The sequence below is a fragment of the Thermobia domestica genome, chromosome 7, assembly GCF_964235325.1.
Source record: "Thermobia domestica chromosome 7, izTheDome1.hap1.1, whole genome shotgun sequence".
Lineage (NCBI taxonomy): Eukaryota > Metazoa > Arthropoda > Insecta > Zygentoma > Lepismatidae > Thermobia > Thermobia domestica.
Window position 1 is genome coordinate 284381916 of NC_137460.1, and position 144179 is coordinate 284526094.

Sequence of the window (144179 nt, forward strand, 5' to 3'; positions counted from 1 at the left end):
TTTTCCAAATAGCAAATGCATTATCATCAGAACCACTTCTTTTAAATGTATATTTCAATCCTCCTTTCCACATAATATCTTTAAAATTTGAACAAAATCCTGGCAAAAGTCTTAGCAAAAACACTATTTCTTCATCTGTTCTTGCCCACGTAATTTCTTCCCATCCACATTCATCATAGTGATTTGCCTCTGGTTTTGAAATCGTACATGTGTTTACAGCTGTTGAAGTTAAACCAGGATAATCTATAATATCTAATATCTGTCCATGCTTACTAACTTGAATTTGAGAAAACAAATGTGGGAAGAAATTAATAAGTCTAATATTTTGACCAATAGTATATTCTCCATCAGCATCCCTACCTCTAATTTCAAAAGTTACATAAATATCAGCATAATAAGGATATATGAAGCCATCACCCACGTCAATATCGAATTCAATAGACCTGTTTGGCTTATTTAAATTCTCGATTGTTTTTTGATTAGGTTTAAAGGATTGTAATTAGTGTTGTAAATAGAAAAAAAAACCGTTCGTATTTTTTCAGAAATGTACGTTTTTTTTAGAAAAAAAACATTGCCTCTCGTTTTTTTTCTAAATTTCGTTTTTTTTCAAACAGTCATTTCTAATGCATCTTACGTCTATGTAAGTATTAAAAATTTTTATATAGGTATAATCACCGTAAAATGCAACATAAATTAAACGCTAGATACTGATACGCTACAAATATTTTACAATTTACATGAATGCCATACCTATTAACAATTCGGGTTTCAGCAGTTTTCATCAATATCAACTAAGAAATTATTGGCCTTAACAAATTCATAAAATATTATTCACTTATTATTTCAAGTACGTTTACAGTGGAATATTAAAATGTGGTGATGGGTCATTTTGACCCATCCGGTCCTTCTAGTGTTAATAAGTACGAAAATTATGTCACGAACAGTATAAAATTCAAATAACTTGTGGGGGGCGCGGTGGCTCAGTGGTAGAGCGTTCACCTCTGGTGCTTGGGGTCCCGGGTTTCGATCCCAGCCCCTGCCAAGTGAACTTTGTGGTGGACAAACACCGTGCTCGTGGGTTTTCTCGGGGTTCTCCCGTTTCCTCCCACTTCCTTCATTCCACCATTTCACTCATCTCTCATCATCACCGTCTCCTTTAGCCTAACCGGCATAACCGTGGGACGTAAAACTTAAAGATTTCATTTTTTCAAATAACTTGTCTAAAGGTAAAAACTAATACTAATTTGCCTAATAGTATTTTTCTAAATGTCATATATAAATAATTTGTCGACTAGATATATATGATATGCAGAGCCGGCTCTACCATACATGCAACACGTGCATTTGCGTGGAGCGGCAAATTTGGATGGTCCGGCAAAATCTGTCATAAGTATATTATCTAAATTAAATATTTTTTGTTGGAAACAGACTTCATGATGATGGTAGTTACATTTACTAAGCTGACCTTTTATTTGAATACTACATTCATAAATTATGTTTAGGTTGCATTAGTTTAAGGCCACACGGACAATGCTAAAGCAAATGGTCGAATAAATCCGAGCACAAATTGCTTGATTGTTGCCAAATGCAAGAATTTAGTTCTCGAATAGTAGTGAATATCTGTTCCATTTAGTAAGTTATCACAGTTTTGATATGACAACTAGTCTTGTTTTCGTCAGAAATAATTTCCTTATCATTGAAGATAGAAACATTTTTAAAAAAAATGTTAACATATATTGAAGGGAAATCAAGAAATATAGATAAAAGAGCTAGTTGCACTGGAATTGCAAACTGATACATTGAGATTGAAGCTCGATAGTGAATTCTATAAAAAGGATTACCATTTTTCCTCTGCATGTGTGTTTGCTTTATCTTTCACTAACGTAATAGATTAATATATATTTTTTTTTTTTAAAAAAAAAGACACAACGGGATTGCATTTTTAGTAAGTATTTAAGCCTTTCTGAGTGCAACTGCATTTACCCTCACCTTTGTTGTTCATGCTGGAGTAGCATACTTAAAATCATGACTTTTAAGATTTGTTCTTTCTGGAGAAAGGGGGATACGGCAAATTATGCCATTGCATGGGGCGACAAATTGACTAGAACCAGCCCTGATGACATGTATATAAAACACATGAATATAGGATGACACTATTTGAAGTAATGCAGGGTGTTTCAAAATTAATATCTGGGTTTTGAAACTTTGTAGTATCTATTACAATTAACTTATAATTATAAATATTATATTAAATGAAAGAACAACTCAAACAGTTTTGTACGCACGCATGTACATGCATTGTTTCTTCTGTCTGCCGTTAGAAAGAGCAACCAGCAAAGATGTAGACTAGAGAGCAGAAAGTTTTTTGTGTTTTAATAAAGACTGAATCTGTACAGTGCAATGGTCTGTGTGAAGAATACTAAGGAGACGCTTGCAACTACGTCCTTATCGTTTGCAGTTGCTACAGGTCTAAAGCCTACAGACTACGGTTTACGTGCCAATTTCGCAAGTGAAATATTGCTGCATAACAATGAAGATTTTCTGGATCGTGTCGTCTTCAGTGATAAATCGACATTTCACCTAAGAGCTAATGTGAACACTCATAATGTTTGTATCTGGCCGTCAGCAAATCCTCAGGAGATGGTACACTTGAAACGAGACTCCCCTAAATTGAATGTGTTTTGTGCCATATGGCGGAAAGTTTATGGGCCTTTCTCGCCTATCGACTAGATGTGTGCCGTGTGACAAATGAATCTCACATTGAACACTTGTAGCAAAGACTGTTTGAGGTGCTCTTTTACTTGATGCATTACTTATAATTGTACGTAAAATGCAATAAGTACTACGAAGACTTAAAACCCCAAAATTCATTTTGAAACACCCTGCATTTCTCACCAACAGTGTTGGAACTAAGATATAAAAAGGAGAAAAAATTTTCCTTATAAAGTTATTGTTTACAACAACTATATTATTATTAGTCGAGACTATAACTACAACAACAACACGAGTTAGTAGTCAAAAAATGTAATCAAATGTATACTCGGTGACCCAGGTAGCCAAAGTGGCACACACGGGTGTCATTTGTTTAATCCGCTCCTGTGTGGACACTAATTAAGATATCGGGATATTATTCTTGCAAAATATGGTTGGACTATAGTTTATCATATTATTTTTTTTCTTCTGGTGTCGAATTTCCTTCTCAAATTTCACCCCAGTCAAAAATCCGAGAATTTTCTAATTTCGAATTTCCTTTACTTCTTTTTTCCCTGTAGCTTCCTTCGTTGTAGAAAGACCTCCTTATACTTGCCAGGTAGATATCTCGGATGGATACCTAACTGTTGACATCAATTGGATGGGCCTGCGCGCAGTGTTGCCAATTAGGGAAATTAAAATTTTCCTAAATTTGGGGAAAAAATTAGAAATTTTTGTTGATAAATCCGTACCTATACGTCTGAGTGCAAGTCAACTTACGCCAATCGAACATTTGTCCTTACTTAACAAACGCAAGTACAGATCGTTACAATGGGGTAATTAGGGAACGCACGAAATATTCGTATTTAGGTTCTAACCCTTGATTTTTCTAATTTTTCCCTACTTTTCTGTTTACAGTAATATATTTTTGGTAATTAGAAGTTTTGTTCCTTAAATATCATCTTGTACCAATGTTTAATTTAAGATAGTTTGCCTCTGTCTGGTAGCAGTGTTACCAGCTACAGAAAATTTTAATTCCAGATTTTAGGGGGAAATTTTGGAAAAATTATCTGTTTTGTCTCTATTATTTCCCTCTTGCTGGCTATATCGGAACAAACGTACCAGTATCTGGAAGTCTCGTATTTGCTCTACACAACGCATTATAGAAAGTTTCAATAGGATAATTAGGGAAAGTACAGTAGACCTTGTTCTCTAATTGGGAAGATAACTGTGATTTTTTAAAAGGTAGAATGAGATATTTTTTATTGACATGCTTACTTTATTAGATATCGTCACAATACTTGTAGGATATATTAGAGGGACACCAAAGCTTATTTTAAGATAGTTTGTGTGTACCTGGTAGTAGTGTTGCCAGCTACAGAAAATTTTAATTTCAGATTTTAAGGCAAATTTTGAAAAAACAAATCCCTTTTTTATTTCTATTATTTTCTTCTTGTTGGCTACATTCAAACAAACGTACCAGTGTCTAACAGCCTCATCCTTAGCCTACATAGCGCACCATAAAAAGTTTCACTAGAATAATTAGGGAAAGTACAGTTGAGGTTTATAATAAACCATGTTCTGTAAGTGGTAAGAAAATGGTAAATTTCTCAGGTAGAATGAGATTTTTTAAAACATTTCATGCTTACTTTGTTATATATCGCCATGATAGTTGTAGGATATCTTCTTGAAGTACTAAGGGCTATTTTCAGATAGTTTTCGTCTGTCTGATGGCAGTGTTTCCAGCTAAAACAATTAATTCCCGCTTTTAGGTGAAAAATTCGGAAAATTTCCCTTTTCCCCTCTATTATTATCCTCTTACTGGCTACATTGAAACAAACGTACCACTACCTGAAAGCTTCCTCTTTGCCCTACAGAACGCACCATAAAAAGTTTCAATAGGATAATTAGAGAAGCTGTAGCTCCGGCATATTTGATTTTTGCTTGTGAGGCGTAAAAAGTGTCAAAATTTCTTGTGTATGACAGAATTTTTTCTTTCCCTCTTTGGATGGAAGCAAGCGACTTCAGGATTTCACTGTACCTTGTCAACACACCAAAGATTTTTTTAGGCGACTTGAACCCATATAGCAGCAGTGGTACTAGATACAAAAAATTTTGAAATTCGGTTAGGGAATTTTTTGTAAATTTTCACCCCTACATTTTCCTCAATAATTTCCCGCCCATTAACAACACTGCAATGCAACTTACACCAAAAGATAGCCACATCCATTTTCTAAAAAACAAGGCCTTAACCATATCAATCGAATGAATGGTTTTTGAGCAATAATTCACTAGCTGGAAATGTAGGAAAACGCCAAAAATGACCTGGGGCCGAAAGGAATAATCACACAATTTTGCTAGTATATAGGTGCAAAGAAACAAAAGATTTGTAAGTTACGAGGGCTTCGACTCAAGTTCTGTTGATTAATTAAATAATCTGTGACGTAAATCAATAAATAATAGTTGCCAGAAAAAAAACAGACATTTGAAAAAAAAACATGAAAAAGAACGATGTTTTTTATTGAAAAAAAACTTCACAGAAAAAAAACCGTTTTTTTACAACACTAATTGTAATTCATATGATTCTATCTTATCCATATTTATTATAAAAAATATTTGTAATCCTATTATGAATTAAGCCCATAAATTAAACCCATAAAACTTAAATATAACTTCTCCAAATATCCTTATTCCTATTCACCTGACTAATAATTTCTGAAAAACTATACCCATCTGTAAACATTTTTAACACTGTAATGCATAAATGTCCACAAATTACCTCCTTAAAATGTTGTATACGGCTGCTATTGTACTCTATATTATGACCAAGATATTTTACGAGTGTTTTTGGCGGATTACCTCCAAATGAATCAAACACATACTTTCTATTTCCTTTTTTCCAATAACAAATCCAATGCGTTCCTATATTTTTAGACGTATCAAAATTAACAATACCACACTCATTCTTCCTTGGTTGTTTAGGCAATTCATCACTCATAAATACACCTGTAAAGTTTCTTATCTTATGTTTTTTAACAAGTTCTATTAGGTCTAAATTACTTAAAGGTTGAATTTCTTCTTTTTCTTTACTGTTTTGGAGTTTACGTTTTTTGAAAGCTTACCACCTTGCTTTTCTTCCATTGCTAAGTTATGTCGCTTTTGTTCCTCTAATTCCATTTTATTCTTTTTTGCATCATCTACAGTCTTAGCAATAGCAGTCGCACCTCCAGCAACAGAACCTAGAGCACCTATTAAAGCTAAAATCGTTGGAATAGTAAATATAAAACCACCATAATGAACTTTATTATCATTTGCCTTCATTTCTTTGTTTATTTTCTTAAGTTGTGGTATAGAAAGAGATAGAGACATACATTGTCCTTTACTTAGTTTTGCTTCCTTTTGTTTGAGTTGTTTGTTAGTTAAAATGTGATCTATATTTAATTGTTTAAGTTCCTGATTAGGAATCGTAAATGTAAAACCTTTTAACTGCATATTTATTATATAATTAAAAGCTTTTTATGAAAAATTTCCATAAAAAATACATATATAAACCTAAATCTAAAAATACTTATAAACCTAATCTTACTTTCATTACTTATAAACCTAAACCAAATCTTACTTTTGTATTCATCACTAAAGCAGTTCCAAGAGCAGGTAGTTTTTCAGTTATTAAATTAGCATCTTTCGCAAAAACTCTTTCCCAAGCTTTATTTTCTAATTCCTTATCTGCAATATGTCTTGATTCTGTATCTTTATTATCCCTATAGTATATATCATGTTCTTTACAAGCCTCATCTAATTTGTTAATATCTTCATCACCTCTTTCTAATCTTTCTTGAAGTTTTGTTCCCGGACCGCAAAATCTAAATCCTGGAATATACAACTCAAATGGAAGTTTATTAATCAAATCATTTACTAATCCTTTTCCATACTTTTCACTATTCCAAAATTTTGGTGGCAGCGTATTCAATATCTTAATCAAATAACCTATACCTTTTGGATCATTAGGAATAAATTGTGCAAGTTTAGAATTAATCATATCCATAATACCTACTTTCTCATTATAAAAGTTATCATTTCCAGACTTTTCTTCCCCATCAATAACAATCAAACGATCAATCAGTTTTCTCACATCATCCATCCATATGTATTCTTTTGATAATTCGTTATATACCTTTATTCCTTCTGCAGATTTTGGTGTCTTTTTTTAAGGTGTTGTTGGTTTTATATATTCATCCCAAATAGGTTTGATAATTTCTTTATATTTTTTACCTTTACTAGATTTTTGTTTTCTTGTACTTGGATCATTATTATGAAATGCAACACTAGAATCAATTACTATTTGTTTATATTTTTCTAGATCATCATCATTATAATTTGTTGGATTATGTTTTGTCAATAATTCCCATAAACCTTCTGTTCCTGTATAATGTCGATTATTAATAACTAAATCGTCACCATGAATTTTAACTTCCGCATTTCCTATCATATGTATAATTTTCCCATCTTCATCATATGGCTGTATTCCAAAACTTTTATCATCTCTAGTTGCATAATATCTTGAAGCAATATTACCAAAATGAGTTGTTGCTAAAGATTCTATTCCTTCTACTTTATATTTAATTTGTTTTTTCATGTGTTTTATTTCTTCTGTTATAGGCGTATCACTTTCATTTATAGAACTATCATACATAGGTGGTGTTTCTAATAAGCTTGAATCCACTCTAGCACTTTTATACGCAACTGGAACTAACTCTTGAATTAGATTTTTATTTTCTTGTGCTACTTTTGATATATCTTGCCCTAAATCTTTAATTGCATCAATAACAGGCTGATCTTGTTCTTTAAATTTTTCATACTTACTTCGATTACTTTGTTTAATTTCCTTAAATCTTTTAATAAGTTCTTCTTTTAACTTAATATACTTCTTAGCTTTATTAACATCCATTTATTATATAAAGAAAAAAATAAAAACATAACATAACATAACATAACATAATATATACGTTCACCTGCATTCATATACGTTTAGTTTACACTTTTAGAAATTCTTTAATTTTATTTCTATATTTACCATTATTCACCTTCCTAGTCATATCTATTGTTAAGAAACCATGTTCTTCACTCCAACACTTGCTACATAATGATTGTAATTTTTCAAACGACATATCAGATGCAACAAATTCATCATATATATGTTTTAAATTTACATTGTCCTGTCTAAATATGCAAAGAAAGTTTAAGTTGTCCCTAATTAATTGTTTTGGCACTTTAGAATATGTTTGTCCAAGATAGAAACAGTTCAAACCCTTATGACGCCTCGAGTAAAATATTCTATAACGTGATTTTGTTCTTCTAATATGAAATCATCAAATACTACCAGAGAATAGTCCTCACATTCATCTAATGAAATAATCTCTTCATTGTTTCCTTTTATTATTGCTATTGTATCTTTAATATTACGTTCTATATCTCGAAAAAGTTGTATTAAGTGTTGGTATTTAGGTTGATTTAAACTTTTAGAATAGATACAAACATTTGCATATTTTAACCATTTAGGTGCCAACAAAAAATTATAAATCATTAACGTCGTTTTAACACAACGACTAGGCCCAACTACTAAACATCTTATATCATCAGGTAACAACTCACCATTCCTCTTTCTCTTCGCCGTTTCTTCTGTTGACCTTACTTTAATATCCCAATTATCCATATTAGTTATTTGTTATATAATAAATGAAGGTATTTAATTTAAATGGTTATTCATCTGTATTAAACATGCCTTTGCATTACCCATTTGAAAACGATTTAGAAGTAGCTGTTGCAGGATTTTACATAACATACTTAACTCCAAACATTACAGAAAAGAACAACAAATTAACATTTTGTAATAGTAACTCAAAATTTACAAAACAACTCATAATTCAGCCTGGTCAATATAGTTTACAAGAATTAGAAGAATATATTAAATCAAACCTTCCATATACCAACGATCCTTTTAAAAATATTCAATTTACTGAGGATAGAAGGAAAAATAGAGTTAAAATATTTAGCCAGCAATGTGATATAACCTTAGATACAATTAATACTGTATTAGGTTTTAGTGAAAAGAACTTGGCTGAAAATATAGAACATGTTGGAGATAAGGTGCCAATGTTTCATCCGTTTGATACTATAAATATTCACTGTGATTTAGCAGAAGGTATGATTTTAAAACACAATGATACAACACACAACGAAACAGACTTAATTGCAACATTTAGAACAAATGCAGAATTTAGAGAACCAATTATAAATATAACCTAATGAAAAGATATTTTTCCCAATACATCACAATAAATTTAATAATTTCAAAGTTTCAATTAAAGGTGAGAATGGTGATTTGATTGATTTTGGTGGAGCTCGTATAACTGTTTTACTTGCTGTTAAATAACTCAAATTATTATATAATAAATATGGATATTTTTGGTACTATTAAAAGTAAGGTAAGTGATATTAGTGAAGAGCAGTTAAGGAATTTAGATAATGTTGTTAAGAATGAAGAATTTGAAAAATATAAAAGAGACACACATGAAAATTTAATGAGTCGTACAAATTTTAAATCTGAACTAAATAAAATTTTCACAACAAATTATAGATCGTGGGTTGATTTTACACAAAAAAGATTAGTTAATATAACTAATGGTATTGATCAACAAGATGCTATTACGTTAAACCAGCTCGAGTCAGTGAAAAGCGATATTAACAAGCAATTAGAAAGTGATAGAAACAAATTTGAAGATGTATTAAAATCATTACAAGACACACATATAAAGAAAGATGATATTGAGGTTTTAAAAGGTGAATATATGGAAGAATTTAAAAAGACCAATAATAATGTTACTATTCTATTTAAAGCAAAAGTTCCTGTTTCAGAATTTAATCAATATAAGTCAGAAATATCATCCCAATTAAATACTCTTACAACAAAACAAGATTTCCAAATGATGAAAAAGGAAACTTTTAATCTAATTATGCGAAAAGAAACTATAAATTTATTATGTCGATTGAGAACTAGAAATGTTCCAAATCCAATCTTCAGAATATTTAATTTATCTAATGATTATGAGTTTCTCTACAATGGAAAAATAATGCATATGGAATTAAATTTGGATAGATACTTTTTAGATATATTTTTGAACAATACTTTAGTGGTAAATTTGCCATTAAACATTAAAAAGGGTGCTAAAATTATGTTTCAAGCACAAAAAAATTCAGCTATGGAAGAAGGAAAATTATTGGAAGTTATTATGTATATAGAAAGAGAACCTCAATTATTTTCTTTTAATAAATAATGATGTATTGTGTTAAGTGTAAGAAATCAACAGATACAAAAATAGATAACATTAGAATAGAACAGACAAAGAATGAGAGATATGTTAAGAAAGGTATATGTGTTGTATGTGGTACTAATAAATCCCAATTCATTAAAAAGCGCGATTGACTATATGAAGGTGAAGGTATTAGAGAAGATATTATAGAAGAAATTCATAAACCATCTAGAAAAAATTATCCTAGGTTAAGTGTTATTGTTAAAGGTATAGATGATTTATGGCAAGCAGATCTTGTGGAAATGGATAGTGGTGTGTTAAAAGGTGTTTCAAAATTAAATAAAGGTTATAAGTATTTGCTAACGATTATAGATGTGTTTTCAAAATATGCATTTGCTGTTCCTGTTAAAGATAAGAGTGGGAAGAATGTTACAGAAGCATTTGAATCAGTGTTAAAAGTAAGAAAACCTAATAAATTACAAACTGATCAAGGTAAAGAGTTTTATATTAAAGAATTTGAAGATTTGATGGGAAAAAACAATATCAATCATTACTCAACATATAGTGGTAAAAAAGCTTCTGTTGTTGAAAGATTTAACAAAACACTTAAACAAAATGTGTTGTGATGGTTGTCAACATCGTTCGTGGGTGCATACCTGTATTAATAAACAGTTTATTTGTGATCAAATGGACATTGAGTTTCCACCAATTGATATTGCAATAGACCTTAAAAGACTTCAATTGGAATTAAAATTATATGCTAAAGACAAACTAGTGCAGGAAGTTCAATATACACTGTATCGACAATATCCAGAACCACTATCTGGTATGGATGTATGTGGAGTGTAATAAAATGATCCATTTCAATGAATTGTTTTTTTTTTTCATTTCAAGTACAACCCCATGTTCTGAAGTGTACTATTGCACCACAATGTTGCCAGAGGTTTTAGTTCTAAACAGTTCCGGTTCTTTACTAATGAGTGCACAAACTTTTAAAAATGTCAAACCAAACTTTGAAACAAAAATTTCAAACAAAACTTTCGAAACAAAAATTTTCAAACCGAATTTTCTTCTAAGCACTTCCGGTTCTTCACTAATGAGTGCACAAACTTAAAAATTTGAAACCAAAATTTTCCAAACAAAAAATTTCGAAACAAAAATGTTCAAACAAAAAATTTTAAACAGAAAAAAATTCGAACAGTTTTTAAACTAAAATTTCAAACAAAAAAATTTTTGTTTTGAAACGAAAAAATATTAAAAATTTCAAACGAAAAAATTTCAAACAAAATTTTGAAACAAAAATTTCAAAAAAAAATTTCAAACAAAAAATTTTGAAACAAAATTTTTTTAAACAAGACTTTAGAAACAAAATTTTCAAACTAAAAATTTCAAACGAAAAAATTTCAATCCAAAGTTTCAAACAAAAAATTTTGAAAAAAATTACAAACAAAAATTTCGAAACAAAAATTTTCAAACTAAAAATACCAAACGAAATAAATTGTCAAACCAAAGTTTCAACAAACAAAAATTTCTAAAACTTTTTTAAATGTTAAACAAAACTTAAAACTGAATGCAACAAAGATTTCAAAATCAGCAACCAATCAGATTGCACGAAAGATAGTGATCAGCCAATCAGATTGCACGAAAGATAGTGATCATCCAATCAAATTGCATCAACAATAACTTTGCCAATGTTGTACCATGTATTTCCTTAAGATTATGAGTCATAAGATTCAATAAGGTTAGCTATGTATCCCTGTACACTACCTCATCAAGGTTAATCACATGGTACATCGTATTGCTTACGTTTATATTTGGCTGTAATAATCAAAACCAATGACCCATTCTCAAATTATCCTAGAAAGTTTAAATGTACCAATGTCCTGGACTCCTAATCCCATCATAGGTCAATGACTGATCACGTGATCATACTGATATTTGACAATGATTTACCCAAAGAAAGAGATACCACCCAATTCTAAGAACAATTACCAATTATTGATATGACAATAAGAAATGTACCCCTCCCAAAATTTAAGATTGGTACACAAACATACCTGTGTCTTATGAAAAAAGTAATAAATCCTGTACTTATTCAATAATAAAGCCGGTCAATCACCTTTAAATTTTGAATATTTGGCCATAAGAGGAATACCAATGGGTCCTAGAAAACGTTTACCGAATTTTGTTATTTGATAATTCCCAAATTTAAAAGGGAACATAAACATATGAAGGTACTAAACCATATAACGTGTTAAATAGGGGTCAATAACCTCCGAAATTTGATTTTTGGTAGTTCTTTACCCATGAAAGGGGACGAGGTGGACCATCCAAATTTATAGTGGTACATATTGAAGACCTGTACGAAGATACCAAATGCTTATATTAAACAATTTCTAAACCTGAGTGGATGAACCAAGATACCCCTCACAAATTTTTAACGGGTGCATCAATGTACCCATGTTTTATGATAGGAAATGAACCTATATACATGATCATATAACCATATAAGGTAATAAAACCTCATCAAAGGGGAGAAATTGGGCCAAACACCAAACACGTGGTACAACATATTGCTTATCTTTATATTTTGGCAATTTTTTTACCCATGAAAGGTAATAAGGTGGACCACTCAAATTTATCATGATACATATTGAGGTCATGTACTATAATACCGAATGCTTAAATTGGAATATTTCCAAAATTTAAGGAATTGGCTATGGTACCCCTCCCGGAGTGCATCAATGTACCTATGTCTTATGAGAGGAAATGGACCCCTATACATGACCATATAATCATATAAGGTAATAGGACCTCATCCAAGGGAATAAATTAGGTCAAAACGAAGCACGTGGTTGTACTAAAATTTGACAATTTCGAACCCCTACAACGGAACGAGGTGGACCATCCAAATTTATAGTAATATATATATATATATATATATATATATATATATATATATATATATATATATATATATATATATATATATATTAGGTCCTATACTATTATACAAAATGTTTAAATTGGGCTATTTCCAAAATTAAAGGGGTGGGCCAAGGTACCCCTCCCGGGGTGCACAATTGTACCTATGTCTTATGATGGAAAATGGACCAATATACATGACCATATAACCATATAAGGTAATAGGACCTCATCCAAGGGGATAAATTGAGCCAAAAACCAAACACGTGAATGTATTAAAATTTGGCAATTTCGTACCCATGAAAGGGAACGAGGTGAACCAACCAAATTTATAGTAATCTCTATTAGGGTCCTACACTATAATACCAAATATATAAAATGGGTAATCTCCAAAATTAAAGGGGGTGGGCCAAGGTACCCCTCCCAAAAAATTAAATGGGTGCACAAATGTACCTATGTCTTATGATAGGTAATGGACCCCTATACATAACCATACAACCGTATAAGGTAATAGGACATCATCCAAGAGAATAAATTAGGTCAAAACGAAACACGTGGTTGTACTAAAAATTTGGCAATTTCGTACCCATGAAAGGGAACGAGGTGGACCACCCAAATTTATAGTAATATATATTAGGGTCCTATACTATTATACCAAATGTGTAAAATGGGCAATTTCTAAAAATGAAGGGGTGGGCCAAGGTACCCCTCCCAAATTTTTAAAGGGGTGCACAAATGTACCTATGTCTTATGATAGGAAATAGACCCCTATACATGACCATATAACTATATAGGATAATAACACGTCATCAAAGGGGATAAAATCGACCAAAAAACCAAACACGTGGTACTACGTATTGCTTACGTTTATATTTTTGGCAATGTTGTACTCCTAAAAGGGAACGAGGTGGAATATCCTCATTTATCATAATACATATTAGTGTCCTATACTATAATACCCAATGTTTAAATTGGTCAATTTCCAAAATTTAAGGGGTGGACCAAGGTACCCCTCCCAAGTTTTTAAAGGGATGCATTAATGTTTCCATGTCTTATGAAAGGTAATGGACCCCTGTATACGCCCATATAATTATATAAGGCAATAATATCTCATCAAAGGGGATAAATTAGGTCAAAAACCCCCGAAATTTTAATTTTTGGTAATTTTTTACTCATGAAAGGGAACGACATAGACACCCAATACTGATAGAGGTACATACTATGGTCCTAGGCTAGCAAACCCAATTTTTAGATTTGGCAATTTCCAAAATTTAAGGGGGTGGTCTTATGTACCCCTGCCAAAATTTAAGGGGTGGGCTTTGATACCCCTGCCAAAATGTAGAGGGGATGGCCTTATGTACCCCTAGGTCCTTGACCCCGGGCCAAGGTCATTGACCCTTGACCTATGACGTCACAAATGTCGGGGTCAAAGTCCAAATTTAAGCCAAGTCAGGCCATTACTACTTAAGTCTTTTGCGTCGGGGGCCAACCAACAACAAAATATCTTTCGCCTTCGTCTTAATCCTATATTTCTTATCTCATGTCCAAGTAGAGTAAACAAAATATCCCGGGGTAATAATCTTATAATTACTTCTTTAATCTTATATTATCTTATCTTATTGCCAAATGGCCTAGCTTGTGAAACGGTGACTTTTAAATCTGTCACTATGAACTAGATATTCTTTACCGTCTCGAAACATTTCTTACTTGTTTAGGGCTATCTTTAGACTAGTAAAACACTTATGTCTTTTTAATTCCCTAAAACTATTTTCTTTCTTTCTTTTTCTACTATTTATAATATCTTATGATCTTCACTATTTATTCTATACCATGCTAACTTCACTTATTTCTATCTTTACTTATTTCTATTTATTTCCATATATCTCTATTTTTATTCATTTCTACTTTTATCTATATCTCTATTTTCTCTATTCTTCTCTATAACTATATTTATTTTATTTTAGCGATTATACTCTTATCTTATTTGTCTAAATCTTGTTATATAAATGTCAATATCGTATCCATATTCTTGTAGTCAATATTCTCTTAATCTATCTCTATGCTATCTCTATTTATCTACTGCTTTTCTCCTTCTTTTCAGTCTCTTTCTATTCGGATCCACTCTCTATTACATCTCTTCTCTCATTCCATATTCAAATAAATGCAAATGATCAGCTAGACTCTTAAATATATTTTCCTAAACAAGCACTCCACTAGATATAAAATTTATATTCTATAGTGCTATCTTAATCCAAGTTACTATTATCTTAAAAAACACTTATGTTTATCTTACCCCTATACTCTAATATGTTAATCACATTAACCTTACTCATTTATTTAATTTAAATTTTACTTTTGTATTCGTCGGGTCTTCTGCTAAGTAAGTCGGATTCACCTAAAAAAAATATTCACTGCTTTCACTGCGGATCGAGTGATAAACGAGGCAACCTCTGTGTCTCTTCATTCTTTATCACTGAAGACTTATGTGACGTAATACATAAAATATTCTCTTTGACGTTTTGGATAATCGCCCACTTTGAACTCAACGAGAATGGGACTTCCCTCTTATCTAGTACTCTGACCTTCTGAAAGGTTCTCCAAAATTTTGTTATTTTAACCAATTCTTTTTTTTTTCAAATATTCTGCTAGTTAACTCATTAACATTAATTTACATCATTCATTTTAATATTCCGTTCTTTCTTGCATTTTAATATTTATATTAACTTAGATGTTCCTTTTAGATAGCAATTATTATATATTTTTTCATTCTTCTTCACAGTCACATTTGTTACTTATCATATATACATAATTACTTTTTAAATTCTCTTTTACTGTTCACTCTTCTTAATACAGATGTTAACTAAACATTTCTCTATTTACTACTTTCTATCTTACTATTAGTCATGTTTATTTATTTGTCTAGTCTTTATATATGTCCTCGAGACATATTTCCATTTTCTAAATTTTAATCTTTTTAACTTTTCAACGTAATATTTACTAATAATAATATATATATAATCCTAATCACCAAAACAGTTGTGTTATCTAACTTATAATCCTTAAACCTATACTTCTTACCTAATCTAATAGTCAAATAATAATGATAATAATAATACCACTAACAACAATACTAATCTAATTCTATTATAATCTAAACTTAAATGCTACAGTATATATATCAATGCGGAATAAAATATAACTAATATCTAAAATCCTTATATTAACAACTATTTACATTTACCACCGTTTCACTTCTCTACCTACATGACCAAGAATTTCTCTCTCTGAAGAGATTCGCGAATGCTACCAAATCTAGCAATAATTTGTCGCTCGCTATAACCAATTTCGCCTCTTTTTCGTATTTTGCGACTGTTGATACAAATTCCGCTATTTGAATCGCTTGAGAGCAATTGAACCTATTACGGAAGCGATCAAACCAATTCTTAACAGTAACCTGGTCTGCTCTCGACTTGAATAAGGCACATAATGTGCAATTGTGTTGTTCGGATTTTAATGCGAAGAAAATAGATTCTCGCAAAACAGTATTTGTCTCTGCAATTCCAGTTATAATAGACAAGAAATGCCTCCTGAATCTTAGATCGATAAGGTCTTCTAAATTAAAATTCTTATCGATGAACTGCACCATGAAATATCTTTTGTACCTTAGACCTAACAAATTATCCCGTATAATGGTTTCATTCTTTTCCCCGTAAGTCGGGCTATACTCTACGAAATGCTTCAGTACACTCAAGTCTAAATAGTAATACCTGGATTTTGAAAACATTGTGGCCGGCTTGCCACTGCTTTTTATCACAGGATAGTGAATTCGGTGATTGTTTTTCAGCGTCAGCATTTTGTACAGTATTTATGATAAAATCAAAACAACAGAAAAATGAAGCAAGGGTGGGTGGGTGGGTGAATTTCTTAATTTACACTAGGCTGGTTAATGTAAACTAGAATTGATTATAAGAATAGTATGACAATCTGTACTATAACAATAGAAAATTAACCTCAACGGGGCTTAAACTTAAGTACTCCACTATGACAATACGGTGTAATATAATGTAATATGAAAACAATGATGGTTAATCTAAACTAATATCGAAGGACTGGAACTTCTAGCATCTCAGCCGTGATAAAGTATGCATTAACCGGGAATCGAACAATAGAACTAATGACAATGGTGATCAGTTTTGACTAGGCTCGAACCCAGAACATCTCCGCCATGTGAACCTCCCTGGTTCGTTTCTGATCTTGGGGATGTTTTGAGTGAACGCAGAAAAGTTACCTTCCACTCACTATCTGAAATGAGTGGGAATATGATATGCAACTAAGCGAGAGATAATATTTCGGTTCATGTTATTATGGGGATTTCTGTAATTAAATAACAACTCCAGATTTCGATAATTGAATTACTGTTGTATTTTCATTACTTTGTGTAAGTACGTGTAAGGTGTCGTGTATGAATTCGGGTAATTAGCAATTGCCAGTTCTAACACTACATACCAAATATTGAGCCTTCGACTAATGTTTAGAAAGTAGCACATACCTCTTGGTGTTCTGTTCTTATGCTCCTGCAAATGCTGGTCCACCAAAAGCTCCTTCCGATCGTCAAACCACAGGCTGGATGGTATCTCGCTGGCGGTGACTCCAAAGGATGGAACGGAGGTTCGAACTAAGAACGGGCTGCGATATGATTTGATTACGCCGAAGTTTTGCGAACGGTCAGCATAATAATATCTCCTCCGTAACGTATGATAAACTTTCAGAGTTCGTCTTAGCGAAACGTTAACTCGCTTAACTTAAAGAAAGCTATTTCTAGACATTCTACTAGTTAGAACTTTTAACGTCAATCTCCGACTTGTAGTCGTTGTTCCGTTGCTCCAACTCTCCGTCTTCGACTGATCTCGACTGATCACTCCTGACTGATCTGATCTCTACTATCCAACTGCTCCAGTGACCTCTGGTCCTTTCGTTTTTGTTGAACTTCCTGTGACCTGGAATCTGCCGCTACTGTATGACGTCAGAGGCGTGTGCTCTTTCTTGTCTAGGAAACGCAATGGTTTGCTCATTGTGGTCGACGACTGGCAATGCTTGGAATGCTTCGACTCACAATTACTGGCAATTCTAACATACCCGACAAGAGTGTCTTGTGTTCACAAACATCTTACAAATTTACTTACAACGAATTCTGCCAATTCTTTTCAATCAGATATTAATTGAATTCTGATTTTAATTTCCTGTAATGAAACAATTTGCTAGAGAAAGCGTACATCATACCATCGTTGCATAAGTATTTCTACATTAAAAAGCAATGACTACCATGTTTATGTAATTTGTTTTTCGTGGATTATTATTTCCTGACACTTTGCTGTTTTTATGAATCTAATACTCAAAATCAAAATCTTTAATAAAATATGATTAACTGAAAATAAACCTAAAATAAATAAAATATACGGGCTCTGCCCACAAAGTAATAAACTTGTTACTTCTCCTAAAGAGTCTAAGTCTTCAATGAGACGGAGGCTCTCGAGCGCACTGCTTGGACCGATTGCCTCACTCGTTCTACCTTCCAGTGGCGCAGCCTTGATTCGAGTTGATCTTAACGAATCCTTCGGAAGTCGAAGTCGGAAGATGTTTTCCATTTTTCCAAAACAGTTTTGGTCGATTGCAATCTGTCTCACGTGTGAGGGGACAACCCCATGCCGTAAGCGTCGGTAGACCACCGATAAGCAACTAGCGGCACGTCCGCAAAAATTGTCGGTCCCGCAGCCAAAATTTGGTCCCACTTCAATTTTAAAAATTATACCACTACCGTCAGAGAAGCGACGGAACGCCAACGAACCACAAAATTATTCCACTAAAATACGTTAAATCGCCTAAATGCGTAATTTCTTTGCATCAAGGTGAGTCTAAAAACATTTTTAAAAAAGTAAAAGAAGTGCCCCAAGCTCGGCATGAAACACCAGCCTTAGGGTTACTAGTTGCGTGTTTTTCCGAATTCGCCACGGAGGCGATTACGAAGACAGCTTGTAGAGTGATAAATCGTTGAAATCGTTTTATTATTTCTAATCAGAGTGCTCCTTTAACCGTGTGTGTTTGACAATAACTGTTTGGAATCAGATGAAATGCACTCGTCATGTAATTTTATAACAAAATGACAAGCGTCTATTTACTTTTTTCATAGTTCTCCCATATTCACTTGCTAGTGATCGGTGACAGTTGCCAACCAAATTCATACAATTATACGCACCCATCTCAAGATTTTTCACTTCATGATGCAAAAGCAGGAGTTACTCTTGACCCCCGGAGTTCAAGTGTTGTCCTTATAATAACAATTCGTCAGGGAAAATATTATATAATAATAACCGCATTCACGTGACTGGCGATAGTTCGTGTTTGTCCCTTTGCCATTCTCCGTGACAAATCAAATGAGCGCGGATCAAAATGAAGTTCTCGCCGTTACGTGGTGGTAACTTCAATACCCCGATATTTCCTTCGACTCGACGAATCCCTGCCACTAGTGACACACTAGCGGCAATCCTTCGACGCGTCGCTATATCGACAATCGCCGTTTACCGTAAAGTGAGCCACTAGGTATTGACGACGTTTACGAAATGGGGAAGCTAATAAACAAACAAACCAACAAACAAAATCTAAGCCCTTATAAAAAGTTTTCCCAAAATTTACATCTAGCAAAATCATTTGTTGGTATTCCAAAACTAAATTCACCTTTATTCATAGTTTACTTCTATTGTACTTTTGATATGAGAATGATATGTCTGAAACTGTAGCAAAGGTCATTAGGCCTTTTTCTTTGGCTTTAGTCAGATTTAGCAGTTTTACTTAGCAGTCAGTCAATGTGGATCTGTGATTTCAGAGTTTTAGAGATTTCCTTAAATTTTTCATTTCTACAATAGTTTGAAACTAACACCATTAACGTATCTCTTTCGATATTTCCATAAGTAATGGCTTGGTCACTCCCAGTATATGTCAAACAATAAACTACTTACGATGTCTTACTCCATCAATCCGAACTACATTTAATATCCAACAACTCTGTGCAATTTCCCTTAAATCTGAAAACTTTCTACTAGGTTAAAACTGAGTACTTCCTATTTTCATCTTTTCTTGCTAAAACGAAAGTGTTCTTTAGACACCTGAAATGATGGCTCTATACTACATTATGTTGCATAGGGCATTTTATGTAGCATCTCATTTGACAGTTGGACAATTTCTTCGTATATTGAAAGCAACAGGGATCAAGTCCTTGTACACTTACAAGAGAAGGAAACCAATTTTTTTTAATTGTTGGAATTGTGGCAATGCACTAGGTCCAGAGAGTTTTCAATTTATTATTATTATTATTATTATTATTGACTTAGGTTTTCTTGAATATTAAGCAATATTTCACAAAAAGCTGGTATTTTTAAACAAATGTGTTCGATATCAAGTTTTCATAAAGTAGTCATCTCTCCTATAAATAATTTCAGAGGGGCCGCGGTGGCTCAGTGATAAAGCGTTCATCTTTGGTGCATGGAAACCTTGGTTCGACCCCAGCTCGCACCAAGTGAATTTTGTGGTGGAGAAACACCTTGAACAAGGGTTTTCACGGGGTTCTCCCGTTTTCTCCCACTTTCTTCATTTCTTCATTTCATTCATTTCTCATCGACACCGTGTCCTTTAGCCTAGCCGGTATAACCGTAGGTCGTAAAATTTAAAGATTTGATTTCAAATAATTCCAACCCAAACATTTGCAGAAAGTATGTCATTTCGAATAAAACAAACTACTGTATAGAATTCTGAGTATTATTATTTTTATGTATACAATTCTAGTGGACCTTACTTTCAAATCGAAGGATAAGAAGACTAAATTCACTCTCTTATTATTATAGATTCATTTCAATTGAAGCAGTTAAAATAACTGGGAAAAATAGAAAGGCGTCCCCTATATTCCAGTGTGCCACAACTGGATAACACGTGAATAGTGTAACTCAAACTTTTACTTATTATTTACAAAAATATTTGTCGAGTTTATTTTATTTATTATTATCAACGATTCTTCCACGGATCAGTTATCTGTATACAGTTAAACAAGTATCACATTGAGTGAATGAGTGTAATTATTTACTTTAAAAGTAAAAGAAAGGTATATTTTCTTGTATATTCTACAGTGAATAACTCATCCGGTCCAAAAAATGGGACTAACAACAAGATTAGCCGATGTGCCAAACACACACCACCCTATAGTCGTGAGTGCCACAAGTCCTTTTCTACGTCTTGGTACCCTAAGGGTTGTTGCCTTCAAAGAGAGACAGAGAGAGAGAGAGAGAGAGAGAGAAAAACTTAAGTATATTGCACTTCCATGCTTAAATAAATAAATTATGTAAATAACTGTTTCGTTTTCTTTTTATTATTATTATTATAAATTTCTTAGGAAGTTGACTGCCCAAAGTATGCAAACTGCTCTCCCGTGCAGCGCCTCGTGTATGATTTTCTGTACACAAACTATATATTCAAAGTTTATTGTGTTCATTCTATACGTGTGTTTGTAATTAGATGCATATGAAGTAGAAGTCAAAATCTAATGCCCGCGCTACTTATATGCAAATCATAGACAAAGAAATTTATGAACGAAAACATTTATGGCGCTAAAACAAAGGGCAAAAACGAAGAAGTACTAGCGGATTGTTGCCCGTAGTGCACAGGTGATAACGGTTAACAGTGTTAAGTTTAAACAAATAGTTTTTAATTAAGCACAAATTTAACTGATAGTGTACAGTGGGGAAGGCTCAGGAGTTCGCTAGGATCCTTACAATATCGAACTCCGTGAAATGCACTGCAAACCTGTCCGCAAGCCTCCGTAATATTCAACAGATATTGTGTATTAATACTCATTTCAATGCAAACCTATATAGACCTACGTACTTCAATACTCAACGAAGGTGCAGACTATTCATGAGCTAAACTATCTCACCCAATGTATTCTCCTAACATGTCTCCCAGCGATTAAAACATTTTTTGGTATCTCAATCACTTCCTAGTAGGATAGCTTTAACTAGAGACCACTGATTAATTGATATTGGATGTTTCACTTTCTTACCTTTGGAGTTGACTGTCATCGGTTGGACATTTCACACGCAAATATCTAATATTAACAACGTTTCTTCTATAATTTCGTAATATTGTGTTATTTCTTTGTATTACTCATTAGATTGATTAGGCTTGTTTAAACACTTTTCTCTTTGCACCTATATCTTAACGTTGGATAAAAATACACTAGCTCTCACCGGGAACCAAATCCAGAACCAATGCATTTGAACCATTTGGCCACAACAAAGCACATTTAAACAGAACCTTCGATTTTGTTAGGGAAATTGTGATTAGGTGTAACATTTAAAAATATATTTAAGAATGGGTACGGATGAAACGCAATGAATTTTCTCGCTCGAATTTCTTAAACTGACTCGTGTTAGACTGCAGCTATTACTGAAACATTTATTTGGGAAATGCGAAAAAATAATGTGTATTGGAAAAATTTGTTGGAAGCAACTTACGTCCAAAATTAAAGTACCGAGTGGTCATATTTCTCTTAGAAATAACTTATGCCATATATTAGAATTCTTAAGGAAATAATTGTATGTGAACTATGAGCAAAAGCGTCTGAGTACTTTCTGAGAAAATCGTGGAAAAAAGTCGTCCCCAAGAATAAAATATCCCTTGTGTATCTTTTCTGGACAAACGAGTTGTGTCATATTATTAGGTTATTAACGATACATTTATTTATGAAATGTGATTGAGAAGATTGTTCGAAAAAACGCATCCCATATAGTAAATTAGACCTTACGTATTTTTTCAGAGCAATGATTCATACTATATTTCTAGAAAATAAACAAAATCTTCACAACTGTTTTTGAGACAATTTAATTATTTTAAATTTTCATCCTTCAGTAAACTGCCCTTATTTTTAGGTGTCGGGGGATATAGAATTCGAAACGATAAAGTGTTATTGAAACTTCATGTCTATAACTCGGTCCAGATACGTCGAACAGTATGGCCTCTATTTGAATGCATGTAAAAACGTGACGAACCGACGGACATACATCAAAATCACTTTTTCGGAATGTGGGGGCGTGAAACGTGAATTCATTGAAATCTCGAATTCGATTTTTATCACTATTACTAGAATTTCTTTCGTCGCTCGAACGTGAAAACTACTAGAAATACAATGACACGTAAAGTGATAACTTGCAATTCCCAAAATTTAATGAGTTACGTTTAATGTGTTGCCATGCTAGAATAAAAACCTTATGCCTGTTTGTTATATAATTTTAATATCAGTTTTTCACGCTACTATATAATGTTGAAATATGGTATGATTATCGTTCATTATTATTCTACCTTTTGGAAGTATTCGTGTTCAGCATACATAGATCTTTATAATTTAGTTTCGTTCAAGAAAAACATTCCTTACACAGACTTTGATTGCATTTCTTGCACTTTTGGATATTAAAAAGGAAAGATAGAGAGAAAGTCAATACTCTAAAAAGAAAAAACACAAGCACACACACAAACGATAATTTGACATCAGCTTTTTTCCTTTCAATCTTATTTCATGACAACAAGCGTCATTCGATATGACGTCATGTCGATATAACAATGGGTAACAGTGGAAAGACTGTCAAGGTCGCGTATGCTCTTTTTCCTGTTCCTGACACACAAATCCCAAGTGAGTTGTCTGCTGTTCAAGAATGGGTAGGGGAGGTGTAACATACAAGACCATAAAATGAAAACAATAACTGTTTCCAATAGTACACGTATTCTAATACTAAATAAATACGTCGATTAAAGGATATATCAATTATACACTTTCTATAATGTTTTGTAAAAGGATATATGGGATGGGATGGGATTCGTTGTGATGTCAAAATAATAAAATAACAACGAGTCCGCCACTCTATCCACCTAACCACGGAGGCAACGCTGTGTTTGCTCTTTTTTCTTAAGAAATAATCTTAATAACCATGGTTCGTATCGCTTCGAACCTTAAGATAACAGTTTTTCTGTTTAATTCAATATTTTCGAACGACATCTTACTTACAGAAGCTAATTTATATTTGGCAGGCAATCTACACATTAGGTTTTAACCAATAAATGGAACATTTAACTAAAGTGTCCAGTTCATTGATCCAACTCCTTGACTCCCCTGCTGAATTCCCTCCGCAATCGTGCTCTGCTACTGAAAAATCCATAGAGATCATCGTTGCAAGTAAAGACAGAACCGAGCATAATTTTGTTTTTGCTCATATTTTTATTATTTTATTATATTTTTTTGAAAATATCTCCTTAGATTGCTTTCTATTATTACCACATGCTAATAACTAAATTTTACCCATAAACGTACGGAAAATGAAATAAACGCGGAAAATCGTGAGTGGCAGTATACGCGCAATTTTTTGCACATGTGGATACGTATCCGTTCTACAAATAAGATTTCAATTTGACATTCATATAATTTGAAACCAAGCTAAAGCGATCTGCCATACCCTGATATTATAAATTGACAAACAAGTCTTATTTCATTAAAATTATTGGTTTGCAGATTTTTTTTCTATACCCCCTTCTTTTTACTTCATGAACTAGAGTTGCTGAAGTTGTACTAGAGAAATACATGAGCCGAACTTTTCGCCCCAAGCCCAATCCATCCCTAACGTAGCTAACTCCAGTCCAACTCGGACCCGCAAAGATTTGGATGTTTTCGGCTCGAACCCAACCTGGCCATTAAGTTTTAAAAGGTTTTGGCCGGAGCCTGGTCCTACAGCTAAGGATCACTAACTGTACAAATTGCATTGTTTGCAATGTCTTTCAGTACACGTGCAGCCTTGAAAACAGACTTCAACGCTTAGCTATATTCCAGATATCATTTAATAAGAAACATTATTAAAGAACTGCAATTTATCGTCTCGAGCCCATCCTGCCCTCAAGAGAAAGCAGTATCGAACCCGCCCGAGCCAGACCCGATCCAAAGAAGGAAATGAGCTGGTCCTCCCAAGTGCGATCTGTAGGCCGAAGCGGATTGCGGGTCTCAGACTGAGCCTGGTCTATGCAGATCACTAAGTGCAAATGACTTTCCTCCAAAGCTAAAGCGATTTCTAACTTGATGGAATGGCACATATACAATATTTGATGAAAGTCTTTCGAATTGGTAGTTCGCATGTACCTATAATTCCCTAATACAATGGGAATGGTATATTATCATCTCCTTGTGAATGGATTTTCCTACATTGACATCTAGTGGCTGAATCGCTTTGTGACCAGCCACTCAGTAATTAACATCATTCAATTCACAAGAACTGTTTGTTTAAGAGTATAAAATGAAATATGTTTCGCTGTTTTCATTATTATGTTATATTGATGGATGGATGGAAATTTAACGTCCCTCTTTAACACCGATCCTATGTGGCACGATATCTACAATTGACTGATTAATTCATTAAGGTTTAATGTGATGTCAGCATCGAAGCTATTCATTCCCGTTACGATAAGGCCAATGCCCAAAACATGCATCTTGTTCAAAGCAAAGACTTCTAGAGAAAATTGATGTTTAGATACAAGCTCGACAAAATAATAGAGTAAAAATAGCCATATATATATATATATATATATATATATATATATATATATATATATATATATATATATATATATATATATATATTTATATACAGATTAAATTAGAAAATATAAATTCGGACACTAAAGAGCGCGTTATCCCTCATCAGGTAAGATTTACAGTCAGTTCGAAAAGCAAGTTGCTAATTATTATGAATCTACCATGGAGCTACGCGCTTTAGCCACCTGAAAAGATTAAATTGGAGTTTTTCTATTAATAGAGTGAGATTAAATATGGCGATGAATCGCGAAATACAGAGAGTAGATAGTTAACTAAGCGTATACAATATTGATTGATACTGTTTCTGTATATAACATAATCAAATCGTTCATATTGAAGTATTATAATTACTAAGGGATGAAACTGAACAAGGACGGAAGTCCAACTATGTATATACAAACATCATGAATATCTAATATTCAGTCACGTGCGCAGGAACTTATTTCGGAAGAGATCCAAAGCTTTTGAGGGTCCAAACTAAACATACGAATAAGTAATTTTAACATTTGTAAAACCTATTCAAAAATTAGACTAAAGGTTAATTAAAACTTGGGATTTATTGAAGGATTAAGGTTCGTGATTTTGATTTTTTTGTTACTTCACACACTATACTTAGTGATACGCACGAGATGATACAGAATTTTCGTTACAAGATTCGAGACGAGATAGATCTATTTCAACAGAAAATATATATGGTTTTCGAGACGAGACAGAACTTTCGAAACTTTTTTGAGACTAAACATTCTCAAATCTTGTCTGGTGGGCATCACTAACTATATTTAAGCATTACTGTAATATGTTGTGTATGACTCAATTTTTGCAGAGTTGCACTTGCGTTTTTCATTAATATTCAACGCTGTAAACATTAATATTGAACATTGAATAAATAAACTATCCAAATCCCTTAATCACATTTGCTTCTACATAGCCCGTAGTCATAGTACTTGTTCATACGTTTAGACACCGATAATATAATTGCGAACCTGTTTTCTTTTCAGATGTTTAGATTGCTTTATACATTTTCTCTCAATCGGGCTGAAACATGGACTTGAGCAAAAGGGACGATAAAAGATTGCAGGCTTTTGAAATGTGGGTGTGGAGAATATGGATAATTAGAATGTATATTTGATTTTACATAATATGAAGTATGTATATTTTCTTTACGGTTTTTGATAATTGTCGGTGTTTTGGATGCAATTCGGGATAAGATATGGAGTAGAAAGAATTACGTTTATTTCCAACATGAATGTTCCCGGTTCGCGAAGAGGCTCAGTAGTAGACCGATCAGTTCTGATATGTAGGATTCCTGTTTTGATCCTAGCTCTCGTTAAGTGGGCATTTAGGAAGATAAACATCCTATCCGTGTGACTTCTCAGGTTTGTCCCGAACCCAATTCATCTCACGTTCTTCAGTCTACTATGTCGTCCATCATCACCATCACCTACTCGCATAAACTCAGAGCAGAATTGGACACATCGAACTATAATAATAATAATAATCTCTATCAAACTAATAATGCTGTGCAGCGCAGAGTTGAACTATTTCTTATTTTTTTTATTAAGTTTACAATTAAATCGCCTGACATATTAATAATTTCAACAATATATATAATAACTTCCATTTTATAATTATTTACATTCTAAGAAAACACACTACTCACTTCATGAAAAGAAATTCGGAAGTTACTCTGAAACATATTATTTGATTTGAAAAGATGAAGTAACCATTACCATTGAGTGATCTCAACCATTAGTAATTGGTCTGGAAAACCTCGCAGAAACTGTACGCATTATTGATGTAAAATTTAAGAAGTATAATATTCCTGTTTTGAACATTGACATTAGTGTTTTCCGATCCTATTTCGTTCATTGATAGACCTACATACTAACAGAACTACTAAAGGATATATCAACACACTGTTCTTGAGAGAAAATACTGTCTTCGATTGAGGACTCTGAGTTCGTATCGACCTTCCTATTACTTGTTGTAAATGAATTCTAATACCGACATCTCTTTCGCTTTTGCTGTGCAAAGCCCTCTTCTTTGGTTTCATCTTTCCTGGAGTTGCTGTTAGTATTCTTGTTCGACCACTCCTCTTTTTCTCACGGTTGGTTTTATTAAGAGAGGTAGGCAGCCTTTGGATAAGGACGGATATTCTGAGTGAATACTAACGCAGTGGAAGATATTGCTGCAAAATATAACATATGTAGTTTCTTGGATAGCTAATATAAGCGAGCTTTGAGGCAGAAGCTCTGATGAACCATGGTCCATACCCTCAGATATGACAGCAACATTCTGCGTGGTAAGGTTGTCTATAGATTTTGCTGGTGAAACGGTGCGTTTCTGTTCAACGAGGGATTTGGACGGTCATTTACTAAAGATATCAGAAATTAGTCTTCTGTAAAAGAAGCACTGTTGAAAGGGTATATTACAGTTTTTTTTAAAAATCGAGATCTGATATTCTATTGTGTCATAGCACAGGGGTATACCCGTCCTATATACTCATCAATAGAATGAGGAGAAATAGTTTCTCCTTGGTTATTAATCAGCCAGTCATTGCACACCCGATTGTAATGCGTCTTCAGAGGTCCATAAAGCGAAACATCCACCAGTTGCAGTTTGATTGCAATGCGGGTTAAAATGTTCATAACACGCCATTTTGGTAAGCATTCTCTACCACAATGATGTTTACGAGGTTTTCGTGGTGTTCGAGGAGCAATATGATTGGATTTTCTTTCGAATATTTTGAAATTTGGGTAATGTGATCTAAACAAACACCAAATACCTCAGCAATCATCCATCCAGTGATCCTTGTTAATACCAAGCTATGAGGTGGCATTTTCGTCAGGAAGAAATTCTTGTACCCTACGCTCGAATATAGAAAAACTGGAGGAATGCTTTTCCTAACTGCATTGAAGGTACATAGGATTGTCACTTGTTCAGCACGTTCCGCTCAAGTTACCTGTCCGAATTAATTCTGTCCTCGTGGAAGCTATCACAGGTGGCGTTGTGTGTATGGTACTAAATCCAGTTTGATCACAGTTAAAAGTACACTTCAGAGTGAAGTTTCATTTCTCATATGCTGATTTCAAATTGTTCAAAAAGTCGTCCACGTTCTGCTTTTTGAAGCTGGTACTTTTTGATAAACTTTTAGTTCCAGGGATCGCAGAGATAACTGAGGGGGATGCTTCATAAAACCATTAAGCCAGCCATATCCCGCACTTTTCTGCACAGTTTAAAATTCTGGCACATTCTTCTTCAAGGCATTTTCATATGCGTAAATCAAAGTTCGTCCGTGCCTCGTTCTAAGCCCATAGTTCGTCTTACTTGCGCTAACGAGAGTTTCTCACAAAGAGATTTCCTTGAAATATTACAGCATCTCCATTTGGGTCTTGCTTGTACTTTTCAATATGTTGTGTTCTCTTGCTACCTCTCAAATACTCTTCTTTTTCTATATTACTATCTTTACGGCTAGCAGAATATCACTGTTTGCTGTTTGTATTTAGTCTATGTTTATCTTCTTCCACTTGCTTGGCATTTTTCTGAAACACTAATGTGAAAAAGTACTAAATAAATATAGCGTTAGCCAAGCGGAAACACAGGAATTATAATAAATGTACCCAACGTTTTCACACTAGTGAGCAGAAAGGAGTGGAACAGTGTCCCAATCTTCCTCAACTCATCATGTCATAATCCTCCCTGTATACCCACTTTTACTACTGTCACTATAAAGCCACGACCTCTGGTATTAGAATCATACAAAAATGTTCTAAATATACTTTCAATACCTAACTCTCTACTTTTATATCAAATGCTCTACTACCTCTTCATATTGTGAAATATGTTTATAATATACATCTGATATAATAGTTATCAGCGGTGAAGGAAAATCTGTCTTTGCTTCTAAAACATTGTGCACGTTCAGAACATGGTAGCAATGCTCTTTAAACGTAGCCGCCACATCCGCTAGCAACCGCTATGGCTTAACACAAATCACCAGAGAGGTATATCATTGTCCCACATCTCCAACTGTCCTAAACCTCACAATTATTCCCTATATTTGTGTTGGCACCCTGATACGGATTTTTTTTTTAAATCATTATCTGAAAGTGCCAACGGGATACATATTTGGGCAAAATTTTACTTACGGTCTTACAGCGACTTTAGTCTTGTGATAAAAATATAAACAAATAACTTTACTTTGTTTCAAGACATAAATTACCTATAAGACACCCTTTAGAAATAACATAATAATTGAAATTATAACGTAATGGTATGGCGCACGTTTGTTTTAGATAACCACCCACTCAAGGGTTATGCCCTCCATGGGGGTAAGAGAAGTGAAGGGTATTTCGAAAAAGGAGTTGCAGATGGTCTAAGGGATTTTCAAAATTTTTAATTTTATGTCATAAACAACGTGAGTGAATAGGACACTACGATCTTTACAATCGTAATTATAATGATGGTGGAGAAAGGAAATTGTACAATGAATTATGGACATCATAATGAATCTATGTTTATCTTCTTCCAGTTCCTTGGCATTTTTCTGAAACACTGATGAGAAAAAGTACTAAATAAATATAGCGTTAGCCAAGCGGAAGCACAGGAATTATAATAAAGGTACCCAACGTTTTCACACTTGTGAGCAGAAAGGAGTGGGGCAGTGTCCCAATCCTCCTCAACTCATCATGTTATAATCCTCCCTGTATACCCATTTTAATTACTGTCACTATAAAGCTACGAACTCTGGTATTAGAATCATATAAAAATATTCTAAATATACTTTCAATACCTAACTCTCTACTTTTATATCAAATCCTCTACTACCTCTTCATATTGTGAAATATGTTTATAATATATATCTGATATAATAGTTATCAGCGGTGAAGGAAAATCTGTCTTTGCTTCTAAAACCTTGTGCACGTTCAGAACCTGGTAGCAATGCTCTTTAAACGTAGCCGCCACATCCGCTAGCAACCGCTATGGCTTAACACAAATCACCAGAGAGGTATATCACTGTCCCACATCTCTAACTGTCCTAAACCTCACACTTATTCCCTATATTTGTGTTGGCTCCCTGATACGGAATTAAAAAAAAAAAATCATTATCTGAAAGTGCCAACGGGGTACATATTTGGGCAAAATTTTACTTACGGTCTTACAGCGACTTTAGTCTTGTGATAAAGGTATAAACAAAGAACTTTACTTTGCTTCAAGACATAAATTACCTATAAGACACCCTTTAGAAATAAAATAATAATTGAAATTATAACGTAAAGGTATGGCGCACGTTTGTTTTAGATAACCACCCACTCAAGGGTTATGCCCTCCATGGGGGAAAGAGAAGTGAAGGGTATTTCGAGAAAGGAGTTAAAGATGGTCTATGGGATTTTCAAAATTCTGTAATTTTGTCATAAACAACGTGAGTAAATAGGACATTATGATCTTTACAATCGTAATTATAATGATGGTGGAGAAAGGAAATTGTACAATGAATTATGGACATCATGATGAAAATATTTGGATTTACATTTCATCATATTGCGTTGTTGAGTGAAATCCATGAGACGAGCTGCGTTTGGACGAGAAAAACTATAATATATTGTAAAATGACGGATATAGGATATTCTTCTCTCTCGGGGACTTCTTCAAGCATTATTTAAAGGGATGGGTAGCTCTGTTAGTGACAAAGGAATTATTGTGTAGAATATAATTGTATGATATTGTGCGGAGGGTGATAGAGAAGAAACTTTCTGATGAGGGGAAGATCTTGATGATTCGGTGGTAAGGAATAATGATACATTGTAAAGAGGAGGAAGAGGTAGAATGGCTGATGCTGTGAACGATATAATATTAAATATGAGCTTGATGGAATCAGAGAGGAGTGGAGGATGAGGATGGAGCGTTCCGGAAGAATTTGAGGCAAAGCTTTCCTATATGGAAAAGTAGAAAAGTCACGCGAGAATAGAGCTCAGGAGATTGATGTGGTATAGAATTCTGAGTGTGCGATGTTCGAGAACCTTAAGTTTTTGATAAAAAAAAGGGGGGGTAGCTACCGAGACCTAACGGTATGGCCGTAACTAATCACAGGTCGAAGGAAGACTACATAAGTGTTTAAGAGTAGGTTTGTAGAACAACTCCAGATTGTGACAGTAAGTAGTTTTAATAGATTGAGTCAAATGTATGCCTTTCTATTGATGTCCTGGACATAAGTCTTCCATCTGAGGTGTCTATCTATGGTGAGTCTTAAGTATTAACAGTTTTGGGGATTCTAAGACAGTTGTCGTTAACAGTGATGGAAGTGAATTACTGTGAAATCTGGAGCGTTTCTTAGGGGCCAGAAATGCTGTAGTTTGGGTTTTAGCAGCATTGGATTTCAGTAGCCATTTATTGCACCACAGACCAAACGTCTGTATTATTGGTTGTAAGGCGTTGTTTACTTAGTGTATAATACTGCAAATTGCAAAAAAAGCTGTATCATCAGCGTATGGAAATACCTGAATATTTTGTGGGGAAAGAGGCATGTCAACAACATAAAACAGATATAATAAGGGTGATAGTAAAGAGTCTTAAATACGCCTGAGTGCATAAATGTCATTTGATATGACTGTTGATTAAGGTATTAGTAAGTACGGTGGCCAGACAAGAAATTGTAAATAAAACGAATATATACGATAAGGCGAATGTGTAGCAGGTTTGAAGGCAAACCCTAACGCTACACGTCATTAAATGCCTTTTCTAAATTAAAGAGTACCAGGCAGGATGGCTTGGTGGTATTATACTGCTTATAGATGCAGCTGAGGAGACGCAGAAGCTGATCGTTGATGGTAATTTGTGGGCGGGAGACTGCTTGATGGTGTGGTAAAGATAGGCCTAGTAATGAGAAACATGAACATGAAGTCATTTGACTATATTTTTCCCTAGAATTTGGTTGAAGATTCTGTTGAGCTGTATCGGAAGGTATTGTTTATTTTTAAAAACAAGAGAAATTTGGATGATTAGTAAGATTTAGCAGTATTCGTGGACTTTGTCTTACATGTCGATAGATGTTATTGATTTTCGGGTCATTATAACATTTATGATAGACAAAATTAGTGATTTCAGTGGTAGAAATGAAGGTAGTGAGTGCTTTGTGAGTATATATGTTGGGTTGAAGATGGATATGTGGTGAATTGAAGTTGAAATGCCTACAGGATGATAATTAGGCCTACAATGCTAAGTGAATAATAGAAGTGTAAAAATAATATAATATAATTAGGAAGCAAAGGTTTTAGCTTTTCCTTGGTCTCTGTACAATTCCTAATCGTGATGTAAGAGAGGATAAGAGGTTTGGGTAAATTTACCAGCTAATGCGTTGAAACGCATCTAATATTGCGAAGGGTGTGATAAGGCAGAAATTGTGTTTCAGGTTTTAATCCACTGTCGTAATTTATACACTGTTCGGTGGAGGGTTCTATGTTGCTGAAGAGCTTCGTGGTTGCCAGTGCAAACATATTCTGTATAGATTTGACCTGAGTATTTAAGTAGACGAAAGTAGCGCGGAGGAATTTTGGATGATGAGGTGATATATATGCGGTTTGGGGGATGAAAAGCTCAATTGCGAGTTGAATGATTGATGGTAGAGATTAGAGTGGATTAACCCTTAGAGAACCAAACCTAAAATGTTAGGTCAAGTATTAAGCGTGGGTTATTTTGACCCATTCGTGCTTCTTACAGTAAATTTCATACGCTGTATACACTGTCAGTGGCGGCTTTTGATTCTTTCAAACAATACCTGAATTATAGTACTGTAACATTAGAAATTTATACATAGAAATACGCTTTGTTAGGAATAAATTCTGTCACACATTGTATTTTGATTACACCTGACAGTCCTTGCAGAGCAGTTTGCTGGTGCAATGCGCTTTGCAAACAAGCTTGTGACAGATTACATACAAGGGATGGATAAAAAGTAATGGCACAATTGTTATAATTTACAAATGACTGTATTAGAAGGGAAAATACGTTCTACATTCCTTCAATGTAATCACCCCCATGTCCACAACCTTCTGCCACACGTATGGAAGGCGCCGTACTCCGTCAGCACGTTGTTCTCTGGCTATGTCTCGCAGCGACCGCCCTACGGCATTGAGGATGGCCTGTCTGGTGTTGTATCGTTGTCCGCGAAGTGGTTGCTTCATCTTGGAAAACAGGTCATAATCGCACGGACTCATATCCGGCGAATATGGTCGAAGTTCCAGTATCTCCCAGTTCCAGGCACGTAAAAGGTCCGTCACGGCGGTAGCTGTGTAACAGCGTGCATTGTCGTGCAAAATGATTGGGGTCCGTGCCAAAAGATCAGCTCGCTTTCTCCGCAGTGTGGGACGCAGATGGTGTTGCAAGAACGTACAGTAATATGGCGCATTCACAGTCTGCCCTGCTGGTACAGCATGGAGCAGGATAACCCCTTGGACATCGTACGCCACTATCAACATCACCTTCACTACTCCCTGACTAGGGCGCACAGTCTTTGGTCGAGAGGAACCGGGATGCTTCCATTCGTTGGATTGGCGCTTCAAACATGGTTCGTAGGATAGAACCCAGGTTTCATCAATGGTAACGATCCTGCCCAAGCAATTGTCACCCTCTTTCTGGTGGCGGTCGAGCAATTCTTGTGCCAGTGCATATCGGTACCATTTCTGCACCTCCGTAATGGCATGTGGAACCCAACGTGCTGCAAATTTGCGAAAATCCAGGATGTTCAAAATGTGAAGCACAGTATTATGGCACACCCCAACCTCTGCCGATAACTCACGCGCAGTCCACCGTCTATCCACATCCAGCAAGGATGCAAGGAGCCGAATTGTCAAGTTGTCCACTGGAGGTCGTACAGAACATTGGCGGTCTTCCACGTTGTCTGCCTTCCCGAAACACTTTAACCCATCGAGCTACGGTGCGGTATGGCAATGCTGCATCACCACAGGCTTCCCGCAGTCTCTGAAAACATTCTCGTGCACTACGACCACGTGCCACTTCAATTTTGATCCACGAACGCTGTTCATGTTTAGTGAAGATTGTGTTTAGAGCGCTTCCACTCGCGATACCAATTTGACGCCACTGCTCTCGTTGACTGATTGACTCAACAGCGTTTCCACTCACCTAAGTTCCTCAACTGAGATTGTCTTCTCCGGTGCTGCCACCCCGCGCTTCTCCGTCACTAGACTGGCGCGTGCCGGCAGGGTTGCGAGTACTTTTTATCCAACTTATGTACTTTTAAGGGGTGAAGAATCACGTGTCTTGCTAAAAATAAAACAAGATATTTTAGGGAACTGAACCAAAATATAACAATTGCTGAGAAGGAAATATGTAGTGATGTGTGGACGTGGGAAAGAGTGGGGAGAAAAGGAGTTTCATAAAATAATATTTACTATTACTCTTACCCGAATCAAAGCTCGGTAGAACGGAGAAGTGATTAGTTCAGGTTTCATTTCAGTCGGCGAAATAATAATAATAATAAAATGATATTCTTGGGGGCCGTGCCGCGAGGTATCCAAAACTGGATGAAAACGACCTAGCTACACTTTCTGCCATTTTGGGGTGTATTTTGTTTTTTTAATATGAATTCTACTGAAATGATTTCCAAAAGTAAAAATGGTTGCTAATGGAAGAATACCAAAAATATTAGCCCACTACCTCTTTTTGATATTGTGGCATTTCTTTATAAAAAGATCATCTGAGCCAAATTGACCCAGTTTTGGCATTCAAAGGTGTAATTCATTTTTAGTAAAAGGAGGATAAGCCGCTGACAGTATATGAGTTTAGTAAGTTTAGTAGCGAAGTATTAGCCGAGAAGGTGCTCAGACGGAGGAAGAAGTAATGGAAACATTTTGAGTGAGTGTAATAGGCACATGTTAACTACCCAGAGGATCTAGAATGTAGATGAAAATACTGTGGGCGAGAGATCATGTGATCAGGAGTAGTGTTAGATCAGGAACGGATTGGTTTTGGTAATGGGTGAATGAAGCAGGTAGTGGAGGCAGGGATAAAATTGTTATAAGCTGTTTCTCTCGGTCTGAGCGGCTATGGATGTTAATATTGGAAGAGATCAGGTAATGATGGAAATTACTAGAAATATATTGGAATGGGAGGGGAATAGGACGACCTGGTCGAACATAGATGACTGTCATTGTGACACATAAAAATCTGTAATAAATAGTTATGATTAGATGTTCTGGAATATTAGATGGAGAGTCAATACTATACCATGTGTAAGGATAAAATACTATTGTCACGGCGCTGGTGGCGCGTCGAGCCGGAACCTTCTTATCGTGTCGAATGAGTTGATGGCCGGTAAATTTGCAATTAAATTTGGAAGTAAGATGCGTTTTACTGATAAGCAATGTGTGAAATTGTTCCTCGTATAATAATTGTTCAAATATGAGTTTATGAAGTAAGTAGAAGAGAATGTTGAGAAATAGAAATAAAAGTCATAGTCAAATACCTAGGAATACATGATCACTATGAAGTTAAATATTTGTTTCGAGTGAAGATACATGAAATTGCACGTACGAACCATTGTAAGTGGCATGAAAATCGAAGTGAAGAATGTTGCGAGCTGCGAGCTGAACGTGTAATATTCATGGTTGTGCAAAAGATGAACATTTTGAAGAGTGTGGTTGCCAAATGCTAATAGTTTATGAATATAAAAAATTGATTAGTTTCTCGTGAAATTTCGCCTTTTCGGTATGGAACATAATGAGTCAACAGTGAACATAATGAGTTTCCTTATTTGTAATACACCCCTATTAAGAGAAATCCTTGTTTACTTCTTTCTAGTTAATAAATATTTTATTTTGAGTGCTGGTATTTAAGCAATAAAATAGTCACATAGGTATCGAACTTAATTATAACAAGAAAGATATTGCTTGAATAAAGTGAATGTACAGTTTCGCTTAAATCGTATCCACTATCTGGTGTTTATATTTAATATTGTAAATATAATAGAAATTTAAATCCTAGTTCACATCTTATCAGGCAAAAATGGTCCTGGGTCCAGGAAGCACAGTGTACCATTCATGAAATTTTCTTTCACCTTACCACTGTAGGGTTAAGAACAATGAATGTCACGAGAGTAAAGTGTACTAACAAGGCGTAAACATTAGGGACAAGGGGTATGAAAAGTTAAAGTTCGTGCTCCTACTTCGGGAAAATATTTGTGCTATTTCTGTGTTTTTCATTTCCATTATGAACATACGCTCCAACCAGTAGTAAGGTTACGGCTAGAGTCTGCGTTTGACAGTATCTCCAGCTGGAAATGCAATGATATACCGTTTTCACTTATTGCTACAGAACACTCAATTGATATAATTTTCAATGTTCAACCCAGATGGCAAGAAAAGAGTGAGAGTGACTAGAACAACGTGATCCCACGCTAGAGAAGTGTGCCGTCAGGTGCTCTATATTCTGCGTTTAATGTGGTGATGTACAGAAGAATGCTGATCAAAAGTGCAGTGAACAAAACCACGTTTAAACTATACTATCTAAATGTACAATGCATTATAATCAATTTTACGGACTGCGGTATGAATATTAGTTAGTTGCTTGAATATTGATGTCTAGTGGTAATTGAAACGTGTCTGAAAGTATTGGTAAGGAACAGTGGAATGCCTTTTTTCAACCAATTCTCTACATAGATAAACGACCGCAAGACCACAGGGTCGGATTTTTTGTAGTATTAAAATAAATAGGGCAGCAGAACACAGAATGATCTCGTACGTGAGTGTGAAATTATTTTAGCCCAAGTAAGTCTATCCAAAACAAACTTCGTCCGGTGTTTCTGCTGACCATATACGAAAAGTCCTCAAGTTTAATTGAAACATGCCACGAATCATTTCCAAATGTTGTCACAAGGTGACAAAATTCTTCATTTTGGTGAATATATCTTGGGCTTACATATGGATCTACAGTAAACATGGGATAACATCACACAAATGACATTGCTTTGTCGAACATTCTACTCAAGCACTCGACTTGGGATTGTAGGATTTTCATAACGCACGTAAAAATAGCAGCTTAGATTATGTCATGTCTATTTTTCTGATATAATCCGTCATCTCATATAAAGAGTTCCTTCTCCCAGACCGCGAGTTGCCCGTTCCCTATCTTACTCCCAATCTCAGAAGCCAGCAATCCAACTCAAAAAGAAAGTTTGTACCTGACTGAAGGAAAGCCCCTTTGGGTGAAATTTGCAAAGTGCAACAGGTGATACAGTGGACACTTTTACTAAATTGAACTATAGACGAGGCACTGGATTCTTTCTCTCATGTTTTTAATGCAACAATAAATACTTTGTACTGTTCAAAAAAGTAAAATCAATGAAATTTCCAATGAGGCACGGCGAACAGAGTCGCTACACTTTACCAAATAAAAAAAAAAAAAAATTTTGGGAATTATGGTGTGCATTTCCAAATGAATACATATCTTAAAATAATTTCTGATATACGACTTAATACAAAAAAGCTATTGAGATGCAGCAAACACCTAGATTATATCTAAAAAAAAAAAAAAAAAAAAAAAAACAGACCAGCATCAACAACACTAAACAACTTTGGTATCTTATCAGATCTAGATCTAAAAGTTCTAGCATGTCTTTTAAAGTACAATGTTATATCAGGTGCACAAATTGAGGGAAGAACAGAAAATTTTAATGAATTCTTTTGTAATAAATTCTCAACTGAATAATCGACGTACCTCCCTGTTCAATCCGTTTACTCGTCCAATTTCTCTCATTTATCTATCACTCCCCCCGAGGATGACTTACTCTTATTCTCACTCCGGATTGAGAGCATCTGGCCAGGACAATATAAACTGGACCTTTCTGTGTTCGAAATCATATATTATTTATTTTCCACTTTCGCCCATTTTTAATAGATGTTTCAGGGAAACCTGTTTTCCCTGTTCTTGGAAAACAGCCCGATTCTCTTCCATTTGTAAATGTGGATTAGAAAGTAATGTGTCACGCAAAAGCAATATCTCGCTACTCTAAACATATCAACCCTCTGCGAGAAAATTATCAAATGCATTACTTCCCGTTCAGTACAATCCCAAAGTTGGTAGTGGAGGGTGGACGGCCAATCCGCCGTCAGAGGGAGCCAAAACGTGATTTTTTGTTTCGCATTTACATAAAATTGTAAATAAAAGTTTCATTATTTTTCATCCGCTGTTTCATTTTTTACTGCCCTAACATAAAAAATATTACAAACCCATATCTATACGGGTTAGCATTAGAATTAATAAACGAAAACCTGAAAGCTCATCGTAAAATATCAACTTTGCAAAAAAAAAAAAAAAAAATGCTGGTGTGCTTGGCACAATACAGAAAACTAACTACCGATGATGAAGCAGTGTAACCAATCCGAAGAAATATTTCCTACATCTGCTGGTCAAGGGAAAGCAACAGAACTCGCCTTGAATGTAATGTTTGTGGAAAATACATGTTCAGATTGCAGTCAACAATTATCACTACTTGCAATACATGTAAGCAATCTCAGAAAGAGAGCATTGAAGTGGATGTTGATTAACTTTGAACCCGCGTTGAGTCTACATATTGTGGAAAAACATATGCAAAAAGCATTCAATCATTACTGCTCTCTGCAATAAATATCAGCATTATAACAACAAGCTCAGTGACATGGATATTGGTTAGGTTCGAGTCTGTTATTTTGTGTTTTGTACAGTGTTTTCACTCATATTTAGCAGTATTATAGTTTAATTAAACTTATACGTTTGGTCAACAATGATTTGTCTTGATTTACTAAACCTAAATGCTCCAAAACATACTTTTTGCATCATGCACAATGCTGAAAAATGTGAATAATCAATCACGGCCGAATCACCGTCGTCGCGAGCGGAAATGTGAATTGGCAGTACGTGAGACTGATACGTAATATTGAACGAATTTTATCGCAATTTTGATAACTAGGATGTTTTGCATTTGTATATTTTATCACGTGTGTAAATTGAATATACTTTTTATGTACAATCATGATTTTTTAGTAATTAGTTTCACATATCTTACAATGTCTTTCCACTAACAAAATATGGACTTCATGTAAACGCTTTTCACAATTATGCACAGCTATCTTTTACCTGTATGAGATAGCATGTTTCCTCAAAATTGAACTTCGATTATACCGTTCTTCATAGTCTTGACTGAGCACTTACTCCCCATCTGTATTAATATATATGTTGGGAAACATAAACTTTAATTAAGCCCTTTCTACACACGTAGAACGCTTTAGTTTTTTCCTTAGTATTTAATAATATGTTTTCTCCTGTGCATTGTAAAACGTGAGCTCCATATAAATCTTCTTTTCTCCTGTGTGTTGTCGTATGTGTGAGAGTTTCATCTGTGTATTAAAATATCCTTCCAAATTTGAGTATAGACCAAGTATTATTTCAAACTCTTCGTATATGTGAAGTTTTCCACTTGTGTATATTAAAATTTGTCTTGCCAAACTTGAACGCGAACTATATGAAGCTCTCAAATCAGAAGTTGCTAACTCATTATTGCTTGATTTTACAGGATCACGCTTTAAATTTTATAGAAATGTGTTGAAATATCGATATATTAATACAATGGTGTAAAACTTTGTATGTTGGTTCGTTTTGACAGGTGTGATGTTGTCTTATAGTACCAGATTTTTATAAGGTAAACAGAACGTTTTTGAATAAAATTTAAAACCTGATTTAACAACTTTTCTTATAAAACGAGTGAAAAGTTGGTAAGTCAGTATACTCAAAAACTTCTAAGTATACAAGAGAATAAGAAGGAATGCGAAACATAGCTTCAAACTTCATTTTTATCAACCCACATGCACATTTACCTTATATCATCATCCCGCGCTTGAGAAACGACTCTGGCCGAAAAAGAGTAGAAGATATTTGCGTCGAAATTTAGGTACAGACCCTCTTTTCGCACAAACACCACGAATTCCGGTTAAGTCATTAACACTTTGGATAAAAATGCTATTAATCCCGCTTTGAAATCAAAGACAACAACTGGAATGCAATCGTTTTCAATATTATTAGTCAGTCATTTTTTGACACATACAACCTTAATACGATTTTAACGTAATGTTTATCTGATCAGTTTAACCCATGTGGAAGGGACGAAGACTTGAGTTTATGATCACTTGTTATCTTCAAATTGCATAAAATTTTCTGTCAAAGAGCATGAAAGAATGTCGTAAAAACCGGAAATATAAATATATGCGGTGAAAATGGAACTGAGCAACCATGTATCGACAAGCAAGATGCAGCTAAAATGCAGATGGTCCAGAAAGTCTTAGTGTTGGAATTGACATGTTTTTCCGCTGGATCTACACTTGTAGCTGATGAGGAAGGTGCGCCCTCACTATGGATGTCGCTTAAACTTGTTGCCCTTAACTCCCTTATATACAAGAACTCTCATGGACTATATTTGGAATTTTTATCTCTAGATAAAAGTTCCTTTGCGAAATCGTCACTTGAATCTTCGTCGGCGTCAGCCAGCTTTACACTATGCGGCAATCGCTGTGGCGGCAAAGAGAAGAGGTATTCGTGGAGTAGATGCGGAACAAATTTTCTGTAACATGTGCCCCCAAAATACGGACTTAAAAATTTGTTCCTCACAACTTACATTCTATGCCAAAGAGCAGGTACATTTGAAGGGCTTAATGTGATCTGACTCCTTTGATATTTAATTCTGTTGTAGTTTTCTTTAGCACGGTTTTTTATCGTGTACATACTTTTTCTGCCGAAATTTAACTTGTGAGAGCGGCAAATTCTTTTATATATGCCATGTCTATTTACGTGTCTTGCCAAGGATGATTCTAAACTTAATCCTATTGAACTTCCTTCGCATATCTGTGGTTATTGAACTATGTGTTTTACCATGCGATTTGCCCAATGAGAACTGCCAGTAAATGTATTTCTACACTCCGCGCGTGCAAGAGACTTGTTTTGTGTGAATTAACATTTAACTTGCTTAATGTGAACCTTCAGTAAATAGCAGGCTACGTTCTATGCATCTCTTTGGTTTGTTAATTGTGTATTGAATTGTCTTGCAAGGATTGAGGGTAGACTAAATCATTTTCAACATTTACCATGTGTGAGATTCACGTCCTATGCGGCTTAACACGTATGAACGTTGAATAAATTCCATTCCAGGGTTTTGGCACGTGAGATTTTGGATCGGTTGTGGATTGACATGTGTGTAGCCAACTCTGAATTTCATTTAAATACTTAACCTCACTTTGGCAAGTGTGAGCCTTATATCTTTTGTGAATTAACGTGTGTAACCAAAGTTGAACAATGTTTAAACCCCTTACCACACTTGGCGCGTATGATGCTTTACAGCTGTGTGGATTGGCATGTGTGAAGCCAAATATGAACGTCGCTTAAATGACTAACCACACTCGTTGCATGTGTAATGTTTTTCTCCTGCGTGTATTAACATGTGTGTAGCCAAATGTGAACGTACCCTAAATCCCTTACCACACTCTTGGCACGTTTGTGGTTTTTCTCCTGTGTGGATTAACAAGTGTGTAACCAAAGTTGAACGATTTTTAAAACCCTTACCACACTCTTGGCATGCGTGAAGCTTTACTGCTGTGTGGATTGACAAGTGTGATGCCAAACCTGAGCGTCGATTAAATGACTTACCACACTCTTGGCACGTGTGAGGTTTTTCTCTTGTGTGGAGGGACAGGTGTGAAGACAAATTGGAACGTCGATTAAATGCCTTACCACACTCTTGGCACCTGTGAGGTTTTTCTGCTGTGTGGATTAACATGTGTGTAGCCAAATCAGAACGTCGTTTAAATCCCTTACCACAATCTTGGCACGTGTATTTTTTTTCTCCTGTGTGGATTAACATGTGTTTAACCAAAGATGAACGTACACTAAATCCCTTTCCACATTGTTCGCACGTGTGAGGTTTTTCTCCAGTGTGTATTAACATGTGTGTAGCGAAATGTGAACGTACCCTAAATCCCTTACCACACTCATGGCACCTGTGAGGTTTTTCTCCTGTGTGGATTAACATGTGTGAAGACAAAGTGGAACGTCGATTAAATGCCTTACCACACTCTTGACACGTGTGAGGTTTCTCTCCTGTGTGGATTGACAGGTGTGAAGACAAATGGGAACGTTGATTAAATCCCTTACCACACTCTTGGCACGTGTGAGGTCTTTCTGCTGTGTGGATTAACATGTGTGTAGCCAAATCAGAACGTCGTTTAAATCCCTTACCACACTCTTGGCACGTGTATTTTTTTTCTCCTGTGTGGATTAACATGTGTCTAGCCAAATATGAACGTTGGTTAAATACATTACCACAGTCTTGGCATGTGTGTAACCTTGCCAATGTACGATTTAACATGTGCGTAGCCAAACATGAACATACACTAACTTCCATTCCACATACTCCGCACATATGGGATTTTTGAGCACTGTGCACTAAGTTATTGCTTGACAAAGTTGAACTTTGACTAAAGTGTTTTTCACTCTTTTGGTAGGAATGACGCTCTTCACTCTCCTGAGCTAAAATATGCCCTGACAAAAGTGATGGATGAAACCCCTCTCCAAACTGCATCGAAGTATGAGATTCTTCATCGGAATGAGAAATGGTTTCCTTTAAAGTAATACACGTATCGTCTTCTCCGTGGAATGGTAATACGTTATCGCGCCTGTAACAAATTCAAAAAATAAGGAAATGTGAATGGAGATAATGATTAAGTAAGAACAAAAAAATTATCATTCTCTATATTTCATGATAAAATTACACTCATTTTTTTTTATTACATGAAATATTGTACAAATATGAAATGCTGTACCACTGAGTAGTTTCCATATCTTTCTATTCTCAAAATAAGAGGCTGTAGTTTGTTTCAATATATCAAATTGAGCCATCGTTTATACCGTGGCTGTCATACGTCTTTGACCGTGGCTGCTTTGAAAGAAATGCACAGTACGAGTATTAAATCTGTCTTATCTGTAGTTTCATGTGGAGAAAAAAAAACTTGCCTATCAAAGGTTTAATAACAACTGAATTTATTAAAATAAACTCTACCAAAGATCAATCACTTATATCATCATAAGAGGAATGCGAGAGGCATTTTGAAACGAAGAAAAAAATAATATACAACTTTCAAAGTGAGGCAGAGAAACTAAAATAACCAGACTAAAGACGAATCATTTACAGCGTAGTGATTGTAGTTCAGTGGCCTAGGCGATTGGCCAGTAATCTGGAACTTTTTCGATCGAATACACGTCGAGCATATTTTTTGTTTTACTTTAGGAATGTTGATGGTGGTTGACCAGCGATAACACACGCTTTAATACATTCAAATATTTGAATACTTCTTTAATAATAAATTTCTATGATAGACACGTCCCTGTAGTTAAGAAACGTGTTTCGCAACCCCCATCACCATGCTAAACCGATGAATTACGTTCGTTAATGGTGCGGAGAGATAAAGCTTATAGAGCATACAGGAGACATGTTAAAAATTGTGATCCTTCCAGTGATAGCACAATAAATCCTAATACGAAATTCGAAAACAATAGGATGATAAGAAACCGTTGCACTCAAGAAGTAAGGAAGGCAAAACGGAGCTTTGCCTATTAAATACTTGAATTCCAAAATAACGGAGCAGTTCTTTGGAAGAGGCTAATGTATTAGGTGTTGGGAGAAACATAGCCAAGAACGCTGTTAACTATACGCCAGATGAATTGAACACTTTTTTCTGACAAAGCTGGATGGTACCAGCCTCCATGAAACTGCAAACAATGAAGAATATTGTAGCTACGGAAATTAACTCTCTGTTCTCGCCTTCTCACGTACAGCCTGCACATGTATTAAAAGCGATCCAAAGAATTAAATCTAAAGCCACTGGTATAGATGATATTTCAATAACCATGATGAGGAAAATCCTACTGCATGTACTTAATCCTATCACTGACATTTTTAATTACTCTCTTGCCACAGGTACTTTTCCCACAGTATGCAAACTCGCTAAGGTCCCCCCACTTGCAAAAAAGAACAACGCTGATAATATTGCAGACTATCGTCCTATCAGTGTCCTTCCCGAGCTTTCAAATTTTTTGAATATATTGTAAATGATCAAATTCGGGAATACTTAACAACAAATAATTTATTGGATACATTTCAATCTGGTTTTCGAAGTAATCATAGCACATGGACTGCACTAGTAAACATAACGGAGGATATAAGATGGGCTATTTATAACGGAATACTGACGCTCCTTACTCTACTTGACTATAGTAAGGCATTTCAAACTATTCATTTTGACATATTACTTCAGAAATTATCATTATTGTTTAATTTTTCTGAATCAGTGGTTAAATGGTTTCATTCTTACCTTCACGAACCTAAACAAAGAGTAGTGATCAATCAGGATCACATATCGACATGGCATTGTATCAACAGTGGAGTGCCGCAGGGTAGCGTACTAGGTCTCCTTCTCTTTGCCCTTTACATTAATGATCTCCCTAAAATGCTCACCTATTGAAAAATACCATATTTACGCTGATGATTTTCAGTTATATGCTTCTTTTCCCCAACAAGATATTAATAATGCGATTGACAAAATAAATACTGAGTTAAACAAAATCAGCGACTGGTCTACGGCTCATGGGTTAAAATTAAATGCAAAAAAAAAAAAAAAAAAAAACAGTGCTTCTTAATTGGCTCCTCAAGAATTCTTTCTTCTATTAATATCTATCAGCTCCCAAATATAATATTGTCCAATACTGTTACTCCATTCTCTAGAGCTGCCAAAAATTTCGGAGTCATAATAAATCAAAATCTCTCCTGGTTAGATCAAATAAATGGAGTTTGTAAGAGAGCATTTGGCGCCCTAAATACGTAAAATCGACTAAGAATTTTCTTACCAATATCTTTGAAGATCAAATTTGTCAAGGTACTGGTGTTCCCACATCTTGACTATTGCGACTCAGTCTATTCTGATCTAACAGAAAACCAATCAAAGCGCTTGCAAAGAGTGCAAAATGCCTGCAATAGATTTATTTTCAATATAACTTACAGGGAACATCTCACATCTTTTTATAAAAAACTGTCATGGCTGACGTTAGTCGGAAGAAGAAATTTACATAATCTTACCCTATTGTACAAAATACAGGGTTTGTATGATAAGTAATGAGACCAGGTCTGGAAACATTGTTTTATTGATCTGATCTGTACAGGGACTTAAAAGCTTTCGAAGTACTCTCCTCTTGCGTCGATGCACTTCTGCAATCGATGTTTCCACGCTGCAAACGCCCCCTGGAAGTCAGCAGCCGGCATGTCCTTTAGAAATGTGGTCACGGCTGCTTGGATGGCTGTGACGTCTGCAAAACGGGTTCCTTTCAAGCGTGGCTTCAGCTTCGGGAAGAGGAAGAAGTCGGCCGGGCTCACATCTGGGCTGTAGGGTGGTTGTGGAAGGACTTCCACCCCAATCCGGGTCAAAAAGGAGGTCACTAAGAAGGCGGTGTGGGCAGGGGCATTGTCGTGATGCAACTTCCACCGGCTAGCGATCGCCGGTCTTTTCCGCTTGACGCTCCTGTGCAGTCTCTCAAGGACTTGTTTGTAGAAGGCGGCGTTGACGGCTTGTCCTTGGGGTACAAACTCCTTGTGGACCACCCCCACATTGTCAAAAAAAACAATCAACATTGTTTTCACCTTTGACTTCGACATTCTGGCCTTCTTGGGGCGCGGGGACGCAGGAGTGTGCCACTCCGCGCTTTGACGTTTCGTTTCAGGGTCGTACTGGAACACCCACGACTCGTCACCTGTTATGACGTCATCTTCAAAGTTAGGGTCACTGTTCATGAGGTTCAACAGTTCCTGACAACAATCAACACGTCGTTGCTTTTGTTCGTCAGTCAACACTCGCGGCACCAGTTTCGCACAGATTTTTCTCATTCCCAATTGTTCCGTCACAATCTTGTGCACTGTTGTGTGGTTCATATCGAGTTCATCAGCAATCAATCTCAACGATAATCGACGGTCTGAGTTCAGGAGATCCCTCACTTTTGCCACAGTTTCGTCCGTAGTCACTGTTGTCGGGCGTCCAGCCCTCTCCAGATCCTCAACGCTTTCCCGGCCGTTCCGGAACGCACTGTGCCAACGAAACACCTGGGCTTTGGATAGGGCTTCCTCTTTGTAGGCCTCCGTGATGAGAGAAAGCGTCTGAGTAGCCGTTTTCCCCAGGCGAACGCAAAATTTGATCGCATAACGCTGTTCGATGGAACCCTCCATGTTTGTTGATTTTCCGCCGTGACAAGAATGTTCACAAGGGCTTTGTCCAAGGCTTGTCCGCGCTCCACTAAGGCTCGGAGCCAACTGACGCGCGGTGCGTTGCTTTGCTCGGACCCCCCCCTACATCCTCCATCACCGACAAACCCGCTCCAGCGACACGCGCGCCGCGGCGCGGCGAGTCTCATTACTTATCATACAGACCTTGTACTTACTACGTCAGAACCATCGTATTTAGCCCATAGATTTTTATATTTATGAGATTTTCATACTAGAAGCACAAGATCACAAGATAATTTCTTCTCTCCATCCCCAGTCACAATTCTGATTCATACTCAAAATCCTTCACAGTAAGTACTTCACGCCTCTGGAACAGTTTACCTCAATTAATACACAAGGTTTCCACAGTCGCCAAATTTAAAAAAAAATCGGTATATTCCCTTCTCTTAAGTAAAGGTAAGGACACTGGTAGCACATGAGGCATCTTCGTTTTACCAGATTATTAATAACCCACATATGAACACACACAAAAAAAAGGTAACCTATGTTAATTTGTACAGCTTATTCATACTTCTAGTACTGCTATATGCAATATGCAATTTTTTGTTTCTCCATGTTATTTTTGTCCCCCCTATTGAATATTAATTTTCAATTTTTGTTTTTTGAAGTGCTTAACCATTTTTTTAATTAACTAGTATATTGTTTTCTTATGTGGTTCAATACTTTTCTTTCGTAATTGTTAATATTTTCTATATATTGGTGTTTTTTTTAAATATATATAATGTATGCAAGTGGTTAAGAGTTCGGAGAAGGCAGCAGAGCCTTAACTTCGCCACGTAAAAGAAGCCATAAATAAATAAATAAATAAATACTAGTTTGTTTCAACACTTCAACTTTCAAATTTTCAGGAATAATACTAGTGATAATAAATATTATGCAGAAAAATATTTCAAAATTAAAAATTTATTATCGCTCAGGTCATTCCATTACAAGCAGAAATAAAAAAAATTGGTTTTGTGTAACGTTGCCCATGAAAAGACGAATTTCTCATCTCGATTCTAAAACCAAACCAAACAAAATCGGGATGAGACTTAACTTTTAATTCCAGACGGGACAAGGCTAACTCACTCTATCGACATGCTTTGGAGATGAGAGTAGAGACGAGACGAAAAGTATCGTAAACATTTCTCGTCTTATCTCGATTCTAGAAATAGTATATGCCACTCTTCAAGCAACAATTGCTATGTAGACTGAATCTTATATATTATTTTGTTACTTTGTACTTCAGAGGTCACTGATTTATGGTCTGTATATATATTTTTGTAGCAAGGCTTTTATAATTACATCTGCAAACTCCACACGTTAGTTTATTACAAGCTTTAGTGTTCAATTATATTCAGGTCTTTCTATTACAGTTATTTTCCTGGAAACGTAAAGTAGAATATTTTCTACACGAAATATTAGCAGAAAGCTTTCGTTTAAATTAGAGTAGCTGTACCCCTTCCTCGAAACCCCTACGTTTAAGTAAGTTTTGCCGAATTTTAGTGCAACTATAAACTTTTAATAACATTATTATTATTATTATTATTATTATTATTATTATTATTATTATTATTATTGAAGTGTTGTAAATTTAATGGTACAACCTGTTCCACCTAACTCTCGCCTAGTATGCATTGTGCTGAACAAACAACGTGTGTATAATTTTCCTCCGTGTTCTGCTTCCTCGCACTTTCTTTATTTCAATATTTCTTTCATTCTCCTCATCGACGTGTTCTGTAGCTTAGCCGGCATAACCATCACTTAAAAACAAATTTTCTTACGGCTCTTGTGAGTTCAGAATCCATACTTTCTACACGAAATTTGCCTCGAAACTTTCCGTTATAACATTTAACTAGTACTAGGGAAACTTTCCGTTATAACATTTAGCTAGTTGTAGGGATGTTTGTGAGGATCCTGTTGATCCTGACACTACTCTCTAATCCCGACTATTTTGTAACTTCTGGCTAACGCTACGGGCGATTTTACAGATTTTAATACAATGTGTCCTCATACGGAAATTGTTACCTATATTATTATTATTATTATTATTATTATTATTATTATTATTATTGAATATTTGAGACCTCAATATTACGTCCTACAGCAATGTAAATAAACATACTGAAGTTACGGAGATGAAAATAAATTCTTTTAACCCTATATAAGGATGAATTGATTTATGAGATACTATGCAAAGAAAAGATAGGAAAAAGGTGTCAGCTAGTGGATAATGTGAAAATCGAACAGAACCTAAGTAGGATGTGTCTTTAACACAACACAAGCACAGATTGAGTAGGGTGAGATTCGGCAGGGTGCTTTGCGCATGGACTTTTACGACATTTAAAATCATAAAATACTTACATCTAACATAAAAATAAAAAAGAAGTATTTACAACAAATTATACATCCTGGGTTGATTTTAAGAATAAAAACTGGGTTAATGTATCTAATGCTATCGATAAACAAGATGTTGTAACATTAGAGCAGCTTGAAGAAGCAAACGAAGAGTTTACACAAAAAGAAAATGTAGAATTACCATGTCGATTGGCAAAAGATGATGTTGAGAAACCAGTCATTTTTGTATATAATTTAGCTGCTGCCTACAAATTTCTTTATAGAAGTAGTTAATGCATACAGAATCAAGTTTCAATTCATAACTTAAAGACACACTTTTAAATGACATTCTAGTTGAAAGTTTTCCATTACACTTTAATATAAATGATCAGTTAACAATTAGACCATCCAAAAATTCTGATTTGAAACAAGGCAAATCATTAATGCTTATTATGTATGTAGAAAAAGAGGATGAAGATAAATACGAAAACGAATCAAGTGATAATGATAATGTTAGGAGGATAGTATTAGGTAATGATGAATTTTAAATTTCTATATAATAAACAGAATGTATTGTGTTAAGTGTAAGAAATCAACACATACGAAGAAAAGCACTATTAGAATAGAAAAAAACAGAATGGAAGATATAGTAAGAAAGGTATTAGTTCAGTATGTGGTGTTACTAAATCGTAATTCGTTAAAAAGAAAGATTGACTAGAACAAGGTAAAGGTATTAGAGAAGACATAGAAGAAATTCACAAATGTTCCGGAAAGAATTATCCTAGGTTTAATGTTACTGTTAAAGGTATAAATGATTTATGGCAAGCAGACCTTGTGGAAATGCATAGTGGCATGTTAAAAGGTATCTCTAAGTTAAACAAAGGCTATAAGTATTTGCTAACGATTATAGATGTGTTTTCGAAATATGCATTTGCTGTTCCTGTTAAAGATAAAAGCGGTAAAAATGTTACAGAAGCATTTGAATCCATATTACGGACGAGAAAACCTAGTAACTTACAAACTGATCAAGGCAAAGAGTTTTACAATAAAGAATTTAAGAAGGTGATGGAGGAAAATAAGATTAATCATATAATACATCACACACAGACCAAAAAAGAAAAACATAAGAATTTATCAGATATATAAAAACTTGTTGAAGAAAATGTTAAAACATATTATTTTTGGATTAAAGACTTAAGTTAATTAGTTAGTACTCAAATAAGTAAATGGAGAGCTCGAAAATTTGTGTGATCGATGTTTGTTATACTTTTAATAACAAACTGCATTAGATAAACATGAGCAAGATTGTTCATCGAATAAAGCAGTAAAGATAATAATGCCTGAAGAAAACACATATTTTAAATTTAAGAATTATCAGTATAAAATGAGAATGGCCTTTGTAATCTATGCCGATTTTGAATGCTTATTGCATAAGGTTATGGGATGTGAAGAATGTTATCTAGAAAATAAACCATATACAAAGAAATATCAACAACATAAACCTTCTGGAGTTTGTATTACATTGTAAAAAGCGATGGAACTAAAACCGAACCTATTTGTTTAGAGGTAAAAATGCAGATAAAAGGTACACCTTGTCTAAAAAAGGTTGAGCGCATTCTTTATTGGTGTTTTGAAGCAAAATTTTCCAAAGTCCAACTTCGGGTATCTTCGGGAAATAGTAAACCAGGTTCGAACCTCCAAGTCAGCCTTTGCAATCGGAAAAAGTTTGCAGATGTGTTTTTCTTCTTTTAAATATAATAAGACTTGTTATCAAGTGTTGAAAAAAAGCAACATTGATTGAAATACTTAATGACACAATATTTCGAAACTTTGTATTAATGTCAGCAAGTGCTTGTTTGTCATTTAGCTCTCCATACGTAATGGAACATTTAGATATGTAAACGAATCTTTCCATATGTAAAAGAATGCTCAAAGTTAAGACATAGAACATAATTATCGCCTGAGTACTAAAATAATAGTCAAAGTAGAACAAAAACAGCGTTTCTATAAGTGTCATAATTTTCTTGAGAACCGTTATGCATCGCTAAAAGTGCCTTAGCAGAAGTGCGTGAGTTAGCTCACTAGTAAGTTGTCGGACCTTAAATCATAAGGTTGTGAGTTCGAATCCCACCTGGGTCAATGCTCTTTTAAAAATTATATTTTCCGCAATGCATGAAAAATTATATAAAATAATGACATTAAATACATCAGTTGTATATATATATATATAACATATTCATTGCAGAATGTAGTAATTATTATGTTTAAAATATAACATCTGAAATAGGTAGTTGTTCACAGTAGGTCTGTATTATATATACAGTAGGTCTGTATTATAAATACAAGTTAAGAAACTCGTTCACTAGCAATAAATAAATCATGTAGTGTATTTATTTGCAGCTATTTGTCATATAGAGGGTAATTCTCAACATTCAAAATACAGCATGTCATTTATGTTCTTGAAAACTTATTCGATGCATAAGCCGAGGGTTTAAACAGAGAATCCAAAGTCGCAACGCTCGCAAGAAATTCATGAACCTCAAAGATCACGTGAGCAGACTGGAATTGTCCTTATGAAGCACGCCACAGCAGAAAGTCTTTACATAGATTTTCAATTCAATTCTTGATATATGCTTTTGCAATGTGGAAGTGGTGATGCCTTTAGTCGCTCTCTCTCGCTCGCTCGCTCGCCCACTCTCTGTTTATACAGAATATAAAAGTGGATGCATGTGTGTGTTTCAACATAATTCTGATATATCTAGCGCAATTATAACTATATTTCTTACAGTCTGGAAAAGAGTACTGTCGGGATACATATCAAAAATGCTTGAAACGGGTCGATATTAGTATCGAATCCGTAGCTTCGGGGTCGCTTAGGTGAATAGTTCTACTTTCAATTAAGTCCAATTAAGCTCCCATTAGCACCCAGGGTGGTTACGTAGCGACATAAAAATATCGAAATCAACCGATATTAGAATCGAATCGTAAGTTTTCAGCGCCGCTAACAGTGCCGCATTTCCCATTAGTCCAGATTAGTCCACATTTCACATTAGTCCCATTGCCTAGAGGGCAATATATTTGCAAAGTTTAAAACTTGAATAATATTTTAACTTTTTCCGTATGAAAAAGTTAATAATCAAGAGCAAATATACTATTTCATGAACAATCCTCTTTTACTGTTCTAATATGTATAATAATAGCGTAAGAAATCTAAAAATAATTCAGAACACGTTTCACCTTTGTTATTTTTTGTTACGTAGTTATAGCTGTAGCATGTAGTGAGTGGTATTTAAATGTAATAAATTCACTAATTAAGCATATTCGAATTAAGTTTTATTTTTAAGTTAGGGATGAAGGGGACACAAGTTTGGATACCATGTTGAACTCTAGGTTCCGTCTCCTTAGGATGTTATGAACATTCATCCCATGGAAAGCAATGGCAAACCGCCATTCATCTTGCCAAGGGACTTTTAGGTCAAATACCTGCCTTCGGACAGAATATCACATCATCATTCATTAACAGCCATAGAATAACACATTGCAAAATTTTGACCTAGAATATATGCGAGACTGCGAGACCATGCGAGAAAGTCTCGCGCGAGACGCGAGATGAGACTCAAAATTTTATGCGAGACGAGACTTAACATTTGCGAGACGAGACCTTACGCGAGACGAGACCAACGTTTGAGGTTGCGAGACGAGACGAGACTTTTGCATTTCTCGTCTCGTCTTGTCTTGCGTGCATCCCTACTTTCTTAACATGAGTAACACAGTTCCTCCGAAATTTGTACCCCCTTTTTTCGGCGCCCGGCATTGACAGTGGATACAGTAACTGTACTATCTATATTCCCAACGACGAAGGTGCTGGTTCAAGATGGATGTTAAACTCCTTCATTGAAGAGGTCATTAACGTATCTGATCTAAGCCTACAACTTCTTGACCAAATAATAGAATGATCATGCTACAAGTCTTTGCAACTGGTTTTCTGTAACGAAGACTTGGACAAGTTCTGCCTGATGAGGAGAGAAGAATATCCTGGTCTGGTATCTGCTGCTTTAAAACTAATAATTTCATTTGCTACATCGTACTTGTGCGAAAGTTTTTTTTTCATGGTAAACATTAAAACAAAGACAAGAAATCGCTTATCAGTTGAAAATGGCTTCATAATGTTCATCACGAAGATTGAACCGGGCATTGCAGCACTAGTGAAATTACACCATGCTTAAGTATCTCATTAGGTTTCAATTTTAATTGTATTTCAATGTGCAGGTTTTGTTCCATGTGTATTTTTCTTGTATTTCTATATACAGTTCTCATTAGTATCATATCATACGTCTTTCATTTAAATTCATTTTTAAACAACTCTGCACCCTTTGGCAATGTTCAGTAGACTTATTTTTTATTATTCTTTACAGTATGTATAAATAATAAAAGTATGCCTATCAGAACAAAATTCAAAATAATTTCCGGTATTAGATTCTAACTATATTTATCTCTTCCGCTTATCTTCGCGACCCCCTATGGGCCACGACTCCCAGGTTGAGAAACCCTGCTCTAGGCATACATGAGTTATGTTGGAACATACATACATACACTTTTATATATATAAATGCAGATAAGAGAGAGGTGAGAGAGAGCGATTAAGGTATTACCGCTCTCAATCTCTTCACTTTACTTTTGCGATTCGTAAATTTCTTACGTGACAGTTTGGGGCTAGCTAGTTTTTTGTCTTGAACCACGATCCGATTTTCGATATGCTCTACCTAAATGCTGTAATGCGAATATTGAGAAGTTACCTGCGTATGAAAATAGCTGCAAATAAATACATTACATAACTTATTTATTGCTATTACACGATTTTCTTAATTTGTATTTAATATTCACATATAACATACCGACGTTCTGTCAATACCTCAAATGTTATATTTTAAAGATAAGAATTGCTTATGTCGTGAAATGATATGAATATATATATTCAACTGATGAATTGTAATGTAACTATTTTACATAACTTTCATGCATTGAGGAAAGTAGAATATCATAAAAGAATCTCACCTGAACGGGTATCGAACTCACGATTTAAACGCTCGGGGGTGTACCACTGAGCTAACATGATCGCTTTTTGGAAGCTGCTTCTGAAATATAACTGAGCTCATACGTAAATTATTTTTTCCGTATGGAAATCACAATGACGAAACGAGAGTGTGAATATATCGTTTCGAAATATTGTATCATTAACTATTTTAATCAACTTTACTTTTTTTCTACACTTAATACCATTTCAACATGTCTTATTATATTTAACAGAAGGAAAACATATCTGTACATTTTTTCCCGATTGCAAAGGTTGGCTTGGAGGTTCGAACCAGCAACTTTAGTTTACTGTTTTCAGAAGATACCCGAAGTTGGACTTCGAAAGTGTTCGTCTCAATACAGCTATCATCATATCGTTCAATCTGTTTGGTATATGGTATATGTTTTTATACGTGTAAAATCAGTATAACAATTCATTCTTTAAACAGCTTTTCGTATGTATTAATACTCCTTTATAAAAACTGTTTTTAATATTAATTACGGCGCACCATTTTCAGATTTCTTTCGCGAGTCGTTGACCAAGTCGTTCCCCACAATAGGAGTGTCGTGCAGGTAACCAATCACACGTCAGGTTCTATCTTTTACCTATTTCTTCCTGCTCACAGCTCCGAACATTGGTAACTATGGATAGACGTACAGCAGTAATTACTTTATGGGAGTTGGAAGGCTATTCTGCAACTGCAGCTAGCAGGCGAGTAGGTGTCCCGGCCTCTACAGGAAGGCGATGGGTTTGGAAATATGGTCCTACACGTCAAACTGGTAATTTACGATCTTCTGGTTGTCCGTATGTGTCACCCGAAGCCGAAGATGCGAGATTAGTAAACGAAGCCCGGTTAGACCCACTAAGGACATCTAGACAGCTAAGGGAAGCTTCTTTATTTCCTGGTAGTAAGCATACAGCTCTGCGAATGCTTTGTCATACTGGGTTACGTGGCTGTGTTGCTGCCGTGAAGGAAAAACTCTCAGACGACCACAAAATTTACCGTCTCGCGTTTGCACAGGCGAATGTGGGTCGCAATTGGGAAAACGAAGTTTTCTCAGATGAATCCATATTCACAACATCAAATGAGGGACGCCGTTTTGTGTATCACCCGAGAGGCACCCGATATGACCCTGGATGTGTTACTGCTTGAAACCGAAGTGGCCATGTATATACTTAATGTTGGGGTTGCATTTTCAGGCGCGGAGCAGAACAGCTTCACAGAATTGAAGGACACCTGGACAGTGCTCAGTACTTAGATATTATGAGTAATATCATGGTGCCATCTGTACGAGTATTCCAGCCTGATGGAGTAATTCAGTTCCAGCAAGACCAGTCGCCAATACATACTTCCCGTGTGGTTCAGGAATGGTTCGCAGGTCAGCCTGAGATTGATTTAATTGACTGGCCGCCTCGTGGAGCAGACCTCAATCTCATGGAAAATATGTGGGCAGAAGTAAAGCGTACTCTAAGGGATAGTTGGCCTGAGGCAGATGCACCAAGAACCCAGGATGACCTGTCGCATCTTGTTTCCGAAGCATAGCTGGAGGTAGGGGAAGGAGATAAATTTGTCACCCATTTAATAGATTCCATGCCCAGAAGAATGGGGCGTGTAATAAATTCAGAAGGATATTGGACACAATATTAATGTCCCGCCTTAACTCCCGAAAACAGTCCTTTTCAGGGCTACCTAAACGCTTCTGAAAATATTTCTAGAAGTAAACCACTCCTTGAATACGATTTCTGTTCAATTCTACTAACAAAAAAAAAGATAATTCTCTGCAGGCTTTGAACTCAAGACGACCTTAGTAACAAGCCCGTACTCTACCAGTGAGCTAACATGAACACGCAAATCCAACCTGAAGAAACACGACTTTCAATTTCCGGTATTCCATGACACTGATGGTCATATACTTTGCAAATGCTGTATTCAACTTGGGATATTCAGCAACACATAAACAAAGCGAAAGAGAGAGAGAGAGAGAGAGAGAGAGAGAGAGAGAAATGAATAAACAAAAGCATATTCAACGTATTCGAATGAGACTCTAAGTAACGATATTCCGTTCTAAAGAGAATTTGTGTTTCTTCCCGTGACGTTAAGGGGATCGGGAAAAGTTATGTGTCTTGAAGCAGGATCCGACTTTGGATACTCTGTTTACACACTTTCTATATCCGTAGGAATATACTGTATTTCACGAATGTAAATGACATGCTGTATTGAGAATATTGAGAAGTTACATCTGTATGACAAATAGCTGCAAATAAATACATTACATAATTTATTTATTGCTATTAAATGATTTTCCTAACTTGCATTTAACATTCTCATATATAATATCGATCTACTGTGAAAATTATCTCAGATTTTATATTTTAAACATAATAATTACTATGTTCTGCAATGATTATGTTATATATATACAACTGATGTATTTTAATGTAATTATTTTATACAATTTTTCATGCATTGCGGAAAATATAATTTTTAAAAAAAGCATTGACCCACATGGGATTTGAACTCATAACCTTCTGATTTAAGGTCCGACAACTTACCAGTGAGCTACCACAAGGAATTCTGCAAAGATAGTTTTAGCGATGTATAAATTTTCTCAAGATAATTATGACATTCTTATCCACTACAAACGCTGCTTCTGTTCTACTTTGACTTTTATTTTAGTACTCAGGTGATAATGATATTCTATGTCTTAACTTTGAGCATTCTTTTACATATGGAAAGATTCGTTTACGTATGTAAATGTTCCATCACGTATGGAGAGCTAAATGACAAAAAACATGTGCTTACATTAATACAAAGTTTCGAAATATTGTATCATTAAATATTTCAATCAATGTTGCTTTTTTTCTACACTTGGTAACAAGTCTTATTATATTTAAAAGAAGAAAAACACATCTGCAAACTTTTTCCCGATTGCGAAGGCTGGCCTGGAGGTTCGAACCTGGTTTACTATTTCCCGAAGATACCCGAAGTTGGACTTTGAAAATTTTTGCCTCAAAACACCAATAAAGAATGCGCTCAACCTTTTTGAGACAAGGTGTACATAAATAAATTACAGAAAGAAGCTAAAATGATATCTAACATTTATAAGCAAAATAATAAATTACCTTTAACAAAGAAACAGAGAAGACAGTTTAATAGATCCGAATTTGGTTATTACTGTAAAGAAAAATACACTAAAAAGAATTGTAAAGTTAAACTTCATGATCATGTAACAGGAGAGTTTATAGCTCCTTTCTGTAATAATTGTAATTTAAAGTTATAATTCAAAAAGTTTGTACCAATCATTATACATAACAGGATACGACTCACATTTATTCATTAAAGAGCTTGGATGTAATAAAGAAACAATTGATTTATACCTAATAACAAGGAACGCTACATTTCATTCAGTAAAAAGGTTGGAACTATCAAATTCAAATTCATATATTCGTTTAGATTTATGGAGTGTTTAGACAAATTATCATCAAACCTAACAAGAGAACAAATGACTCACACACAACACTTCTACCCTAATGAAGAACAATTTAACCTGGAAAAGTTAAAAGTTAGTGACTGGAAAAAGTTTAGACAGAGACAATTAAGCCCAAAGGAAGCATTCTTAAACAAGCTTATCAACACATATATAAGTTATGAGAATTATACGCATGCGAAGAAAGTGTGGAAATCATTTAAAATTAATAATCTCGGACAGTACCATGACCTATATGGAAAACTGAAGTGTTGTTATTAGCAGATGTGTTTGAGAACTTTAGAGAAGCATGTCATAAACCTTATGGTCTTGATACAGCTTGGTATATGACAGCACCAGGTTTAGCTTGGGATGCAATGTTAAAGATGACAAAATATAGAATTAGAGTTATTAACAGAGAATGATATGGCGCTGATGATAGAGAAATGTATAAGAGGAGGAATTTCACAATGTAGTAAAAGATATGTAAAAGCAAACAATAAGTATATGGAAGATTACGATGAGAATAAAGAAGATTTATACATAATGTGCTTGGATGCTAACAACTTGTATGGGTGGGCAATGAGCCAATACTTGCTATTTAAGGGATTATGATGGCTAAATGAAGACGAGATAAGAGAAACAGATTTCACAAATATACCGATGATTCTGATGCGTGTAACAAACTAAAAGTTGATCTTGAATATCCTAAAGAATTGCACTCAAGAAAACTGGCCTGTTATTAATGGTAGAACATTGAGGAGGAGGAGGAGGAAGACGAGAAGAAGGACGAGCATAATTATAGTACAAATAAAGCCGAAACAATGTTTATGCATACGAATTGACCAGCATTTTTTTTGGTGGCAGCTTTGTAAGGTTCTAGTTCTCTTAAACTGTTTGATTGTAAGATCAGGTCAAGCGTGTGCCATCTGTGAACCAATTTGAACGAAACTAAAACTGTTTAGCTAATCAAAGGGAGTATATAATAAGATAAATTTAATTATGAGTTATAGACGCAATACTGTACTAAATACTAAATACTGTACATTGCGTCTATAACTAACTAACTAACTCTATGGCCTATGGAACCCGGAGGTTCAATGCCGCGTTCACAAAAGCTCTCCACTGACTTCTATCCTTAGCCAGTTCGATCCAGTTTCTACTTTGCATTCTTATCTCTGCGAGATCCATCTTGATATTGTCCTCCCATCTGCGCCTAGGTCTTCCAATTGGTCGTTTTCCGATTGGTCTTCCAGTCGAGACTTTGAAAGCGTTTCTACTTTCTTCCATTCTAGTTACATGACCCGCCCACCTAAGCCTTCTAAACTTGACGACCCTAACAATGTTGGGTAAACCATATAACTTATGTAGTTCCTCATTATGAAGTTTCCGCCATTCCACATACCCGTTTCTCTTGGGTTCGAATATTCGTCTAAGGATCTTGTTCTCGAATACTTTCAGTCTATGTTCTTCCCTCAGAGTAAGTGACCATGTTTCGCAGCCATACAGAACCACAGGCATAATTATCGTTTTGTATATTTTAAGCTTCTGTCGAGGAATTTGAAGCATTATTGCTTTTTATGCTAAAATTAAAAAGGGAGTGCGAAGATAAATGCTAGACTCTGAATACCGAAAAATTGAAGAAATATGTTATACATCACATTATAAAATACAGGGAGCTGAACTGTTTGAAATAAATATTTAATATGTTGAGCGTGTTCATTTAAGTGGCATTTTATTAAGTTACGTTCATTCAAATGGGTATCATATAGACGGGAACAGGATTAAAACTGTACGTCAAATATTATAATTTGAGTGGTTTCTCTTGTTAGACAAAGGACAGCTGGCACACTAGCTTTTTTACTTTTAAAAAAGTGTCACGTGCAGCAGTTTTCGGAAATAAATATTCAAGAGACAGAATACGAACAATCTGCATACTACACCTAAGTACAAAAAATTTGACATCAACCTAATCTGCTATTACCTACAGAAATAGCTGAACCGTTCGAAATTAAATTTTACATGTCTGCAGTTAGCCACACATGTAACTCATTTAGAAAACTTTTTTTATCTTTTCTTACGTTACTGTCACTAGAATGAAGATATTACGAGTAAAAGAACAGATTTATATTTTACGCTAAAAATGGTGAGCGGATTATGCTTGAGAGGTGTCTTTACGCTATACCAGTGAGCAAGTGATCTAAGACTTACAAGAAGAAAACGGGCAATTTCTGCAGGTTTCATAATACATAAATTTACCATATGATATAACATTAATATGCAATGTACAGAACTTCATCACACATTGGCTGATGCACTCAAGTGATCACAATTTTGCTAGCATAAAAAGAATTATAGAAGAACTACGTTTTCAAGAGGATATTGTGAAATTAAGCTGTAAACCTCAAATAAACTTATAGACTTCTTTAGATGTTTTAACAAGAGCAATGTCAAAAACACCAAAAAGGCTTGTAGTGTACGACTTAAAAATTGTTTACTAGGAAACAAAGTATTTTCGTCATTTCTCTATCACACTACGCATTTATTTCTTCCGAATGTTCTTCTTTACTTATATGGAGCAATCTACTTATATGGGGAAGTATATCTACATACTTCTAGGGAAAAATATCGAACCTGGGACAATAACCATAAGCATATCCTGAACCAGGGACAATAAGCATAAGCTTGGTCCTGGTTGTATTTACTGTACTATGTGTGAAATTTAAAAGTTGAGATTAAGCATTGGTTTTCCGCACATTCTTTTGCACAGGCAACACCCTCGTGATCAGATGTTTGTTTCGCTGGTTACAAGAAAGTACAACGTACTCAGCATACGTTCGCGAAATTGTGAATGAAGGCCGAAATAGTCAATTGATTGCAACAAACGTGACCTTCATTTGAAGTTTTCATAGTAATTTTACCTGTGTAATTTTAGCAGCAAATATTAAAATCTTAAAAATAAAATATATATTTCACTTTAAAGTTTCGTATACATTCAAGAATATACGAATCTCATTCACTCAGTAATTAACCATAACCGAAGTCCCATATCTCATACATTTAACTTCTCAACTGGATATCATACTATACTAAACCATGCCAACTTTTATTATTATAGCCCATTCTTAGTTTATCGTATTGTATAATATTATCTTATCGTTTTTGATACACCAACATTTCACGAAAGTTTTACAGTTCACATGCATATTACTGACGCAAGCGACGTGACCTGCCTATAGTAGACATCTCGGTTTCATTATTTATGTAAAAAATGTGATGTATTTCTACTGTAAGTGTTAACTATATATATATAACATGTAAACTTTCTTTCCTTCATATCACGCTAAGTAAGTTATTGAAGATGTAACGTCTTTTAGCTCATTGCTAGTAACCATTTGTAACCCTTTCAGCCCTGACCTACACAATTGTGCAGGTAGATAGAATAAGCAATATATACAATACCAGCCGAACATGCATCATTGTGCAGGTTAATTTTTTCCGAAAGTTAATAGTTTAAAAAAAAATCATGTTTAGGAGGATTAGTAGATCAAACTAGATTATCGAAACCACTATTCTTTCTTTCTATTTTTTTGAGATAAAAGAAATGATCTTCCATTTCTCAATCTGGTCTTTCTGTAGAATTGTTCACAGTTCAGATGAAATTTTGTAAAGCCGGTCAACAGATATTTTCTCCTTCCTGATCGATTGCAAGTGAAACTGTAGCTGCGTGATACGTCTATTCTAACAGCTAAATTTATTGCATTGATTAGAGGACTCTGAGGAACTGACGTAGAAGCGTTTCACTTCAGATCACGTTATCGCTATCCGATGAGTGAATAATTAATTATTTTCTACAATCTAGGAAAGGATAAGAATTTCGTAGGTAAGAGCTATAAAAATATGCTAAATCGTTTTATTTGTAACGTTTTGAATTTGGATCTATTAATGGCGTGCGTTCAGCTTTTCACCATAGGAGTTATAATTTGAAATGACACCATTTAAAAGACAAGTGAAATGACTTAAAATTTTTGAGGATCTTACAGAACGAATGGGACTAGATATGAATCACAAACAATTTCTTAGCTTTTTATTTATTTGAGACGTATTTCCAAACTGTAGTGATTATTGATTCCATTTTCGGTTTCGAGTGGAATGGGACTAGATATGAATCACAAACAATTTCTTAGCATTTTATTTATTTCAGACGTAGTTCCAAACTGTAGTGATTATTGATTCCATTTTCGGTTTCGAGTGGTGAATCTTTCAAAGATTGTTATAAATATTTTTACACATCATTGGAATCATTATGTACTGTCCTCGATTACTCAACAGGTCATGATTATTAACATATATTTTTCTGTTATATTTTTGTATGCTATGTTAAACAAATGATACACAACACGAATTTTTTGCGCAGTATTAGGTAAAAATTCTTATTAGAATACTGTACAAACTTGTATTTTACCAGGTGCCAGGCGAAATAGCACTAGCTTCAGGAAAGAAACGCATATAGAAAGAATTTTGAAATAAGAAACTGATGAGAATAAATAAAAAGCACATTCTTGCGATTTCAATGTCCATTACCGGTACATTTGCAATTCCTTATCGTAATTATAATAATAACTATTATTATAAAAATTAAGCAAAATAAATACCAAGGAGCATCATTTACTGCGCCAGAAGACTATGGATTGGATACTGATAGCGGCCCTATTTGATCCATAATGTTAGTTATAAATGTAAATTAACTTGCTGTTATAAATTAGTATACGAATCGAGCTTTATATTCCTAACGTGATGACAGAGAGAGAGAGAGAAAAAAAAATAAATTTATAACATCATCATAGGAATTCCTTTTCCCCAGTTAAGCTAAACCAAATAATGATATATAACCTACTCTTTATTGAAAACTATGATGTCTTGCATAAAACTACTTTGAAGTACCATAAGACGGGGTTACTTGGCACATCGGGCGTTACTTTGCACAAAATTCGAAAAGAGTTACACAGTTTTCTATCGGGAAAACCATGAGCAGTAAACCGGAAGTTTCAACTTCCACCGTAAGATACAACATGTAACTGTATTCTGGCTGTAATGTTGGTGGTTAAATTCAGTTCTACTTACTGGGAAAGTTTATTTTTGTAGAGGTATTGAAAGCAGTCACTGTAAAGGCTGATAAAATTTCAAAGATATCATCTATAAGAATTTCCGTCAAGGTTAAATTAGTTTCGTAGACTACCATGTATAGTGGGACTTTGAGGCAGTAGTTGAAATTTAAATGTCTAACGTATTAGTCATAAAAAACGTAAAACTGGGAGAAAGGGTTTCAGCCTCTACTCGCGGTTATTTTGCACCGGTCCAAAATAACGCTTAGATAGGAACTTATTACCACTAGAGGCTCCTGTGTTTTAACGTTAGGTAAATTTCCTATTTAGGTAGATGCCGGAATGAATTTCTTGTTAGAAAAAAAATTATGAACAGCGGCGAATGCAGAAAAGTAGTTTGAAAGGACCTTCATTCAAAAATTCTTTTTTTTTTATTTTAGAAATCACTAGATTTTTGTGAGTAGGTTTGTAGCTTATACATGTTGGAATCACTAACAATAGATTTTTCGGCAAATCTTTACTTTCGGTCAAACAGTGACTGCAAGCGATTCAGCTGATCCGGTTACCAGAGCAGTTTAGGAATCATTCCTCAATTGTTCCCGGAACCGGATCAGATGAATCGGTTACAGTCACTTTCCGAGTCGAAGTAATATACAATGTAAAGAATGTTGCTATAAATACAAGGGCCAAAATGTTACTAAACACTATACCTAATCAATCCAGGTGAAGCGATGACTATCAATATTGATATCTAAATGGGGACTACCGCTCCCTCAACCCCCTACTCAAGTATCGTAAAAACATCCCAAAAAACAATATTCAAACCAGTACTATAAAGCTGACGTAAGAAGGAAAAATTTAGAAAAAAGAATCATCACTAATTATAAATTAGTGCAGCACGACGAGGAAAAATAAATAAATCTTACCAAGATAATGGAACCACCAGGAGCCAAACAAATACTTTGCTATAAACTCAAATGCAAAGCAAATCAAGAATAAAATTAATATGAATTAATAACGGAAGCACTCACCGTTTCCCCATACCAGAACACTCATGAATAATGAACTCACAAGTGATGATTCACGAAAAAATAAGATGGCAAGAACACATGCGCAATACTCAATTTCACATTACTGAAAAATGTTCCTTTCCGCACAGACGTCGATTTACTAAAGCGAGGACACTTGTTATTATTACAAACAAGACTAACCAATGAACGCCCACTTTTACCATACGTCGGAAATATCTTCAGCCTTCGACCACAACCATATTAGGATTTCTCTAACTCAATGAAACCACACAATGCTGCAAAGCGATGAGTTAATATCCGAATCTAATTCAAACTTATTTATAAACGACAAGTTCAAATTCTTTGAATAAAATTCATGCTACGGTTTCTCAATCGCACTTGCTAACTCGATTGTCACTATGATACGAAAATTATATTACCCGCTCACCGCATTCCACACATACAAACAGAAACATGTGACGTCACAGTAACAAACTACCATATGACTGTACAGAGACACATAGTCAGAAAAATAAGAACTACCACCAATCTTTCAAAAAGGACGTCACTCAAAAGTCACGAACACTTCCAGCAAGTGACTCACGCAGAAACTGTTCCGAGAAGTGATTGAAACAATAAGAACCGTCTAAAGTCACTGTTTGAGTATAATTATTTTCGCTTTTTTTTTAAAAAAAAGAAGAAATCATGCAATTTTGGTTGGCCTTCAGCCTGAAAATTACAAACCCCATAAATCTTTCACTGATTACGGTTCGAATGATTCACACAACTGTAATACTATGTAACGGATTTTAAATTGAATTTAAGAATTCTGATATTAAAAAAACGACATAAGAATTTTTTTTGATTCGTTGAGGAATCTAGTGATGGGTAGGTCCCGTTGTTCATGGTATGTTGAGGGAGTAATGCATGACCCAACTAGGCACGTGAAAATTGATAACGTTCGTCAAGCGAACAAAATGATTGCATATAAAGTGTTTTAGAGCTGTGCACGTTTGAGTTCAACTAAATGGCAATTGAGCATTATAAATGATTTAGGGCTATTTTCAAGATGCCAAAAGGCTGATTGAGAGTGGCATCCTTACATGAATTTAGTTATAATGAATGCGTATTTTAACGTTATGGCAATGGCCATTAGAGGGGGGATCACTCCGTAGATAGTTACTCCTTCTTGCTTCCCGAATGCCTAGCTTGTGAATGATAGATAAATAGGAACCGTTTGTTGTGCATCTTTAATATTTTGGAGGTGGATAGAATATCCCTCTTGTGACGTTCGTTCGTGATCAATGCCCATAAATGTGCTAGTAGAGTTTTACTTTGCCGTAGCCGATAAGATGTTTGTTGAAAATAAGATTAAGTAATGATTCCATGAGATAAAAATCGCGGGCTCGCCAATGTTGTAAAGATCCGTGCATTAGTGTTGATGCCTATGTACCTGTTATAGCTGATGATTTGGTAAAAATATAAGTTTGTTTGCGAGTACTACTGATAATTAAAAAAAAAATGTAAGTTTTCATATATATGTGTTTAAATAACAGCAAGACAAGAGGGATTGTTTTGTGAGTTGACCTATTATTCTAAATTTATTTGAAACATTTTAATGAGTCTTTCGTTTTGCCGTATGAGTAATATGATTATTGAAACTTGAGACTTTAAATGTTTTTGCATTCCTTTAGATTTTTTGTTATTTAGTAAGTTGTGATACAGTATTTTAAATAATCAATATACAAGTAATGTTATAACTATTTTGCGAAATGTTTGTTTTGAAAATTGTCTTGCTTTATTAATTTTTTTTTTGTATGAATATATATATATATCAATTTATATTATAATTTTAATGCTACATTATGTGTTTATATTTAGTAGTTGAATATTACAAAATATTTTTTAATAAAAAAGGAAAAAAAAGGTGCATATACACACATTACACTACACTAAATACACATATTAGGAATTTCGGCTTTAGCGTTTACACCGTTGTTAGGCAACGCTTCCGAAATATAGACATTTTCTATTATGGTTTAGTAATTAAGTATTTTTGTGTTAATGTCTACCAGTCTATACATTTAGTTTCAGGTGTTTACTATGATTTCAAATATATGTTCAGTGAAAAAGATTGGTAAATCAATTGAAACATCCACTCATGGTGAGAAACCCACTGTTGAAAAATAAATAGATAAATTAATAAATAAGTGAATGAAAGAAAAGGACTTATAAACTGCAAATTTAAATGAATAATATGTACATTTTTATTAATGGTGGTATAATGATGGCTTAAATGAGGGATTATAAATATAATAGGTGGCTTATCGTCATATAGGTTGAATAACCTTATAGTTAACAAGTGAAAAATGATCCATTATGTACAGTGAGGTACCAATATACCGATTTCCATGGTGAACTTCCAGTGAATTGAACCTATATATAGGATGTTCCAGAATATAGTGGTTTCTTCAGTGATACTTAACAAAGACCATTAACCCTCTGGCGGCCACGGTTCTCTTCACAATTGAATCACTTACAGATTCATCTATTTTTGTCCTAGGCGTCCAATATTCAATTCCATTTTCAGAACAATGGTTTCTAATTGTTTTTGTAATTCCCCTGTCAATATTGCTTGAAATTCTTCTAAAACACTAGCCTCCATATTGATATGAGTTAAAAGCAACTATTTCAAAGTACAAAAATATAAATGTCTCAGTTTGATACGAAAATAAGAAACATGCACTTAAAACATGAAACACTAAGAATTTTGATATCACGACCATTAACAACCAATCCTTGTTTTATTCACAGCTCAGATTACACTTTGCGAAGTGCTTCAATATAAAACAACCACAGATATAAACTAGTGCCATATAGAAAACATTGTCTGTTATTCATAAATGCATATTAAGGCGGAATCTGCGGAATTTGCCCGTTTTCATCTCGTAAGTCGTAGATCACTTGCTCACTGGTATAGCGTAAAGAAACCTCCTAAGCATAATCAACTCACCATTTTTAGCGTAAAATTTAAATCTGTTCTTTTACTCGTAGTGTCTTCATTCTAGTGAGAGTAACGTAAGAAAAAATAAAAAGTTTTCTAAATGAGTTACATGTCTGGCTAACTGCTGACACGTAAAATTTAATATCAATCGATTCAGCCATTTCTGGAGCTAACACCAGATTAGGTAGATGACAAATTTTTTGTACTAAAGTATAGTATGCAGATTGTTTGTCTTCTCTCTCTTGAATGTTTATTTCCGAAAACACTGCTGCAGGCGACACTTTTTTAAAAGTAAAAAAGGCTAGTGTGCCAACTGTCCTTTCTCTAACAAGAGAGACCACTCACATTATAATATTTGACGTACAGTTTTAATCCTGTTCCCGTCTTTATGATACCCATTTGAATGAACGTAAGTTAATAAAATGCCACTTAAATGAACACGCTCAACATATTAAATATTTATTTCAAACAGTTCAGCTCCCTGTATTTTATAATGTGATGTATAACATATTTCTTCAATTTTTCGATACTCAGATTGTAGTATTTATCTTCGCATGCCCTTTTTACTTTTAGCGTAAAAAACAATAATGAAGAGTGTTTCACGATGCTAATAACACACGAGAGGCATTGTTTGCAAAAATTCTGTAAAAGCAAAATTTCAATCCTAGTAGGCTATATATTTCGATTTTTGCGATTACCATTAGAGCAGGTTATGATAAGCTCTATGTTGAGAGCACAAACATAGGAGCACTAGCAATAATCAGAAAGTAACGAAGGTGCAAGTGGTTGACCATATTACCTTACCATATATTCTTATCCTTTAATAGATTGTAGAAAATAACTAATTATTTCACTCATCGAATAGCGATAACGTGATTTGAAGTTAAACACTTCCATGTCAGTTCCTCAGAGAGCGTAAATGAGGGGCCAAAATTTATAGTACGTAAAGAATAGAAGAAACGGATAATTTTAGTTTGTTATCTACGGACATAGTTTTATATTTTATATTGTATCACATAGTAACAAATCTGTTTCCCTCACTTATTACGGATAAGACAAATTCAAATTATATCCTTTGTGTTGAGAAGCGGAAAAACAGTTATTACCTACCACAAGTTTGATAATATTTCAACAATAAGGATTGGAAATATTTTCCTAACTTGTGTCGGATTTGTACCCTTTACTTGCAACTATTCTACAACAAACATTACGAAATAAATAACTTATTTCTTTTTCATTTTTAGTAGTTAAGTTTAACAAATAAGAACTTTGTGCTTTATAAAATTTAGAAATTTGTAAGAATATCCGTAGCTTGAAACTACAAAGAAAGTTTCAATTCGTTCTATTTCAAGCCCTTTCGAATTCGAATATTTGTTTACGCTGCTCTGAGCCTAACGTAGAAGTATGCATATTTGACATCTAGCTATTCCTAGTAGAAGAGGCAAGTAGCTCGCGAGTTTTTTTTTTTTTTTTTTTTTTTTTTTTTTTTTAATGAAGAAGGAAGTATTAATGTCCGTGCTGACAAACAATGAAAGAAACTTTGGTCGTGGTATTAAACTTGTTTCAAACTTCGTGATCAGAACGGCTCCTACTCTGCGGATGGTATAATTTGAGACCGTTTCATTTCTTTTAGGCAAGTGAAATGAACTGAGATCATATTTGAGAATATAAAAGAATGTAAGAATATATCGGGTACAAACCATGAAAATTTTCCCAACCATTCTATTTGAAACATGTTTGGAACTTTAGAGCTATTGCCAGTTACTTTGCTTCTAGCTGGAGAGAATGTAATTTGAGATAACGTCTTTCTTATTAGTTGAGTGAAATAAATTTTGTTACTCTGCTTTTAGATTTTAGACATAAGTGAGAATGGCCATAGATACAAGTCCCGCAGGATTTTGTTATTTTTAATTAAGAACAGCTTTAGGATAGAAGATTAAGAATAGATTTAACAATACAAAATAACTATGCAAAGTATCTTTTTTGACAAAATAGAATCTTAATATATTTAAAAAAAAATGTGCCCGACGGTTTCTTCCTTTTGGGTTCCCTTTAAAGGGGGGTGGTTATTATGATTACAAATCGATTTCTAAGTAACGTTAGTTTATTCTTCTGTTATGGGGCAGTAGCATTTTAACAGATAATGTTCTCGTTGTACTTATAAAAAGGGTATTTTATAGGCGACTTTTCGTTCTTCTATATAGAACTCCTGTAGATCATCATTATTAATTAAGTTCATTTCAGAGCGATGTTAAGTCAAATTACTGAGATGTACGCATAAAATGCCAGCCAAGTGTTATTTATTTATTTATAAATTAGCCCTGTAAGGTCAACATTAAGAATATTATCTTAAATACGAATTTATTAAGTACATCCCGATTTTCGAACAAAATTTCTTACTAGGATAGAAAACTGTACCGTCTAAGCTGCATTTCACTCCTGAATGTAGGTTTACATTAGTAGAGCACGATGATGGCTGAATCCAAGTTTTTATGAGACAAAGATTTAAACTGCTTTAAGAAAAATTATATTCCACTTCTATTATATTTCTTACACGGGGGAATATATTCTATGATCCGATCGAAAGTGCAGGAACGTGAGAGTACAACGAACCAAGACAGACGAAAAGGTTATGGAGCTAATGGTTTATAGTTTACTTGTGTATCAGTTTTCTGATATATTTTGTGTTTCAACGTATTTTTCCCTTTCTTTAATTTGCACTTTTCTCAATTTTTAAGACTATTTTCACACTATTGTCGATTGAATTCCAACAAAATATGAGTTTTCTATCATTTTGTCAGTACTTGAGTGTGTTGATAGATTCTCCCATACTTCATACTGCCTTTTTGGACAGGTCCTTTTTTTTTTTTTTTTTTTGCATTTGAAGCTGTAAACGCGTAGTTATTCCATACAAAATCAGGAATTTCACGAGTGAAGCATTAATAATTAAAGTTAGATTTTCATTTCAAGTGAAATTAACGTTTGTTCGAGTAGAACTGGCTGATGACTCAAAGCTCATAGAATACAGGCTTGGGTGTCGTTTCTAAGCTTATGAATTACCCTTCACAACAATTTCCATTATCAAACCTAGATTTCTTCAATTTGTACTATTGTTTTCTTTTAAGATTATAGCCTGCATTCTCCGTTTTTTGTAGACTACTTACAGTCTTATCTAGCACACTTGTCTCATGCTTTTTTCTTCCTTGTAATTGTCTATTTTCGTTGCCTCTCTTTTCTCGTTGGTTATAACTCAGTAGGTTACGATTATGCATTTTAAATATTGCATCGTCTTTGAAGTTTAAACTCAATCCCTTTCTCCTTCGTTTCGTTGTGTTTTTTAAAATATTTTCTGAATTTAAAAATTACTCTAATAGCATATACCTTACAAAAATGGAAATCCTAAAAGAGCAGGGAGTGAATCAAAAAGCTACTTTCTCTTCTTTGTATTTAGTTAAATATGATGTTACTATTTGTGTGAATCCTTCGCGATTAATTCTCATCAGTATTGTCATAAAATCGATAGGATAAAGCGCGAGTAAAATGGAATTCAAACAAGAAGAAACTGCTGGCAATCAACAGGGATATCATCTAAAAGTTTGTTCTTGGCTTTATTTTCATTCTTCCGAATATCATTTTGTTATGGTTTGTTTCTCTTTTCTATTTGGTCTATTGCCAAACAATAATCTGGAATTACAAACATGTATTATAACGAACATTAACAAAACGGAAGTGATGATCGCCTGTTTCAGGTTATTTCGAGAGAAATTAATTTTGTATATAAGAAGTTTTAGGTTTCGTTTGTAAATATTTATAATTTGTGCTAAAGTAACGTATGATTTTTCACTTGTTTTAGTTGTTCTTTCTTCTCGCGATATTCTTTACTATATATTGAGCTAAGTTCTCAAATTAATTTTCTATTTTACCACTTGATGTTATCCCATGCCTCTGGATTAGTCTGGCCTCTGGATTTTTCTAAAATCAATAGTGTTCTTATTTCTACCAGAGTCATAATGAGAACCTGTGAGGGGTGTAGACTTAAAATCATTAATAAGGCGCACTGAATGTAAAATACGGACGTTATAACATATGCGTATTTTTTATTTAACTTGCTGATAAACAGTTGTATGTGGAATATTATTACAAACTATCCTCGCAGACCGTTTAAACGCTCAAAATTGTAAGTTTCAAAACCACATAATGTTATTCCGTTACACTCAATAATACATCTACATCCAACATAAGGTGAAGACCTTGGAGGGCAAGGGAAGTGACTTTTCAAGTAGATAAATTTATGTCTAGGAAATTGACTTTCCATAGTGAAATACAGATGGTGATCAGAAAAATGGAAACACCTGAACGAAGTTGCAACTTACCAGATTATTATTGTGTCGGGCCATCTTTCGCCTTCAGAACAGCCTTGATGCGACATGGGATGGAGGCATAGAGGTCGTGAATGGTAGCAAGTGGAATTTTACACCATTCCTCGTGCAGGGCATCGGCCAGTTCTGTGAGAGAGGATGGAGGTGGAAATCGTCGCCTGAGTCGTGTTTCCAAGACGGACCACAGATGTTCAATTATGTTGAGATCTGGTGATTGGGCGGGCCAGGGAAGGTGTTGAACGCCATCCCGATGTTCCTCAAACCACTCTGCAACAACTCCAGCTGTGTGAATGGGTGCATTATCATCCTGGAAGATGGCGTCATTGTCCGGGAACAACATCCGGACCACAGGATGCAAGTGGTCTCCAAAATTGCGACATAATCGTTGGCAGTGATTCGTCCGCTAAGTTTGACCATAGGCCCACAGCATCACCAAGCCGCCGAGATGTTTCACAGTTGGGCGGAGACACTGCAGATCATAAGCTTCTTTGGGTGTTCTCCACACATAAACACGGCCCGTGGTTGGGAATAGCGTGAAGGATGACTCATCCGACCATATCACACGTTTCCAGTTCTCAACGGTCCAAGCTGCATGGTCGCGGCGCCATTTGCGGCGTGTGAAAGCGTTATGGTCCCTGATGAGCGGTTTGGCAAGTGCAACACGACCCCTTAAGTTCATGTCATCTATTTCGCGGCGGACTGTGATTGTCGAAACATGGTGGGGGGGTGCTGATTGAGTTCATCTGCCACTTGCTCCGCAGTGGCACGACGGTTCTGGGTGACAATGCGCTTTAATACCCGGCGTGAAATGTCAATCATGATTTTATTCTGCTTCCCCGATGTGGTTTTCCCGTGTGTTGTGTAGGCCGTCATCATCTGCGACACTGTCCCACGCGACACACCTAACATAGTGGCCACTGCCGTCACACTTACTCCAAATAACCGCGCACCAACAATTTGCCAACTTTGAAAATCTGATAGGTGTCCCATTTTACACTACCTCCGTCTGAGGCAGCCACTAGACACTGCTGTTCCACTGCGCCTGACGTAGTATGGAGACCGACCTAACACACCACCATCAGCGGTCCGGCGCTGCACGTGCCACAAAACTGCCAAACCCATACATCTGACGTGTTGCCAACAACAAGTGTTTTCATTTTTCTTATCATCATCTGTATATAAGCTGGGAGGATAACCACGACAGAATTCACTCATTGGTAGACCCTCGAGAGGAGTGCGATGAGGTTTCTGAAGTTTGCATATTGTGATCCGGAGAGTGGTTTTCCGATTATAAATACAAGTTATTGGAAACGTCATGTATAACTTGGATCCCTTTTATTATGGGGACCTCAATTGAGCCGTCTGAAACAATGAACAGAGTGAAAACAGTGAACTAAATGCATTTTCAAACTATTAGCAACCAGATTAAACTTTGTAGTTTTTCATAATTTCTGATAAATTATCACTTTTGGAAAGAGTGGTGGATAAACTCACATGAGAAAGTGATGTGAAAATGTGGCAATGTACAATTTTTGTGGTATTTGACATCCCGGGTTTTCAGTTTTATACATACTTGTTGACAGCTCGAAAATGGGGTTATGATAGTTCACTTTGGTTTCAGACAGCTTAATTACTATTGATGCACTGTCACTATATATATATATATATATATATATATATATATATATATATATATATATATATGTAGTGGCAGTGCATCATATATATATATATATAGCATTTAACTTTTATTACTTTGATCTGTTTACATGACAAGAAGAAAGGACATCCTTACCTTATATCAGATTTTTTTTCAATTATGAATTATTATGACAGAATTTATTATTTAAGACATCTTTATTCACTGTATTTAGTATATCCCTTTCATACTGCATTAACATAAACGATTGAAGGTTTTCTTTCCCGAGGTTCGCTCTCAATCCTTATTTTATAATATTGAGTTTCAAGAAAAGCATATTTACAACTTCCTTTCTACATGTGTAAGAGGGATAGAAGGAAAAACTTGTATATTTTAAAGAGGTATGTATAACATAAGGCATACATGTGATATTCATATGTAATATTAAACCCACACGTGAGGCAGGACTTGCAAGTTCACTTTGATTTCTTACATCCCTGGTTCAATATTGCTTCACCATGCTTCCTCTTCATACCCACTACTTATATATTCAATACCATATTCACCCAACATCTCCTTGCGATGTCTTGAACTAAATATCTGCATAAAATTTTAGTTCTTCGATAGTTTTCCCTTCATCTATGCCACAGATTTTGTTCATTGCATTTGAGGGTAGTACGTCTTGTAAATCAGAAATCCGCCTTGGATCGAAACACACAAAGTCGTGGTAAAGGTTTTCGTGTTTCGAAATCCGGTTAGTCACACTTTGAATGATTTTGTTAAGGACATCACTGAAAACGCACGGTCTGAAACTTTTCTCTTCTGTATTCTTTGATTTCATGACATGCCAATTCAGATCATGCAACGATATTATATATTTGTGAATTACTTCCATTTTTCTTGTAGCTATCTTGGGGAAAGGTACTACTTAAAAGTGCACAATCTGTTGTTAAGAAGAAGAAGAAGAAACATATAGAATATATGTTGATTTTAGATAGATAATCTCTATTTGTGGTTACAGTAATAAGATTTGCTAATGGTATTTGCTAATGGAGATTACATAACAAAAAGTAGTTGTGGTGAATGTGATGTGTCTAATTTGAAAGTTATGCAATCACTAGTTATTGCAAATATACGTATAAATTAAAGATGCCTGATAGTAGTGACTTATCTTAGTATTGGAACTGGGCTAATGTGACGAAAAATACGTTAAATTTAATTATAACGTTACAATCGAACGAATACATTCTATGTTTTATATTATTTGATCACAGAAAAACGCATGCCTCCTGCTGGTTTCTTCGGAACCCACCCCTCTCCAACTCCTTACTACCCGTACAAACTTTCGCTTACGCGACACCCAATCTGCTACGCTCCTTGTGGATTACAAGGACATTTTTTTTGTTAACCAGAGTTACCTTATTGTCAACACTTGGTGTGAAATGCCACGTAAATTCCGCGTGGTCAACAACTCAGTTTCAGAACTAGAGCGCACTAACGGATGCAATATACATATTTTGAATTTTGTATCTAGGTACTATGAGAATCGTCAAAGTAATTTAAATGATATTTTTATTACTTGTTTATGGCAATGAAGAATTTGTTAAACCATTAATTTTTATTTTAACAGAGTGTGACGTGAAAAGTCACGAAATATCAAAACTGTATGCGAGGTGGCAATAATACCATCACATGCCAGCACATGACTCGGGTACTACTTTCCTAGTGTAATCATTAGGAAAACGAATTCACACGTGCGGAACTATTTCCAAACAAGCAAACGGAGTGAAATGAATAGTATATACCCAGTCAGGAAAGTCCAGAGGATTAGTATAATGTATTCGCATTAATAGTAATTGTATTTAAGCGCAGAACTCAACGTTAACAAACTTAAAACCAGAAACGTAATGAAACGACATAATGATCTTACTTTTCTCCAGACACTATTATGTTTTCACCTTGAATTTACCATGAAACCATTGCCTTCAGCAATCTTACAAACATACAAATGTATAGGTCTATATTTTGCAAATACATAAAATTTCATACAAACAAAATAGTATGTTTCAAGAGCTCAATAGCTTCTATTTCATGGTAAATAAAAGTACACCACAAAAAATTTTGAAAGCAAAACTCCCTTCAGGAAATGTGTGTCCAATAATCACGCAAAAATATAAACAATAATGGAAATGTGTGCCTCTTTCTAAAATCATCGATAAATGTTCACTCAGACATGGACTACTGCGACACACATACAACTAAATAATTGGAAGGTACTGAGAGATCCGATACATTGAGTGAATCAGTGTTGCCAATGTAATACAAAGAAAAAACATAGGTGTCTGACATACACATATTTCCTCTTAAGCGTTAAAAAGCAGAAGGAAACGAAGGAGAAAAAGATTGAGTTTAAAATTCAGGGACGATGCAAAATTTAAAATGCATTTTCGTAACCTACTGAGTTATAGCTAACCAGAAAAAAAAACAAAGGAAATAGACCCGTACAAGGATGAAAAAGGCATTACGCGAGTGCCCGAGATAAAGATGATAGTAGTGAACAAAAAACGGACAATGCAGGCTAAAATCTCAAATGAAAACAATAGTACATATTAAAGAAATCCAGGTTTGTTAATGGAAATTCTTGTAAATGGTGATGCACAAGCTTAGAAACGACACCCAAGCCTGTATCCTATGAGCTTTGAGCCATCAGCAAGTGCAAATCAAACCAACGTCAATTTCATTTGAAACATAAAATATAACTTTAATTTTTAAGGCTTCGCTTGTGAACTTACTGATTTTATATGGAATAGCTCAGCGTTTACAACTTTAAGAGCAAATATATAGACCTGTCCAAAAAGGCAGTATGAACTATGGGAAAAGCTATCAATACATTCTGAGAAAATGATAGAAACTGATATCTTGGTGGAATTTAGTCTAAAATGGTGTGAAAAAATCTTAAAAATTGAGAAAAGTGCAAATTAAAGAAAGGCAAAAATACGCGGAAACACAAAATATATCAGAAAACTGATACACAAGTAAACTATAAACCATTAGCTCCATAACCTTTTCGTCTGTCTTGATTCGTTTTACTCTCACTTTCGATTGGATCATAGAATATATTCTCCCGTGTAAGAAATATAATAAAGTGGAAAATAATTTTTTTTTAAGCAGTTTAAATCTTTGTCTCATAAAAACTTGGACTCAACCATCATCGTGCTTTACTAATGTAAACCTACATTCAAGAATGAAATGCAGCTTATACGATATAGTTTACTAACATACTAAGAAATTTTGTTCGATAGGCGGGATGTACTTAATAATATCGTATTTATGATATTCTTAATCTGGACTCTAAAAAGGCTAATTTATAAATAAATAAATAACGCTTCGCTGGCATTTTATGAGTACATCTCATTAACCCACAATGAAATTTGATTTAACATCGTTCTGAAATGAATTTAAATAATAATGATGATCTATACAGAAGTTCTACATTTCTATGTAGAAGAACGAAAAGTCGTTTATAACATACCCTTTTCAACAGTAACAGGAGAACATTATCTGATAAAATGTTGCTGCTCCATAACAAAAATTGAAACTAACGTTACTTAGAAATCGATTTGTAGTCATAATGACCACCCCCCTTTAAAGGAAACCCAAAAAGAAGAAACCGACGCCGGGCACATTTTTAAAACATATTAAGATTCTCTATTGTCAAAAGAGATACTTTGCATAGTTATTTTGTATTGATAAATCTATTCTTAATCTTCTATTCCAAAACTGTTCTTAAATAAAAAAACACAAAATCCTGCGGGACTTGTATCTATGGCCATTCTCACTCTATCTAAAATCTAAAAGCAGAGTAACAAAATTTATTTAACTCACCTAATAAGAAAGACGTGATCTCAAATTACATTCACTGCAGTTAGAAGCGAAATAACTGGCAATAGCTGTTAAAGTTTGAAAGATGTTAAAAATAGAATGGTTGGGAAATTTTTCATGGTTTGTACCTGAGATATTCTTACTTTCCTTTATTTATTCAAATAAGATCTCAGTTTATTTTACGCGGCTAAAAGAAATGGAACGTTCTCAAATTATACCATCCGCAGAGTAGGAGCCGTTCTGATCACGAAGTTTGAAACAACTTTAAAGCTACGATCAAAATCTCTTTCATTGTTTGTCAGTACAAACATTAATGCTACCTTCTTCATTAAAAAAAAAAAAAAAAAAAAAACTCGCGAGCTACTTGCCTCTTCTACTAGGAATAGCTAGATGTCAAATACATACTTCTACGATAGGCTCAGAGCCGGGCAAAAAAAAAAAAAAAAGCATTGGAAAGCGCTTGAAATAGAACGAATTCAAACTTTCTTTGTAGTCTCCAGCTACGGATGTTCTTATAAATTTCTAAATTGTAAAAAGCACAAATCCAAATTTGTTAAACTTAACTACTAAAAATTAAAAGAACTAAGTTATCTATTCAGTAAAGTCGGTTGTAGAATAGTTGCCACGATCGTCGCCATGAAACCAAAATTCAATTACCCGCTCACCGCATTCCACACATACAAGCAGACAGAATATGTGACACCACGGTAACATAGTACCATATGACTGTACAGACACACCCAGTGGGAAAAATATGAACTACCACCAATCTGCTTACAGTTCAGGGTTTTACTAACAGATGACTGAATCTCTTTTCATATTTTGTGGGAAGTAATGCCCAATGTGCAAAGTAACCCCGTGTTACGGTAGCTAGTTACCACTGTAAGCGAAATGAAATATCAAAATTCAATGTGGCAAATCATGACACAAAACTAGAAAAACGTTTGGGGAGGAAGGAATTCATATGACTAAGGAATTACGTCCCTAATATATTGTGTTAATTTGGAACACAAATATACAAGCACAGAAAGCCTTTCAGGATGTTACCTATAAAATACTTAGGAACGTACAAGAACACATTCAACACCTAAGACATGTAAGTTTATCCTAAATAAAGAATTTTGCGCTATCCTCGTTTACCAACATTCTGCGTAATGCCCTAATCTGCATAGCAATCTTATTTTTACCGGCCATCTAGCACATGCTGGTTAGCGTTGTTTGTACAATAATTTTCATATCATGTACGTTCACTAAGCCCTTAGAGTATATATTCAGAAATTTTGGTCCATACTCTAGAAATGATTCCTGGGAATGTAAAAAGTCGACTTCCTTGAAAGAAATGAGTGAAGCTATGAAATGGTTTGATGTGTGGACCTCTGCAATTAACAAACATCTTTTGATGGTTAAAATATTCTTTCCTAAAATGTCTCTCGAACACCTCCGGAAAAATGAGGCTACACACATTTGAGCTAAATTCTAAATAGTTCTTGCTCCAATATAATACATACCACGTTTAACTTTGCAAAATATTAGGATAAATACCATTCTCACGATTTCTTATTTTACATAAGTCTCTATATAAATAAAACAATATTGTCGAGCACCCATATTTTAAATATGTGCAACAATTAGTGATAAGTGTGTGATCAATAATAAAGAAATAATTAGTTTATCAAGATCTAAACTACATAAGATTTGTATGAGTCGTATCGATCTCATTTTTATTTTGTATACAGCTTGTCTATCTGTGCCTTGCAATTTCCTAATTGTAGGTTACTAACTTACGTTCGAAATATCTCCCATACCTAAATATTTCTCGTGAAAAATTGCTTTTAACCAACAAACTATCCGAACGCATGTAACCGTATTATCAATCTGAGCCAATTAGTATATGAAAAATTGAACATTACCTTTCTGGGCGAAGTGAATTTAAACTTTTTGTTGTTAATTGTTGGAAGTCATTAGAGTACGACGCGCAAGTCTCCTGAACCATTTCAAATTCAGGATCTTCTTCTACTGCTAATTCTGATTTCACCCTATCACCGTTTAGTTTCACATCCAAAGAACACATAGCTGTATCCTTGTCCATTGTTTCCTCTCTTTCCGTTGTGGATAATATTAACTCTTTCTTGTCAGTCATCAGTTCGTATGTCCACCCTTTCCCTTCGAGTGGATCTTCCTGAGGTAAGTCAAAAGCAATTTCTTCTTTGCACATCAATTCTAACTTAACAGACGCCTCACCAGCCATTGTGAATTGAAATATAATAAGAATATAACACTGTTTTTATACTTCCCTTATATTTTAAGTTGCCAGTCTTAATGAAATGACTTACAAGAACGTTCACAAAAGCAACTTTATATTTAAAATCATCTTCTTCTGCAGATCCTTATTTCCTTAGCCACGATCGCTCTCTAGGCAATTGTTTGTTTGTTTGTAGCAGCCGGAGGAAAGTGAAATGGAACCCGGATGCATATTTTTTTCACGCCCGAGAATCCACAACCGGAGAAATTTCGCAGTTCTGATTGGTTGAATTGTTCATACGTTATAATTCCATTCTAAGACAGAAACGGAGTAGTGACACAAATCGAATCGTTCACTTGGATTGGAAGTAACTAGTGGAGCTGTGGAGGGCATAAAGCAGAAAGAATAATGTATATTCTATCTACAAATATTAATTACGTGAAATTAGAAAATAATGTAATTAGACTTTGTATAAGAGAAAGGGAAGAATGGATCTCTTGGTTTAAGGAATTTGAAACATTAAATCGACTTACTTATCGAGTTGAACGAGGAATTAACAATGATGGTAGAGAAACAATTTATATGGTAAGTGAACTCCATGATTTTATTAATTATAACCCTTGTAAATCTATTCCATAATTTAGTTGCGTATATAAGCTAATGCTATATACATTTCAGACAATATCTTATAAAAGAACACATTTAAAACAGGAATAGTTTCCAAGTTCAACAGGCGTCACATTGCAAATACTGTGCAGTGTATAAACATTGCAATGGAAAAATTGGTCAATGTTCCGTTAAGGGGGTCCAGTGTCTTTGACAGCAATTCTTTCTATTGATTTTCGTTTGATTACATAATATAACGTTATGTTAGGTTAGGGTAGGTCAGGTCAGGTTAGGTTAGGTTAGGTTAGCTTAAGGGGTTCCAGTGTAGTTTTGGACCCCCTTAACGGAACATGGACCGAAAAATTTAACTGTAAATATCGTAGTGTAATTTTCAGCGCAATAATGGTGCAGATTTGCTGTACATGTTTGTACACTTTACAAAACAAATTCGTAATAATATTTTAATAAACTAGTGTGTAAATCTAAATGGTTGTGTTCTTCCCTATGAGACACGTCTCTACGTAGAAAACATTAAACTTGATCTTAAGCACGGATTCACCCATAAGGTAGCTAGTAAGCACAGGATACGAAGTGAAGTATCCGAAGTCAATGTACTAACTCATCACACGCTACTATAGAAATGTCCGAGAGTTGAGCGATTCATGAAATTAAGAAATTTACGCTGGTAATGTGTTATGTTACTTTGCAACACCAATCTGTAATTTCTTTAGTAACGCACAAATGCATAATTCAATACGTAAAGTAAGAGATTTTAAGCCATATACAATGTTTTGCCCCAACCTCTATGTGTTCACCGATCTTCGCTAACGCGCCTGCTCCATGTTCTTATTATGTACGTACACCGAAGCCTCCTAAAGTAAATCTGTGCAAAGGAATACAACCCCCCCACACACACACACAGAAAATGAAAATTTAGTATTTTAAACGGGTTTCACCCGAGCAGATCTACCGAAAACGAGATTTATAAGTTAAATACGATGTCAAACACTTTTCGTGAAAGAAGTAGAGTGTGAACATAAGTAATTTCTGTTCATAGATATAATATTGAAATGCATTTTGAGTACGAGTGAACGTATTGTAAGTGTAACTGCCGGTATTTACTGAACCTGAAGGCGGAAGAATACAAGAATGAGAAGAAGGTGGAAATAAATGGCGGAAATGTTGTGTTCATGTTAGCAATAGACATTTGTGATGGATATAATGCAAACATACGATTTTATTACAAAGGACTATGTCATAAAGAGCGTCGTATCATGAAGTTTTAGCAGCGTCATAGTATGTTGAAACGTAAAATGTACTACGCGAAGTGTGGAAAAGTAAGTAAAAATTCAAAACAAACGAATACATATGTTTAGCAGAAGGGGGTTCTTTTCTCTAAAAAATGTTACAATTTTGGTAATTTCTGTTCACATTCGGTTAGTTTAATGTAGGTTATGTTAGTGTATGTTAAATTAGTGTAAGTGTCCCGCATAATTTTCCAAAAAATGATAGAATTTCGCTTATTTCTATAATATTAGGGAAGTTTATGTTAGTTCAGGTTAGCTTAGATTTGGTTACGATACGTTACGTCTAAGTACTTGCATCATTCATTTCTTCTGTAAATTTTAAGTTTTTTACGTGTTTCTGGATCCCTTGTACTAAAAATACTCCCAAACGAATTTCTCCTCGCAGCGGGCCATTTGTACCCGGAAAACTAGTGAAGCCATTTTGAAAGTAAGAGTTATTAAAATTATTTAAGTGTTTTTAAAGTTGAAATTTATTGCGGATATTTTATGTATTTTTCCACTATCCATTTTTTTGTGTATGCCCCCGTCGCTGACGCACCACCTCGCTCCGCTCGGGCTCTGACTCAGTTTATGACGTACGTGCTTTTAGTGGCCACTTAGCACAAGTTGGTTCATTGTTTAAGCATTAGCTCTTCATTCAGTGCATGCTCTGCTAGAAGATATCGGAAAATGCGATACATGTGTGAAAATTTTGTAGAGCCGTCTGCTCGAGTGATGCTTTAAACGTATTGAATTACGCATTTGTGCGTTACTAAAGACATTAATATAGTAAATTTTGATTGACTGAAAAACGACTAGGCCTATACGTGCAATTCACTTAAATCCGGTTTTTTTTGGGTTTAAACTTTTTTGTTTGTTTGTTTAAATAATTTGCTCTATGTATTTGTATTACTTATGGACAGAAATAAGTTTATTTCAGCTTGGTGTTATTATGCAACAATCAGGTTGTGCAGGAAGCGGTCACATAAGGTAAAAGCGGAATCCAAACTGCTTCTCGGCTTACATCCGAGAGAAAGTGTCCTCCATTTTGGCTTAAGTTTAGATTTGCCCCTCCAGTCTGAAGTTGCCCTTGGACTTTGCAACATACAAAAAACAGTGCTTAAAGTATTAAACATTGTTACATTTCACTTAATTTCAGTACTTCGTGTGTTTCACATAAATTTAAAAGGTTTTCTTCATTATTTTTGCGCATCCGTTACACCTGTTCGCCATCCTACCATGCTGCTCAACCCTTCCGCAATGCTTCCGCATCCGGCAAATAGTACTAACTTCCACATATCTTTTCTCGCATTAAACATAACTCTGCTGCCGAACTTACATTCCTAAACATCAAATAAAATCTTTAAATTATCATTTCTTACCTCATTTCTCCTGTAAATTTTCCTGATTTTTATAAAAAGCGGAGGGGTAACTCTAAACTTAACCCTCCATTTTAACTCGAAACCGGGACTAATTGGCCACAAATGCGATACGTCTGCCGACAAAAAAAAAAAAAAAAAAAAAGTTTAAACAAAAAAAAAATTGTTTTTTCAATAAAAACCATGGTTTTTGCCAACCCTGCTTGTTAATATAACTACCAAGAGTCATTTCGGAAGGACTAAAGATAAACAGTTACACAAGTGAAACCATTATACAGAATTATATGTACAATTTCAAAATAGTGCAGAGTACAGAACTATTTCAGTCTAAGTTAGTTCGCTACGACCTTTATTAGTACAAGTTAAAGAAATACGACGACTTAATTTACATATGAGTAAGAAAAGTAAATAAAGATAAGGATTGTTTGAGTCCACTTTGGCTCTGTCCCATTTATACATAAATAGATACCAAAGATACTTCTGATTTTAATAAATGCCTCTTGTGGGGTTTGTATGACCCCCTCCTCCCAAAAAAGTACGGCATTTCGCTGTATTTTGAAATGAAATGAAATCTTCAAGTTTTACGTCCCACGTGTATGCCGGTTAGGCTAAAGGACATGGTGATGAGTGAAATGAAGAAAGTGGGATGAGATGGGAGAACCCCGAGAAAACCCACGAGCATGGTGTTTGTCCACCACAAATTCCACACGGCGTGAGCTGGGATCGAACCAGGGACCTCAAGCACCGAAATAATATTTAGAGTTTTTCTTTGCAATTGCATAACAATAATGCAATATACAACTATAAAAAATCACAAAAGAAATATTCATAAACTTATAAAGAAAAAGATGCTTTTGTAATATAATCTCTGAGTAATGAATGGGGAATTTAGATCTGAATATAATACTAAAAATATACGGGAGTGAATCGTGATAACCCACAATTGTGTATTCATCAAGATTTTACAAACATGTTTCGTTGTTTGGTTTGTGGTTTAAACCAGCCAACCCTGCGAACAAGTATTCACGGCATGTTCCCTACTGTCTTATTCTATGACTGCATACTTACGTTTATCTTTTTTTTTTTTTTTTTTTTCTTCACAAAATAGTCTTTCAACATTAGCAAGTGTTTCTGAACGGTTAAAAATTCTCTATCCCATTTAAAGGATGCACACTACATTCATTAAGTAAATTATGCACCTTGTATGGTTGCATGCTTACAATCCTGAAATGGTAAAGACGCAGCATAGGTAGGCCAAAAACAGTAAATTTATTCTTCATTTGAGTGATTGCATACAAAAGAGCACTCTATTAGATATTAATTTCCACCGTCGGAAAAGTTTAGCAAAATGTATGGAAACTGTATTAACCCAGTTATGCCTGAAAAAAATTCTACTATTTATTGTTTTAATCTTTTTTATTTTAGCTCATATTATTACCTTATGACGAAAAAAGGCAAAAAAGATGATCCCCCACTTCCAGTTTCACCGGGAGGGGGTGTCCTTTAAAAAGTAACGCACTTACAGCACAGTATCCATAGAAAGTTCTTATTTCGGTTGGTGTGCCTACTAAATTACAATAATCATAATCTGATTTCCTAGTATGAAACAACTGGATGTAAGCTTTACCAATTTGATTCGGCACTCCTATGTAAATATTCAGGAATCGGGAACGTACCGTTTCAGCATTGAGTTGGGCGGTATACAGGTGGACCATTTGTCTTGATACGCCTTTGTAACTTCTAACTAATAAATATAAAACCCTGACATTTTGCACCATTAAAATATCGGCAGGGGGAACCTATTTTTGACATGTTATTCAATACTACTAGACTAACAGTGTTGCTATTTCAACAAAGTTGTACTTTATCAAACCGTAATACGTCAGTTTATTAGAAATTTTGACCCTATTTGGCAATTTTGTTGTTTCCTGGAACTAATCCATAGAAAAATTGCTAAAAGCGAATATTTTTACTTCTGTAGGTGCCTAAAGAAAGTTTAATCTTCATCAGGGTGGAAAAAAATCATGATTTTTTTAAAAAACATTTGTGATGATTTTTTTAAAATTTAAATCAAATCTTTCTCCTCGTATAATACAAGTCGCGAACTGAAGAAAAAGTATTAGGAATTAGTATTAAATGTTAATTATGCCATTTAAGTGAAAGTATTGGGATTCAATTTTGAATTAATCCCCAATCGTTAACCTATATCAATCCCAAACATTGTTTTTTAACAATTTTAAAATATGTTTTTTTTTGGGGGGGTGTAAATTATAGACTTTCCGTCAAGCATCATTCATATTTATCCTAGGATCATGGTTCATACCACCTTCTCTTCAGAATAGAACAGCCTTTAAAACGATAACATTCACATTTTCCCTATCATGTCCCTGAAGCGGAAAATTTTGAGACGGGATCTTTTCTGTTCTTTTTTAATTTTGATCCCCTCTGGACTCCCCTATGTTAACGTACAGATCTCAAAATCAACTGGGAAATACTAAGAGTGTACTAAATGTCTGTACAAAATTTCAAGCTTCTATCTTGAATAGTAAGGGCGGGAAAAATATTTAACAATGAGCTAAGAACATCCCCACAATACCCCAGATGACCCGGATATAATATAAAAATTTACTCATTCTTATTTATCCTAGAATCATGATTTGTACATTATTCTCTTCGGAATAAAACAAAGTTTCAAACGGTAACATTCAAATGTCTCCATTGTGTAGGCTATCGGGGCTGGAAAATCACGAGAAAAGGGATTTTCTGTTAAGAAATATCCCATTTTTACTTTTTATCCCTCTGTACCGCCTCTGTTTAAAGTTAAAGATTGAAACAAATTGAATAATACTAAGGGGTGCAGTAAATGAGTGTCCAAAATTTCCAAAATTCAATTACCCGCTCACCGCATTCCACACATACAAGCAGACAGAATATGTGACACCACGGTAACATAGTACCATATGACTGTACAGACACACCCAGTGGGAAAAATATGAACTACCACCAATCTGCTTACAGTTCAGGGTTTTACTAACAGATGACTGAATCTCTTTTCATATTTTGTGGGAAGTAATGCCCAATGTGCAAAGTAACCCCGTGTTACGGTAGCTAGTTACCACTGTAAGCGAAATGAAATATCAAAATTCAATGTGGCAAATCATGACACAAAACTAGAAAAACGTTTGGGGAGGAAGGAATTCATATGACTAAGGAATTACGTCCCTAATATATTGTGTTAATTTGGAACACAAATATACAAGCACAGAAAGCCTTTCAGGATGTTACCTATAAAATACTTAGGAACGTACAAGAACACATTCAACACCTAAGACATGTAAGTTTATCCTAAATAAAGAATTTTGCGCTATCCTCGTTTACCAACATTCTGCGTAATGCCCTAATCTGCATAGCAATCTTATTTTTACCGGCCATCTAGCACATGCTGGTTAGCGTTGTTTGTACAATAATTTTCATATCATGTACGTTCACTAAGCCCTTAGAGTATATATTCAGAAATTTTGGTCCATACTCTAGAAATGATTCCTGGGAATGTAAAAAGTCGACTTCCTTGAAAGAAATGAGTGAAGCTATGAAATGGTTTGATGTGTGGACCTCTGCAATTAACAAACATCTTTTGATGGTTAAAATATTCTTTCCTAAAATGTCTCTCGAACACCTCCGGAAAAATGAGGCTACACACATTTGAGCTAAATTCTAAATAGTTCTTGCTCCAATATAATACATACCACGTTTAACTTTGCAAAATATTAGGATAAATACCATTCTCACGATTTCTTATTTTACATAAGTCTCTATATAAATAAAACAATATTGTCGAGCACCCATATTTTAAATATGTGCAACAATTAGTGATAAGTGTGTGATCAATAATAAAGAAATAATTAGTTTATCAAGATCTAAACTACATAAGATTTGTATGAGTCGTATCGATCTCATTTTTATTTTGTATACAGCTTGTCTATCTGTGCCTTGCAATTTCCTAATTGTAGGTTACTAACTTACGTTCGAAATATCTCCCATACCTAAATATTTCTCGTGAAAAATTGCTTTTAACCAACAAACTATCCGAACGCATGTAACCGTATTATCAATCTGAGCCAATTAGTATATGAAAAATTGAACATTACCTTTCTGGGCGAAGTGAATTTAAACTTTTTGTTGTTAATTGTTGGAAGTCATTAGAGTACGACGCGCAAGTCTCCTGAACCATTTCAAATTCAGGATCTTCTTCTACTGCTAATTCTGATTTCACCCTATCACCGTTTAGTTTCACATCCAAAGAACACATAGCTGTATCCTTGTCCATTGTTTCCTCTCTTTCCGTTGTGGATAATATTAACTCTTTCTTGTCAGTCATCAGTTCGTATGTCCACCCTTTCCCTTCGAGTGGATCTTCCTGAGGTAAGTCAAAAGCAATTTCTTCTTTGCACATCAATTCTAACTTAACAGACGCCTCACCAGCCATTGTGAATTGAAATATAATAAGAATATAACACTGTTTTTATACTTCCCTTATATTTTAAGTTGCCAGTCTTAATGAAATGACTTACAAGAACGTTCACAAAAGCAACTTTATATTTAAAATCATCTTCTTCTGCAGATCCTTATTTCCTTAGCCACGATCGCTCTCTAGGCAATTGTTTGTTTGTTTGTAGCAGCCGGAGGAAAGTGAAATGGAACCCGGATGCATATTTTTTTCACGCCCGAGAATCCACAACCGGAGAAATTTCGCAGTTCTGATTGGTTGAATTGTTCATACGTTATAATTCCATTCTAAGACAGAAACGGAGTAGTGACACAAATCGAATCGTTCACTTGGATTGGAAGTAACTAGTGGAGCTGTGGAGGGCATAAAGCAGAAAGAATAATGTATATTCTATCTACAAATATTAATTACGTGAAATTAGAAAATAATGTAATTAGACTTTGTATAAGAGAAAGGGAAGAATGGATCTCTTGGTTTAAGGAATTTGAAACATTAAATCGACTTACTTATCGAGTTGAACGAGGAATTAACAATGATGGTAGAGAAACAATTTATATGGTAAGTGAACTCCATGATTTTATTAATTATAACCCTTGTAAATCTATTCCATAATTTAGTTGCGTATATAAGCTAATGCTATATACATTTCAGACAATATCTTATAAAAGAACACATTTAAAACAGGAATAGTTTCCAAGTTCAACAGGCGTCACATTGCAAATACTGTGCAGTGTATAAACATTGCAATGGAAAAATTGGTCAATGTTCCGTTAAGGGGGTCCAGTGTCTTTGACAGCAATTCTTTCTATTGATTTTCGTTTGATTACATAATATAACGTTATGTTAGGTTAGGGTAGGTCAGGTCAGGTTAGGTTAGGTTAGGTTAGCTTAAGGGGTTCCAGTGTAGTTTTGGACCCCCTTAACGGAACATGGACCGAAAAATTTAACTGTAAATATCGTAGTGTAATTTTCAGCGCAATAATGGTGCAGATTTGCTGTACATGTTTGTACACTTTACAAAACAAATTCGTAATAATATTTTAATAAACTAGTGTGTAAATCTAAATGGTTGTGTTCTTCCCTATGAGACACGTCTCTACGTAGAAAACATTAAACTTGATCTTAAGCACGGATTCACCCATAAGGTAGCTAGTAAGCACAGGATACGAAGTGAAGTATCCGAAGTCAATGTACTAACTCATCACACGCTACTATAGAAATGTCCGAGAGTTGAGCGATTCATGAAATTAAGAAATTTACGCTGGTAATGTGTTATGTTACTTTGCAACACCAATCTGTAATTTCTTTAGTAACGCACAAATGCATAATTCAATACGTAAAGTAAGAGATTTTAAGCCATATACAATGTTTTGCCCCAACCTCTATGTGTTCACCGATCTTCGCTAACGCGCCTGCTCCATGTTCTTATTATGTACGTACACCGAAGCCTCCTAAAGTAAATCTGTGCAAAGGAATACAACCCCCCCACACACACACACAGAAAATGAAAATTTAGTATTTTAAACGGGTTTCACCCGAGCAGATCTACCGAAAACGAGATTTATAAGTTAAATACGATGTCAAACACTTTTCGTGAAAGAAGTAGAGTGTGAACATAAGTAATTTCTGTTCATAGATATAATATTGAAATGCATTTTGAGTACGAGTGAACGTATTGTAAGTGTAACTGCCGGTATTTACTGAACCTGAAGGCGGAAGAATACAAGAATGAGAAGAAGGTGGAAATAAATTGCGGAAATGTTGTGTTCATGTTAGCAATAGACATTTGTGATGGATATAATGCAAACATACGATTTTATTACAAAGGACTATGTCATAAAGAGCGTCGTATCATGAAGTTTTAGCAGCGTCATAGTATGTTGAAACGTAAAATGTACTACGCGAAGTGTGGAAAAGTAAGTAAAAATTCAAAACAAACGAATACATATGTTTAGCAGAAGGGGGTTCTTTTCTCTAAAAAATGTTACAATTTTGGTAATTTCTGTTCACATTCGGTTAGTTTAATGTAGGTTATGTTAGTGTATGTTAAATTAGTGTAAGTGTCCCGCATAATTTTCCAAAAAATGATAGAATTTCGCTTATTTCTATAATATTAGGGAAGTTTATGTTAGTTCAGGTTAGCTTAGATTTGGTTACGATACGTTACGTCTAAGTACTTGCATCATTCATTTCTTCTGTAAATTTTAAGTTTTTTACGTGTTTCTGGATCCCTTGTACTAAAAATACTCCCAAACGAATTTCTCCTCGCAGCGGGCCATTTGTACCCGGAAAACTAGTGAAGCCATTTTGAAAGTAAGAGTTATTAAAATTATTTAAGTGTTTTTAAAGTTGAAATTTATTGCGGATATTTTATGTATTTTTCCACTATCCATTTTTTTGTGTATGCCCCCGTCGCTGACGCACCACCTCGCTCCGCTCGGGCTCTGACTCAGTTTATGACGTACGTGCTTTTAGTGGCCACTTAGCACAAGTTGGTTCATTGTTTAAGCATTAGCTCTTCATTCAGTGCATGCTCTGCTAGAAGATATCGGAAAATGCGATACATGTGTGAAAATTTTGTAGAGCCGTCTGCTCGAGTGATGCTTTAAACGTATTGAATTACGCATTTGTGCGTTACTAAAGACATTAATATAGTAAATTTTGATTGACTGAAAAACGACTAGGCCTATACGTGCAATTCACTTAAATCCGGTTTTTTTTGGGTTTAAACTTTTTTGTTTGTTTGTTTAAATAATTTGCTCTATGTATTTGTATTACTTATGGACAGAAATAAGTTTATTTCAGCTTGGTGTTATTATGCAACAATCAGGTTGTGCAGGAAGCGGTCACATAAGGTAAAAGCGGAATCCAAACTGCTTCTCGGCTTACATCCGAGAGAAAGTGTCCTCCATTTTGGCTTAAGTTTAGATTTGCCCCTCCAGTCTGAAGTTGCCCTTGGACTTTGCAACATACAAAAAACAGTGCTTAAAGTATTAAACATTGTTACATTTCACTTAATTTCAGTACTTCGTGTGTTTCACATAAATTTAAAAGGTTTTCTTCATTATTTTTGCGCATCCGTTACACCTGTTCGCCATCCTACCATGCTGCTCAACCCTTCCGCAATGCTTCCGCATCCGGCAAATAGTACTAACTTCCACATATCTTTTCTCGCATTAAACATAACTCTGCTGCCGAACTTACATTCCTAAACATCAAATAAAATCTTTAAATTATCATTTCTTACCTCATTTCTCCTGTAAATTTTCCTGATTTTTATAAAAAGCGGAGGGGTAACTCTAAACTTAACCCTCCATTTTAACTCGAAACCGGGACTAATTGGCCACAAATGCGATACGTCTGCCGACAAAAAAAAAAAAAAAAAAAAAAAGTTTAAACAAAAAAAAATTGTTTTTTCAATAAAAACCATGGTTTTTGCCAACCCTGCTTGTTAATATAACTACCAAGAGTCATTTCGGAAGGACTAAAGATAAACAGTTACACAAGTGAAACCATTATACAGAATTATATGTACAATTTCAAAATAGTGCAGAGTACAGAACTATTTCAGTCTAAGTTAGTTCGCTACGACCTTTATTAGTACAAGTTAAAGAAATACGACGACTTAATTTACATATGAGTAAGAAAAGTAAATAAAGATAAGGATTGTTTGAGTCCACTTTGGCTCTGTCCCATTTATACATAAATAGATACCAAAGATACTTCTGATTTTAATAAATGCCTCTTGTGGGGTTTGTATGACCCCCTCCTCCCAAAAAAGTACGGCATTTCGCTGTATTTTGAAATGAAATGAAATCTTCAAGTTTTACGTCCCACGTGTATGCCGGTTAGGCTAAAGGACATGGTGATGAGTGAAATGAAGAAAGTGGGATGAGATGGGAGAACCCCGAGAAAACCCACGAGCATGGTGTTTGTCCACCACAAATTCCACACGGCGTGAGCTGGGATCGAACCAGGGACCTCAAGCACCGAAATAATATTTAGAGTTTTTCTTTGCAATTGCATAACAATAATGCAATATACAACTATAAAAAATCACAAAAGAAATATTCATAAACTTATAAAGAAAAAGATGCTTTTGTAATATAATCTCTGAGTAATGAATGGGGAATTTAGATCTGAATATAATACTAAAAATATACGGGAGTGAATCGTGATAACCCACAATTGTGTATTCATCAAGATTTTACAAACATGTTTCGTTGTTTGGTTTGTGGTTTAAACCAGCCAACCCTGCGAACAAGTATTCACGGCATGTTCCCTACTGTCTTATTCTATGACTGCATACTTACGTTTATCTTTTTTTTTTTTTTTTTTTCTTCACAAAATAGTCTTTCAACATTAGCAAGTGTTTCTGAACGGTTAAAAATTCTCTATCCCATTTAAAGGATGCACACTACATTCATTAAGTAAATTATGCACCTTGTATGGTTGCATGCTTACAATCCTGAAATGGTAAAGACGCAGCATAGGTAGGCCAAAAACAGTAAATTTATTCTTCATTTGAGTGATTGCATACAAAAGAGCACTCTATTAGATATTAATTTCCACCGTCGGAAAAGTTTAGCAAAATGTATGGAAACTGTATTAACCCAGTTATGCCTGAAAAAAATTCTACTATTTATTGTTTTAATCTTTTTTATTTTAGCTCATATTATTACCTTATGACGAAAAAAGGCAAAAAAGATGATCCCCCACTTCCAGTTTCACCGGGAGGGGGTGTCCTTTAAAAAGTAACGCACTTACAGCACAGTATCCATAGAAAGTTCTTATTTCGGTTGGTGTGCCTACTAAATTACAATAATCATAATCTGATTTCCTAGTATGAAACAACTGGATGTAAGCTTTACCAATTTGATTCGGCACTCCTATGTAAATATTCAGGAATCGGGAACGTACCGTTTCAGCATTGAGTTGGGCGGTATACAGGTGGACCATTTGTCTTGATACGCCTTTGTAACTTCTAACTAATAAATATAAAACCCTGACATTTTGCACCATTAAAATATCGGCAGGGGGAACCTATTTTTGACATGTTATTCAATACTACTAGACTAACAGTGTTGCTATTTCAACAAAGTTGTACTTTATCAAACCGTAATACGTCAGTTTATTAGAAATTTTGACCCTATTTGGCAATTTTGTTGTTTCCTGGAACTAATCCATAGAAAAATTGCTAAAAGCGAATATTTTTACTTCTGTAGGTGCCTAAAGAAAGTTTAATCTTCATCAGGGTGGAAAAAAATCATGATTTTTTTAAAAAACATTTGTGATGATTTTTTTAAAATTTAAATCAAATCTTTCTCCTCGTATAATACAAGTCGCGAACTGAAGAAAAAGTATTAGGAATTAGTATTAAATGTTAATTATGCCATTTAAGTGAAAGTATTGGGATTCAATTTTGAATTAATCCCCAATCGTTAACCTATATCAATCCCAAACATTGTTTTTTAACAATTTTAAAATATGTTTTTTTTGGGGGGGTGTAAATTATAGACTTTCCGTCAAGCATCATTCATATTTATCCTAGGATCATGGTTCATACCACCTTCTCTTCAGAATAGAACAGCCTTTAAAACGATAACATTCACATTTTCCCTATCATGTCCCTGAAGCGGAAAATTTTGAGACGGGATCTTTTCTGTTCTTTTTTAATTTTGATCCCCTCTGGACTCCCCTATGTTAACGTACAGATCTCAAAATCAACTGGGAAATACTAAGAGTGTACTAAATGTCTGTACAAAATTTCAAGCTTCTATCTTGAATAGTAAGGGCGGGAAAAATATTTAACAATGAGCTAAGAACATCCCCACAATACCCCAGATGACCCGGATATAATATAAAAATTTACTCATTCTTATTTATCCTAGAATCATGATTTGTACATTATTCTCTTCGGAATAAAACAAAGTTTCAAACGGTAACATTCAAATGTCTCCATTGTGTAGGCTATCGGGGCTGGAAAATCACGAGAAAAGGGATTTTCTGTTAAGAAATATCCCATTTTTACTTTTTATCCCTCTGTACCGCCTCTGTTTAAAGTTAAAGATTGAAACAAATTGAATAATACTAAGGGGTGCAGTAAATGAGTGTCCAAAATTTCCAAAATTCAATTACCCGCTCACCGCATTCCACACATACAAGCAGACAGAATATGTGACACCACGGTAACATAGTACCATATGACTGTACAGACACACCCAGTGGGAAAAATATGAACTACCACCAATCTGCTTACAGTTCAGGGTTTTACTAACAGATGACTGAATCTCTTTTCATATTTTGTGGGAAGTAATGCCCAATGTGCAAAGTAACCCCGTGTTACGGTAGCTAGTTACCACTGTAAGCGAAATGAAATATCAAAATTCAATGTGGCAAATCATGACACAAAACTAGAAAAACGTTTGGGGAGGAAGGAATTCATATGACTAAGGAATTACGTCCCTAATATATTGTGTTAATTTGGAACACAAATATACAAGCACAGAAAGCCTTTCAGGATGTTACCTATAAAATACTTAGGAACGTACAAGAACACATTCAACACCTAAGACATGTAAGTTTATCCTAAATAAAGAATTTTGCGCTATCCTCGTTTACCAACATTCTGCGTAATGCCCTAATCTGCATAGCAATCTTATTTTTACCGGCCATCTAGCACATGCTGGTTAGCGTTGTTTGTACAATAATTTTCATATCATGTACGTTCACTAAGCCCTTAGAGTATATATTCAGAAATTTTGGTCCATACTCTAGAAATGATTCCTGGGAATGTAAAAAGTCGACTTCCTTGAAAGAAATGAGTGAAGCTATGAAATGGTTTGATGTGTGGACCTCTGCAATTAACAAACATCTTTTGATGGTTAAAATATTCTTTCCTAAAATGTCTCTCGAACACCTCCGGAAAAATGAGGCTACACACATTTGAGCTAAATTCTAAATAGTTCTTGCTCCAATATAATACATACCACGTTTAACTTTGCAAAATATTAGGATAAATACCATTCTCACGATTTCTTATTTTACATAAGTCTCTATATAAATAAAACAATATTGTCGAGCACCCATATTTTAAATATGTGCAACAATTAGTGATAAGTGTGTGATCAATAATAAAGAAATAATTAGTTTATCAAGATCTAAACTACATAAGATTTGTATGAGTCGTATCGATCTCATTTTTATTTTGTATACAGCTTGTCTATCTGTGCCTTGCAATTTCCTAATTGTAGGTTACTAACTTACGTTCGAAATATCTCCCATACCTAAATATTTCTCGTGAAAAATTGCTTTTAACCAACAAACTATCCGAACGCATGTAACCGTATTATCAATCTGAGCCAATTAGTATATGAAAAATTGAACATTACCTTTCTGGGCGAAGTGAATTTAAACTTTTTGTTGTTAATTGTTGGAAGTCATTAGAGTACGACGCGCAAGTCTCCTGAACCATTTCAAATTCAGGATCTTCTTCTACTGCTAATTCTGATTTCACCCTATCACCGTTTAGTTTCACATCCAAAGAACACATAGCTGTATCCTTGTCCATTGTTTCCTCTCTTTCCGTTGTGGATAATATTAACTCTTTCTTGTCAGTCATCAGTTCGTATGTCCACCCTTTCCCTTCGAGTGGATCTTCCTGAGGTAAGTCAAAAGCAATTTCTTCTTTGCACATCAATTCTAACTTAACAGACGCCTCACCAGCCATTGTGAATTGAAATATAATAAGAATATAACACTGTTTTTATACTTCCCTTATATTTTAAGTTGCCAGTCTTAATGAAATGACTTACAAGAACGTTCACAAAAGCAACTTTATATTTAAAATCATCTTCTTCTGCAGATCCTTATTTCCTTAGCCACGATCGCTCTCTAGGCAATTGTTTGTTTGTTTGTAGCAGCCGGAGGAAAGTGAAATGGAACCCGGATGCATATTTTTTTCACGCCCGAGAATCCACAACCGGAGAAATTTCGCAGTTCTGATTGGTTGAATTGTTCATACGTTATAATTCCATTCTAAGACAGAAACGGAGTAGTGACACAAATCGAATCGTTCACTTGGATTGGAAGTAACTAGTGGAGCTGTGGAGGGCATAAAGCAGAAAGAATAATGTATATTCTATCTACAAATATTAATTACGTGAAATTAGAAAATAATGTAATTAGACTTTGTATAAGAGAAAGGGAAGAATGGATCTCTTGGTTTAAGGAATTTGAAACATTAAATCGACTTACTTATCGAGTTGAACGAGGAATTAACAATGATGGTAGAGAAACAATTTATATGGTAAGTGAACTCCATGATTTTATTAATTATAACCCTTGTAAATCTATTCCATAATTTAGTTGCGTATATAAGCTAATGCTATATACATTTCAGACAATATCTTATAAAAGAACACATTTAAAACAGGAATAGTTTCCAAGTTCAACAGGCGTCACATTGCAAATACTGTGCAGTGTATAAACATTGCAATGGAAAAATTGGTCAATGTTCCGTTAAGGGGGTCCAGTGTCTTTGACAGCAATTCTTTCTATTGATTTTCGTTTGATTACATAATATAACGTTATGTTAGGTTAGGGTAGGTCAGGTCAGGTTAGGTTAGGTTAGGTTAGCTTAAGGGGTTCCAGTGTAGTTTTGGACCCCCTTAACGGAACATGGACCGAAAAATTTAACTGTAAATATCGTAGTGTAATTTTCAGCGCAATAATGGTGCAGATTTGCTGTACATGTTTGTACACTTTACAAAACAAATTCGTAATAATATTTTAATAAACTAGTGTGTAAATCTAAATGGTTGTGTTCTTCCCTATGAGACACGTCTCTACGTAGAAAACATTAAACTTGATCTTAAGCACGGATTCACCCATAAGGTAGCTAGTAAGCACAGGATACGAAGTGAAGTATCCGAAGTCAATGTACTAACTCATCACACGCTACTATAGAAATGTCCGAGAGTTGAGCGATTCATGAAATTAAGAAATTTACGCTGGTAATGTGTTATGTTACTTTGCAACACCAATCTGTAATTTCTTTAGTAACGCACAAATGCATAATTCAATACGTAAAGTAAGAGATTTTAAGCCATATACAATGTTTTGCCCCAACCTCTATGTGTTCACCGATCTTCGCTAACGCGCCTGCTCCATGTTCTTATTATGTACGTACACCGAAGCCTCCTAAAGTAAATCTGTGCAAAGGAATACAACCCCCCCCCACACACACACAGAAAATGAAAATTTAGTATTTTAAACGGGTTTCACCCGAGCAGATCTACCGAAAACGAGATTTATAAGTTAAATACGATGTCAAACACTTTTCGTGAAAGAAGTAGAGTGTGAACATAAGTAATTTCTGTTCATAGATATAATATTGAAATGCATTTTGAGTACGAGTGAACGTATTGTAAGTGTAACTGCCGGTATTTACTGAACCTGAAGGCGGAAGAATACAAGAATGAGAAGAAGGTGGAAATAAATGGCGGAAATGTTGTGTTCATGTTAGCAATAGACATTTGTGATGGATATAATGCAAACATACGATTTTATTACAAAGGACTATGTCATAAAGATCGTCGTATCATGAAGTTTTAGCAGCGTCATAGTATGTTGAAACGTAAAATGTACTACGCGAAGTGTGGAAAAGTAAGTAAAAATTCAAAACAAACGAATACATATGTTTAGCAGAAGGGGGTTCTTTTCTCTAAAAAATGTTACAATTTTGGTAATTTCTGTTCACATTCGGTTAGTTTAATGTAGGTTATGTTAGTGTATGTTAAATTAGTGTAAGTGTCCCGCATAATTTTCCAAAAAATGATAGAATTTCGCTTATTTCTATAATATTAGGGAAGTTTATGTTAGTTCAGGTTAGCTTAGATTTGGTTACGATACGTTACGTCTAAGTACTTGCATCATTCATTTCTTCTGTAAATTTTAAGTTTTTTACGTGTTTCTGGATCCCTTGTACTAAAAATACTCCCAAACGAATTTCTCCTCGCAGCGGGCCATTTGTACCCGGAAAACTAGTGAAGCCATTTTGAAAGTAAGAGTTATTAAAATTATTTAAGTGTTTTTAAAGTTGAAATTTATTGCGGATATTTTATGTATTTTCCACTATCCATTTTTTTGTGTATGCCCCCGTCGCTGACGCACCACCTCGCTCCGCTCGGGCTCTGACTCAGTTTATGACGTACGTGCTTTTAGTGGCCACTTAGCACAAGTTGGTTCATTGTTTAAGCATTAGCTCTTCATTCAGTGCATGCTCTGCTAGAAGATATCGGAAAATGCGATACATGTGTGAAAATTTTGTAGAGCCGTCTGCTCGAGTGATGCTTTAAACGTATTGAATTACGCATTTGTGCGTTACTAAAGACATTAATATAGTAAATTTTGATTGACTGAAAAACGACTAGGCCTATACGTGCAATTCACTTAAATCCGGTTTTTTTTGGGTTTAAACTTTTTTGTTTGTTTGTTTAAATAATTTGCTCTATGTATTTGTATTACTTATGGACAGAAATAAGTTTATTTCAGCTTGGTGTTATTATGCAACAATCAGGTTGTGCAGGAAGCGGTCACATAAGGTAAAAGCGGAATCCAAACTGCTTCTCGGCTTACATCCGAGAGAAAGTGTCCTCCATTTTGGCTTAAGTTTAGATTTGCCCCTCCAGTCTGAAGTTGCCCTTGGACTTTGCAACATACAAAAAACAGTGCTTAAAGTATTAAACATTGTTACATTTCACTTAATTTCAGTACTTCGTGTGTTTCACATAAATTTAAAAGGTTTTCTTCATTATTTTTGCGCATCCGTTACACCTGTTCGCCATATTTTACAACTACCATGCTGCTCAACCCTTCCGCAATGCTTCCGCATCCGGCAAATAGTACTAACTTCCACATATCTTTTCTCGCATTAAACATAACTCTGCTGCCGAACTTACATTCCTAAACATCAAATAAAATCTTTAAATTATCATTTCTTACCTCATTTCTCCTGTAAATTTTCCTGATTTTTATAAAAAGCGGAGGGGTAACTCTAAACTTAACCCTCCATTTTAACTCGAAACCGGGACTAATTGGCCACAAATGCGATACGTCTGCCGAAAAAAAAAAAAAAAAAAAAAAAAAAAAAAAGTTTAAACAAAAAAAATTGTTTTTTCAATAAAAACCATGGTTTTTGCCAACCCTGCTTGTTAATATAACTACCAAGAGTCATTTCGGAAGGACTAAAGATAAACAGTTACACAAGTGAAACCATTATACAGAATTATATGTACAATTTCAAAATAGTGCAGAGTACAGAACTATTTCAGTCTAAGTTAGTTCGCTACGACCTTTATTAGTACAAGTTAAAGAAATACGACGACTTAATTTACATATGAGTAAGAAAAGTAAATAAAGATAAGGATTGTTTGAGTCCACTTTGGCTCTGTCCCATTTATACATAAATAGATACCAAAGATACTTCTGATTTTAATAAATGCCTCTTGTGGGGTTTGTATGACCCCCTCCTCCCAAAAAAGTACGGCATTTCGCTGTATTTTGAAATGAAATGAAATCTTCAAGTTTTACGTCCCACGTGTATGCCGGTTAGGCTAAAGGACATGGTGATGAGTGAAATGAAGAAAGTGGGATGAGATGGGAGAACCCCGAGAAAACCCACGAGCATGGTGTTTGTCCACCACAAATTCCACACGGCGTGAGCTGGGATCGAACCAGGGACCTCAAGCACCGAAATAATATTTAGAGTTTTTCTTTGCAATTGCATAACAATAATGCAATATACAACTATAAAAAATCACAAAAGAAATATTCATAAACTTATAAAGAAAAAGATGCTTTTGTAATATAATCTCTGAGTAATGAATGGGAAATTTAGATCTGAATATAATACTAAAAATATACGGGAGTGAATCGTGATAACCCACAATTGTGTATTCATCAAGATTTTACAAACATGTTTCGTTGTTTGGTTTGTGGTTTAAACCAGCCAACCCTGCGAACAAGTATTCACGGCATGTTCCCTACTGTCTTATTCTATGACTGCATACTTACGTTTATCTTTTTTTTTTTTTCTTTCTTCACAAAATAGTCTTTCAACATTAGCAAGTGTTTCTGAACGGTTAAAAATTCTCTATCCCATTTAAAGGATGCACACTACATTCATTAAGTAAATTATGCACCTTGTATGGTTGCATGCTTACAATCCTGAAATGGTAAAGACGCAGCATAGGTAGGCCAAAAACAGTAAATTTATTCTTCATTTGAGTGATTGCATACAAAAGAGCACTCTATTAGATATTAATTTCCACCGTCGGAAAAGTTTAGCAAAATGTATGGAAACTGTATTAACCCAGTTATGCCTGAAAAAAATTCTACTATTTATTGTTTTAATCTTTTTTATTTTAGCTCATATTATTACCTTATGACGAAAAAAGGCAAAAAAGATGATCCCCCACTTCCAGTTTCACCGGGAGGGGGTGTCCTTTAAAAAGTAACGCACTTACAGCACAGTATCCATAGAAAGTTCTTATTTCGGTTGGTGTGCCTACTAAATTACAATAATCATAATCTGATTTCCTAGTATGAAACAACTGGATGTAAGCTTTACCAATTTGATTCGGCACTCCTATGTAAATATTCAGGAATCGGGAACGTACCGTTTCAGCATTGAGTTGGGCGGTATACAGGTGGACCATTTGTCTTGATACGCCTTTGTAACTTCTAACTAATAAATATAAAACCCTGACATTTTGCACCATTAAAATATCGGCAGGGGGAACCTATTTTTGACATGTTATTCAATACTACTAGACTAACAGTGTTGCTATTTCAACAAAGTTGTACTTTATCAAACCGTAATACGTCAGTTTATTAGAAATTTTGACCCTATTTGGCAATTTTGTTGTTTCCTGGAACTAATCCATAGAAAAATTGCTAAAAGCGAATATTTTTACTTCTGTAGGTGCCTAAAGAAAGTTTAATCTTCATCAGGGTGGAAAAAAATCATGATTTTTTTAAAAAACATTTGTGATGATTTTTTTAAAATTTAAATCAAATCTTTCTCCTCGTATAATACAAGTCGCGAACTGAAGAAAAAGTATTAGGAATTAGTATTAAATGTTAATTATGCCATTTAAGTGAAAGTATTGGGATTCAATTTTGAATTAATCCCCAATCGTTAACCTATATCAATCCCAAACATTGTTTTTTAACAATTTTAAAATATGTTTTTTTTTGGGGGGGTGTAAATTATAGACTTTCCGTCAAGCATCATTCATATTTATCCTAGGATCATGGTTCATACCACCTTCTCTTCAGAATAGAACAGCCTTTAAAACGATAACATTCACATTTTCCCTATCATGTCCCTGAAGCGGAAAATTTTGAGACGGGATCTTTTCTGTTCTTTTTTAATTTTGATCCCCTCTGGACTCCCCTATGTTAACGTACAGATCTCAAAATCAACTGGGAAATACTAAGAGTGTACTAAATGTCTGTACAAAATTTCAAGCTTCTATCTTGAATAGTAAGGGCGGGAAAAATATTTAACAATGAGCTAAGAACATCCCCACAATACCCCAGATGACCCGGATATAATATAAAAATTTACTCATTCTTATTTATCCTAGAATCATGATTTGTACATTATTCTCTTCGGAATAAAACAAAGTTTCAAACGGTAACATTCAAATGTCTCCATTGTGTAGGCTATCGGGGCTGGAAAATCACGAGAAAAGGGATTTTCTGTTAAGAAATATCCCATTTTTACTTTTTATCCCTCTGTACCGCCTCTGTTTAAAGTTAAAGATTGAAACAAATTGAATAATACTAAGGGGTGCAGTAAATGAGTGTCCAAAATTTCAAACTTCTAGACGTAAAAGTAAGCCCACGAAAAATAATATCCCCAGATTCGCGTATAAAACAGGATCTCAGGTAACAGTTTCCTGAGACATCCCTATTTATCCTAAGATCAAGGTTTGTACATCATTCTTTTCAGAATAGAACAGCCTTTCAGATGGTACCATTCATATGTCTCCATCTTAGGCGGCAAAATCGCGAAAAAAGCTATTTTTTGTTTAAAAAATCCATTTTTTTATATTTTTTCCCTCTAGACCCCCCTGTTTTCACGCAGAGATCTGAAATCATCTAAAAAATACTAAGGGTGAACTGAACGAGTATGCAGAATTTGTCTTCTGAATGCAAAATTTAGGCCTGCCAAAAAATAATAAAAATAGGCACAACAGAAAATATCTTTTTTAAATATGATGTCATCACATCCTATGTCTTGACGCAGAGAGGCGTGAAAGCATATGTAACATGCTCTACAATGCCTTCACGAAAACGAAGTAAAAAGCTTTTTTGGTACTTTTTTAATCGAATAATGGAGATTTTAGCCTATCACCTAAAAATAGGTGATACAATTTAAAAGGTTAAGCGTTAAGGAAAAAGTACAGCAACGGTTATCAAAGTGACACTTTTTTTTTCACAAAAGTTACTGATATTTGACAAGGGCATATTTTAAAGGAAATTGTAACTAGCTTGCGGTACGAAATACATAAATTTTGTCCAAAGTTATAAAATCAAAAAAAAATTTAGAGGGGATAGGACACTTCTAAATACGCCCTATTATCTGGGAACAAATATATAGACGCGCACACAAAAGAATCTTCGTCTTAAATGTCGATAGTGATTTCCCCGTTGGAATAGTTAACGATTTTCAATATAAACCATATGTTAAGAAGAGAAGAAAACAGGTTTGCCCTGTTACCAGTTCAAAACGGGATTTTCCCTAATCATCCTCTGCATGACACTTGTTTTCATACAATGCTGTATATTTGAGTTTCATTGTACTATGATTAGCATCTGCATAATCGAAATAACAGAACAGAAACGAGACTTTACTTATTTTCACTTTAAATTATTTCGGGATTTGATTTAAATCAACGATTTTTATTTAAAAAATCAAGTGATTTAAATCAGACTGATTTAAATCAATCCATCCTGATCTTCATGCTATTTAAATAGGATTTTTTAAATACATATCTCATGGTTTCGGTAGGCCCTAATTGAAATTGTAATAATAGGTCGAAGGGTCTGGAGGCGAAGCAGAAGCTTAACTTAATTTATTGTAGTATACATTGTGTGACATACATATGGTTTCCTACTGCAGTAACTAAATTATGCACTACAATCTCTGAACTTCAAGTAGTTTTAGTAGATTTTAATTATTGTTATAGAAATTAATAAGAACTTCAGAATGGATTTATCACATCGATTTCAATTTTTTTTTTATCATTATAGGCAGATTATCGGTGTCATCACAACACGCATCCCAGAGATAAAAGTAAAGCTTCAGCGAAGCACACAGGATGCCCATCCCACATCAAAGTAGCGATAAAGAAAGTTGGCAAGAGATGTTGGTATGTCTACTAACTTATATTTTTATAGATTATATGATATTTAATTTATGATATCTTAATGAGATGATTGGCGTCTCACCTACACCTGTATTTTCCGATTTGTCGAGCTACCTTGTAATTCGACGTTCAAAATGCTGTTTACTTTATTATCGTTGCTGGAGTTTCGTTCCAAACTAAGGCTGTTTATCCTAAAGTTTCCAAAAGGGCTGTACGTTTTCTGTTTCCATTTGCCACTACATATCTGTTTGATATAATGTTTTCTCACCTCGTTCTTAAGGAGAACAAATACAGGAACACTTAACATGCAGCCAGATCTGAGTCTGAAATTATCCAGTTTACTCCAGACATGCGGAAATTGACATCTCAAAAACAGCATCAGCTGTCACATTAGGTGATCGTTGAATTTATACTTATTGGCCTACCTGGTATGATCGTAGATTATTGAATATCCATATACGAAGCGGGTTACTTAAGTTTCTGGCCTCAGAGTGAAAACATGACGCTAGGTGCACAGCGATAGCATTTTATCCAACATAGTTGACTTGTAAGTTGACACTCTTAATAGAACGATCCTGCAGCAATTCTATCCCATGATGATAAAACATTTTGTCGTGCTGTACAAACCACAACTCTGCAGCTGCTATGACGTCATTGTCTAAATTAAGTTCCTTTTAGGTCCATGTTAAGTTTTCGGAAGATATAATAGTCTGAGGGACCATATCTGGAGAATAGGGGATGGTCAATGATATCGAACTTCATTTTACACAGATTGTGCATTGCGATGTCTTGCTTTGTGGCAAGGAGCATTGTCTGGCAAGAAGACTGTGCGTTTGGACAGTTTTCCTCATCAGTTTTCCTTCAATGCGGTGTGTAATTTTCCAGCTATTCGCTCAATATTACTCCCTAACAATTCCCAAAATCGACATCCTTCGCTTTCTCTACGGCCTTTTTTCTGCCTGGGAGACCCACTATGACACCACTGCATAGACTGAATTTCGATCTCGCATTCAGACACACATATTTGCGTTTCATCAGCAGTAATAATTTGTTTAATAAAGCTGGAAGCACTTACTAAAAGAAGGCGCAAAACACTCTGCACAGTCCCGTCTTGTCCGCTTCGGATCAGCTGTGAAGAATTTGGGTACCAACTTTGCGACGCTTTTTTAAACAAAGTTTTTCATGCACGATGTAATTCACATGTTCCACACTGATCCCAAGGGTCTCTGCAATACGTGAAAGACTAGGTCGCCTGTCTGCAAGATTCGTGTCGTGCACACGATACACAGTTTCCACGGTCATCACTATTTTTGGTCTTCCACATCTCTCCTTATCTTCAGTGCTCCTCCAAACTCTGCAACCAAGATTTCATTGTGCTATATGAAAGACAATCATTGGCCATTGTTTATATCAATTCATCACAGATTTTCTTCGTTCCCATATTCCTTGAGAAGAGGTATTTGGTGACTGCTCTCTTCTCACATTTGGTAAAAGAAGGGTTGTGAAAAACCCATTTTTTTAAAGCCCAGCCCAGTGGGTTTTATTGGGCAAAATTGGGTTTTATTTGGCAATATTGGGTTTTATTAAATTTGCATATATATTTAAAGCCATATTTCTATAATCCTACTTAGAATACAATATGAACATTCATATTTTATTGTACAAATGAAACTATGAAATTCCTCGTGGGACCGCAGTGATTCACTTTCACTTGCTAATTTCATGGTGCATACTGATAGTGGAAATATTTGAACTATACTGGAATTTAATTTTGATACTGGAATTTTGATCCACATACTGGAAAAATTATGAAATATACAAATATTATCCTTCTCTTTAATCTACTCTGGATTTCTGAATTCCAAAAGTTAAGGGTAATAACAATCTTGTATTATAACTAGAATAGAATAATATACAATTATTTATACAAGTTGTAATATAAATTAATGATACATTCATATAATACAAATGATGCTCTAGGCTTACTGCATCAGACCTCCGATCAGGGTGTCTACTGCACACGAAAGTTATGAGGTGGGGTTCTCGGTCAAGAGATCATAAAAGTAGTGATATTGAGTTTCAGGTCAAGTGTCTTTTGTAGCAAAGCGCATTACCTATTGATTTTTGAAAAAATATTTTGTGAAGTCTACGAAGTGTTTGTTGATTTTTTTTTTGTCGTACACAATGCAGCACTAATTTTTGTGTACGTACTTCTTTGTTTTTATATTGTATATTAAGAAGGAGGCAAGGGAATTGGCCTAAGCAGCTGTGATTTTCTCTGCCCTCCCTCCCCCCCCCACCCGATAATTGCACAGCATTACCTATTTATCGCGTTTCTTTGTCGTTTCAAGATCGAATTTCAATTTTCACAGCTGCTTAGTGAGGAGAAGGTGGCGGCCAATTTTAAAAACAGTTAATTATTTGATTTGTTATTGTAGCCTAGCCTGCTTCATATTTTAACCCTTTGGGGATCTTTTCCGGATCCCGGCTTTTTGGGCTATTTTTTAGACTTTCAGTCAAGCAGCTACTGCATCGTCACTATTTATCCTAGGATCATGGATCATACCTCATTCTCTTCAGAATAGAGCTGACTTTCAAATGGTACCACTTGCATGCTCATACCATATACCAGAAGCGGGAAAGAAAATGTCAAAGTGAAAATTTCGGAGGGAAATTTTTCTCGAACTTTCCCCCCCCTGGACCCCCCTGTGTGAACGTAGCCATCTAAAAAATACTGATAAATAGTACTTGGTATACTGAATGTGTGTGCCAAATTTCAAGTTTCGATCTTGAATAGTAAGGGCGGGAGAAATTTTATCAAGAATTCCCACAATGCCCCAAATTACCACAAAACACTTTGATCTCCGGGAAAAAGATTCCTGAGACATCCCTAATTACCCTAGGGTCATGTGTCGCCCATATTCTCTTCTGAATAGAACTGCCTTTAGGCGGTATGACTCACGTGTCTCCATCATGTATCTAAGGCGGGAAATTCCAAAATAAAAGGGAATTTTGGGTCTAAATTTCTCTTTTTTCAACTTTTAGCCCCGCTGGACCCCCTGTTTTAGCGCAGAAATCTGAAAAAAATCTGTTAAATACTACTCGGCGGACTGAATGTTTGTGCACAATTTCAATCTTCTAGGTAAATAAGCCCGCCAGAAAAGAAATTCAGAAAATACCCATGTTACCCTATACAGAGGTATATTTTTCAAAAAATCCCTGAGACGTCCCTAATTACCCTAGGATAATGATTCGACCGTCATTCTCTTCAGAATGGAACTGCCTTTCAGACGGTATGATTCACGTGTCCCAATCATGTACGTGAGGCGGGAAAATCCTGAAAAACGGGATTTTGGGGGTAAAAATATTCCTTTTTCACCCTTTGCCCGTTTGGTTCCGCCCCTGTTTCAACTCACAAATCTGAAAAAAATCTGGTAAATACTACTCGGTGGACTGAATGTCTGTGCAAAATGTCAATCTTCTACGTAGAAAAATAAGCCCGCCAAAAAATATTGAAGATAGGCTTAGTAAATGAGAAAATAAATTTGATTTATGACGTCATCACCTCCTATGTCTGGACGCAGGAAGGTCTGAAACCATACGTAATGTTTTCTACAATGACTTTGGACTTGAAAAACAAAAAAAAAAACAAAAAAAACCGGACGAAAAAGCTCAAATAACGCAATGTACCATGAAAAACGCGTATGGTACAAATTGTACCATAAGATCCCCAAAGGGATAAATGAAGATTGATGTCAGTACTGTCAGGTATTTAGTCAGCATTTGCTCATTTCTAGTCAGTATATTGTACCCTACAGCTAGTTGGCAGACCTGAGTATATTATGTACGGTATATAATATACTGCACCCATTGTTATGCATTTACTTACTTACATTAATGTTGCACTTATCTGTTCAGAGACAATGAGTGAAATAAGAGGAAAGACTTCTTTCAGAGATGAGTGGTTGGACAGAACAATAAATTCAAATTGGAATTTGCTTCAGAGGTTAGAAAATAAGTATGGGTATTGCTCTTTGTGGATGACAAATTTTTATATTAGCAATATGGGATTTTTTCAGTTCGATCTCATGCCGAAAGCAAAATGCATATTAAAAGAGTAAATTCTTCGAGTTTGAGCAAAAAACTGTTTCACATGGTACCTGCTAAGGCAGCAACTACAGACTCTGTTCCTGTGAATGCTGCTCCATCAACTACAACTCTGTTTCGGTGAAAACTGAACTTCGTGAAGTGCGAACTTGAGTTGTTAATAACGAACATACTTGTGTTATTGATAACAGAATCACAACATTCAATATTTGTGTTATGCCTAGAGATACTCAACAATTTTATCATCAAACATGAAGTTATTACTGCAGAAATATTGTGGGCTATTAATCAAGGTATAACCCTTCTTTTGCTAGAAGTTTGGCATTTGTAGTGATCTTTTTAAAGTGATTTTTCTCGGCGAAATTGCGAAGCAGTTCAAGATGCACATTGACTGTGCCCACACTTTCAAAAAGAATTGACAAACGTGGTTAAAGAGTGTCCTATCATCTGTATTTCTTTTGATGAAAGTTTCAGTCCTGTCGCTCAGAAGGGTCAAATGGATATAGTTCTAGATTTTGGGACGAACAAGATATCTTATGTCCGCATTTTTAGGTCATGCTACTGCTGAGGATCATCTGATGGCATTTTTGGAAACTTGAAAGACATTGGTTTAGATACGAAAAAGATGCTGCAAGTATCAATGGAGGGGCCGAATGTAAACCTGAAGTTTTTGAACGACCTAAGAAGTACTTAGATGATTCACCTTCAGATCCAAAGCTGTTGGACTTTGGTAGTGCTTCGTGCATGCTATTCACTGTGCATATAAAACGACAAATAATAACCCCAAATGGTACATTCACAGATTTCCTGCAGATATTTCCTTCAATATCTGAATGCCGTTATAGTGCACTGAGCACCCTTAATATTCTGAAAAAGCAGAAATGCAATTTAATTTTCAGTAGTTGATATGGCTTTAAAAAAATTGTCCACCAGCATGGAGAAGTTAATCCTTTTTCACAGACTCTTGGTGCAACGATGTAAGATTCTTATCCAAAGATGAAAGCTCCTTCGTGGCTACTGTTAGCGCGCGCGCCTTTAGCGTGGGACACCCAGGTTCAATTCCCGGCGAAAGCTTCTGTGGTTCGGATTCTACGTTAATCAGTAAGTTCCATCTCCTATAGATTCGCTGCTCAAAATTAACTCAGCTCAACTCTTATGCAAAGATGAAAATAACGGAGTGCCTTATGTGGTTTTAATCCTCGATTGGTGCAGTTGGGCATTAGTGTTATAAAATCGTAATTTTACTTGATTTTCATTATATGTAATTTCTTTCTTAAATAATCTTTTATTTCTTGGGGGCTGCAGATAATTAATAGTTATTTCAGGGTGTCAACGACATTAAAAATTTTTGGAGACGCTGATATAAATGAAACAGTTAGATACTTTCTATGTCAAATAATTGTCAATTAGTCGTGTTTCTCGCTAAAATTTGATAGTTTTCTTTTTAATACAATGAGTTATTTAATTGTTTTTGTTATGATTATTTCAGGTCTAAGAACATATACATGCCCAAGTATCCAACAATCGTTAGAATAATTGGTGACCACAACCATCGCACCACGGGATCTGAAGCTTTGAAATTTCGGGACCCGTCTACAGAAACAAGAAGAACTTTTTTGGAGCTTTTCAAGGCAGGTAACAGCCCATCTCAAGCAATGGAAATCCACAAGAGAACACTAATGGAGGAACACGAAGACTATGCTGTTGTCTCTGCGGATCGTTCCATTTGTCCAGACTTACAATGGGTCTATAGATTATATTATAAGGTGTTTAAAAATGAATATGGGGAGTACACGCCGAAGAAAATAATGGAAGGTATTAAAAAGAAAGTGGCAGATCTAAGGTGTGAAAATCCTAGGATAAGTTTCTGCGATGTAGACAATAATTTTATCGTTGTTCTGTGTATACCATTAATGGAGCGTGTGCACCGTCTGAAAAGTAGTGCGGACATAGCATTTGTTGATAGTTCAGGTAATGCTGATAGGTTCAACTGTAGGATTTTTCTTTTAATGGTTGACACCATTGTTGGGGGATTACCGATAGGACTAGTTGTTACAAGTTCTGAGAAAGAGGATATTTTGACTAAGGCTTTGAGTGAATATAAAAAACTACTTACACAGTATTCTTTTGGTGGTCGTGCTCTTTCCGGGCCAAAAATATTTATCACTGATGACTGCATTGCACTGCGGAATAGTTTATCTGTGTGCTTTCCGGAAACATTGTTAATGCTTTGCATTTTTCATGTCCTTCAAGCTCTGTGGCGTTGGTTATATTGTGCCACCAACTCCATTGACAAAAGAGACAGACAAAACCTTTACAGGAGCTTTTCTAAATTGGTATGCGCTTCAAGCAAAAAAAAAATTGAGGATGATATGGAGAAACTCTGTAGCGATAATTCATTAAAATATTTACAATACGTCTCGTACATCAAAACCCTTAGTGAAAGACGTGATGCTTGGAGCTTGTATAGCCGCAAAAGTATGATAACTCATGGAAACAATACAAATAACATTACTGAAGCAGCATTTAGAGTTTTGAAGGACAGAATTTTAATGAGGCACAGAGCTTTCAGCATTACTCAATTACTAGATTTCTTGGTAAGAGATATGCCATCGTATTATGAACGAAAAATTATTAATGTTGCTAATGGTAGATGGGATGAGGTGCTGCAGTCACGCTACAAACCAAATCCAGAGAAGATCGAGAAGCTAGCAGTGCATTACGTAAGTGGATCATTATATAGTGTAGCATCTGCTTCCGATGAGGCGACAACGTACCTAGTTGATATGGACTTGGGAAGGAGTGATTGCATGATGGGAAGATCTGGTGCACCATGCAAACATCAACATGCAGTTTCCATAAAAGCTAACGTAACCTCAATTAATATACTTCCCCAGGATTCGAAGACCAAGGAGGAGTTATATTGGGTAGCAACCGGAAAAATGGATTTGCCTCCTGATTGGTTTGGATCTCTTACGTATAATAGCGCACGTAAAGGACAAGCCATTCTAGCATCATCTGCGGCAAGTGGCAATATAGCCAGTTCAGAGAAGAATGGTGAAGAACACGTTTCAGAACGTGCCTCAATCTCTGGTGAATTACCAATGATTGAGCACACAGCGCAACTGAAAGAGAAAGCCACAAGAGAACTTCAGGAAATTTTTGAGGATATACTGATGAAATACGATAATAATCTCGGAGAATTTCATTCTGCTATTAAAGCTTTACATCGGGCTCATAGACGTCTTATAACCGAATCCTCACTTTTTTCAGCTCTCCACTCGTATGGCAAAAAGGGATTGGGATTGTTAAAAGTATCGGCAGGACGCAGAGCAACCACCATTCCTGTACAACCCACAGCTGCCTCACGAAGGCGAACTCAGCTTCCAGGAAGAAAAGGTCTTCAAACTGGACGTCCTCCTAAGTATAGTTTCACTCTCGAGCACGGATATTCTCGAAGTAAACGCTCGTTTATACATCCAAAATGTGACAGGCAGAAAGTGGCGGCTCCCCACTCTTTGTCAGAATGTGTAAGTCAGAATGCGTCCTTAGGGAAATCACATGCAAAAAAATGAAAAAAATGTCGTGAAACTCACTTAAATGTAAGTTTTAATGCGCAGGTTGATAAAGATTACACGCAGAGAAATGTTTAAAAAAGAAAAAAGTTGTACTAAGACCTACTGTTAACGATACAAGTATCTTGTATTATATAGTATTATACAGGGCGTCCAATATACAATGCAACCTGGAGTTTGGGATAGTAGAACTTTTGAACCGGAAGTGGTACACAAATATTGGTTATACCAAAATAAAACACTGTTCATGCATATATTTTTAAACTGGGAAGCAACGATTGAAGTACACTAGGAACCACACAGTGTTGCCAGATGTAACCGAAGGTGTAAATCAATTTTTTTACAAATCACGTAAATTGACTCATAACTCATACGTGTAGATGTTGTGTCGTTAATTTTCAGTTTGTATAATTCGAGTAGCTTGGAAACTATGGAATGGAAAAAAGATTTTTTTAATTTCCACCGATAACTAATCGGACGAGGCCTCTGTAAGAGGTTACTAAGGAAAACGTGGTTTTCATAAATTAACATTCTGAATTGGCAACAGTGCTGATGTTTCAGTGCATTTTCGCGGATCCCAAGAGCTTCCGATATCCTTTGATCTGATTGGCCGATACAGATACGACATCACGAGTCATGACATACATATAGCACAAAGTAAACGCTAGCTGTTGTCGGGTCTGAATGGACTAGCGCAACACGCTAGTAAGGAAAATAGTTTTTGGCGTGGGTTCAAACCCTGCCTCCTGCCTAAGAAGAGTTTTTTTTAATAATTTTTAAATTTTTTTATAACAGTTCTTTTGTTAAAATAATATTCAGAAAGTGATTTAACGTTTATTTTTTAAAATTATCATTAAAATAAGTTTGCCCTTGTACTATACAGATCCAAAGCAAATCAGCAGCAGTAGTAGTAGTAGTAATAATAGGTGACGTCATCGGTACGTGGTCATTAAGAGTGCTACTTCAGCCATGTTCTGACTGAACCTCCTGGGATCGGCGAAAATGCGATCTGTCTACATTATGCTATTTCTAAAATCAATGAAAAAAAAACTTTGAAATTATCGCGATAAAACTTTCTCACATGCACCCGGCAACACTGCTATTCATTGAATCAAAACGGGGGCACTTCTAGAATCTGCCGTGGAACTGACAATTTAGTTCGTGATGAATAGCAGTGTTGCCGGGTGAATGTACGTAAAAGTTTTATCACGATAATTTCAAAGTTTTTTTGAAAATTGTTTTGAGGAATTGCATAATGTAGACAGATCCTTAACACACCTTTTGATGCACTGAAACATCAGCACTGTTGCCAATTCAGAACGTTAATTTATGAAAACCACATTTTCTTTAGTAACCCCCTTACAGAGGCCTCATCCGATTAGTTATCGATGGAAATGAAAAATTCTTTTTTCCATTCTATAGTTTCCAAGCTACTCCAACTATACAAACTGAAAATTAACGACACAACATCTACACGTATAAGTTATGAGTCAATTTACGTGACTTGTAAAAAAAAAAAAAAAAAAAAAAAGATTTACACCTTCGGATACATCTGGCAACACTGTGTGGTTCCTAGTGTACTTCAGTCGTGGCTTCCTAGTTTAAAAATATATGCATGAACAAGGCTTCATTTTGGTATAACCATTATTTGTGTACCGCTTCCGGTTCAAAAGTTCTACTATCCCAAACTCCGGGTTGCATTGTATATTGAACACCCAGTACTTGTATATAATATACAAGTATTATAATATACTTGTATAATATAGTATTGATATTAAAGCAAAGGAAACAGGTAAATAATAAGTGTATGCAACAGTTATCAGAGTCCGTATTACAAATTCGTAAATGTGAGAGATAGAAAATATGTTTGTCAATTTATTTTAAGGTTCAATTTTATTTTCACTTCGAATACTTGTAAATTTGATTTCACCATAAACTTCGTTTGAAAACATAGTTGTAAATAAATGCGAGAATATGTAAAGATAGAATTTTCTGTGTTAGATTTTAGCATATTATATGTGCTAATGATGGCCAAACTAACTAAGCTTAAATCATAAATGGGGGAGGGAATGATTGCACAAATGTGGCATATCAAATTCGCAATGAAATAGTTGAAAGTGAAACAATATTTGATAATTGAAATTTATCTCCTGTGGCTAATTATTACTGCCTATAACATGCTATTTATTAGTGCTAATCTAAATGATTTAGTTAGTGCTGGTTGTAGCTAATATGAAGATGATTTGCCTTACATCTTTTTTATTGTGTTAGTAGTTTATCTCAATATTTGACAGACATATTAAATAGTAACTATACGATTTATCTGCTTTTTCCTTTTGATAAATGGAATCAGTTGTTAGGCAGTGTTCGGTTACTAACAATCGGAGAGAAATAATAATAAATAACTATTATATTTAATCACAGTGAAAGTGCCTAACTACATTTAAAACGGTAGATGCGAAAGAAGTGTTCAAACTTAATCGTCTGAAATTTACGTTCAGTATAATAGAACCTAATTTAATCACTTTTTATGTATTTCGCAAGTGTATAAACGAGCTATCATCGTAATAAACTTCACTAACTTCAATTTGCTTCCAGATGTGACGTATTCTTTCAGTAATGTATCGATAGTTTCGGATATTCATGTCTTCTTACCAGTAGCATCTGATTGTACTTGTTACTTCGAAAATTATGCTGAATCTAATAAAGCGATCATCGGTCTTAACCTTGGCAATACTGTGAATACTGATGGAAGCTATTCGGTTTATTGATACGTGGTCCTCTTGTTCATGTAATTTTTGAACAATCTGATAATTTTGAAGGCTTCTTTCTTCTTCGTCAGAGCCGTTAAATACTCTTTTTGCGCTTTCTGGTCTACATTCCTAGTCCTTAAATATACTGAAAAATTTACATTGTACTGAGTCAAAAATATTGTATTTCCTTTGCACTATTATCTACATTACTTAGTTGATAGAGGAACTGTAAAACAAATTCTACACTGTCCACTGTAAAGCTGTAGACAAGGACTGCACCCCTATCTGTGTGGTTATGTTAGTCTATAAATAATTAATATGTTTGTTGTATAGCTTTGCTACAAGTCCTTTTTCCTTGAGGGGAGCGCGGTGGCTCAGCGGTAGAGCGTTCACCTCTGGTGCTTAGGGTCCCGGGTTCGATCCCAGCCCCCGCCAAGTGAACTTTGTGGTGGACAAACACCGTGCTCGTGGGTTTTCTCGGGGTTCTCCCGTTTCCTCCCACTTTCTTCATTCCACCATTTCATTCATCTCATCATCACCGTCTCCTTTAGCCTAACCGGCATAATCGTGGGACGTAAAACTCAAAGATTTCATTTCATTTCCTTTTTCCTTGATCATTGATATAGACACACACACACGTACATAACCACAGGGATAATGTTTAGTCTTCTATAGTTTAACAAAGTGCAGTGTAGAATTTATTTCACAGTTCATCTACGAACTAATTAATGCAGATATTAAGGTCCTTCAATAGGCATTCACGCATCTGGAGAATTTTGTTGTTAGACGAATGCGCCACGTAGTGGCACCTCGTGTAACTCACACAAATACAGCAAACACAGTAGGGGTGCAGGTCAAAACCCATCCGGCCTTACCCCCTGGAGGCACATATCTTGTCCCTGTGCAGAGAATGGTGGTAAATTCTTGTCCAAACCCTCTCTTCGATGTGTAGCCTCTCTGTCTGATAAACATCGTCCTCTTGCGATGATTTACACTACAAATTAGATGTCATTGGCTCTATATGTAACACTGGTCATAAGAAAACTTTCAATGCACATAGATTTATTCAATATAAGAACTAACAGCAAAACGCTCATCTTTCAACATAAATCACATTACATAGAGTTATACGTACGTATATGTGCAATTCTTATGTGAAAATGACTAGAGTAGCAAAGGACCGAAGTACATGAAAGGCTCCAGTGGCATAACCAGAAAACTCGTCAAGGGGGATTCACAAAGCATTAGGCTGAACGCAATTCTTGTATTCATAAAGAAATAACCAATAGTTTTTACCTTTACTACAGATAAGCTTTCCATTTTATTTTCGTATGAGTCTCCTTCCTCCCACCTGTGTCAACTACACAAAACTACATCACATTGTTTTTATCTAGTAAAGCACCGAAGTAAGCATAATTGCTATACAATACAGTTGTGTCGACTTGACGCTTAAACCGACTCGCCCAAAGTTTGTATTATTATTATTATTATTATTATTCAAGAAAGGTGTTGCACGAACTGTCAACCTCTAAATTGTCCCTACATACCTTATCCAAAATATTAGTACTGACTCGTAAAGTTACCAGTGGCGTATTTAGAAGCCTATAGGGCTCCAGTCCCCTCTCCGGCCTGAAAATTTGTTGGCATAGGGAAAAATTAATGTGCTTATTGACGTATTGTGCATAGCCCTCCGTGTCCTAAACAAAATCCTAAATACGCCAATGAAACTTACTCAATATTCAATTACTGATGAAATATGTTATTGTATAAATTATACTTTTTTACTTTATAAGTTTAAATATTTCGACTTTTTTGGATCAAAAGATCCTATATATTTCAGGCAAAAATTTTCTTGTAGGCCTTATGTCTCGAAAACTACATATAGTGTAGCCAAACTAGAACTATCAACTCAGTATGGTGTGCTTATTCCGAAAATAATACGAAAACCCGATTTAGTAGCCTTTCCAAACTTTTGTGTCCCCTGATTCAAACTAATTATTGGCCAAGACCGAAATGTTTTGATACAATTTTTGGATCATTCCTTAAATTTTTTGCAAAGATCGCAATCTTTTTATCCATTTTTTTTTGATCATTCCTAAAATTCTTGTTCGTTACGCCCTTCTTCTAAAATTTACATCGACGCAATTTGAGTCATAATTTCAACCTGTATGCAGATACACAATTTAACAAAAGTAACAAATAAACTTATCCGTAATGAAAATAAAATAAAATACAATAAAAGCTGTTCATTTGACTATATAAACCCTTCTATATGATGTGGAAATCGTTAGTAAAATCACTGTGGCAATAACAATTTCGTACTTTCAGTATTCTAGAACTAAGTAGATCATAGTGACTTATTGATATCTAGAAATAAATATGAGATCCAAGTATACCTAAAGTTATTCTTTTATCTAAGATCATGAACCTTTTTTTTTAGATTACTCTTTTTGTTTTCAAAACGTGACATTTCTAGTACAGCCAGAAGGAAAAGTGTAATCCCAACGTTAGGTTTTGTTGTACAAAAATCTTTGGAATAAATCGATCGATTCGAATGCATGTTTCATTCACGATTTTTCTAAGCGAGGAAAATTACCCAAATTGGTCTAAAGAAAACTTTCGGTGACGATGAAGTTCTACTTCTTGCTGTACAATGGTAGAATTCCAATTTCTGCGTAAAACCCCGTGGGAGCAACGCTGGGTGGTCACAGTGAACCTACGAGAAAGTCTTTTATAGACCCCCTACGCATTCTATGGGCATCACAGTCAGTATTTGGAACTTGAATGGTAACAACACCTTCTTTGCTGTTACTATTTTCAGATACATTTTTTAGTTTCTTGTAGTAGTCACACAAGGGTTTCGTCTCTAATATGGGGAACAAACGAAATAGAGTTAGAAAGATGGGATACAGAAGTCGAAATCGCAAAGTCATCGCAAAAGAAGTCATGTACAATATTCACAGGTAAGTGCAATCTACAATAACATTTTAAAAAGAAAATCTTATACAAAATTAGTGTATGTGCATTACAATTTTGACCAAGTCTAGATGCCAATCGACATTATAATGGATTGAGGTTTGTGTAGTAATATCTAGTATTGATTACTTCAGTACTTCTCAAAGTGAGGTAATGGACTTGATCAAAGTAATGGACTTGAGGTTATACATGGACTTGATCAAAGAAGTAAGCAATACGTATCATTCATTTAGGTGTGAAATTTTGAAATAAAGATATTTTCGTAGTTCTTTCAGGCGGAAATAAACAACTTCACCGAGTTTTACAGAAGTATTATTATCAAGATATTAAAAACTACACAATATAAAGATACGTATACGATCAAGAGAGGAAGAGAGGAGGCGGGGAAGATGAGGTTTGACGATATACATTACACTGAGAAAAAAATTGTATGTGTCGTACGTAAAATCGTATGTTACATTTGTAAATCCTGTAGTTTTTGGACTTAACGCACAGCAAACGTATAACTGAAAACGCATGTTTTATGATACTTTTTGTTTAAATGTTCCATCTATATGTACTTTCCGTATGGAACAATATAGGTGGTCAGGATCTCACATACAAATGGACGTATATAACATATAACTGACGACGATAACATACGTATATGTATGTAATATAAGGAAGACTGTTAGATGTCAGACATCCTGCAACGGCATGATGTAATATCTAAGGGCAATGCCTATGTAGCATACAGACAACGTATGCCCTGTACTGATTTCTGTAGTGAGCAAGAGGATTCCGTATATTTGTAAAATATACCGCTGACCGAGAACGGATTTTTCTCAGTGTAGGATTAACGGGGATAAGGAAGAAGTATTCCAGCGCTTTGACATATATATCACACTTGACGTTGCTAGATTGCATATCGTTCAAGGAATTTTATACCTGCTTGCAGTTGTGTGGATTATTTTGATTGGTTGAAGTCTTGCATCCCGTTTCAGCACCGAGCCTAAATAAATGAGTTGTGGTGCTTTCAACTTTGATTCCTTTCTTGCCAGTAATCGAGTCCGGGCCAATACGTATACTCATGTCCAAAACTATTGTTGCATGTCTATAAATATGTTGTTGTAAGAATATAATTTGATAACGAATTCGCCTGGTATTTCTTATAATGTTAGTATGTGTGTAATCGGCAAAGACATGTATGTGGAAAATTTCATGTCAAAAGAGCAGTAAATAAGAAAAATAAAACGAAAATAAAACTTTCTTTTCCATTTAGCAACATTTTGTTTTACTAATTCTAATTTTCGTATTTATAATTCTTTTCCTACGAAATTTAGCACAAATATACATTTCCCGATTATACACATAGTATCAGTATTAAAAGTACCCTGCAAAACCATTATCAAATAATATTCTTACAAGAAGACAGTTATAGATATGCGACAATCATTTTGGACAAGAGTGTACATAAGACGCGTGCTGTTGTCATTAGGCCACCGGCTAGGGCAGCGTTCACGTGGAATTTTTGAGGTTCCACCTTTTACGGGAATCTGCAAGTATATTATATGCAAAGCGACATTATTTTTAAAAAGTTATTTTTTTCTTTCCGAACAATGCGTCCATATAAGCCTACATAATACTTCTGTATATTTAACATCATATCCATTAATTCATTCATGAAAGTAGTATTCATTTGTACCATGAAATATAGTTTCAAAAATATTGCTTCTTTCTTCTCAGCAGTATTGCATATCTTAGGAGGGATTAACCTGACAAAAGTATACCAATATTATGTTCGTGATTATTGTCGCCCATAAAAAGTAAGCACAAAATACTATCTTATGAAGATGGTGGTCTAGTTATTAGCAAACGTTGAGAACCACTGGAGGATTGGAAATATTGACTTTGGATTCGGCGGTAAAATGTGTAACATGCATTCATTACATACATAACATACTACTATAAATTGAATCAAAGATGAGTTGCATTTCTCATCGATGATGGTTTCATTTATTGCATTGGAATATAATACTGTTGACCATCAGCACCAAGGCTATATGAAGCGCACCCTACCGGTTAACGTGGGTTCTGAACCACATGAGCTCCTGTCGTGAATCTAATACAGGGCTCCTACGTTGTCAGTGCGTACTCAAACCATGTAGCTGAGAGGAGTTTCACACACGAGCAGTGTTTCTCTCAGGTCTGTTTTTGGAGGCAAGTGTCTCCCGAAGGAGATGAGGTTGCAGTGGGAGATACTAAGATGTGCCCTTACGAATACTAAGAATGCCACCCGGCACATTTTTCCTAAAAGAAACACTGCACACGAGTGATGGGGAAGGTAGAGAGCCTCCCCAAAGGGTACTTACACAAATATAGACTGTAGTACATTATATACATACTACAGTATAATTTGTACACCGCACTGCATACTACATGCTTTACATACTACAGAATACTATACTTTATATTTGTATAAACAATGATATAAATCATAATATAAACAATAATATAATGATTCATTTTGAGCTACTCTTTTTGGAAGGAACCGTATCTTAACCATCACACGTCTGTGAGCTGTGTACAAATTACTGTTGGGACCACGGACGTACAGTATGGGGGGGTCCGGAGGTGAGAACTCCTTCTCCCGAAATATATAAAATATGAAGTATGACTGTATGAAATATCTAAGTCACTCATTGCCTAAGTAGTACTCATGGTTTTAATTAATTCCATCCGGAAAAAATGCGATACACCACTGTGTGGGACCACCGTTAGGCAGCACAAAAGCTCTGATTCGTCGTGGAAGGTGTCACAGAGGTCGCGAATGGAACCAAGTGTAATATTATACCATTCGGTTTGCAGCGAATAAATCAGTTCCGTGAAAGAGTAGGGAGAAGAAAATTTGGGTTGGATTCGTGTTTCAAAGACGGAATAGAAATGTCCAACTATATTCAGGTCTGTTAATTTTTACCACTTCCGGTTTGAATAGAGGATGAACAAAAAATTGAAACCAATTGCTGCGACACTGACTCAATTCCAAGAAACCGCTTATTGATATTTCTTACGGTTCTAGTTCTGATACCTGTTGACTGATGGGCGGATAGTCATTCTGTAACACGTTCCATACTTACGCATAACATAATTCGGAACCTCCCACAGTCATTTGTGGGAGGGGACATGAATAATTCAAACAAGGCCTCCGTAACGCTATTATTTCAAAGGTGAGCAGATTTTTAAAATAATAATAGTAATAGTGATAATAAACTTTTGCATGTCTTCTACTCTTCACAATTTACCTTGACTGTTGAATGAAGAAATAATGATAAAAAAAGAGACAGAGAGAGAGATTTTCAGATGGTCATAAATTGGGACAAACACATGGCAGGCAGTGTCTTGACCTGTTTCTCCTAAAAACAGCCCACCAGCTGTGAAACCCTCGAGAAAGAAGGACGTTCCATTCACATAGCTCATGCTACTTGTGAATTCCCACTGTTTGTAAGCTATGAACAGAACACCTCTATAACAGTAAAAGACAATTTGTCGAAAACATGTCAAACAACTGTCTGCAGACACTAGCGTCATATATTTTATTTGAGGGTAGGAGCGAGGAAACACTCCGATATAATCTGTTAGATTTTCATGTTGTTTTTATAATATTTAACGTGTCTATGTCGCATAATGAAGTAATCGAAATTCCATGTGGATCGTGTACTCAGTAGTGTAGCTAGGATGTTTGTGTGTGTAGCTAGGATGATGATTTTCAGTTTAGCGTTGGTCACTGCATCGCCGCTAATATGAAAACGGTTGAACATAAATGAACCGAACAAAAAATCAAATAGAAAATTTAGTGTAGCAAATCAATTGATATGGTCGCGACGGATCCCAGGATCACCCTTCATGGTGGCCCAGGGCGCAACTTCAAAAATGTAAAGGGAAACATGGGGTGAGTGATACCTCGTTCGACATATCTTTAAAAACTAAAGAGTGCTGTTGCAAAAGATTGTTCATATGGGGCATCGTTTTGAAAATGACCACCAAGACATGGTACCAGCATCAGATAAAACGTCCAGTATCACTAATATGAAAACACCAGAAGAAATATTCGAATAGGAATCACAGAATTTATTTATCATTCTATAGGTCGGCAATGTTGCAACAGTTGAAATGATTATTAGAGTGAAAGTACCATAATGGAAAGGAAGAAATCTAACTCCTAGAAAATTATAGCTCCAACCCCACTCCGTAAGTGAGTGAAGCGGGAAGGATCCGCGAAATTGCAAATGAGAGCCATAGTTTTTGCGAATTGTAATTACGAAACAAAGTTATTTGAAATGTATTTTTAGAAGAGATAAATGTATCTGTAATGGGATAAAGTATATAAAATTCTTGTTAAATTGCACCTTCTATTTTGATTGCGGGCAATGGTTTGATACAAAAATTAATCAACTGAAATGCGAAACAAATTTGTCGAACAATGCAATTTTAGAACAATGTTCACAAACGTTGGTTTTGTTCAACAGTCGTTTGCATGATATTGGTTAGCTTCTTTTCCTTCTATGTCTTCTTGCATGTGAGTTTCACTGAAATATTGTCCACAGTTAAATGCCGAATAACTTCCAACGATAATTTCAGTTGTGATCCTTGGTAACGAAACGGTACATACTGATGCAGATATGTCACAAAAATCTTGCACGCATTGCATTAAATTATCAGGGGCTGGCAAACTGTTGTCAAACTTGAATATCACCTTATTTGTATTCACCTTATTTCATTTAAATTTTATTCATTATAGTACCAGTCATTTGTATACACAAATGTTTCAGACAAACCATATCTATTGCAAATAAAAGTGAGGTTCTCATTTGAGATTTTATTATTAATTAAAGCTTTACCTACTTACGGACAGTGATCAAAAAGATAATTTTCTATCATTTCCTCGTTTGCATCATGTCAAATTATACTTTAATAATCTTTTTCTCCGTTGCATTATACTCGAGCCATGGTATGATAAATACTCTCTGTGTTTTGGTATACGAGTTTTATTCTTTTCATTTATCTCCAAATATTTTCATATTAGAAGTCTAGTGGTACCGGACGTTTTATCTGATACGGAAACCATTACTTGGCGCCCATTTTCAAAATGGTGACCCATATGATAAATATTTTGCCTCAACGCATTTTAGTTTTTGAAGGTCTATGGAACGAGGTATTACTCGACCCATGTTTCCATTTAAAATTTTAAAGTTTGGTCCTGGGACCCTATGAAGGGCAGCCTTGGAAGTCACCGCGACAACACCATTCGGTGTGCCTCATGGCATTTCCTATTTGAGTTTTTGTTTGCTTCATTTATGTTCTACTGTTTTCGAGATATCAACCGTGGAAAGATTAAAATGGACCATCGTATATATATATATATATATATATATATATATATATATATATATATATATATATAGCCGCGTATCCAGTATATGATCAAGGCAGAGGGTAAACCATGGTTTCCCGTTTTATCCAGTGTAAAGAAAGTAGGATATTTCGTAATATATTTCGAATGAATGAAGGAACAAAGTTACAAGAAACTTAAAATTTAAATGTTTCTAAAGACTTTACTTCGAAAACGCGCTGACATATCACGTCTCATCATGTAGATGCTTTCAAAAGACTTAAATACTTATAACGCCATTTTCAACAATTGTTATTACAATTTTATAATGACTATTGCTTTCCTTTTCTTATATAGCATTACAACAAGATTTTTTGGTGGTTTTAATTACAATAAGTCGCAGTTACATTATTTTAAGCAGTTTTGCCCACTTAAACAAATTGCTATATATTATTCTAAATATGTGTAAATAGCGTAGATATACTGCAAAATATTTTAAAACTGCTCGTAATTTGTTTTAAGGTGCGAGAATGTTTTCAACAGACGACGTTTTTCATAGCGTTGGGCTACTTATAATGTTAATGTTTAAGTCTTCGTTGCAGGAATACATGTAAATGCAAATTGTAACTGAAATTAAATGTAGCTGATACATTTTCAATAACACTAGTTGTTCCCCCTAAGCCTTAGGCCCGGTGTACAGCGGGCCACAGAAATTCTTAATGTACAAAGTCCGCGAGATAGGCAACCCTACTAACGCATGCTCCAAGATTAATAACGCCTGGTACGCACAGCAGCATCAAGTTGCCCCCAACTGTTAAAAGTACAAATCGTGAAAAGTGCTTTTGTGCAGAAGTGGAGCGCTGGCTGATGAAATGGCAAATGGAGTCTTTGGATACTTGTACTCACAGAACTTCTTGTTTGTAAGATACACACGTAACACTATAAACAGTCACTTGAAAAAATATACGGATGACAGAGGCGCTGGTGACTACATAACAGTCAGGGGATTTAGTTAATCTTATAATTAATTCAAATTAGGTTTATATAAACAAATTTACTTAGTTCAAATAACTATACACTACCGCGTATCAAATAATATACAAATAGGTTATGCGGTACATATGGCAGATTATTTTTTTAACTAACTCAAAGCTTTGCACTGAGTTTCGAAGCTATTAACAATAGCCCTACCTCCAAATCAATTAAAAGTTTGGATGGATCATTTCTCCTTTGATTTGGAACCACGTAATTTAAGAAAATTTTGGACGTTGTTATCGTTTGACAAGGAGGTGTGATATATGTTTAGGAACACACGTACATTTTCTTTGAGATCACCTAGAGTTGATGTATTCTTTGATCTTGGCTTCAGCTACGAGAGAATGGAAATGACCCGTATTGTTTGAGAAACATTTGGAAATTATAATCGTGTTTTTCTGACGGTGTTAAAATTCTAGAAACCTAAGATTCATTTGCATTCACTCCAGCTTTATTACGGCAGGTCAGGATCACGTCCGCACTTATATCTTATTGAAACCGAAGCTGGGCACACAGATCAATAAAACATAAGTACCGTGAAACAAAACATGTTTAAATCAGTGATGTGCCGTAAACTATAATTTTACGTCTACGCGATTGTCTACTGTAATCTATACGTAATCTACATTACACCTTTTCCTGTGTAGACTATGTAGACAACCACTATAAAATGTAAGGAAGAATTTCGTTGCTCGTTTGTTCATATTTCCTCATTCAGTTGTTTTGCTTCGGTGCAGCGAAAGATTAGGGAAACGACTAACATATAAAAAGTAGAGGGAATTATCTAATCTGTATGTTTACTCTGCTCTGCACATACCACTTCCTTAGATTTTCCACTTCGAGCACTGCTTTTATAATGAAACTTACAAAACTAATTCACACCTGTGGGCTTTCAGTCTTGAAGCTACTGTATTTGACAATTTTGTCTTGCATATTTTACAAAATGCATAATCTTTTTCATTTTCCTTCATCAAGACGAAACGAAGTATTCGAAAGTTACTATTCGCTGGTCTAGTCATTTTATTTTTACGCAATTTCGCAAGGTAACGACAAGAGAAAGCTCCTTTATTGTCCACGGCGCCATATTAAATTACGTGTTGTTGACATATTCTACATAGTCTACGTGTGTTTTCATTGTCTACGCATAGTTGACACGTAAACGTAAACTATCGTTTTTTTTACGCGTAGACGCACATCTCTAGTATAAATGGTTAATTTTAGCACAAGCATTAAAGAACAAGAATTATTTTACAATATAAATCACAAAACTTGGTTAAACTGTACAAAAATATAATATTACTGAATATGAAGTATATAACTAAAATGACATAAAAATTAAAAGCATATGAGCAACTTTGTTTGGCGTTCTTTGATCGTATAACCTTTCATTTTTAATCTTATTTGAATTTCCTTAACGAAGGGGTGGCTATTTAAGTGTTAATGAATTAACGTTTCACTTACTCACAGCCAAATTTCGACCGGTGAGCTGATGTCACTCGGGTCCTGGGGGTTGAATCCACTAGACAACGAATCCACAGAATGTTTTTTGGGGGGCTGAGTCCAGGATAAACTTGGAGCTGCGTAGGTTTATTTCGAGGTCCCAATTTCGTTTCCCACTGACAGGGGTAAGCGATCGTCTTAGCTGATGCTATTAGTTCCTGTTACTCGATAGTTCGAACTCAAAAGTCCATTACGAAAAATTGAGATCACAGACAAACATGGAGGTATTAGCACGTACTATATATATGAATCACATCACTTGAGATAAATTACAAAAAAATAAATTTTCACTTTAGGTCAACCCTTCCAAGGGGAGCGCTTCCTTATATTACTCTTGAAAAATAATGCACCTCACTCGCCTTTGTGGGTGCTCTTCAAAAGACAGGCATGCGCGCGTACCAAACACACACTGGGCGTTCTAGTTAATAAACCAAGGCTTGTATATGGCCAACCGAGAAAATCCCGATTTTCAATCCTCAATTATTGTCCAATAAGCATTTGGTTATGAAAATGCGTAGGTGGAGAGTGATTGTCCCGAAAATCAGACTCGATGGAACATTCACTAAGCACGTTATCATTCACGTGAACAGTCCTTGTTCCTCGACCATATATGGCCATAAAAATCGAAGTGAGGCCCACCAACACAAATGTACAAAATACCAAACTGATGAAGAAAGCTTCAAAATTGTTCCTTTTATATACGTGAGTTGGTTATCAAAATTTGAAATTAAGTCTGTCTTTTCCAATGTCTTTTTAAATTTGAGAAAAATGAGCTTCATGTCGGTGATATCCTATGGCATCCGAACAGTTACCGAACAAATTGATCCAATTTGTGAAGAGGACCCTGGCCGTCAAAGGATTAATTATCTGTATTCAAGTGTCACCGGCAAATCACTATATTGTGGAATACCCTGTATATGAACCAAATATTACTGAGGATTCATTATGAAAATTCGGTATATTGGACTGCACTGTATATAACGGATCACACTTCACTTGATAACTATAAGGTTGTTCAACCTGTACGACGATAAGCCACCTTTGTTATATCAACCTATTATGTTCATAAAGCCAATTTTAAGTTCTGAAGTAGCCACGTTTATGCCACCTAAGACTATGTGCATTTCAATTTGCTTTCCACTAATCATATACAATAACATATGAAAAATAAAACAGTAAATACATTTAATTAAATGAATATGCAAATAAACATTAACATAAATATACTTAATTAATAGCAAATTAAAAAAAAATTTGTGTATCGATTTCGGTAGTGTTGCCTGACGACGGTGTGAGCTGTATGGTCGAAGTTCCTAATATGTGTATTTGATGTACTGTGATGTGTATGTTTGCACCTTTTTATAACAAACTTAATCAATACTTAAACTTTCTTATTCAAAAAATTTATAATAGATTTATAAATGTAAACACATAATATAAAATTAAAAATAATCATACTTAATATTATTTATACTCATTCACATAATAACATTAGTAGAACAGAATAATTTTCAAAACAAGCATTTCGTAAAATAATTATAGTGTTAATTACATACATACTGATTATTTAAAATACTATATTTCAACTTATTAGACACCAAAATACTAAAAAAGAACACAAAATCATTCTTTCTTATTCAAAAAATTTATAATAGATTATTAAATGTAAACACATAATATAAAATTAAAAATAATCATACTTAATATTATTTATACTCATTCACATAATAACATTAGTAGAACAGAATAATTTTCAAAACAAGCATTTCGTAAAATAATTATAGTGTTAATTACATACATACTGATTATTTAAAATACTATATTTCAACTTATTAGACACCAAAATACTAAAAAAGAACACAAAATCATTTAAAACCATAAGTTTCAACAATCATATTGCTCAAACATCAAAACAAAAGATTCATTGAATTGTTTCAAATAAATTTAAAATCACATGTCAACTCACATTTTTTAATTATCAGTATTACTAAAAACAAACGTAAACTCTTATTTTGTTTATTTATTATTTATTTTTTGTTAATCAAATCATCAACCATAGCAGGTATGTAAGCACCAACACTAATGCACGGATCTTGGCAATATTAGCGAACGCACGATCATTGGCTGATGCAATCATTACTTAACTTTATTTCCAACAAAACGCCTTATTGGCAATGGCAAAGTACAACTCTACTAACACTTTTGCGGTCACTAATCGCAAACACACATCACAAGAAGGATATACAATCCACCTCTAAAACATTAAACATTTACAATAAACACTTCCTACTCATCTAGCATCCACAAGCTAGGTATTCGAGAAGTAACAAGAAGTAACCATCTCCAAACGTGAGCCGCCCTTCAATGGCCTCTGCCCTCACGTTAGAATACGCATGCACTACCACAACGAAATTGCATAAGGATGCCGCTGTGCAACAGCCTTTTGGCATCCCAAAAATAGCGCTAAATTATTTAGAATGCTCAATTGCCATTTAGTCGCAAGGAAACATATGCAGCACAAAGATACTTTATTCACAATCATTTTGTTCGCTTGATAACCCTTATCAATATCTAGGTGCCGAATAGATTTATGCCTGATTTACTTAACATATCATAAGCATAATACCTGTCAGTTATTAAGTTACACAACGAATCTCTATTTTTTTCCTCTGATCACACTCCTCTGAGACTACCAAAGATGTTAGGAAAACTTCAATAAAGCCACTCTCGAGGCATCAGAGTTTATGAGTTTGTACGTTTGAAGGCTCTTCAAAAATTGTAAATTTTGATGTGGTGAACGAGATGCACTGGGACAAGAAAACCAAGTAAACCAAGTTTTCTAGAACAGGAAAAGTACACTCTTGACGCAGTTCTTCTTCCCGCTCATCTAATTTAAACTGATTACTAAAGAAATGTTTTTGTATATTCTAAATTGTCCAATAAGGTCTTCAGCTGTTAGTCTTCCTTTGTAGAGACGGAAAGAATCACAGGAATAGACAGGTGCTTATTCCCATTGTGCAGATACACACCCTTGAGACTTTTAAATGAGCTGTCTATAAACAAACGCCACTCTCTCAGAATGCAGGGTATCTGTAAAGCATAAACACTTATAAGCACAATCCAGCTTTCATACAAAAAAAATGGAAAACTGTTCGTGCCGTCTCCTTTGAGCTGTTGCGTTTACTGATTTATCAACTATGTTCCACTATTTTACCTATCATCTTTTTTCAGACTTAGATTTCAAATAAGTCAAATCATTTTGGTTGGGATTGTAGGGTTGTCTATTAGTAGTTCATATCTGCAATGTTTAATAAGAAAAGTATGCTGTGACACAATTGTAGTATAACAGGATATTCTAGGGTTATAAATATACAAGGTGGCTCAAAAGTAGGTATATAGTACCGTAGTGATCAGCTCTTGCATTTTATATAATTTTTTATTGTTATCCATGTGGTAGACTTAGTTTCTTTATTGTTCTTAATGTGTTTTTACTTACATCTTAAGCTCGGAACAGCCGAAGCAAATACACCCATAAACTAGAATGTTATACTTGATCAGTGCAATACATATTTTTGGGCATCCTGTATATATACATACCTTTAAATCCTTACAAAAAGCCTTTAAAAAACCTCTCCCCAATGCATATTGATTCTATCCCGAATCTCTCAATGTTGACAGGTTCTTCAATCGAATTTAAATGCAACTTAACGCATCAAACATTTTAGGATGTGCATATAAATTAATTAATATAGAACAAATTCCATATATAACATCCTTTGTAATATGTGGTATATATTTCTTATGCCCAAAAAGCATTGATCCATTTTTTAACGTTACTTTTGTGTGTAGAAGTTAGTTTCTATTTTTACTAAGGTGATGAAGAAGACACCTCTACTAAATTCAAGGATATCTCTGCATCAGTACAGCACGAAGTGATGTTTGCACCTCCCCCAGCGGCAGCTCCGGATCATCAGAGAAATCTTTCATTGTCCCTCCCTCCACTCCTAGAAGTCCCGTCGTGAATCCAGCCCCGGATTCCAGTCCTAGATTACCTGTAGGCGTTATAGCTGCAGATAAAAAGTTTTCTTCTGGTACCGTAAATTGAAGGTTCGTTCTGACGATTGATTCGTGAGTACATAATATTGTCTATCGTCTAATAATAATAGGAAAGATAAAGACATGTGTCCAACCAAAATTTATTATTACTGCATAAGAACTAGTTAAGAAACTATCATAATTAATGTATTTTTAGCGGGACGCATAATTAAAAGTAGAGGCTGTTCCTGAGGGAAGTCATATAGTTAAAAAAATTAAAGCTTTTTCTCTTCAAAGTAAGGGTTAAAAAGATACAGTAATTTAATACTTGACGTATTGAGGCACTGTTTCCACATTTAGTCATTGGTCATCAACTACTGACTAAATGTGGAAACTCCACCTCAATATGTTGCTTCATTTACGAGTGATTGGGTTTTAAGTATTTTGACTTTTGACCTCGATGGTCGGTACTTTTGGAACATGTAACATTTCATGACCAATGACTAAATGTGGAAACGGCACCTCAATATGTGACTCCGTTTTCGAGTTATTTGGTTTTAAGTATTTTGACCTTTGACCTCGATGGTCAGCTCTTGGTGGCCAATTACTAAATGTGGAAACGGCACCTCAATATGTGGACCCGTTTTTGAGTTATTAAGTTTTAAGTATTTTGACCTTTGACCTTTGGGTCATGTGGTGGTTGATGGCCAATTACTAAATGTGGAAACGGCACCTCAATATGTGGCTCCGTTTTCAAGTTATTAGGTTTTAAGTATTCTGACCTTTGACCTTTAGGTCATGTGGTGGTTGATGACCAATTACTATATGAGGAAACAGCACCTCAATATGTGGCTCCGTTTCGGGTTTCGAAAACCGTATACCCCTATCTGTATCCGTGCGCGAACAATTGTCAATTATTTGAAATTTTGGCAAAAAATGGTCCACCCATGGTCGTAGAATATCAACTTTGAAAACCACGTACCCAAGCGTTCCCGAGAAATTGAAGCAAAGAATTGTCCAGCCTTGTCGTGGCAATGTTAAATTTGGCAACGTTGAAATCCAGGGGTGATGTTGCCTTATGTTGGCCACTTGCACAAAAGTTCTGATGCTATTAGCGCTGTTGGTAATTATAAATCAGCCACCAGATGGCAGTAAAATACAGACAGAAGATAATGATTGATAGTTTTGCTAATAGATGGAATCTCAATATGTAGCAGATGGCCGTAAAATACAGACAGAAAATAATGATTGATAGTTTTGCTAATAGATGGCATCTCAATATGTGGCAGGCAGAAAAGAATGATTAATAATTCTGCTAATAGTTGTACTTAAATATCTTTTTATTCAGAGATTTTTTGCCTTTCTAATTGTGGCGCAATTGGTAAAGGCCGCAATCAAAAGAACGGAGATTTGGCCGATAACGTAGGTTCAAATCCTGTTCGGAGCTGTAATAATTTATAACTTTGGCCGGGTTATAAAGGATTACATCTCCATATATTATTGAATAAAAAACTCTATCTCTCAATTGGGAGATGAATAGCTTTAATGCCGTGCCATGGCAGGGAGTTTAAGTGCCATAGTTGTAACCTGGCCCCCAGGCAATCATCTCCCAGTTATGAGAGGAGTTTTGCAAAAATTTACAATAATTAATTATTATTATTATAAGTTGTTAGGAAAAAACACATTTTATTATAGTATAGTTAGACATTCCATTTACAAAAAATAACGGACAGAGAGAGCGGCTATGGTCCAGTAGAAATTCTATAAGCATTGCTTTCAATATAGCGTAAACGTTAGTACAGAAGACACTATTTGAATTTCTTAGTGACCTACAGTGAATGATTGTTGATCGTTGTAAAATAGTGAGCGTTAAGAATAATAGGCTATTAGAAAAAACACTAATTAGTGTTCTATAGTTGGGAGACCCCAATTAAGATACAACAGCAAACATTAACGCTATACAATATTATAAAAAACATTACTTGGTGCTCTACAGCGAATGATTGTTGATTGTTGTAAAACAGCGAGCGTTATTAGAAAAAAACATTATTTGGTAATCTATAGTTGGAAGACCCCAATTAAGATAAAACAGCAAGCATTAACGGTAATACAATATTACAAAAAACATTGCTTGGTGATCTACAGCGAATGATTGTTGATCGTTGTAAATCAGCGGGCGTTATTACAAAAACATTACTCGGTAATCTATAGTTGGAAGAGACCCCATTATAGTTAAAAACGCAAACATTAACGATTTTACAATATTCTAAAAAATTACTTGGTATTATATAGTTAGAAAAACAGCAAAAAATGGAGAGATTTAGTATAGTATCTGAATCACGTCAATATTATAGACAATTTAAGGATAATGGAAATTTACTGACAATTGAATTAACTCCTCCCCCAGAGGGAGAAAACCCCCTTGAATGGGTAGAAAATGGTATTCGTGATTTGGTACAGTATGTAATGAGAGGTGTGCTCCCTCATCATCGTGTTGGGTTGACTTTCATAAATCAAAATCATCCCGATAAACCATTTTATCTGTCTTTTCGGACTGCTAATAATATGACTGCTGAAAATGTGTGGGGGGCGTTAGAAAAAGTAATTCAATCAAATACATCATTCCTATATCAAGATCGTTTTATTCTTTATTTTCACCACGTCGAACTACCTATTGGTAGGGGACGGGTGAAACAGAATTTCTCTGATATAAACGAATATATAAAACGTAACAAAGGTATTATGGTTATTAAAAACCCTGATTATTATTGTCTAGCCCTAGCTCTGGTTGTAGCTATAGGGCTTATTGAACATAAAGATAATCGAAAAGAAAGAGATAGATATCGCAATCAATACTCAACAAATATGTTTAAAAAGGTATCTGAATTAAGTGAAAAGGCTGGTGTTAGCTTAGAGAATGGCGGAGGGATACCGCGATTTAAAAAAAATCAGGCGTATTTATCAGCATATAAAATCACGGTGTATGACGGGTTGTCGGGGAGAAAAAATATTTTTTGAGGGTCACGGTTATGGTAAACGAATTAATTTACTATATATTAACAATCATTATAACGTCATCACTAATCTAACAGTTGCATTTTCATGCGGTTACTATTGCGAAGAATGTCATAAAAAATTCCAAACTAAAGACAGGCATGCGGGGAAGTGTAAAGATTTGTGTAATAAATGCCGGAATAGACCAACATGCATCATTACAGAAAGTGTAATATATTGCAAGGAATGCAATAGATGCTTTTATGGGGCTCAGTGCTACAAAAACCATAAGGCTTCATTATGTGATATTCTGAAAGTGTGTCCTCAATGTCGTAAAGCATACGCGGTGAAAAAGGGCGGAATCCACATGTGTGTAGGGAAGCATTCTGCACAGGGTGTAGTAATATGACGCCGTCAGGACATTTATGTTACATTCAACCGTGCCGAACGCGTACTCCACAGAAATGGATATTAGTGTTTTATGACATTCAGTGCCGCTAGGATAAAGAAGTAGCCGGTGGTATTTTTGAGCATGATCCCAACCTGTTAATTAGTCAACAGATATGTTATTATTGTAGAAACAGTGCGAGTGGTGTATGCGGTATTAGAAAACGTGTATTTTATGGAGACAAATGCATTGTAGAGTTTCTAGATTATTTAGCACAAAGGCGTTCTGGAATAAACATAATAGTCGCTGTAGCTCATAACGCAAAAGGGTATGACGCCCATTTTGTTTTACGCGCGATGATGATTGATAAAGAGTGGACGCCGCGAATAATTATGCGTGGGTGCAAAATTTTAGCGATGGAATATTTATATTTAAAATTTATTGATAGTCTAAATTTCTTACCAATGCCTTTGTCCAAATCAAGCGAGGCGTTCGATTTGCCCGTCTCGAAGGGTCATTTCTCTCATTTATTCAACACAAAGGCTAATCAGGAGTATAGGGGTGCTTTACCCAGCATTGAGTATTACGATGTGGGGGCTTAAAAAGAAACAGAAAGAGAAGTTTTTGCGTTGGTATAATGAGGAAAAAGAAATACTTGAGATACGGGCTACATTTTAAAAGAACAGCTGATTAAATACTGTGTAAACGATGTTAACGTGCTGCGCAATGCGTGCATAAAATTTATGAACGAATTTGAAGTTATATCGGGTTTCAACCCGTTCATAGAAATTATAAGCATTACCAGCGCGTGCAATTTAATGTATAGAAAAAAGTTCTTGCGAACGGACACCACTGGTATTATCCCACATAGTGGGTACAGATGGCGTGATAATCAAGCTGTCGGTGGCGTGCAGTGGCTCGTGTACGAGGCCGACCGATTAAAAACACAAATCCAGCATTCTGGTAACGGACGAGAGGTTGTGGTGCGTGGTGGGTATAAAGTGGATGGTTATGCGCACTATAATGGCGCAGAACATGTTTGGGAGTATCAGGATTGTCTATTGCACGGGTGTCAGGCGTTTTAACCCAAGTTCGTGATAACACCATATATAGCGATGCATACACTACTTTTAATATGCGTTATGAGAAAACTGTAAACAAAATTAATAGATTAAAAGAACTGGGGTATATAGTGCATGAAATGTGGGAATGCCAGTGGCGCGAGTTTCTGAAAGAACACCCGACAGTGAATATATTTATGAAAAACCACCGCATGGCTAAGAGATGCCCAATTCATCCGCAGGATGCCCTATATGGTGGCAGGGTCGACGCCATGAAACTTTACAAAAAGGTGAAAGAGGGAGAACGTATCATGTACACCGATATAGTCTCCCTTTATCCTTATTGTTGTAAGGTGAAAAAATATCCTGTGGGTCCGAAAACTTATGTGGGAAATGACGAGTATCCTGATATTTCGAATTTTGAGGGAATAATAAAGTGCACGGTATTAGCCCCGGACAATTTCTACCAGCCAGTGCTGCCCTATCGAAGTGGTGAAAAGTTATTATTCCCCTTATGACGAACATGCGCGGACACTCTTAATGAAGAACAATGCACGCATTCGGATGAGGAGAGAGATTTGACTGGAGTATGGGTTGTAGACGAAGTGCGGGTAGCTGTTGAGAAAGGATACAGAGTGCTCAAAAAACATAAGGTATGGAGCTGTGAGGTTGTAATGTATGACGCTGAAAAGAAAGAGGGCGGTATTTTCAAGGACTACATTAACCTGTTTATGAAGATCAAGACTGAATGTAACGGTTGGCCTGCAGGATGCGTCACTGAACAACAAAAAGACCAGTTCATACACGAGTATTATGAGAAAGAGGGTATCCAATTAGACCGAGAAAAGATTATGCGCAACAAACCTAAGAAACGAATTTCAAAGCTAGAGGTAAACAGCCTGTGGGGTAAGTTTGCACAAAAAAAAAAAAAAAAAAAACATGGAGCAAATCGCTATCATTAAAATTCCCGAGGAGTATTTCGATAAATTAACAAATCTGTATATTGAAGTTAAATCATGTATTCTAATCGGCGACAAAATCCTTGTGCTCAACTGGAGTGTTAATGAGAGCGTTATTGCTTCTGCTAAAAATATTAACGTGATAATCGCCGCATACACCACGACACACGTACGCCTCGAGTTATTTCGTTATTTGGATTTACTTGGCGAGCGTGTGTTATATTATGATACCGAGAGTATTATTTACACTCAATCGCCTGGTGAGCCACAGTTAAAAATAGGAGTGTATTTACTGGAATAGAAGAATGACTTAGCAGAATATGGTCCGGATGCATATATCGAAGAATTTTGTGCTGGTGGTCCCAAATGTTACGGCTATACCGTTGTTAACACTCTTAATGGTAAAACAAAAATGAAATGAAATCTTTGAGTTTTACGTCCCACGGCTATGCCGGTTAGGCTAAAGGAGACGGTGATGATGAGTAATGAATGAAATGGTGGAATGAAGAAAGTGGGAGGAAACGGGAGAACCCTGAGAAAACCCACGCACAGGTGTTTGTCCACCATAAAGTTCACTTGGCGGGGGCTGGGATCGAACCCGGGACCCCTAGCACCAGAGGTGAACGCTCTACCACTGAGCCACCGCGGCCCCCAATGGTAAAACAAAGACAATATATACAATCAAGGGAATCACAGTGAATAATAAAACATTAAAATATGTTAACTTTGAACAGATGAAAGATATGACTTTAAATAATTCGCCATCTATTAGCGTTCCTCTCGGTCGACAAATTGTACGTACTAAAGATTATATATTGATTACTAAGCCGGAGGCGCATAAAATCTATCAGGTTACTGCTAGTAAAAGAAAACGAATAGAAAATTTTGACACACTACCATACGGGTATAAAAGAAAACGAATAGGGTAAATAAGTATTAGTAGAAACGAAAGTTTTTAATTAAGTAGAGAGAGAGAGTGGTGAGTAAAAAAATGGATAGTCGAATTTTAAATCATTATTATTATTTTAATGAAATCGAGGTATGTGTTGGTCTAGCATACGATGATGGGGGAGAATTTTCTGTTATTATCACTTGACATAATTACTATGATCGTATTCGTCTTTCACCTGATGAGTGGTATACTTTTCTATCATATTATTTATATATTGAAAACTACTTTAATGCTTTACAAATTCTTCATATCCTACACAATTTTCCGTTAGTGAAAATTATGAAATATCATTGTCAGATACTCTTAAAGGTATTCGTCAGTGTTTTATTCTCTCGTCAGATGACGATAGTAATGGTCAGGTAAATTTTTGTGTTTATACATGGAGAAAACTCCAGCTTTATTTGCCACGCATTCAGCAGGCGATATTTACTTGTTCTCAATTATGTAAAGATGTAACAAAGTATGCTCAAACATGTCTGAAAGAGAGTACTAGTACTACTACTACCATTCCAGAATTTACTACTACTACTAATACTACCAATCTACCGTCTGAACGTATTGCACTAGAGGTATTCACATTTTTGAATCGTAATAATAATAAAAATATGTTATTATATTCATAATTATTTTGTGGTGTATTAGAATATGGAGCTTCAACATCCATTTACTTCTATTATAACTGGTCCCACTGGGTGTGGTAAATCATATCTTATAAAAGAGTATTTAAAACATTATGCCGAAAAATGGAAAATATAGTATGGTGTTATGGTGAATGGCAACCTCTGTATGAAACTCTATCCTCAGGTTGTACATTTAAAGAAGGGGTCCCCAAAATAGATGATTTATCAGCACAAGCTGGCCCACATCTTGTAATTATTGATGATTTAATGCGAGAGTGTGATACACGAATTGTTGACCTTTTTTTTACTAAAGGTAGCCACCATCGAAATTTAAGTGTTCTTTTTATAACGCAAAATATTTTTCACTAAGCTAAAGGTATGCGAGACATATCATTAAATAGCCATTATATAATATGTTTTAAAAATCCCAGAGACCAGGCTCAAATTAATTATCTAGCACGCCAATTATATCCTGGTGACACAAAATTTGTGCAGGAGGCCTATCAGGACGCAACATGAGATCCTCATAGTTATTTGGTTTTTAATTCAAAACAGGGCACTACCGACGAACATCGTGTTCGAACAAAAATTTTCCCCTCAGATTCTTACAATTATGTTATGTACCAGTAAAAAATAATCTCAATAACTTTTATATTTAAATATTCAATTTTAGTATAATAGGTACAAATAAATCAAAATGATTAGCAAAGAGAGTGCTCATTTACTAAAACTTTTAGCAAAGGCAAAACCTAAAGTACGCAAAGCAATTTTACAAAATGCTGATACCGAATTAATTCGCTCTATTTGTGGATGTTCCTATAACGTATTACAAGGAAATGTTCCGTTACATAAAAAAAGAAAATAAATTAAAAAATATAAAAAGGAATTGAGGTATTTAGTGAAAAAGGTCCGTCATTAAGACAACAGAAAAAACGAATAATTGTACAAAAAGGTGGGTTTCTTACTGCATTGCTTGCACCTATTATTGGTGGTATACTATCTAGTTTAATTAAATAATTATGCAGCACGCACAAAAACTTGTTTTAATTTCGCCGGAAAAATATCACCAATATCAAACTATATTTAATTTAGATGATGAGATGAAAATATTTTAAATAATAAAAATATGAGTGTTGAAGAAAAATGGGTACGATGTAAAGATACGTTACAAAAATATTTACGCATTGTGCAAAAACCTTCTGCAATAACATCAACTAGTGTTGGTGCTAAGGAGGAGGAGGACGAGGAGGGGGAGGAGGACGATGAAATACTATCTACTCTCCCCGAAAATTGTCTGCGTAAAGCAAGATCTTTATTACGTAAATTAAAACAAAATTCCAACATTCATTGGGATGACAATGGTAATGTTAATATTTATAATAAATTAATTCCTGGTGCTAATATAGTAGATCTAATAGCAGATTTTGTCAGGTGTCGCAAGAAAAATATTCCCCCTAGAGGTTGGGAACTCTTTGCTGTACTCTTAGCAAAATCCAATATACCTTTAGAGTATATTGGTAACCCACAGCGTATAGAATATATTCGTAAGCTGACATCATCTGCTGCCGCTGATGATGATCCAAAACAGGAAGAAGAAGAGGATAAGCCACCACGTAAACGTAAAGTTGTCAACAGATGGCGTGATTATAAAATATGAAAAAGCTGGCCGATATTTATTATAACCCTTCACATCCTGCCTCGTTTTCAACTGCTACGTTCATTATGGAGAGCTGTAAAAAATCAATTCCTTTACACAAGGTGCAACTGTGGGTAAAAGAACAGCTGACTTATACACTGCATAAGCCACTACGTAAAAAGTTTCCACGTAACCCCTATTTAGTGTTCAAAATTGACAATCAGTGGCAAGCTGATTTAAACGATATGCAAAGTCTGCTGAAGTATAATGATGGTTACAGGTATATTTTAACAGTGATTGATTTGTTTATTCGTTATGCATGGGTTGTGCCTGTACGTAAAAAAACTGGTGAAAACATTATAAAAGCATTTAAGCAAATATTTGCATCTACCCGTCGTAGACCCTTACGTCTACACACAGATAAAGGTACAGAGTTTGTTAATAAACCATTTCAGTTGTACTTAAAAAAGCAAAATATTAAATTCTTCACAACACAAAACTCCGATATTAAGGCAAGTGTAGTGGAATGTTTTAAACACTCCACTCTTACTCTTAAAGAACGAATGTGGAAATATTTTACAGCAAAGAAGACTTACCGATACATAGATGTGCTATCGAAACTTGTTCAGGCATATAATTCTAGACCACATAGAGCTCATCAATTACCACCCGCCAGTGTGAACCAAGACACTTTTCAACAAGTTTGCAATAAATTAATAAAACCGAGGCCTCATACTAACATTGTAAAATATAAAAAATGTGATACTGTACGCATTACTAAAGCAAAACGGCATTTTGAAAAAGGGTACAAAGAAAATTGGACTGTAGAAATATTTAAAATAAAACAGGTGATACATAAGGAAAAGAAAGTGGTTTATGTGTTGGAGGATTTAAATGGTGAAGTAATTGATGGTACATTTTACGAAGAGGAATTACAAGGAGTTCCTCTGCCTAAAGTTTATGAAATAGACGAAATTTTAGAAGTTAAAGGTAGACGTGTGCTTGTTCGTTGGCGGGGATACCCCCTCCCTTTAATTCATGGATTCCTGTGTCCCATTTAAAAAAAAAAACATTTAGCCACAATTCAATATTATAAATTAATGTTATATTTGTGTATATAGGAAAAAATGAATGATCCAAATTATACGCATCAAACAGGAGGTGGTTATAACGTGTATAGGGGTGTGCTATATCAAGAAGGCTATGGTATTGGAAGTTTTTTAGGTGATTTATTTCGAAGTGTATTTCCATTAATTAAACCAGGTGCAAAAACTGTTGGTAAAGAATTGTTACGTATAGGAATTAATGTAGCTGGAGATGTATTAGGTGATAATAGACCTTGACGAAGCTTTAAAATCACGTTGGCAAGAAGCTAAAAATAATTTATAAACTAAAGCTCAAAATAAAATAAATCAAGTATTGGAAGGATCAGGCAGGAGAAGAAAAGTTCATTTGAAAAGTTTTGCACAGACTGGTGGTAAAAATAATAAGAGGAAGAAAAGGAAGAGGGAGAGTGATATTTTTAATTAATATGGAACAGAGTACTAGCTTTTATCTTACATTACCAAGTAACAGTTCTATGGAATATTTTCCACAGAATACTTTGTCATGTTCTACTACCAAACTATATCATCCACTTGTACTGGAGAAAGGTGAGTGGGAGACAGCAGTTGTTGAAGTACATTATACAAATTCATTTCAGAATGTTTCCAAACATGCTAATAATATTTATTACCGTCTCATGAATACAAAAAGCTGGAACATAAGTAAAATCTTACCCGGAAACTATTATAATGTTGATGATATTTTATCTCAAATTAATCATATAAGTGATATATTAAATTTACAATTAAAAGTTAAAGCATCAGTAAAACGAATTGAAGTCAGTAGAGTAAGAAAAGATCAGGAGAAGCTTATAGAAGTATGTCTATCTCCTCAACTAGCCAGAATACTAGGTTTTGATCATATACAACAAGAAGATATTGCAGTTGTGCATCATGCTCGTTATCCACCTGATTTACAAAAATCGCTACCTACACTTACGTATATTTACAGTGATATTGTAGAACCACAAATGATAGGCGATACTATAGCTCCATTGTTACGTATTATATATACAAATATTACAGAGTATGGTATTAATAATGTACATATTCTTGACAATCCTCATTATGTCCCCGTGCAATGTAAACAGTTTGATCAAATTATTATTGATTTAAGAGATAGTACAGGTAATCCACTTCCTTTCCAATATGGCAGTGTATGTGTAAAATTACATTTTCGCAAACGTAATACGGTATTGTAAATTTTAACTTGTGTGAATATTAATAGTAAGGAAAAGAGAAAAATAAAAAATGCAGGTGAGTGTTTGAAATCAGAATTAGATTTATTTGCTGGTTTACCTACTCAAACTACTATAATAGGTAATAAAATAGTTCCATATAAGCCTGTGGCTTCAATATCTGATAATGCACCAATAGAATTTGTTGTCCCCGGTCATGGGGATGACTATATGGACTTACGGCACACAATGTTATATATTAAAGGTAAAATTAGTAAATCAGATGGTTCTAATTTAACTTCTGCCGATAAGAAAATTGGTCCTGTAAATGATTTTCTCAATGCAATGTTCAGTGTAGTGCAATTATGTTTGAATAATCAAGTTATTTCCTACTCTTCACATACATATCCATATCGATCGTATATTGAAAAACTACTAAATTATAATGCTAATGCTAAATCAACGCATCTTCAAACATCAATGTGGTTTAAAGATACTGCAGGACATATGGACAGTGTATCCGATGCTAATGTAGGATTTAAACGTTTTTTCTTACTACTTTAAGTCAGTCATTTGAATTATTGGGTTATATTCATGCTGATATATTTAATCAGAAGAAATTTTTACTATATGGTGTACAACTACGTATTAAATTAATTCCAGCTTAACCTGCATTTTGTTTAATGGGAGACACAGATGCTGATGGAAAAGTTGTAATTACAGATGCAACATTGCTTGTGAAAAAGGTTGATGTATCACCAGCAGTTTAAATAGCACAAAATAAAGTATTACAAAATCCTAAATTTAGAATAAAATACCCTATAACAAAAACGCAGGTGAAGACAGAAACTCTGCCACAAGGAATTATGGATAGTATACTTCCAGATCTGTTTTCCGGCATAGTGCCTAAACGTATTATTATTGGGTTTGTTACTAATACTGCTTTCAATGGTACTTATCAGACAAATCCGTTCAATTTTCAACATTTTAGTATGTCATTTTTTGCATTGTATGTTGATGGAACGCGTGTACCATCCAAACCACTACAACCTGATTTTGATAAGCTATATATACAGGCATATTCCACGTTATTTACAGGTTCAGGTATTTATTATTCTAATCAAGGTAATGATATTCCACTTGCCGAATATCCTAATGGTTATACTCTACTGGTGTTTGATTTAACCCCCGATTCTAATGCTAGTGCTGCATTTCATACTAGTCCACAACGGCAAGTAAGTGTACGTTTAGAGGTTCATTTTAAAAAAGCACTGCCATCTCCTGTAACAGCAATTATTTATGGCGAATTCTCCTCAGAATTAGAAATTGATTTCCAGAGAAAAATATATATTATTTAATTAAAAAATGTTAAATACAATTGAAGTTTATGAGGCACTACAACAAAATCTGCCTAAAAATCATTTTATTGGTGTATATGCTGCATATGGGTTACCTCTGTTTATTCATACATTTCCAGCAGCCATAATCATATATACACATTCTAGTGATAAGTCTGGTGAACATTGGGTGTCTGTTTATATATCTAATATGCGTGTGGGAGAGTATTTCGATAGCTATGGTATACCTTCTTATATACAACATCATATAAGGTTTTTAAAACGAAACTGCATTATACATGGGATAATAGACGTATTCAAGGTAATTTATTTCAATTTTGTGGACATAATTGTTTTCTATATCTAGCATGTCGTGCGTCTGGTTATTCACTACGCGATTTCTTAAACAAATTCTCACTCACCACTACTGATGCTAACGATATTATGCTTTATTCATTTATGAGAGTATGATGATGATGATGGTCACTGGCGCGAGATTAAGTTCTCCGTAAAACATGTATGTGTGTGTGTGTGTGTATGTGTAAGTATAACCAGACATGTTAAATGGTGTTGTTATTTTTTTAAACTGTGCTAAAAAGGCTAATATTTAACTCCGCCATTGCCGAACCTAAGAGTGTTGGGGTAGCTACCACCGTAAAAGAAAATAATCTCTATTGTGTGTGTGTGTGTGTGTGTGTGAGTGTGTGTGTATTCTATGCTATGTTAAAATAGGAGTTGAAAAAGAGAACGACTGTGCTATGTTAAATAGTCCATACTCTTTACTAAATGTGGAAACAGTACCGTGGAAACAGCAACTCAATACGTGGGTCCGTTTTCGAGAAGTTTTTGACCTTTGGCCTCGATGATCAAATACTTAAAACCCAATCACTCGTAAATGGAGCAACATATTGAGGTGGAGTTTCCACATTTAGTCAGTAGTTGATGACCAATGACTAAATGTGGAAACAACACCTCAATACATGACTCCGTTTTCGAGTTATTTGGTTTTAAGTATTTTGACCTTTGATCTTGATGGTCAGTTTCTGATGGTCAAAATACCACCTCAATATGTAGCTCCATTTTCAAGTTATAAGGTTTTAAGTACTTTGACCTTTGACGTTTGGGACATGTGGTAGTTGATGATCAAAACACCACCATAAATATGTGGCTCTGTTTTCGAGTTATTGTGTTTTAAGTATTTTGACCTTTGACCTCGATGGTCGATATTTTTGGAACATGTAGTTGTTGGTGTGTGTGGAAACACCACCTCAATATGCGGTTTCGTTGACGAGTGATTGGGTTTTAAGTGTCATATATAAGACCCAGGTAAAATAAGTGTGGCATGTTCGAAAACCCCCATATAGGAAGGGCCTTTGCGCAGTAGGTCATAAAAGGGAACGAGTACGTGAGTCCAGTGGGCGTGGCCAAACGTTGGCGAGGCCAAGTGGGCGTGGTCACGTGACCAGCGCCAGCCAATCAGTGTGTAGGGGCGTGGCTTGTTTGCGCATGCGCAGTAGGAAAAACACCCCAAGGTGTCCCCTCCCTACTGACGTATCATATTAATATTTATTATTCAACAGAATTGGAAACGTAAAGAAATAAACTACTGCTCAGTCAACTTCAGAACATATTGGTTGTTTCCAAAACTTAATACAAACTATTCAATTAACAATTAAGCACAAGCGAGCGTGAGCCGAACTGAGACCGAGCGCGAGCCCAGTTGAGAAAAGTTAACGCGTGCCCGAGCGAGCCCAGTGCAAAATAGCCATACGTCATTCCATCAAGTGTTTTTCCATCTGATCTTGTGCATTCTGTTGGTTCTCTCAACGTCATTCCATCAAGTGTTTTTCCATCTGATCTTGTGCATTCTGTTGGTTCTCTCAACGTCATTCCATCAAGTGTTTTTCCATCTGATCTTGTGCATTCTGTTGGTTCTCTCAACGTCATTCCATCAAGTGTTTTTCCATCTGATCTTGTGCATTCTGTTGGTTCTCTCAACGTCATTCCATCAAGTGTTTTTCCATCTGATCTTGTGCATTCTGTTGGTTCTTTCAACGTCATTCCATCAAGTGTTTTTCCATCTGATCTTGTGCATTCTGTTGGTTCTTTCAACGTCATTCCATCAAGTGTTTTTCCATATGATCTTGTGCATTCTGTTGGTTCTCTCAACGTCATTCCATCAAGTGTTTTTCCATCTGATCTTGTGCATTTTGTTGGTTCTCTCAACGTCATTCCATCAAGTGTTTTTCCATCTGATCTTGTGCATTCTGTTGGTTCTCTCAACGTCATTCCATCAAGTGTTTTTTCATTTGATCTTGTGCATTCTGTTGATTCTCTCAACGTCATTCCATCAAGTGTTTTTCCAACTGATCTTTTGCATTCTGTTGGTTCTATCAACGTCATTCCATCAAGTGTTTCTTTTATCTGATCTTCTGCATTCTGTTGGTTCTCTCAACGTCATTTCATCAAGTGTTTTTCCATCTGATCTTCTGCATTCTGTTGGTTCTTTCACTGATTGTGTTTGTTCAGACATAAGCGCTCTGAAGATTATGTTATTTACTGCTGAATGACGTCATTGACTGTCTGTCTACCAGTACTCTAAACATGACAGTGTAGACACTTAGGTCCACGTCTCATGTAGCCTCGCTGCTGAACGGGATACTCAACTCAACTCAACTAAACAACTTTTTATCTTAATAGTCTTCAGCACAGGCAGTGTAACAATGAGACAGACTCGCTTCTAAACATAGAGCTATTTCTATCCGAAAACTTTCATGAGAAACAAGCAAATATTATATTCGTTTGCATTATTATTTTTAATAATTATGGAGAAGTACACAAGATAAATTGTGTACTGCAATTAAATGAAAGGAAGAATAAGACCAATCTATAATCTTGTTATGACATCAACTTTTCATTCAGGGGACATGGCAGATGTTATTTTAAATAATATCTTCCTCCAAAAATGGTTAAACAGTAAATTCAAAATAGTTGTTGTTAAGGAAGCTTGTCCTTCTCCCTCACGTGCCCTCGTTCTCGCATAGGAAATTGGTCCTCGCCCTCGCGTAGGGAGAGTTGTCCGTCGTCCTCGCTCGCCCTCACTCTCGCGGTGAAGACTTGTCCTCGCCCTTGCCCTCGCTCTCGTGTTGGGAATTTCTCCTTGTCCCTCGCGCACCCTCGCCTTTGCTGTCGAAGCTTGTTCTCGCCCTAGCGTCATTGTGGGCAAGGGAATTTAAGGTTGAGGATGCTCTCGAGAGGGCCACCCTCGCGAGGGTGAACATCTCTGGATGGGATACACCCTATACACGTGGGTGCCCGAAGGCAGGGGCAGGATGGGGCCCGAGCTTCCCCCTGGCTCACGAAAACTTATTAAATTTCTGAAGATTTTCGTAATACAAATAAAAAATACTAAACTAGTATAGCAATCAGAGATTTGAGGCCCACACCCTAGAAAATTTTCTTCGGGCGCCCATTCGAATACATATATATAGAACCAGTTGTTAAAAAATTAGGATAGCATCACTGTCTATATCAATGTGTTGTCTTAAGTTATCTTAGCTCAGGGGTGTCGATTAAGAAGTGAGGGGGAATTCCTTGAAGAAACACTGTTAGAAAACAAATGGAAACATAAAACGAATTTGGTGGATAAATTCAAAACGTAATCTTGGTAAGTCATTATTTTTAATAACAGTAATTATAGTATTAAATTAGAGTTTAGTGTGCCTCTCAGCTGCAAAGCTATATGATACATGGATCTTCAGCTTAACATGAGTTATACCACATTAGCTTCCACCGGGAATCAAATCCGGCTCTTCTCAACCAAAGAAGCGTACATAACCATATAGCCGTAAGAGACAAGGGCGCCCATCAGGGATAAGGTGGGACGCTCTTCCCCCCCAAGAGGAAATTGTACTTGGGAATATCGAAAACCCAACATAATTTTTACATTAATTACAGCAAAATTTGAAACTATTTTTGAAACGTCGCTTATACTTGCCCACCCTTGGGAACCACAGCATGGCCGCCCTTGATAAGAGAGCTCAATATTTAGTAATAGGGCTATTCTATCTCAAATCAACCAAAGTAAAAGCTTTTTAAAAATTCGTGGTCTCAGATTTTGATAATATTTTGTACATTGAAAGACATGTTTGAGAATAGTTATTTCCCAAAATAAAACTTTCCAGCCCTTATAATTAATTAGTAATTAATTACGCAATCAGCTTCAAGGTTACGAGTCAAAAACGTTTGACTTGCATTTTATTGTTTAGGTATTTCAATAACCATAAGAGCTATGAAGCTAAAAATTTGC

The 144179-nt window shown here is 35.1% G+C and overlaps 4 protein-coding genes across 5 annotated transcripts; 1 reads left to right on the plus strand and 3 right to left on the minus strand.

Moving 5' to 3' along the window:
• Positions 1-37231: 37231 nt before the first annotated feature.
• On the minus strand, positions 37232-79390 carry LOC145690986 (uncharacterized). 2 transcript variants are annotated; one of them, XM_081766462.1, is made up of 3 exons: positions 78744-79390; positions 45535-45655; positions 43200-43307 (listed from the first exon to the last, which is right to left on the minus strand). In XM_081766462.1, exons 1-2 carry the CDS (start codon positions 79079-79081, stop codon positions 45559-45561), a joined length of 435 nt encoding a protein of 144 aa, XP_081622588.1. In that variant the 5' UTR covers positions 79082-79390; the 3' UTR covers positions 43200-43307; positions 45535-45558. The 2 variants fall into 2 exon arrangements, with proteins under 2 accessions (XP_081622587.1, XP_081622588.1); XM_081766461.1 differs by lacking the exon at positions 45535-45655 and having other exon boundaries at positions 37232-43307; positions 78744-79364.
• A 2863-nt stretch (positions 79391-82253) lies between these two features.
• LOC145689087 (uncharacterized) lies at positions 82254-87144 on the minus strand. The gene is made up of 2 exons (XM_081763216.1): positions 86495-87144; positions 82254-82462 (listed from the first exon to the last, which is right to left on the minus strand). Exons 1-2 carry the CDS (start codon positions 86830-86832, stop codon positions 82438-82440), a joined length of 363 nt encoding a protein of 120 aa, XP_081619342.1. The 5' UTR covers positions 86833-87144; the 3' UTR covers positions 82254-82437.
• Positions 87145-90004: 2860 nt separating this feature from the next.
• LOC145689088 (uncharacterized) lies at positions 90005-94894 on the minus strand. Its single transcript, XM_081763217.1, has 2 exons — positions 94245-94894; positions 90005-90213 (listed from the first exon to the last, which is right to left on the minus strand). Exons 1-2 carry the CDS (start codon positions 94580-94582, stop codon positions 90189-90191), a joined length of 363 nt encoding a protein of 120 aa, XP_081619343.1. The 5' UTR covers positions 94583-94894; the 3' UTR covers positions 90005-90188.
• A 7288-nt stretch (positions 94895-102182) lies between these two features.
• Positions 102183-112297, plus strand: LOC145690987 (uncharacterized). Its single transcript, XM_081766463.1, has 2 exons — positions 102183-102296; positions 107890-112297. The coding sequence occupies exon 2, from the start codon at positions 107906-107908 to the stop codon at positions 109973-109975; it is 2070 nt and encodes a 689-aa protein (XP_081622589.1). The 5' UTR covers positions 102183-102296; positions 107890-107905; the 3' UTR covers positions 109976-112297.
• Positions 112298-144179: the final 31882 nt, after the last annotated feature.

What these genes read in the sequence shown, in the direction of transcription:
- LOC145690986 (XM_081766461.1), bottom strand. Translation starts at nt 79,081, where the DNA reads ATGGCTGGTGAGGCGTCTGTTAAGTTAGAATTGATGTGCAAAGAAGAA. An exon ending in AATTCACTTCGCCCAGAAAG is followed by an intron (nt 43,308 to 78,743) that starts GTAATGTTCAAT and finishes AATTTGTTACAG; the next exon opens with GCGCGATAACGTATTACCAT.
- LOC145689087 (XM_081763216.1), bottom strand. Translation starts at nt 86,832, where the DNA reads ATGGCTGGTGAGGCGTCTGTTAAGTTAGAATTGATGTGCAAAGAAGAA. An exon ending in AATTCACTTCGCCCAGAAAG is followed by an intron (nt 82,463 to 86,494) that starts GTAATGTTCAAT and finishes TTTTGTCGGCAG; the next exon opens with ACGTATCGCATTTGTGGCCA.
- LOC145689088 (XM_081763217.1), bottom strand. Translation starts at nt 94,582, where the DNA reads ATGGCTGGTGAGGCGTCTGTTAAGTTAGAATTGATGTGCAAAGAAGAA. An exon ending in AATTCACTTCGCCCAGAAAG is followed by an intron (nt 90,214 to 94,244) that starts GTAATGTTCAAT and finishes TTTTGTCGGCAG; the next exon opens with ACGTATCGCATTTGTGGCCA.
- LOC145690987 (XM_081766463.1), top strand. Translation starts at nt 107,906, where the DNA reads ATGCCCAAGTATCCAACAATCGTTAGAATAATTGGTGACCACAACCAT.